Source organism: Uloborus diversus, chromosome 1 (assembly GCF_026930045.1).
Source record: "Uloborus diversus isolate 005 chromosome 1, Udiv.v.3.1, whole genome shotgun sequence".
Taxonomy (NCBI): Eukaryota; Metazoa; Arthropoda; class Arachnida; order Araneae; family Uloboridae; genus Uloborus; species Uloborus diversus.
The window spans coordinates 253,846,835-253,991,013 of NC_072731.1; the positions used below are offsets into that span (position 1 = coordinate 253,846,835).

Consider the following 144,179-nt stretch of genomic DNA (forward strand, 5'->3'; position numbering starts at 1 on the left):
TTAAGTTGAAAGTACTAATGTTTTAATTCACATTTTTAAGAAGTAGTTCTAAAATGATGCATTTTTTCCTTGTTAGTAAAAAATAATCAATGCTTTTTTTGCGTCCGAAATTTTGCATATCGGGGGTGCAAGAGAGAGTGAGGCGGTAATAGAAAGTTCCACACTACACATTTTGGATGAAACAAAAATATTTCTATAACAATAGTTTTATGCAATACTAGTGGTACCCGCACGGCATTGCCCGTAGTAGAAAATTAAAAGGTCATTTGGTTTGCCTGTGTATTTACAAGTAATGGTGAATGAACAAATAATGGATGATGAATTTCTCGCCAATTTGCTATGTTAAATGGCACGCCCATGTTACATTTCCACGCTTTGATAATTTCGTAGTTTACTATTCCACGTTGTGATAATTTTCTCGGGAAAATGTTCTTAAAATTGGAATAGAAAAAGAACAAAATCGAATTTTTGAAAAATCGCTAAGAAGTGCACATCCCCATGTTACAAACTAACTTTGTGCCAAATTTCATGAAAATTGGCCGAACGGTCTAGGCGCTATGCGCGTCACAGACATCCAGACACAGACTTTCAACTCTTTTAAACGACACCGAATTCGTGTTTCTATGTGGATAAAAAGTGACTCAAATTATACATTTATGAGGCAGGAATATTAAATTGTACTAACAATTTTACTTTCAAAACTGATTTTCTCAAAATGTCAATTTGAAAAGCTCCTGCTCCTTTTTCTAGAAAAATACATTACATATAACTTTGAAATTTTCCTCACATTTTATTTATGTATTCATATTTATATTGAAGCGTTTTTGCTTCAGTGCTCACCCTTTTCTTTCAAGACAGCGCAGTTTTTACTGTCGAAATCGGTCCTTTTTTTCATTTAAAAAGTTAACACTGGTCAAAATTTAATAAATAATGCAAAAAACAGAATTGCTTTAAAATTTTACTTCAGTAGACTCTTAGACATATCTTGAAAACACTGTGAAAATTGTAAGTTTCTGTTATCAAAACCTTTTTACTTCCTTTTACAAAAAAGTAAGTATTGTATTCGCGAAAAAAAAGTTGTTTATTAATCAAAGTTCTAGCAAGTATAAAATTTTTATTACGTAATGTCTTAAAGACACATCTATTTCTTCTTTCACTCATGAACTTAATCAAACTTTTAAATTCTTATCTCGAACTTTCGTCAAGTTAATGCCCTTCTCCTTAGTATTATCATTTTAACATTTTAAATTTCATGTGCAAATGGAAGAAATTTCACTCAAAAATCGGCCTTAATTTCCATTTTTCTCACCCCCAGAATGAATGTTGAGAGTTTTTTTTTTCCACCCGACCTCACGTGGATATATGCATAGAAACTTACAGGAACCTTAAATATCCATTTCGACGACCCCCGAATTAATTACAACGAATTTTCTCGTGACGTCCGTATGTACGTATGTATGTGCGTATGTGTTTATGTGTGTATGTATCTCGCATAAATCAAAAACGGTATGTCCTGGAAAGTTGAAGTTTGGTACGTAGACTCCTAGTGGGGCCTAGTTATGCACCTTCTCTTTTGGTTGCATTCCTGAGGGGGTCTTTTGCTCCTTTTTGGAGGAAAATCATTATTAATTTCGATGTAAACTCGATTGGTGTTATAATTTGTCGGACACATGGCGATATATCGCCAGTCTTTTGGTCGCCAAATTGGCGATTATTTTTAAATTTTAAATTTGGTTTCATTTTGGCCACTGTTGGTGATATTTAGAGAGTAAATCATTGAATCACATTAAAACTGCCAATAATGGGGAAATGACATTAAATTGGAGTAAAAAGAAGTCATGTGATGCACACATCAGCTCGTTTTTTTTTTTTTTTTTTTTTTTTTTTTTGAACGTAACTCTCATTTTTATTATCATCAAGCCTACAGAAACATTAAAAATGAAAGCAAAAGTTATCTTCATCAAAAGAACCAGAAGCAAAACATGCTTCCGTTTCCCGCCTTTGACCCTAAAACAAAACAATAGATCTTTCACGCTTCGTTAGCCTAAGTCCTTAATCATAGGGTCATTCCATATTAAATCAACAAATGGGCCGTGCCGCACCATTTTTGATTTTGATAAAATTTGGTTGGTAATATATACCAACATCATGCACTCCAAAACAGTTTGTTTTATTTCTTGAAAAAAATTTTTCTCTGAGATATAGCCCTTTGTTTGCTTCACGGATGCGTAAAATTTGCCTTTTTTGATCTTTCTTCTGGAAGCTGTAGTGGATTTATTTATATTAGTCGAAAGATCAATTACGGCTTATTGTAAAGCTAAAAGAATGAACTTTTGTTTGTGCATAGTAAAAAACTATTTAAGTTAAACCTAACAAGAAAAAATTCAAGGTCAAAATACGGTCAAAAAACTGCTTATTTGGTTATTTTGGACATGAAAATAACAACAAAGGACTTTCAGTAACAGGCTAATTTTTTTTCCTGTTGCAATTAGGTATACATAGTAGAAGCAAAAGAAAAATTAAGCTACTACTGATAGTCTTTCATTATGAAAAAATTGCTTAAACTTGAGCAAAAATGAAAAATGTACTTTTTCACACTCCAAAAAAGCCCGGTAGGTAAGGGGATAAAAATCTAAAAATGCTATGGTAAGAAGCCGTTACATTATCTTTTAAAACAAAACAAAAACTGTCTTGTTATTCCAAGGCATAGCGGAGATATAAACGTTTGAAAACTGAAACATTTAGGGTTTTTTTTTTTTTTTTTTTTTTTTTTTGCACCAGTTGGAATATTATTTACATTAAATGAATCTCTTTGTGAAATTTGTTTGTTTAAAAAAAAAAAAACAAAATTGCGCTCAGCTAGCAGACGACATTTTCTAATAAACTGCTACAGCAGAAATCGATAGAATTAGACACAAAACATAATTAAAATAAATCAAATAACCACTTGATAAAATTTTACATCGCTAAGTTTTTACATTGTCCCTTTAAAACAAAACAGAAACTATCCTTTTATTTCTTGGTGAAAAGCAGATATAAGCTTTTGAAATAATACAAAACGACCCTCTGCATGCTATTTGATACAATGTTTAAAAAAATTAAAAAAACATACTAGTTACCAAATGAAACACAATCGAGGTAAATTTAACTGAAATATAGTGAAATAAAATTCTGTTACAATAAATAACGTTCGGGTTTAAGTAAATATTCTTACACTATATAATTTTACACAAAAATTGCTTTTAGTTTTTACTTAGTGTTTACAATTTTGTGTCTAGCGTTTTACTGGAATTTTTTTTGTTGACAGTAACAGCCTTGAATTCTTCTGAATGAGATGTCAAACGGACATGAAAAGTCCCGAGGCTGACAGAAACAAAACTGTGCAATGTTCTTTTTTGTGGGACAGGAATTGCAAGTTCAAACCTTGCCTGCAATTGATGTTTAGTGTCTTCAATATTTTGCTTTGGAAAAAATAAAAATTCAATATTTTTTATACTTTTTGAGCAGTACTCTAACATATCTAGCGGATTTTTAGTTTGGTTTTCTAATGCTATTTGAAGACTAGCTTCTCTCACAATCCTTTTAACAGCCCCACCAATACCGTCACATGGTCCCTTTTCATGGCATGTGGCGAAAAAATGCCACTCAGCTTTCATTCCAAAATCCTGCTGGTGGTGACACAAGTTTATGAAATTTTTCTTGTTCTTATACTGGGCAGCTGACCCATCAGAAAAATAAATTATTCTCTTCAGATCAGGAAAGTATGCCTTTAAATTTTCAATTACTAATTTCTGGAAAGCGTGAAGAGCTACAGTACTATGTTCTAATGAGTCACTAATTACGCAACAGCAACGATTTTTCAACTCTTCATTTCCTTTAAAGTATAAAATAAAGGGATGAACTGTTGCTTGGTTGCTTGAAAATGATATGCTTGTACTTCATCTCGTATAATGAAAGAAAAATTTTCAGAAAAATCCTCCATTAATATGCACTCTTTCTATTGCAGATCTTTCTTCTTTAAGTTCAGGAATTCTGTTTTTTTTTTTTTTTTTTTTGCTGTGAAATGATGAACTTTAAGTTTCTTTAACACTTCAAGTAACTTCTCCAAATATTCTGCAAAAGGAAGAAGACTGGTTGACAGCTCGCAGCAGTCGGTATATACCCATTGTGAAAATTTTAAATCTGTTTCATCCTTTTCAAAATCTTTCCATCCTGCTTCTAGTATTTCCCGCAGCTTATCAGTTCCTGGACATTCACTACACTTTGCAAGGATACAAGACTCTTTATCAGTGTTGCAGACCATACAAGTGAGGAGATACTTGTAGTTCATGTCTGATTTCAAGGCCGAGAGCATTAGTTTTACATTCTGGTGGATGATGTATACACATACAGAATGAGTTCCAGATGCTCCGGCTAGAATACTGAATTTAGGTCTCAGATCTGCAACCTTTGAAAACCCTATCATTATAAGGGGATATTTTTCTTTGAAAGCTCTATAAAGCTCTTTAAGGTTGCATAAAATTAACCTTTTTTGGACATTAACTTTTTCTCCGTCAGGTTTTTTGACTGATATGCAGTCTTTTTGTCCGGCCATAATTCTACTGTTTTCCTCATTTTCGTAAAATTGATGTACAGTTTGGATTGAGATTCCCTCTGGATTTTATCAATACTCCAACTACTAGGAACTAAACTTAAAATGTTTACTTTTTCTTGTGTAGAAAATGCAACTTTCATTTTTTCTTTTGGCTTGTGAATTAGTTGTTTATACTCATAGCTAAATTACAATGCAAGTTTTGTGAGAAATTCTCATTGTCAGCAGAAATTTTCAAGTCAAAAGCTTTACTTAGTTTTTTAGCTGCAGATTTAGCTACTTTACTAACTTTCTTCTTTAAAATTGAATCCCTTTCTTCAACTGAACGCTTCTTTGCATTTACTGGAGAAATGTTAAGGGCTATGCATGCTTCGTTTACTTCTTTGACGAGAGCAGGTTTCGGTTCAAAAGTGCCTAAGCACTCATTTTCAATGTCACTATCTGTGTCTTGTTTAGAGGTTCTAATTTTGTCTAAACATCTTGAACATAACGCTTTTCCTGGAATTAGTTTCAGCTTAGAATTGCACATTGAAAGTTCAATTGATATTTGTCTTAGGAATTTTTTTTAATAGGTTTTGAGTGGATATTGCAGGGATCGGAGCAAGATTTTTCATAAATATAAAATATCTGTTCAAAAGCTTTTCCCTATGAAAAGTACAAATATTCTCTATGTCACTGCATCCTGTTCTGATTGAAAATAATTTTATATCTTCATCTGTGAATTCAAGTACTGAATGAAGTGGTTATTAGGTTTGATTCAAATCGGTTTTGTGTCTAATTATATCGAGTTCCACTGTATCAGTTCAATGAAAAAATATCGTCTGCTAGCTGAGGGCAATTTTGTTTTTTTAAAAAATAAACAAATTTCACAAAGCAGATTCATTTAATACTCATAATGTTCCAACGTGCAAAAAAAAAAAAAAAAAAAAAAGACCAGAAAAACTTTCAGTTTTGAAATGCTTATATTTCCTCTACGCCTTGGAATAACAAGACAGTTTTTGTTTTGTTTTAAAGGACAATGTGACGGCTTCTTACCATAGCATTTTTAGATTTTTATCCCCTTACCTACCAGACTTTTTTGGAGGGTGAAAAAGTACATTTTTCATTTTTTCTCAAGTTTAAGCAATTTTTTCATAATGAAGGACTATTAGTAGTACCTTAATTTTTCTTCTGCTTCTACTATGTATACCTACGTACAACAGAAAAAAAAATTAGCCTGTTTTTGAAAGTCCTTCGTTGTTATTTTCATGCCCAAAATAACCAAAACAGCAAGTTTTTAACCGCGTTTTGACCTTGAAAATTTTCTAGTTGGGTTTAACTTAAATCGTTTTTTATTGTGCACAAACAAAAGTTGATTCTTTTAGCTTTACAATAAGTTGTATTTTAGTTTTCTATTAATACAAATAAATTCACTACAGTTCCCAGAAGAAAGGTCAAAAAAGGCAAAATTTACTCATCTGCGGAGCAAAGAAAGGGCTATATCTTTGGAAAAAATTTTTTTCAAGAAATAAAACAAACTGTTTTGGAGTGCATGATGTTGGTACATATTACCAACAAAATTTCATCAAAATCTAAAATGGTGCGGCACGGAAGTTTCTGAAAATTTGTTGATTTTATATGGAATGACTCCATACCAAATGCGTGTATTAAAGTATCAGTTCACATTTTTTTGAAATTGAAACCCGGGACTTCAGGGGGAAAAAGTTGTTCTTGACCTTCAAAAGAATGGAAAGTATTTATCATATTACAGTCACATACGCTCTATTTTACTCACTAATTCATTTGATTGATTTTCTGTTATCTTTTGAATTTCTGATGAAACCATGTCTTTTATTATTAGATTGTAGTTGAAGTTCTGAACGTAATTACAGCTTATTTGAATCAACATATGAAAGGGAAAAAAACTTCACTTTCACTCAAAATTATTTTCTGATTCCAAAGTAAAACAATTGTCTAAAAAGGTGTTAAGATTGATTTTTAACTTTTTGATTAGTATTTTTTTATATAATTTATTATTTTTAGCAGAGATATTACCGCCTATACAAGGCTGTTTTACACAATCAAAATCGAAAATACGCCCAAAACGATTATTCGAACGTGTTTTCATGTATTTTCTACGAGTGGAACCCGCACGGCTTTGCCCGTAGTAGAAAATTAAAAGGTCTTTTGTTTCGCCTGTATATTTACCAATAATGTAAGATGAATTTCTTGCCAATTGGCTTGCACATGTTACGGTTCCACGTTAAGAGTCATTCCATGTCAGTTCAACCACACTCCAACACCCACCCTCTCAGATGTTAATGAAAATTTGTATACTTCTACTTTTCATGTCCTCTAAGTAACACTGTCCTCTAAGTAACCTCCGAAAGTATTTCATCTCTAATAAAAATAGTTTTTATTTTATGACCTTTCAAAGTTTTGAGATTTTGCGTTAGTTGTCATTTACAGTTCTCTCAGAATGAACTGCAGCTGTTGGCAAAAAAATTATTTCTCAACAGCTAAAGATAAAAAGTTTTTGAAAATTTTCACATTATATATTAAGACTTCAAGCATTTTAGAAAAAAATATATCAAAAATCTAAACTTACATTCAGCAATCAAAAAAAAAATTAACAAACTGAAAATTTTAAAATATTTTTAGTAAAAAAATGATTGTCAAAACTTTTATTTTTTGGCATGAGGGTCTAAATTAAAATAATTTATATATTTTTTTAAATGATCATTAACATGTGTGCTAACATATAAAATGAAAATATTTAGGGGGCTTTGAGTGGCCCCTTACCCCCTTATTTTTATAAAAGAAAAAAAATCTATCACAATATTACAAACCAAGTTACTAATAGTATCAAAGAAATTTTGAATAATGACATACATTGTTGTTTGAACCTAAATTTAAACATTTTAATACTCAATATTATTTTAAATTGAACGTAGTTAATCAAATAAATTAATAATAAACAATAAAAATAGGTTATCGTGAAATTTGAAATTTTCCTACAGCAATTTATGCATACTAAAAGTTATTGTTTAACTTTTTAAGACAACATAGAAATTTTTAAAAAAAATCATCTAATTCTAATTTATAACTAAGCAATTAATACAAAGCATTACAAATCCTGTAGATACCAGCTCATAGTTCTTAAATTCCTTCTAGTTTACGTCTGTTTCCCTACTAAGAAGATTAGAAAAACGTATGTCATTCTAATTGTTGTGTTGTGTGTAATCAGATCTAGGGCCAAATACAAGTAAAAATTTGATATTTGTCCAGTAATGATTTCTTTAAGCAACTGAGCAAAGAACAGACTAAAAGACAAATTCGAAGCTAGACACTTCTAGTTCACAGAGCTTTTAACTTGTTTCATTAATCTAATGCAATACCAAATTGAAACATGGATTTGTTTATCGCTTATTAAATAGAATACCCCAGAAAAGTTCAGGTTTAACTTAACAATTTATTGGGTACGAGTTTAAAATGATTACCATTGCCCAAAATGTTTACAACTAAGGCTTTGTAACAATCTCATTTGACTCAAAAGTGTGTTTTGTTATCTTGAGTGATTCTGTGATCATAAATGGATTCTAATTTAAACAAATTACAGGTATTTTCACTAATAATTTTCTTAGATGTTTTGTTTTCTTTTTAATATATTTGCCTGTCATTTCCCTAACTTTATGGTTGCTTTACTAGCCCACAGCAAGGAACAACTGCTATTAGATGACAGTTGATCAGTAAGCTGTATGGTTTACATTTATAGTTGTTTATATTATGAATGAGATTGTTAACTGCTTTTTGTTTATAAAACACTTTTTTTCCCTTGTTTCCTCTTTCAGCTGCTACATTAGTTTCATCAAGGGCGGTATGTTGTTTAAAGCCACTTTTTATTTCGTACCAATGATTTATAAACATTCTACTCTAAATATTCCTGTTTAACTACAGTGAAACTTCAGTAACTGGACACACTGACAACCCCTGTAACTGGACATTTATTTTCTTAGGGTTGGCCCAAAGCCAACTTCAATGACTGAAAATCTATCTAACTTGACACACATTTGGGAGAACCCCTCTCAGTTTACATCCAATTGTTATTCTCTAGTTCAATTTTTGCTACCAACATTCTTTCATATTAACCTTTTCTCAGAGTTTTAGGGAATCTCTTTTAGAGAATTCTATGTTTCATCCAGGGGAGTAAGCAACCACACTGCGCTGTTAGTGCAATTCTAAAATGGTAGGATAAAATATACCACCCTCTAGAGAAAAAAGGCACCATTATACTTCTATTCTAAACAAGTGTGAGCAGGACTTTTTATCTTTAACAGACATGACTAACAAGAAACTTTTATCTCTTTTCAACAATTATGTATTTGTTCCTCACAAGATATTCAAATATATTTTAAATTTTATTATATACTTTTCAAAGAAAGAAAACGAAAAGAATAGAAAATTCCTTTACTGGAATTAATTTTCATAATGTGAATGTTAAGCATCAGCAAGTAAGTGATACACACAGAAACCCTTTAGGAATTAAAATTTTGGAACCCCAGTAAGTTGACAACCACTTATTTCGAATTGTTTTCATGTTCCCTTGGATTGTCAAGTTATGGAGGTTCCGTTGTAGTTTGAATTAGCACATTTTATACGGATTTCTTTTCTCTATTCTATTTATTGCACTTAATTGCAGTGTCCTAGTGTACACCCCCAAAAGCAAATGACGAAAAAATGCAAGTTAGTTATGTTGAGGGGGGGAGGATCTGGATAAATATTGTTTTCTTTTTCATGCAAATACTAATTTGGTTTCTTATTCTCATTAAAAAATATAAAAATCCATTGAACATGAAAGATGAATAAATACCAATCTATTTCCTCATTTGCTATGAGGGGAGGAGGGAAAGGTAATTTACTTTATTTAGAACATATTATTACTAAGCAATCAGGCCACTAACTTTTAAGGAGTGTTAACTGTAATTTCAAGAAATGAAAAGGATGAATTTGTCGCTGTACAGCAGTAACACTAAAAAGAAACAGTTCCACGATAGCAATTTTTCCCGAACATAAGGGTGGGGGTGGGAAGGGGGATCCTGAAAGTGCTAGAAACTGCATGATTATGAATTGGTGTTAAAACTTAACTTTTGTTTTCCGTTGTCTTGACTAACATGCAGTAACCTGTATGCAGATATTGTTGTCTGTAACTTTTAAATTTCATAATATCTTATTTTCAGAATCTCTATATTTTGAATAATTTTTAACTATTTCAAATTTTAAAAAAAGCTTGAATATAAATTTATATGTCTGACTTCAATATTTAACACACTTTATGTTTAATTTTTTAAAAATAATTGCTGGGAACTCTGTTTTCAAAGACATAGAAGAGCTTTTCTCTATGATGCTTTCGTTTTTTGTCCTAAAGGGGGGGTGGACAGAATCCCTAAAAGACCCATAACTTTTTTCATAAGAGAAGTTAGGACACATACTCATAATCATTTTTTATTGTAAAACATGATTTTTAAAACTGACCCTGATGTTAAAAATTTGACAATGGCTTTTTTCCATAAAAAAAAAAAGAAAAATCCAATTTTGTTAAAAATTCTTAGTATAAACCAAGATTATTATAATATTTTTAATAAAAATATTCAAGCTCTTGGCATTTTTATGAAAATTTCCAAAAAGATAAATTTATTAGTTGCTAAGAAACAATTTTTTCCCATTAAACAACAGTTCAGTTTAAATGTCTTGAAAATGACAAAAAATGCAAAATCTAAACATTTCATAAGTCTATAATGACAAAATGCATTAATATTGAAAGAAAAAAACCTAAGGGGTTGCTTTTTACCACAAAATAAGGATGTATAACAAGTTTCGTCGAAATCCGAGATGGTACGTGTTAAAATCCCATTTTTATGGTAGATTTGAGGTGGAACTACCCCATATTTTAAACTATTTCAAATGAAAAAGAAGCTTGGATTTTTTTTCTTTTTACATTTGAGTTCAATATTCAACACACTGTATATTTCCATTTTTGTCATAATTGCTGACAATTCTGGTTTTAAGAATATGGAAGAGATTATCTGTATGATGTTTCCTGCTTTTTTTTTCCACAATGGGGGGGGGGGGGAGGATCCCACAAAGTCCCCTAATGTTTTTCATTGGATAAGTTAGAGTACATATTCATGATCATTTTTTAAAAAATTGATTTTTAAAGCTGACCCTTTTGTTGAAATTCAGGATTATGCCAGCACCTTTTTTCGACAAAAAAAATTTAAAATTTTCACTTTTCTAATTTGTTAAAAACATTTTATGTAAACTAAAACTATTAAGATATTTTGTATCAACATATTCAAAGTCTTTACATTTTGTATAAAAATTTTCAAAAAGATTATAGCATTAGTTACCAAGAAACAATTTTTTTTAATAAACAACATCATCTCCGTTTGAGTATCTTGAAAATGATAAAAAATGCAAAATCGCCAAATTTCAAAAGGCTATAATATCAAAACGTATTGATATTGAAAGAAAAAAAAATAGGGGGTTGCTTGTAACCATAAAGGGATGAAGTATACCAAGTTTTATCAAATTCCGAGACGGTGGGTGTTAAAATTAAATTTTTGTGGTGTATTTTAAGTGGAATGGCCCGAACTTGGTAATTTACTCGTCCATCTTATGATAATTTTGCTCGGGAAAATGTTCTTAAAATTGGAATAGAATAATAACAAAATCGAATTTTCGAAAAATCGCTTCGAGGTGCACACCCTCATGCTACAAACTAATTCTGTGAAAATTTTCATGAAATCGGCCGAACGGTCTGGGCGCTATGCGCGTCACAGAGATCCTAACAATCACAGAGATCCGGACAAAGATCCAGACAGAGAGACTTTCAGCTTTATTATTAGTAAAGATTCAATAAAAATTTAGTAATACGTAACAATGATTTTTAGTGTGCGGAAAAGGAGAAGAGAAAGCATTTGCACAATTTTAAAAATATTGCATTTTATATTTTCTTAATTCTTTAAATACTACGGGGCTCCGCACCCTTGCTCGCTGCCGCTTGCTAACTGCCAAAGATTGCATCGCAATCTTATTTAGTTTGCGAAGATTTTAATCGTCTCTTTTGAAAACTAAGATTAAAATACGCGAGACATTTAGAGCAAAATGAAAATTTTGCTTCGTCTCACATAGAAAATAAATTTGAAGTTAAGTGCTCATTATAACAGTTATTTGAGCACTTAATTTTAAATTTATTTTCTAGAGAATTGGGAGAAGAATTTAACTTTGCTCTAGTTACTAGAGCAATATTAAATTCTTCCTCCAATACGAAGAAAAAAAGAACTTTATGAACATACGCTTAATAAAATTATATAAGGAGGAAAAAAAATCCTTCAAAGAGCACCTCTCCCCCGGTAACAAAACTAACTTAAACCAAATATCACAGCTATAGATACTAAAGGATCTTGAGAATAGCAAAACGACCTCTTTGTACGGTTAAAAAGTCATTTTCAAATTCGTGGTGTCACGCAACATTTTGTGCTGTAGCTCCTGGTTTGAATTCAGTTTAGCGTAGACCGTCCTTTAACATATCAACCCTTTAATCTCCAGTTCTAATTGGTTGAAAAAAGTGGAACACACTTCTTCTTGTGTAAAGCACAAAGTTCCTTCAAATGACGTAGAATGTCAAGGAGTGTGAAAGATCTTTTGTTTCCTTAATAGGTAATTTGTAGGATATTTTATTCGAAATTTAAAAAAAAAGACTCCGAGGTGCAAATCCCAGGGGTTCGAAGTAATTTTGTATCATATTTTAAGGTTTTTGGAGTCTAGTGGACGCTGCACAGCCACAGATTTTCAAGGAAAATTTTTACGTCTTGAAAAAAATTCAAGCTATCTTTCATTACTACTTTTGTTATTATTACTACTATTATTGGTTTGATTTATTATTTATTATTGTTATTTTTTCTTAACTACTATCATCATAAACATTGGTGGACAAAAAACTGCGTTACAGGCAAAAATTCACGTTTTAAAGAATTTCTCGAGCTAACGGAACAATTTATCTTAACTTTGTCACACCAAAAGGTATGCTTCAGCCAACATTTTTCAATAAACGCTAATTCACTCATTTGTGTGGGTAAGCAACGAACTGAAAAAAATAAAAAAGTTTTTTTTATCATCCTTTATTGGGAATAAGTTGTAAATTTCAGAAATTGGTTTTCTTACTGCGTACAACTCTTGAAAAAAAAAGATTGTTTGTTGAAAAACTCCTCCTGATTCAGCGCGTTTCCGATGGTCATCAAAATACAGCTGTTTAGATCAAATATCTTTTTAAATGTTTAAGATATTCAACTGATTCTTTTTTTAATAAGTTAACAAATTATTTTTCAAAGAGTTTTTGCAGATTATAAACTGCTAGTGTGCATGCATAGAGGTAAATAAAATTCTTTAATTGCTCATATTTCAATACATTATTGATATTTTTGTTTCAGATTGTAGCATAATGATTCTCTAGTATGTTTTAAAATTTTCTGAAAGTTTGATAAGGTACGAAAGAAAACTAGGCGTGTTATGAGCCCAAAATAGGCGAAAAAAGTAGAGTTTTTTAAGGAACTGCTTACATCTTCGCGAAAAAATAATACTTTCATGAAAATCTACTACAAATAGAAAGTTAACTTTTTTCGGAAATTTAAGGGTTATTAAAAGTTTTTACGATTGAGGGGGATATGACGTTTTTATTTACGCTGGTTCCCTAAATGCAAGGGTGATTTAATATTCTTTGAAAAATGTCAACTGAGGCATACTTTTTATGTGACAATAGTAACAGAACAATTCTTCTCTTTTCTCGAGATTGTTTTTAAAATGTGAAATTTTGAAAATGATACAGTTTCTTTATCCACCACTGTATATTATTTTTAAAAGACGTTTTTTGTGTGAACACCATAACTTCCTCAATACATCATCAAACTTCATAAAGGTATTCTTTTAAAGATTACCCCCTCTCCGTCCGAAGAAAAACAAGCAAACATTTTGTCTGGTTCCCCCCCCCCCTTTTTTTTAATTACACTGAATAAGAAAACAGATAAATGCGTTCGTTTGCATAGCCCAAATAAAGACCCGAATAGCTCAGTCGGTAGAGCGTTAAGCTATCGGCGGAGCTGTTCAGCAGGTTTCGATTCTTAATCGGGTGGTCTATTCATTCTCGCAGTGTTTACCTAAGCATTTTAAGTTCAACACCTTAAGGCGTTAAAATTAATTCAAAGGGAATACTCTCTGCTTTTTTGAATCAATGTGGTTGCGTATAACACTTGAGGTATAAAAAAGAGTAGAATGTTAGTGTGTTAAAACAAGCGCGTAATTAATTCATCTTTAAAAGAGAAACCTCTTGCTTTACATTTTCTTCAAATGTGTTGCCTTAACCTTTTTAGTTTAGATAACAGTTTTTTATTTTAAGTTTATAAATTTTATCTTTACCCAATAAACGTGCAAATATTCACTAAAGCTAGTAGATAGGAGTATTTCCTTATGATAATCGAATATTTTTCGAATATTATAGAGTCTCACTATCAGGTCTTTATAATCACTTCTTTCTGTAATAATATCGATGTGGATAAGCTAATAACATTCTATTTTTACTCTAGGGTGCACTTTAGAGTTCAATTTAATCGAATTCACTATTTATATTACATTTTTTAAAAGCTTTGTTCCGGAGTCCAGCAAAACCGGATAGCTCAGTCAGTAGAGGGTTAAACTTTTAACCTAACCATCCAGGGTGCAAGCCTCTACTGTTTTTACGCATAACGCCTCAAGCGTTGAAAACAATGGTACGCTGAATGCATTCCACTCCAGAAAACTAAGAGTTATGTGAGCAACAAAAAAAGATACACCATCTTTAAAAACTTCGGCGTAGAGGGAACCCTCTTTTATGTACTCTGATATGTAGATTTTCTTCGTGACTGGGTTTTTGCCTTTTTGTAAAGATAGCAGTTTACTACTCCAAAAAATAATTATGCTTCTTACGCGGGAAACCCTTGAATAGTTACTGAAAAATATACTAATTAATGCCTTACAATAAACTTAATATGTAAGATATCATGAAGCAGTCGAATGACCATGAACAATAGTTACAAATCACAAAAAGACATGTTGCACATATTTTAATACAGCATATTCACCGCAAGAACCTAAGTGGGGAATTGCAAATTTCGTGAGCCTCATATGCTTAACCTTGTGTGCTATAGACATACCGAAATTGCATTAACGGCTCCATATTTAGAAGAAAAATGCTAAAGTATGCATTAGTATGCATTATGTGTTTTCACTGTAAGAGATTGCGCTTTTGAATAGCATATTTAGACACAAGGCAATAAATTTTTCCTTTTAGATTAGGCAGCGAGACGGTTTGCTTGTTTCAATGAGCAGTATTATTTCCCCGCTACCAATAAATATAATGAAAAATTCATTTTTTTTTATTTATTTGTTGCTTTGTTGGAGAGATTTCCCCCATTTGAAATTTTAATATTGGTAGAGCTCAGCGCCTTTTTGACTCTGTCGCCGTCGTGCGCCTCACCATCTTGCACATAGGGACGGCGAGGCCCTGAAATCAAGGAAATCGACAGAAATTGTAACAACTACACACATACGCAGATGACACCGGTCCGTTTTTGATTACCCAGCTATAAGTGCTGATCTGAGAAGAATAGGAGTTTTTCCATCATCGGTAGAATTATATACCGAAAATATTAATGAAGTTGCAAAGGCCCTCATCAAAATTCACGGCTGTATCTAATGCGACTTTCATAGATTAGACAAAAAAAAATCAGAACCATTTCTTGAGCAAATTTTTCTAACAGCTCAACAAATTGCCTCTTATAATTGCCTTTTATAATTGCCTCTCTCTTCACACATATAAGGCAGTGAGAAGCAAAGGGATGCAAATGTGCATTTTCAAGTTTTGAGTGAAACGCGTTTAAAGTTTAGATCCTAGGTAGGCTTTCATTGATTTTTTTTTCTAAATCCTGCTGTACAGCAGCACCTACCAGGGCTACTAGTACCATCTCTTGCCCCAAGACAGAGGAGAGGTTCGCCTACCATGTGTAAAGGTTATCTCCAAATTTTTCATTTTGCCACTTACATCCCTTTGCTTCTCACTACATCATATGTTCTGATTATTTGATAATACACAGTGAAATCATTATATGCGTCGGATCTTCCGACAGCTTATGTCTGTTATCATATAAAGTTGCTTCTATTTATGTGTAAAGTTTAGACTTGATGATTTCAGTAATGAAAATATTTTTTTTCACTCCAGTCAATTAAGAAAAATACAATGTCAGCATTGAGCAAAACTACATATTTGTCAATCATAAGTCTTATGTTTTTCAAAAAATGTCAGGTCTGGAAAAAATATATATATCATTCACTTCTTGCAATTTTAGAAACAAAAGTGAAACTAATAACAGCAAATAATTCACAAGTAAGCCAAATTTAAATTCCAAAAACATTTAATACTACATAAAGAACATAACAAAAGGCAACCAGCACAAGATGCAACATATAACGCAAATTACATCTACAATTTAAAGATACAGGAAAAGATCACACAGAGAACATAACAGGCGTAAGCTGCAGAGCGCAGAGAAAATAATTCCCTAAAAGATCACAGATAAGCAATGGAAAATATTCAGCATTTACTTTTATATGAACACAAAATTGAATCATCTACTTAATTTTTATTAGTTAATAACCATATCTAGCGTAGCCTAAACCTCCAAGGAGTCCAGCACCATACCCTATACCACCATATCCAGCACCAGCGTAGCCTAGTCCATTATATCCCAATCCTCCATATCCAAGGCCCAATCCGTTTGCGCCAACGATTCCTGGTGCAGCTAAGACAGCAGGTGCACCTACAAGTCCGGCACCCAAGATTCCGGCTTCAGGTTCGGCATACGGAGCGGAAGATATCATCTTGACGGCAGCAGGGTCTTGGTTGGCTGTGCCGGGCTCGTTGGTCTTGACTTGAGCCCTGAATCCGGCATGGTCTGCAACGTAGTCAACACGCCTGTGTACGCCCCTGGCATCGGTGAATCCGTAGCTGCCCTTCACGCCACTGACTCCATCACCGACTTCTTCCCTGTATTGATCTCCATGCTTGTCTTTTATATTGTATCCAAACTTGTAAGGCTTAGGTGCGAGATGCACAGGCTATAAAGATTGAAAACCCTTATCAGACAATATCAATCAGAATTAGTTAAAATTGAATAGAGTTCTCCCTCTGATAATTGGATGCTTCACTTGCCAAATCGATTAACTCCATAAAACAAAAAGTCGAGAAAAGTGATGAAGAAGATAGTGTTATCCATAGAAGTGAATGGGTCCTCGTGTTACATTTTCTGCAATTGCAGTATGAGAAATGTACTGAACCAAAAGTTTAATATAAATTCACATTCTAAGCATTGATTTAGCACTATTAAAGCAGAAATGAGGATTTTTTTTAAAAAGTGGTTTGACAACTGAGACATCCAATTAGAGCTCCGATGAAAAAGCATTAAGTCATTTTATTTATTTAAAGACAAATAAGGAGAACAGTTTTGTTTTGCTAATAATGTACCGCATAGGTATTAGTTTTGTGGAAATATAAGAATTTCTTCTTTTTCTAAGAGAATTCGCCGAAGGTCAGACCTCTTGTTGTCGGAACCAACTGTAGGTACATTTCAGCCTTTTACGAAAATAGCATTTATGTAAGTCAAGCGCAATCAAATGATTGACTTTATTGATGATAAATGCATCTAATAGACATTAATCCAAATCAGGTTATTTTGTTGCGTAGTTTTTTTAATAAGTGTTTCTCTCTTTCAATCCTGCCAAGGACGCCACTTTGACACTGTCTAAAACATTTTCTAGCAACATTAATTTCAAGACAATGTTTTTGCTAAAACTTCTTCTTACGGTTAAGGACCTTATTACCTTATTTAGTTCAGCGCGTTGTTGTCTGAACAATTTTAAGTCTTAATTTTTTGCCGATGCTGTTCAATTAAAAATGATTACGCATTTTATTTTGTATCTGGTTACGGATAAACGTTTTAAGCTAATTAAATTATATTGTAAAAAAAAAAGCGAAATAAGGACGTTTTCGACAAATCTTTGCTTTATGAGGAACAACCACCCCTTTTAGGGAGTTTTCCTTATAACAAATCCGCAGTTTACGTCAGATCTTTGCCAAACTTAGCACAAAGATCTTTTGATACTCAGAAATGCTTTTGATGATAATTAATCAGCAGTGATTTTACCCTGTGTAAAGCATTCAGTGAAATAAATCGTGTACTTACTTCTGGTATCAAAGACCCAGCAACTAAGGAAACCACAACTGTAGCGAGAATTACCTAAAAAACATAATCTCATACAATTCACATAATTTTATCATTATTATTTTATTAAAAATGTATGGAAGTATTTTCCAAAACATCATCACGGAAAAGAAAATTATTTGATGGTTAATCTGTTAACTTTTGTTACGTTCATTGTTACTCTGATAAATATTTCTAATTGCAATGTCAAAAAATACTACCTTAATTAGAGAAGAAGTTTTAATCGTCAATTTATATAAATTTGTTCCCTTCTAAAAAATTTTTTAAATAAAAAAAAATTATAGAACTAACGTTCTCTAATTGTGTGTTTGCAAAGAAAATTTCAGTAAAATTGTTATGAAAAAAAAAACTACAAATTAGTTTTATTGAGGTATGAGAGTGAATTGCCTATTTCTAAATTAGATAAAATGTATGTTGTACATTATTTCTAAAATTTTGAGTTTATAGTTTTCTAACATATTGCTGAAATGGCTTTGATATATTGCTACTTATACTAATTGACACTTATTGATTTGTAAATAATCAACTTAAATTAGTCATATGATTAATATCAACTTAAACAAATATATTTTTTTAATAAACATGTTCGAATTCTTGCCAAAACACAAATTCGATATTGATCAAAGTATAAAATAAATGCTTTTAACAAAGCATTTCGAAACTGTTTAAGGTTTAACAAAAATAGTTTTTCATCGTGAAACAATGTCTTTATAAAATGTTTTTTTTTTTTTTTTGTGTTTTTTTTTTTTTTTTTTTTTTTTTTTTTGAAATTCATTTGTCTTGACTAGTTTAAGCATTATCATATCACATTGCTCAGAAATATCTTGATTAATTAATGTAATCAATTAAAGAAAGCGTAAAACTTTGATAGACACAAAGCTTGTCTTCCGAATTTGATTTTTAATGAATAATTTATTAGCGTTATCATATCACATTGCTCAGAAATATCTTAAATAATTAATGTAATCAATTAAGGAAATCATAAAGCTTTGATAGAGACAAAGCTTGTCTTCCGAATTAGATTTAAGGAGTTATTTATTAGCATTATAATATCACATTGCTCAGAAATATCTTCATTAATTAATGTAATCAATTAAAGAAATCATAAAACTTTGATAGAGACAAAGCTTGTCTTCCGAATTTGATTTAAAGAGGTATTTATTAGAAATATGTCCACGAATACACATTACTACAACTCCGACTTTCATAACAGAGTAATCCGTCGAACCAAAACAAAAACTTAAATAACTAGAATGAAAAAAGTACTTTAAAACTAACGGAAAAGAATATCTTTCTTTATCTATACTATCATTGCATAACATCTTTCTAATTATCTATATTTTCCTTCTTTAAGAGTAAACGTCAAAAAGCGTTGCTGACTTTTCACGTATAACAAGTTATTTAATATATTTTTTTTTTTAATATACGAATTTAGAAAACAATTTTTACTTTTAATGCAAGTTTTAAGTAAAATTTTGTATACGATGGGATTTTGGAAAATAGCAACTCTTCAACTATTATGTTAGTTAAAACACAGATAACAAAGCTTGATTTTATAACAACAAGCATAAATAAAAACTTTAAAATTATACAAATCATCTATATTCCTTTTACAATGAACAATCGATTACCTGAGACAACATGACTTTGGATTGATTAAAGCTTAATCAAGTGATACGATAAAGCTATTGTTTGGCATTTTTATACTACTTAGGGATTTAAAATAAAAATTCACAAATGCTCGGAATTTAGTAACCTTTCACGGTTTAGCAGTTCGGCATTCAATGGCATTCTAACACTCGAATCGAACTAGGTTAAACTCCCAAATATATCTCGTTTCAATAGCAGATATGCATTTTATGGAAAGAAACCTGCCCTGATACGCAAATCGAATCAAGTTCAAATATGTTCACACGGCACCAACTTTTGAAAATAATTGATGATTTGCGTCATAAAAAATCGATTATCCAATTTATATCGATAGAGCCGCTCATGATAATGAATTCATTTAATTACTTAATTTTTTGCACCTCTGGAGAATGAAATTTTCGTCACTCATTAAGTTATTCGTCTTACTAATAATGAAATATCTGTGATTCCTTCTTTTGACAGTAAAAATTGGATATCCAAGCTTTTTTTTCCTTGTTCAAACTTCGTAACCATTATTCAATGTTCACTGTATTTATGAATGAAAGGGCTCGTGTGTGAATTAAAACTGTTGTTTTATTTTATTTTCATTTTTATTTACTTATTTTATTCATGTATTTGTAAAAGATTTAAGTTATTTTATAGTAAACTTTTGAAACTGTTCCTTACCAGTCACCTTTGGAGCATAATGTGCCAAAATAGCTTTATTGAAATCAATCTTTACTAATAATAAAGCTGAAAGTCTCTCTGTCTGGATGTCTGGATATCCGGAGGATGTCTGGATGTCTGGAACTCTGTGATGCGCATAGCGCCTAGACCGTTCGGCCGATTTTCATGAAATTTGGCACAAAGTTAGTTTGTAGCATGGGACTGTGCACCTCGAAGAGATTTTCCGAAAATTCGATGTGGTTCTTTTTCTATTCCAGTTTTAAGAACAAAGCTAACATAAGATGGACGAGTAAATTACGAAATTATCATAACGTGGAACCGTAACATGGGCACAAGCCAATTGGCGAGATACGAAATTATCATAACGTGGAATCGTAACATGGGTACAAGCCAATTGGCGAGAAAATTCACCATACATTATTTGTAAATATACAGGCGAACCAAAAGACCTTTTCATTTTTCTATTACGGGCAAAGCCGTGCGGGTACCACTAGTTTTAAAATATAAAAGAAGCGCCTAATTCCAAAATTTTCCTATTGTTAGTATTGAATCCACCACACATTTCTTCAAATATCTCGAAAACTCATTTCTGCAGATACTGCCGTTTACCTGCACACGCCAGTGTAGAGTAGATGACGCATAACATATATTCAGGTAGTTCCGCGTGTTTCCGAACAATTGTGTAGGTATTGTCATTGTTTGAAAATGACTGAGAAATTTAAGTGGCTTTACATTTTCCTCTTCAACAGGTCTTCAAATGCAATGGCATTGGTTTCAACTAACTTTACTTGTCCTATAGAAAGTTATTAAAAACATGTAGTAATGAATTTCACCGTCCCAGCTATTTTCAAAGTGCAATTTAGGTGTTTCCATGTTGCACATAAATACTGCACTCTGGAGTAAATGGAAGCAGCAGTCTTTTTTTATACAATCCATTTTTGGTAGACTAAATTTCGATCTGAAGTACACCTGTGTCTGTAATTTATCTGAATTCAGCGCATGATTAAATGTTTTGTATAATTTTTCCTTTTAAATGACTTCAGATTGCATTTGGACGATTCAGAAAATCGCTTGCGAACTACGGGCAACAGTTTGATGATTGTTAGTGTAGAACTACTTAAGCTTCTAAGATGATTGTGTATAGTGCGATTATCTACCTACCTACATCAGCCCAAATGGAGGGATAAATAAGTTATTTACATTCACCCCGTTGTCTCTGGGGTAAAAGGAAACATAATTTCATTCACAAACAAACAGTCAAAAAGTCAAACCTTTCCTTCTCTGTTACTCTCAGAGAGTGTATCACACGTTTCACAAAATGCAATCTCTCAACTTGTCCAAAAGAAAAGAAAGGATCTCGATTTTCGATTTTTTCGATTCCGAGTCACAACTGACTACAACTGTATTTATGTCGAGTACTGCATACTAAGTGCCTTGCCTGAATTACTTTTTATACCGATAGATGGCAGCACCATCACCGGATCGAACAGTTAATGAGAATTTAGAACTAGAGCAAGAGCTAATAGCTACCTGGTGCTAGCACCCCCAGAGATATCGTTTCACTTGGAGGACATTGAGACCTCGAGCATATTTAACGTCGCCCAATCCCCTTTAATGACGACGGTGGGTATTCGACAATCGAATTTCGAACTCAGGACCCTCCGGCCCCGAATCCGACACTCTACCGATCGGGCTACCACGGCCCAAAAAAGGATCTAAAGATGAAACATTGAAATTCTCAGTAAGTTACCGCCCTATAGCCAGGGCTAAGGCAGGAGTACATGAAATACACCACCAGCTCATTCAATTCCAGCCAAGGACTGCAATTTAGTGCTTATTAGCACTCATCAGCCCGGCATAGACGTGACTGAACTGGAGGTGGAAAATGGTATTTCTGCCTTAGCCCAGGCTATAGGGCGGTAACTTACTGAATATACCTGCCTTGCCTTCAATATTCGAGTTGAACCGAACCATTGCTTCGATCACTCATCTGGTCAGTGGTAATTCTGTATTAGCTACCAGTTTGTTTGGCTTGTCCTCACTTGTTTTCTAAACTTTGCTTCTAATTTACAGTATTTTGTGTAATATTATAGAATTTAAGATTCACGATAATATGCAGCATAAAAAAAAATTTCAGATTAAAAATAATTTTATGATCAATAAATTAAACAGTTTACCTCTGAAATACACCGCCAGTCAGTCAATTTAGTCATGGACTGCAATTTAGTGCTTATTAGCACTCATCAGCCCGGCATAGGAAGTGAATGAGCTGAAGGTGGAAAACTTCTTAGGGGAGCCAAGAGTGCCAAACAAACTGATATCTAATACAGAATCAGCACAGACCAGATGAGTGACCGAAGCGATGGTTCGGTTCAACTCGAAGATTGAAAGCAAGGCATGGTTGTTTTCCACCTCCAGCTCATCCACGTCCTATGACGGGCTGATGAGTGCTAATAAGCACGAAACTGCAGTTCTCGGCTGGAATTGACTGAGCTGGTGGTGTATTTCATGTATTAAATTCCTGTTTCCTTTTACTTCAACTCTGTGCCAGACTAGCGCAAGTCCAAAAATTGCGATTTTCCTTTTATTAGTGCATTGTATGTAGTCGAATCCCGACTTACGCGAGGGATGCGTTCCAAGACTTCTCGCGTAAGTCGGAATTTCGCGTTGTGGAAAAAGGTGCGAGTAAATGTTTTTATAAACATATCTAATTATTTTAGAAACTTGTTAACACTACCTCAAACTGTTTTAAACCATTCCTTAACTATACATTACTGTTTCTTACATAAAGAACTGAATTTTTATTTGTATTTTTAAAAATGCTGTTTTAATCAACATAAAATATTGTTACGATGCACAAAACAAGTGATCAGCAGGAAAGAGAGACATAAAATAAGCCAGTAAGGTATGTGTACCTTACTGGCCACATACTTGCCATATACCGTATGTGCCACTAAGTACTGCTAAGTGCCACTAAGTACTACTAAGTATAAGTGCCATATGTGCCACTAAGGTATTAAATAAATGGTGAATCAGTGCAAAAAAATTTCAAAACTCTGAAGTGTATAATAAAAAAATTTCAAAATGTGTCCCGGACCGCCTTAAATGATTTCAGATTGCATTTGGACGATTCAGAAAATCGCTTGCGAACTACGGGCAACAGTTTGATTATTGTTAGTGTAGAAGAACTACTTCAGCTTATAAGCTGATTGTGTATGTTGCGATTATCTACCTATTTACATCAACCCAAATGGAGGGATAAATAAGTTATTTACATTCACCCAATTGTCTCTGGCATAAAAGGAAACATAATTTTATCAGTAGTAATAAAATGATGTATCATCATGATATTTCATGATATTTCATCAGTAATAATAAAATGATGTTCTATAATAATACTGTGCAGTAGATACAGTAATGATATTCGTAACTTGAAAAAAAATGAGGACGTTGATGGATTTTTGGTACATTTCATCAAATTTCAAATTTACAATTTAAAAAAATGGTAAATGCGGAGTAGTTATTTCTACATACACAAACAAAGCTATGTTTAGACCAGTACGGTGTGGGATTTTCCTCTGCCAGTGATGCTGAAGGGATGAAGGTCCATTCACGAAAAAAATGTTTTTGGTAACCAATAACAAAGCCGATACTTTCACACCGCGAATCCCTTCTGAAAATTTTCGCGTTGCGGATGAGTTATTCGCATTAAGTCTAAAATTGTTTACCGGTGAAAAAAATCGCGTTATAGTCATTTCGCGTAAATCGAATCGCGTTGTAGAGGGAGTCGACTGTAGAATGAATGCTTTTTCGCATTGAGCCATATGAACGAAGATCTGAAAAAAATCGTTTGTCATTATTTACCAATGTTGGAAGAGCGCAAGTCCCGTCCTTTGTAAGCACCGTGCAAACATTTTCCCTCTCTCCTGTAAAGTAGCAATTATGTGACTTACGTTAATCTGGCTTTGAGGTACAGAATTGATTGTCTTCCAACTCAGAAGTGACGAATTAAGGAATAAGTTCCGTTAAAAAAAGGAATCCTACCTTAAATTTCATCGAACTTTTAAGCTCACCCAAAGAAACTTTCAGTTTCACAACTCATACCTCATTGTCCTTTTCGGGTAAACTCAATGACACACGTGTTTGGTTATCCAATAGATTTTTTCTTATACGAACACTCCAAAAAAGCATTAAATCGTTGTCCTTTTTGGGTAAACTTTTGACGGCACACGTGCCATTATCCAATCGATTTTTGTCGCATGATCACTTCCGATAAGAACTAAGACAATGTCCTTTTTTGGTAAACTGTCACTGGCACAACTATCATTAACTATCCTCATAACAATCGATTTTTCCTCCTAAACCATTTCTTTCAAAAACTAAGTCAATATTTTTCAAGCAGATACTTAGGTGATCCATTTCAAAATCTTGAGCACAACACTTGATGGAATTTTTTGGGAAACATCTTTTGTTTGGCTGATCTACTCCCAGAGACCAAATCCAAAACTCCAGTCTGCGTACTCTATAAAAAGTTGAACAAAGTAAGTGAATTTCGATTCTTTGAAGTGCAAAACCTTATGGAAATTTGGAATATCTTCAGCATGAGGCGGATATAGTTCTGCTTTATGTACAGTACAAACCCTTTCTTTTGTCTAAGTTCATATTCTAGTTTATTCCGTTAAGTCTTAAACGCTCTAGTTTACTTTTAGAGAATGTTCTTGCATCTGTGGTTCGGGAAAACCTTTCAAATCAAGAAGCAAAATAAGGTGCCACATTTGTCATAAACAACATTGGGTCACTCTAGACTTATCTCTTTAACAATATGTTTACACAAATGACACGTAAGCATGCAAACCTGAACTTTCTACGCAATGAATATTTATTAAATTATTCAAATGGGCTGCTAGAAGGTATGATCGTTGTTCGGAACGAGACTAAAGAACTACATTCGCAGTGACATAACTTTCTTGTGTCATTGCAAATATGATAGCTGCATTTGAAGCAGAACCAAAAAACATTTGGAAAAAAAATATCGGTCAACGACTGTTAATGAAGGATTTTTATGAATTTCATTTTAAAACTTATTCTAGAAATTTCAATATGCATATCTTTGCCATAATATTTACTGACATGAAGTTTAGGTCAGTGCTTTAACTTAGGTCACTTAAACTTTCAAAACCGAAGCACTTTGATCACTAGATGATACATTACTTTTTTTTTCTTTTTACTAGAATTTTTGGATCAGTCTCTAATTTTAAAATAAGTAGGGGAATGTGCGGCAAAGTAAAATAGTTAAGACAAATTACTTTTTTCAAAATGAACAAGTTGGAGATTTGTTTTGAAAATTACAGTACATAAAGAAAGAACAATGACATAAATAAAACTTGCATTTAAACATTATTTTTAATTTTTGGCATTAAATTTGTACCCCCTGAAAAAAGCGGAAAATTTTTCACTTCTTTTTTTTTTTTTTTCAGGAGTCAAAGTAAAAAATGAAATGTTTTTCTAATGAAATATTTTTTATTCGATTACTAAAGAGATTTTTGATTAAGTAAATGAGTAAATAAAAGAATGAATGAATAACAAAAGAAAATGAAGAAATAAATCAATAAATAGGTGAGAAAAAATAAATCAGTCAATAAAACAATGAACGACGAAGAACATAAGTGAATTAATGTATAAATAGCGGAATTATTGAACGAAGGAATCTAAATAAATTAATTAATAAATGAATACAAAAGTGATTTGATAAAATATTCAATAAGTAAATGTAATGAACTATTTTACTTTTCCCCATCTATTTTGCCCTGTAAGCATTTGACTAACTGCAAAAAACATTAAAAATACAAATAAGTTTAATATTAAGCAAATAAATACTACATTGAATATCAGTAGGTCATAATTAATATTTAAAATGTTGTTAATAATAACGTTATTATTTAATAATAACAAAAATAATTTTTTACTTACAACAAAATATTACAATGTGAGTATCAATGTTTGAAAATTGATTGTATTATCATATTCTTTGATTTTCAAAGGTAATTTTTTCTTGACTGCAATTAACTATACATGTTACTACATAGTTAAAATATTACTAGATAGATGGCGCTAAAAGTAAAGCAAATATTTCACCATTTCACTTTGCCCCTACCTAAAATTACTGCAAATTCTGAAATCTCACTGTCAATGTTACTTCAATTAAAGACAACAATTTTGCTTTTAAATCCATTAAATTTTCAGTATGACTCAATTTTGAGCTTTTAAAATTTTCAATGGGAGTTTTTACCCCACTAACTTCTATTTATCCTAAGTCCCCTTCGTTTGTAACAAATATCCTTCGAATCATATTTAACGAAGTTACAGTCGCATTTCCTACGTTCATTTTAGTCGCAAGCGCCTCAATCATGCATGCATATAGGAGACTAATTGAAGAAGCAATTTTTTTTTTTTTTTGATATTTTTTTAATCATCTTACTTTGTGAAAATTCCAGAATAAGCTCTAAATTCAGCAAAATATTTTTGCATGCGACGTTAAATGATTCATATATTTTCTTAAAACTATCCCTTACATTTAGAAAGATATTGTAAGGTAATTTTCTTTCTTAGTTTTTTCAAAACTACCAATCTACTTAAGCAGTGTATAGGTAGTATTTTCCTTAATAGGCAGTGTTTTCGAGAAAACTTTACCAAACTTCTAGAAAGTTGACAACAAACGAGCTGATGTGTGCATCACATGACTTCCTTTTACTCCAATTTAATGTCATTTCCCCATTACTGACAATTTTAATGTGATTGCATAGTTTACTCTCTAAATATCACCAACAGTGGCCACATTAAAATCAGATTTTAAAAAAAATTGCCAAATTTGTCGCCAAGTTGGCGACAAAACTTGGCGATATATTGCTGGTCTTTTGGTCGCCAAGTGTCCGCCAAATGATAACACTACTTGAGTTTACATCGAAATTAACAATGATTAAGCAGCAAAAGACCCCTTTAGAAACACTCGAATGCAACCAAAAACAAATGCAACCAAATTTCAACTTTCTAGGACATACCGTTCTTGAGTTATGCGACATACATACGCATATCCGCACATACATACATTAGTACATACAGACGTCACGAGAAAACTCGTTGTAGTTAATTCGGGATTCTACAAAATTGATATTTCGGATGTCTATACGTTCGTAGGCACTTATCCACGTGTGGTCGAGTCGAAAAAAACCTTATCATTTATTCGAGGGTGAGCAAAATGGAAATTAAGGTAGATTTTTGAGTGAAAATTTTTTCGCGAATACAATACTTCCTTTTTTGTAAAAGGAAGTAAAAAGCGACATTTTGTACTGAAATTAAAAGTGCAAATATTGATGACTTGATGAAACATGAGCATTAAGAGGCTTTAATTATTAACTGCATGTGTGCGAACGACAGCAATAAACCTCAATAACCTCAAAACCGTGTGTAGCCAAGTATGTTTGAAAAATTTTAAAAGCATTCTGATATTTTATTTAGTTGATTCAAGATATTGTTAGTGTCATTGCACACCTTTTTTTCTCTAATATTTACAAAACAAATAATCCCAGACATACATAAAGTAATAATTTTAGTTTATTACCAATAGAGTGACTACACGAGCTGCATTGTCAAAAACTGCTATTCTGTGAACGTACTTGAACTTGATCTTCTTTGAATAACGACAGGACAGGTTTCTATTAATGGAATGTATATCGATCTATTGGAATGAAATCTTATTAAAAGATTAGCCCGTTTCGATTTCAATGTTACCTCTTCATCAAGTTCCAAACTACTAAACCGTGAAAGATCAATAAATGCGGACGAATTGTCTAATTCTCTTAAAAATCTCCCAGAGTATATAAACGCACAACCATGCCTTTCAAATACCACTTGAGTAGTTTTCGCTCAACTTAACAATCATGTTTTCTCAGGTAACTATAACCAGTAAAATGTCTTCATTTGCTTTACATTTTAATAACGTATTTTTTTTAATGATTTTGCTTTTTTTACTAAGAGCAATTAAAGATTTAAATGGGGAAAAATTTGGGAAGGGAATTATTGATATACTTTTTGCTTCTAGCTTCAGTTAAACTATATTTATGAAAAATTCTTTTTTTTTTCCAATTTCAAGCATACTTTCATGTTTTAAAGAAAACAGTTATTATTCTACATTAACTATAAACCGTAAATTTTCAAGCTAAAAAGAAGCAAACCACATATTATCTCATATTTGACTGTATCAGTTAAAAGCAAACTTTGCCAAAACCACCATATGAAGACTCATTTTGATTATCTGATGATATTTAAACCTAAGCTTGTGGTTTCTTTGAAATTGGTGTATGAAGTTAAACAAGTAAGTGGAGTTAATTCAAAAAAAAATTCAAACGTGCTTTAAGTAACATCTTTCTATTTGCAATGAACCGAAAATACATTAAAATCGAGGAGGGTCCCCCTACCAACTACTATACGTGGTTTAACTGTTTGGACGAACCGAGAACCACTGAACCAACTACATGATTCATATAATTCAGATTAAAAAAATCTGGAAGGATATTTTCCTAAAATAGCGAAAAATTAAAAATACTCTCGCAAAAAGGGAAAAATCAGAATATTAATTATGAATATTTTTGTAAAAAGAAAAGCACACACTATCAAAATTTAAAAGACTTAATGTATCCTTTGTATATTTCAAATTGGGGCGTAAATCGTGGAATTTTTTCGGTTGCTTTAGCTTGTCTCAGAGTGAAAATGATAATACGAATATTTTGAAACGTTTTTCAGCTTATCTCATTGAAACTTAAGGTTTAGTTACGAATAATAATAACGGTAGAAATATTTAAACTACGTTTTTAAATATTTCAACTAGATGTAAAAAAAAAACTTAAAAAAAAAAACATAATGAATTTTAGTAAATGTTTGTATAATTTTTTTTCAGTTATTTGTGATACACTGACTCTTCCTTGTAACATATTTTTGTTTCTGCTGCTTAACGTTATCAATTATGATTCTCGGAAATTATGTTTTTTCAGGTATTTTTTGTCGCAGTTATGGTATCTTTTGTAGCTGGATCATGGGTAACTGAAGTAACTATATGCTTTTTTCTTTTTTTTATTTTATTTATTTGTTCAGTAAAGAAAAAAAGAGGAAAAAACCTTTTTTCGCCTTCTCCCCCGTAGAAGTAAATGCAAATGCCTGAAGTTGTCAAAAAAGCTGCTAAAATTGTACTTCTCGTTATTAGCTCTTTTCACAGCTTAGGGTCTATTCATTAATTGTGTACGGATGATTTTGGCAATTTTTGACCCCCCCCCCCCATGTAAGGGTACGTAAGGTTTTGCAAACCCCTCCCCCCTATTCTTACGTAAGATTCCATTTCGTTTTTCAAAATAATAAAATAACGAATCTTAGATCACAGGAATCGTTAATTAAATCTTTTTGTGTAAAGAAATACTTACTAAAAAGTTGGAATTTAGATTGAATGTTTTTTTCGACATTCGTTTGCATATGATGCGATACAAATTAAAAATAAAACATGCCATACATACTGCAATTCTTTTTTTCACTTCACACTATTCATTCTTTGTAAAACAAATAAAAAACTACTCATCCTAATACGTTTTCACCTTCCAGACGAAAATGAAATATATCATCCCGGCCAAAACACTTGACCGCACGATTTCTAATGCCAAATATAGACTTGGAAAAGTTACGTGCGAATGGGTTTGAACCTCCCCCCCCCCTTCCCCCAAGTAAGGATATGTAGAGATTTTTCTAACCCTCCCTCCCTCTCGGGACCCTTACGTAACTAATGAATAGCCCCTTAGACCTCTTGCTGAAAATGTTTCAGTATTTTTTGCCTGCTTTTATTAATAAAATGTATAAAAATTAGTCTTAAAAGAATGAATATATATAAAGTTTGAGAACACATTTGAAAAAAAAAATTTTATGACAGATATGTACCACCGATGGCATTAACTTAGTTCTTCCGAGAAACAGTTTCTAGTGTTGCATTTTACACTTATAAATATATGGAAAACATACGTAAGGAATAAATCTAAGGCCAATTTTCTCATGTTAACGATCATTCACAAAACTTGATTCTGAAATTAATATCGCGCTGATATTATGAAAAGGAAGATCCTCAGAGTAAATTCCACCTAGCATTTACTTGAGATTGGAAATATTTGATACCAGCTAAGGCAATTAAAAGAAGACTTTATAGAGAGACTTTTTAATGTAACGCTTATTCAATCCTTCAACATTTTAATTTTTTTTTAACTACTTCCAGTTATATAAAAAAACTTTTGACCTTTTTTTACTAAACATACTTTCAAGTTTGTAAATTTAGTTTTAATTACATTAAAGTGTTTTATTGACATCATTGGTATTTACAGCCTATGCATCATGCACCTAAACCCTACAAATTTGGATACAATATAAAAGACAAGCATGGAGATCAATACAGGGAAGAAGTCGGTGATGGAGCCAGTGGTGTGAAGGGCAGCTACGGATTCACCGATGCCAGGGGCATCCACAGACGCGTGGACTACGTTGCCGATCATGCCGGATTCAGGGCTCAAGTCAAGACCAACGAGCCCGGAACAGCCAACCAAGATCCTGCTGCAGTCAAAATGATTTCTTCTGCTCCATATGCCGGACCTGAAAGCGGATTCTTGGGCGCCGGAATTGTGGGTGCACCTGTTGTCCTGGGTGCACCAGGAATCGTTGGCGTCAACGGCCTGGGTCTTGGATATGAAAGGCAAGGTTATGCCGAACTCGGATACGGTGGCCTTGGATATGGTGGTTTGGGATACGGTGCCGGACTTCTTGGAGGTTTAGGTTACGCTAGATACGGCTATTAACTCATTTACCCAAATATCTGAACGAATCTCAAGTGTACCTATTTGGTGATGAGTGTTTTTCTATTGCTTATCTGTGATCTTTGTTTAGGAATACCTTTTTTTTCAATTTATTGTTCTGCTTACTGTTTAAATTTTCAGCGTGCTACATGTGTTACTTCTGAACTTGTAAATAGATCAGTCTCGTGTCATGTGTTTAGTTTCATTGAATTTGCTTAACTCATGGCTTCAATTCTGCAATAAAAGTTTTTACATTCAAAAATTTGTGTTCTTGCACATTTCTTGCCAAAACTAGTGTCACATTTATTTTCACATATATTTTATAGAGTTGAAAAAGTAGAATTGTTGAAAAAGTAGAAAGATGTTATAATTGTCTTGCCAACAGAATGTAGCATAGGGTCGTCAGCAATTTCTTTTCAAATCTAATATTTCACGAAATATGAAGTGGTGCAAAGTTGAATCACATGATTCAAAGTTACAGTCTAGCATGGAAGTTCCTTAAGCAAATCCTATGTACTCCTTTTTAACAAATATATTACACAAAAACTTTACAAAGGTCTAATTTAAGTGTAATTACTATTTTTAACAAATTGCAAATTTGAAGCGAGTTTTTTTGCAAGTTAATTGCATGTTGTTTTTATTTATACAATCTACTTATTTTTCATAGCAATATTTCATGATTGTGTGTAAAATTATCCCAGTTGAAGAAAAAAAAAGGTTGTGTAAAACAAATTTATTGGTTCTATATTCGAAATTTCTTTTTAAATTATAGAATCAAAAAAAAATGGAAATCGAAATGCAAAAGGAAAAAAAATCTGCTCTACTCATTGATAGTTAAGAAAAAAAGCTGTTATTTTGATAATTTTTTCTCGTTATGTCGGATTTTGCTGTCTTTATTACTTTATTTTGATAATTCGTTATAACTAGCATTTAAAAAAAGAAAGAAGGAAATTTATTATTTTATAGAGACCATGAAGTCTAACAAGCAGCAGAAAAAGAATGAAATCTTGGCGTACCTACTTTTAACTTGGCTACTTGCTTATTTTCTTCCTTGAACGCAATCGAACAATTGCGTTCTATCACCGCCAGGTTTGCTGTTTTGTTTTTCAGCCAACTTCCCCGTAAAAATGAAAGAAATGAACAATGTCAAGAAAGGCAGCTTAATTCATCGTAAAAATATCGCAAAAAAACGAAAACTAGTCAAAATAATAATAATAATAATAATAATAATAATAATAATAATAATAAATTTTAAAAAAATGGTAAGCATCAAAAAATTAAAAATTGGAAAGGAATGTTTTGACGTAAGGAAAATTAATAATTGCCGGTCTGACGTTTTGTCTGCGCCTTTCTCCAAATAACTTTTGAAGGAGTAGTCTCGTTAGATCTAAGCGAGGATATATTAAAAAAGGCTCATGACAATGAACATGCTCAAAAACAAATGTTCAAAATGAAGAATTAAATTTTTTAACATTAATATCTACGGAAGAATTTATTTATTATTTTTGACGACGGAAAATAAAAGGACATTCAGAGTGTGTCATTAGAAAGAGCTGCAGACGATTTTATTTTTAATAAAAATAGTTTATTTAGGTGTACATTTTTTATTTTTAAGTTTTGGCAACGGAAAGAAAAAAATTTCTGAGGTAATGATTTTTCTCACTGAAGAAAGAAAATTTTTTATCAATTTCACTTTTAACTATGTATTTTCCTTTCCTCTTGTGACATTTTCAGTCTACATCCTTTTTTTTTATTATTATTTTTATTGTTTTGCAAACTACTAAAAATTTGTTTAATAGAAAAGCTAATGTACTGGAAGTCTCTGTATGGCTGCTAATACTTTATCAGCATATTTAATAGTTTTTTACATAGTCTGATTCGAATTTGTATGATGAAAGAAAAAAAATTGCAACTCTGTTCTTCAGTTTGCCTCTTGTAAAATTATCTGATTAAATTTTTGACAAGACAAAATAGCTCTAATTAAAGTGTTTCCAAAATAAAATACAGTAATGGTTGAAATTTACTGAAAAATAAACCATAGCAAATTGAATTTGATTCTTCTTGTTCTCTATCACTTTGTTTTTCTTGGCATAAGATAATCATATTTTGTTGTTTGAAATCAATTTTAAATGATAAACATTTATGTTTAACACAATTTTAATTTAATGCTACTTCTTTCTTAAATGTAAACAAAATTATATTAAAATTTATAAATTAAGAGAAAATGAGATGTAATTTTTATTAAAGTTTAAAATGCTCGTTACATCTTAAAAGGCAATAATAATAGAAAAATGTTCTATAAAAAAAATCCCAATATTAAAAAAACAGCATCTTAAAATAAAAAAAAGTTCTAACAGTAAAAGAATTAATAATCACGCTAAAATGATTTTTAAAAGCCGCGCTAAGAAATCTGAATCATATGAATTGAATTTTTAAGGTTTCGCATTAAAAACCACACTACTTTCATTGTCAGCAAATTATTTATGTTATTATTTTTCATTAATCCGTGCGGGTTAAATGTAATAGGGTTTTTTTTATCTGGACTAACTGGACTCAAACGCAATATGGGTACTGAGCATGGCACATTTGTTATTACGCAGACTTAGCTTTAATTACAGCAAAATACGATGCATTGTAACAAAATTACATAGGATTGCCGCTTGCAAATACTTAAACATTTGTAGTGTAGCTGCAGTGGTGTCGAGCTCACACTCCAAATACTCCATATTGCTTGTTAGATTACTTCAACTTATGCAGGAATTATACATTTTATCGAAATACGAGCAAATATTTGGCACATTCATAGTTCCGTTCTTGGTATCATAATTTGTTCATACTTATTTTAGTGAATATAATCAGTATTTACTCTACAAATATTATCCGAATAAATGGGGGCCGGATAAACGAGGTATTCATCAGGTTCATTTTAAACTGACGTATTAACCCTATTCAGTGAAACACGTAGCAACGTTATGGAAAAAGGGTTTTTTACATATGTCTTTTTGTTTTATATTTATTTATTTGCTCAGTATTTTTTTATTTTTTTTATTTATGTATCGTATTTTATATTTTAATTTATTTCAATGATATTGTATTTTATCTTTTAATTTATTTCAATTACATTTTATTCATACATTTATTTTTGAAAAGTTTTTTTGTTCTCAAAGTATCCCTCTAGATGTTAAGGATTAGAAAAATATTCAATGCAGATATTGTTTGCAAATATGTCTTGAAACTCAAATGAAAATACTAATAGCAATTTTCAATAGTTCAACTCTATAAATTAAAAAAAAAAAAACTGAGTGTGAATCAGATTTTGTCAAGAAACTACAGAAACTTTTAAATGCAAAAGATTTTATTGCAGTATTGAAGCAATGAGGTAAGCAAATTCAATGAAACAAAACACATGACACGAGACTGATCTACGAGTATTTACAGGTTTAGAAGTAACACATGTAGCACGCTGAAAATTTAAACAGTAAGCAGAACAATAAATTAAAGAAAAGGCATCCCAAAACAAAGATCACAGATAAGCAATGGAAAAACATTCATCACCAAATAAGCACACTTAAGATTCGTTTAGTTATTTGAGGTAAATGACTTAATAGCCGTATCTTGCGTAACCTAAACCTCCAAGAAGTCCGGTACCGTATCCCAAACCACCATATCCATGGCCACCGTATCCGAATCCGGCATAGCCTTGCCCTTCGTACCCAAGACCCAGGCCGTTGACGCCAACGATTCCTGGTGCACCCAAGACAACAGGTGCACCCACAATTCCGGCGCCCAAGAATCCGCTTTCAGGTCCGGCATATGGAGCAGAAGAAATCATTTTGACTGCAGCAGGATCTTGATTGGCTGTTCCTGGCTCGTTGGTCTTGACTTGAGCCCTGAATCCGGCATGATCGGCAACGTAATCGACGCGCCTGTGTACGCCCCTGGCATCGGTGAATCCGTAGCTGCCCTTCACGCCACTGGCACCATCCCCGACTTCTTCCCTGTATTGTTCTCCATGTTTGTCTTTTATGTTGTATCCAAACTTGTAAGGTTTGGGCGCATGATGCACAGGCTGAAAATATTAATAATGTAATATTACTTTATAGTTGGGGCAAACCTAACCCGGCAGCATTGTAAAGACTACACAAATCCTAATCGTATTATTACGTCTCTGCCAGGTTAAGTTTTCCTCAACAAAAGGTGAATTTTTTTTTAAATAAAAGAAAAGTGCAGAAATTTGAAAGTATGGTACATAACTACAATAACTGCAAGCATTTTATTCAAATGTATGCAAATGTTGAAAGATTGAAATAAGCATTACTTCTAAAATCTCTCTAAGAAGCCTTGCTTTTATTTTTTTAGGAGTTTTTAAATGCACTTTCTATCTAGTAAAGGTCAATTTGCTATTACACTGAGGATTCTCTGCATTAAAATATCAGCACGATAAGAATTTCGAGACAAAATTTTGTGAATAATCATTACCAAGGGAAAAATTGCTTAAACCATTTTTATTACTCCTTTCTGTTTTTCCTTTTGAAGGAAAAATGAAACACAAGAAACTATATCTCAGAAGAAAATAAAAATAAAGTTTAAGCTTCATCGTCACTTATTTGGCATGGAAGATTCGTTTCTTTTAAACTACATAATCATTCTTTTGAAGTTTATGTCTATTTATTTATTAATAATAAAAGAGCAAAAAACTTTTAGAATGGTTTCTGGAAAACGCACAGTATAAAATGAAGCAAACTGTAGCCTTACGCCTAAGCTACAAAGGTGTTTCATTTATTTACGCGAGCTGCAACCTTATGAACTTTTTTGACAAATCCGAGCGGTTGTATTTGCTTTTTCAGAGAAATAAACTATAAAAGGTATTTGCAACTTTTTTCCTCATAAGAATAAAACAATGAAACAAAAAATAAAAACATCTCATACTTACTTCCGGGATCCATGATCCTGCTGCAAAAGACACCATAACTACGACGAAACAAACCTGAAAAAAAAACACAATTTTAGATATCTAGTTGACCTTCTACGAAGCATTTGACAGTGGTAAGACAAAAATCTGTAATTTTTCAAAAAACTGTCACGATGTAAATTGCTTTTTTTTTTTTTTTTGAAGATAGAGGTGAAAAGTAAAATAAAACGATGCCTTACTTTTGTAGTTTTATGAAGTATTAAAGAAGAACCAAAAAAAAAATCTATTATAAATTATTATTATTCCTGAAAATACGATTTGCTTTGCTAATAAAATGTTTTCTTTTCTGATTTCAATACAACAGTACAGCTGTGATTCAGAATTCTGCTGTGAGTTTAGATTTTATATTCTCGGAAATTTGTATCAACATCAACCCGAGAGAAAAGAACTCATTCAAAATGACGAAACCCATGGGGGCATCGAGCCCACCATGTTCGAGTTTTTAGCACGACGCTTTGGCCATCTGAGCCACATAACCTAACTTAGGGACACTATACATTAAAGAAAAACTTAATAGAAAACATAATAGCCTATTTCTTTTTGAAAACCTATACAATGGGAGATTTCTGTTTATTTTTCGTCAGCAGTGGTGAAAAACAAAATCATTAAAATAATACCTTACCAGTGCCGGATTTAGGGGGGAGCAAGTCGGGGAACTTGCCTCGGGCGGAAACTTCTCGGGGTCGGCGAATTCCCCCCGTTTCAGTTTTTTTTTTTAATTTTTTTTAAGGAAATTAGTTACAAAATCATGAATAAAGATGGGTAAGGGCGGCATTTTCAAGTTTTTGCCCTGATTCGGAAAAATCGCATTGTGCCTTATCTATGAATTTTGATGAATTACAGACGAAGTTATGGCGTTGTCACAAAAAAACAACTTTGAGAAACAATATATATATGATTGCTCATTTACACTTTCCAGAAAAACGAGCAGATGTGTGCATCACATGACTTCCTTTTACTCCAATTTAATGTCATTCCCCCATTATTGGCAGTTTTAATATGATTCAATAGTTTACTCTCTAAATATCCCTAACAGTGGCCAAATTAAAACCAGATTTTAAAAAAAAATGAAACAAATCGCCAAACTTGTCGCCAAGCTGGCGAGAAAACTTGGCGATATATCGCCAGTCTTTTGGTCGCCAAGTGTCCGCCAAATTATAACACCACTTGAGATTACATCGAAATTAACAATGATTTACCACCAAAAAGGGGCAAAAGACCCCCTTTGGAGCATCCGAATGCAACCAAAAAGGAAGGTGCACAACTAGACCCCACTAGGAGTCTATGTACCAAATTTCAACTTTCTAGGACATTCCGTTCTTGAGTTATGCAACATACATACGCACATACATACGTACATACAGACGTAACTCGTATACAGAAAACTCGTTGTAATTAACTGGGGGATCATCAAAATGGATATTTCGGGTGTCTGTACGTTCGTCGGGTTGAAAAAAAAACCACAACATTCATTTGAGGGTGAGCAAAATGGAAATTAAGGCCGATTTTTGCGTGAAAATTTTTTCGCGAATACGATACTTCTTTTTTTGTAAAAGGAAGTAAAAATTATGAAAGAGTAGAAGCTAAAATAGTTTTTAAAAAATGCCAGGACAAATATTAAATTCTTTTAATTTTGTTAGCATGTTTTTCTCTATCTATAGCTAATAACTATAGTAACTGTCCCATTTTAAAAAATCTAAAGCATTAGAAAACATTTTGCTGGTTATAGTTACCTGAGATAACATGACTGTTTGATTGAGTGAAAACGACTCGAGTGATATCAGAAAGGTATTGCTACGCTCTTTTATATGACTTAGAAAAAAAATTTTAGTGAATTAGATAATTCTTTGGAATTTAATAATGTTTTACGGTTTAGTAGTTCGGCGTTTGATGATGAGGTAACACTGTAATCGAAACGGGTTAATCTTTTAATAATACCTGATTCCAAATGGTCGATATACATTCCAGAAAGAGAAACCTGTCCCGTTGCCATTCAAAAAAAAAAGAAATCAAGTTCAAGTATTTTCACACGGTAACCTATTTTTAAAATGCAACTCGTATTAGTGCAGACCCTCTTTTACGTGGTACTGAATTCATAAAATTACTTTTTTTCTGTGTTTCTCTAAATATTTGTTTTCTAAATATTAAAAATACGGTAAAATCCCGATTATCGGTGGTAAGTTTATCCACGGTTTGGATTATCCGCGGGTCTTTTCATAATTTCTTTAAAAAAAATATGGGCCATTAAATGTTTTTTAAACTTAGCACTGTGCTATTGTTCATTTTTAGCTTTTACAAATGCTTATTTTTTACATTGAATGTTAGCAGAAGCAATGTAGCAATGGTTTTAGCTATAATTTAAATGTATGTGTATGAATGTTCTTTATATTTCTTAGTTAATTTATACAGTGGTATCATTGTTTACCTATTCTTCGGATTATCCGCAGTTTTCGCTTATCCGCGGTTACAGTGCCACCCTATTCCGCGGATAATCGGGAGTTTTCTGTATATATTTTACCAAGATAACTATAACCGTAACGTGATTAACGTCTTACATCAGCTAAAAAAAATCAAATTCTCAAATTATTTATCAAAACAAAACAGGGTCTGTTCAAGTATGTAGGGTCTGGTGGTTCGAAAGTTAAATCCAGGTTTTTCATTATAGGTAGAAAATAAATGCAAGAATTTGAGCGAGAAAAAACATCACATGTTTTGTTGTTATTTTACATTGCATTAATAAAGAACACTTTGCATTGGCATTGAATTTTAGTTAGAAAAAAAATGATTTACAGAGGATGGCCAAATTATTACACTCAAACAAACTTTTCCGTATTTTTATTGTTTTTTGTTGTTGTTACATAGTTTTATTATTTGAATACATTTTACAGTTTATTTAAAATATGAATTAAACATATTAATCGTAAAGTACCTTCTGATCGTTACTATAAATAGAAAAAAAATTAATATTTAACATTTAGTAACTCCGCATTTTGCTGCTATCACGACTTAGATGTAGCGTAGCATGCTATGGCTATTTGAGTTATCTAGTATTACATATAAAATCGTTATTATTTTTATTTTTTATTTTTTTTTTCAAAATTCACACTCACAAGAAGCTTGTAACTTTAAATTTCAACTGACACTGACATTGACGTCTATCACATTTAAAATATTTTTTAAAAAAGTAAAATGTTGCCAGAATAAACTTTAAACTTGTAAATAAACTGTATAATGTGTTCAAATAATAAAGCTATGTAACAAAAATAAAAAACAATAAAAATACAGAAAAGTTTTCTTGAGTACAATAATTTGGCCACCCTCTGTAAATAATATTATAACATTTTCTTTTTCATACCTTGTGCTGATGAATTGGGGTGGAGTAAGGTGGTCATAGTTAAAAGAAATAGACATAAAACATCATAAACAACCATACTTTGTGATGCTCAACACACCTAGTTCTTTTAAAGAAACTGACTTTAGTTAAATAACTAAATTTGTGATAGTTAATTATAATCGAAAGTTTGTTCACCAAGAGTTTTAATCATATTTGACTTCTTGATTTCAACAATATGATCAGGGAAAGTGTGAACATTTCTAATGTTTTATTTCTTTACGAATACATTAAATATAGCATTTGAATAGTGTCTAAATTACCTAAATTATATATAAAATTATTACACCTAAAGATAGTTTGAAAAATGTTACTTTCTTTAAAATAAAAAAAAGACGAAATACTTCTAGTTCAAAGTTCTACTTTTCACTGGTATTTAACAAAAGTGTTTTTGGAGCATTAATTATTTTACTAGAATAATTTGTAAGCTGAAGTTACAGAAAAAAAGACTAAAAATTTGTTAAACGTTATAGGACTACAATCTTGCACTAATTCAATCTTTATATGTATTGTAATTACAATCTGATGGAAATTCTATTAGCAAAAATTCCAAGAGGGGTTAAAAAAGGAACTCAATTTTTTAGATTTTTCATTTGCAAATAAAATGGCATTTTTCACCAAATTAAGTATTTCCAGTGTTAAAATTTTGAATTAAACCTGCTTATTAAAATTTAAAATAATAATTGTATCCCCATTCCTCCATTAATTTCAGCAATATGGTCTTTTATTTGATGCATGACCACTTTACCCCACCAGACTCTATATACCCTGAACTCTTTACACTTACTAAAAATTTTACTATAAATTATTCATTGAATTTAATTTCTGTCAAAATATTTTTGCCCGTTTATGACATCTAGTTTCGTCCTTGTTATGTACTGATCTGTCTGGAATAGTCAATAACCAAGCTTGAAGCAGATCTGCAGTGTACACTCATTGAAACTCACTACCAAATGGCACGACCTTGAGGGTCACGGATTTTGACAAATTTCTAAATATAGGTCAATTCCCACAAAGTATGAGCCCAGGCAAAGCGGTCTGACTGCATAGGGGGCAATGGGGGTTCAAAGTTGATAAGTTGGACCCAGAAATGCAATGGAGTTTCCTTTAAAATTCACATTTTTATCCCTTTTTCTGCTACTGTACTGCAGTATGCGCCGTTTGCGTGCTTACCTTTGAGTTACTTACGTTGAATAATATTTTTAATACGCGGTTCACAAATTAAAATTGGCTACTGTTTTCAATTTTGATAATTTCTATTCTATTTTGAATGCCCAAATAGCATAGTTACAGGATATTTATCGTTTGCAAATGAAAACTAATTATTTTCGTTTTATTTAATCGGCAGCCAAAAAAAGGTATTTATCGTTTGCTAATAAAAACATTTACTTTGTCTGGATATTTATCGTCTGCTATCAAAGATAATCCACATTGATAAGAAAAAAGTGGGAGAGGAGAAAAAGCTCTGATTTACTGCACATGGCACACAAAAAAGCAAAAATACGAGATCGTTTCGACTTTTCAAATAACTTAGGTAATGCTCGTAAATAAATACGTAATACTCAATTTACAAACAAAAGATGCCAAAGGAGTTGGGATCGAACATAGTGTCGAAGTCTGGAATTCCAATGGAAACGCCATTGCATTTCTGGGGCCAAACTAGCAACATTGGACACTCGTTGCAGCCTATGCAGTCACATCGCTTTACCTGGGTTCATTTTTAGTGGGAATGGACCTATAGCTAGTATTTTGTCCAAATCCGAGACCCTCAAGGTCGTGCCGTTTGGTCGTCAGATTACCGACAAAGTAGTCTGTAAAATAAATTTACCGCACGTGCCTTGACGTGTTGTACTTCCGTTTTATTTCGGACATTTGCTAAGGGATTTCCATTTCTCTATTTAAGTAGATTTATGGAAGCGCTTTCTCGCCAAGTTATTACTTTCAAAACTTCAAGTTTCAAAATTGAATCGTTTCTTTCAGAAACCCGTCAAGTGCACTTTTTTAAATTTTTAGAAAACTAAAAAAAACTGCCTAACTTTAAAACACGTGAAGGTTTTGGTGTGGAAAAAATGTAAAATGTTTCTTATTGATTTCAAAAACAAAAAAAAGGCTTAGAGTTACTTCTAAACTTTTTTTTTTTTTTGCAAAATTTTTTTACATTTTTGTACTTGACGGGTTTCTGCAATAAAATAAAACTTTTTACTTGAAAAAGTAGCTTTTGACTTTAATATTGATTTTGAAAAGCTGTTGCAGGTTGTAAATAAAAAAGCACATTATCTTTATGTTTAAATTTATTAAACATCGAAGAAAAAGTTGAAATATCAGTTAAATGAGAAATTCAAAATAAAGAAATAATCGAAGACAAACGAGACAACATAAAACATATCGTCTATGAAAAATAGGCCAAGCATAATGTTTAAGTTTTTATTCTATTCATCTTCATACACTACGTCGATGTTGCATGCGGCTTGGGTCGTACGCCACTGGAGGATTTCATCAAAAAATATTCATCAATTTCAAAGTGATGAAACTCTTTGCAAGTCGATATTTAAAAGGAATCCTATTTTCCTTCTTAATGCCCCTCCCAGAAGTTCAGCGTTGTAAAAACAACCGAATATTCATAAATTAGGAGAAGAAAACGTTATGAAACACATGTGTTTCGGGATTAGGAAAATCAACTTTCAAAGAGGGATAGTAATAAATAAGGATGTATTTACAAGGATGTATACATTAATTCTTTTCAAAATTTAATACGTCCAAAAACATCAGTTAATCAAATTATAATAGTTGAATTGATTTGAACCAATTGAAATTTTTGGAATTAATAAGAAATTTTGAAATGCTTTTTTAAAACTTCCATTTAGAATAAAACTGCATTCAAATATGCCTAAGCAAAGAACTGATGTGCAACTGACCTCGCTTAAAATTACATTAATACAGGACTGACGCGTTTTTTCTTTAGTTTAAGCACAATTTCTAAGTATCTTCTGAAAACTTTTTTCAGCTTCTAATGACAGGTAAAAAATTGCGATATGTACAGACTGAGTGCTCACGTTACTGCTTCATATTTTAGTATCACTGTCGTAACACTCACTTTCTACTGTTAATTTATTACGTTAATAGGAAAAATGACTTTTCACTTTTTAAGGATCGTTTATCGCGTAAAATTCTTGGAAGTGAATCGATTAGGCAATGAAATCATTTAAAGAAGAAGTCAGACAAAAGTGACCTTATAAGCGATTAATGTATTATGACCTGACCATATATCCGATAATACATAACATAGAATTCCTATTCAGCAAGCCGGGACTTTAGAAAAGTGACCTTATATGCGGGGTGACCTTCTAAGCGGGTGACCATATATCGAGGTCTGACTGTATATTTGTCTCCTGTTTTCATGTTATGCTGCAATAAATCTTTTAAAAGTATTTTGCCTTAAATCTCTTATTATTTCTCGCACTATGGATTTGCGGTCCGGCTGAAGAAAAACACGATATTCTTCAACATAAACTCAACAAGTGCCGGGCCGAGAATCTAGTATTGCATACACTGTTAAAACTACAGGTTGCATTCGGCACCTTTCAGGGGTGAAACGCTTGTTCACCAGCGGCACCCAATACGGAGCCGAAATTTCACCTCTAACTAGGGTGAAAAACAGGCACCTTTCAAAAAGTAGGCAGCCGGGGTGAAAAGAATGAACCTACGGAGAGAGAAATGGCACCCTTACTGTAGATCCTCCCCCCTCCCCCGTATTGTGTGCGTTTTTGAATACAGTTGTGTATTTTTCTTTTTTTAATAGTTTTGTTTTGATTCATGATAGTCTACGTTTTGCACACTTTTCACATTGCATGAATTCAGTACTGGAAATGATTAAAACTTGTAATTACAGCATTTGACCATATTTCAGAGTTTTCAACATAGTTAAGAAGTGCTCATTGCTTTAATTCATCTGATCGTTCTCTACATCAGTGTTTCTCAACCTCTTTTGACCTACGGGTCGGTAAAAACAAATGAAAAACATTGCGAACCTGTGAAATTTTTATCCTTTTCTTAAAAATAAATAAAATAAATAATAATAATTATAATAACTCTCGGGGCGGTAAAAAACTTGTGAAAAAATTCTGCGTACTGATGAGTTTTTTTTTTTTTTTTTTTTTTTTTTTTTGTTTTACAAAGTAATATTAAAGATGAATAAAACAATAAATATCTACAGACTTTATTTGGTATCAAAGAGTTGTCACAAATATATTTAAAGTTAAAGACGAGTAATTATTTGAATAATCATAGTTAAGTTAATGATCATTTGTGAGAAATAACCGCACCGAAAGTAAAGTGTAGATGTACTTATGAATTATTTACATGAACAGCCAAAAATATTCTGGGATATTAAAGTAACGATAAAACAAAATCGTTTCTCAAACGTTCAACATTTCAATCAAAATAACAATAAAATAAAATGCGCATAAAATTTTTCGACAGTTAAAAATTTAAAGAAACTCCTAACACTATCGAATAACCGCTAACAGGAAATGATTCAAACACTTGAACGAAAAAGCAAAAGAAAAAGATAGACGGAGAGAGATTTCTTTTTTATTTTTTGCGCTCGCTACACGAAACACAAGAATCATTTTTATTTCGGTTCTCACTTGTTGGTTATTGAAAATATCATTGCGGTTACTATTTCGGTGATTAAATGTTGCTTATCGAGTACTCAAGAAAATACTGATAGATACATTTAGTAGCGTTTTGTGTGAATGATGGAATTTTCACGATAGTAACGGTAACCTGAAAATAAACAACTAACGGTACTACGGTATCGTAACGGACTAACGGTAACTGAAAAGCATTAAACGTACTTTTAACTATGTTTGAAAGCCCTAAAAGCTACAAAGTGATCAAAAGCTGTACTTACTTGTTATTTTAAAGAATTATCCTACAAAAGTTGAGATTTAATCCAATAGTGTACTTCATTCAATGTGAAAGACGTAGAAGCCACGCGTAGTGCAACCTATCATTCGTCCGCTATATTGAAGTGGTTGAATGGTGAATGTATGCCGGAAGCGCATGCGCCAGCAAGTCATTTAGCGATTGCTCGCTGTTTTGGCACCCCTTTCTACGACTGTCTGCTACTTTCGCACCTCTGCTTTACTTCCTGGCCAGTACGGCACCCTTGGTCACCATGCTTTCACCTTAGGGGGAATATATTCACTCGTCTGGAACCTCTGGTTATAACAGTGTACTGGCTAAGACAAGAAGGTGACTGATCATGTCCTAGAAAATCCGATAAAACTTTAGATCCGCTAGCGATCGATTAGCCAAATATGAGTTGCAGTTTTCTGTATAACTCTAAGTATTTGTAACATATTACATTGTAACTCTGAAACTGAATAAAGCCTGCATTTATTTGTTGTTCTCATGTTTAAAAAAAATAATAATAATTTGAATTTTGACCTCTTGAATTCAAATTATGTTTTTCGCAATCACGAGTGTGTGTGTGTATGTAGGCGTGTGTGTTTGTGTGTGGGGGGTATGTGTGTTTGTGTGTAGAGGGTATGTGTGTGTGTGTAATCATATATGTTTGTGTCTGTGTGCAGGCATGAGTGTTGGTAGTTGTGTGTATGAGGGTTTGTGTGCGTGGGGACGGAGTATGTGTATATGTGTGTAGGCATATGTGTTTGTGTCTGTGTGCAGGCATGAATGTGTGGGTAGTTGTGTGTATGTGTTTGTGTGTGTGTATGTGTAGGTGTCTGTATGTATGCGTGTGTGTATGTGTTTGTGTGTGTATGTGTTTGTGTTTGTGTGTGTGTATGTGTTTGTGTATGTGTGTAGGTGTATGTGTATGTGTGTACGTGCGTGTATGTATGCGTGTAAGTGTGGGATATTGACTCAACCTGGAGACGGTTTTCGCTATAGGAGCAGCATAGTGAGGTTCCGGTCGACGTTGATGCTGCAGAGGGTGCTGGCGGGAAAATAAAACCATAGGACATCAAAACAGTCAAATGAAAGCAATAAGCAATCGTGATTGCTCAAAAAAAAAAAAAAAAAAGCTTCTTTGTAATTGTGTCAGACATTACACGAAATCATCAGAATGTGTAAGAAAGCAAAGTTTTAGTTGTAGGAAATCTTGGACTAGATTCGAATGCACTTCGAATGTCATACAGCAGTTAAAACTGATATTTATTTAGGAATCCGTTTTCAGTTGTTAGAATTAAAATCACCTAGATATCCTGCTTAATGTGTATCTATTTCGAACTATTTTTCACTGTAAAAAATTACCAAAACGTTACTGATTATTTCCGTGGAATATTTCAGGATTTCAAAGGTTTTCATCTATTTCCCCGTAAAATCAAGCATCTTTGCGAAAATGTTTCCTGAATTACTCCCAATGAGAGCGAATATATCACTGGATAGCTGCAGATTTGCAAGGCAAGAGTTGCAGGCGAGGGAGATTCGTGATTATAACTTGCAATTCTGTCCTAGCTCTGGCCATGGCTGCATTAATGCTTCTAGTGCTTACTTGGTAAATGACGAAGGTTCTAATCAATTTCATTAAACCTACCTATTTTTTCTTGAAGGTTCACGAGACATGGTTGACGTTTACCGCGGAGATTTCCAAATTCTTCAGAAAGGTTACTGACACTTAGCGGAAAAAGGTTCCTGCTTTTTGCGAGATGTTTTACTCGCAGAAATTGGGCACGTCAGCTGCACATTATTTTCCAGAAACGTTTCTGAATTGTTTTTTAGTGTTTAAAACTGCTTTATGTGCATGCGATCAAAAAAATAAATATGCAATTAATTCAAGCCTTTATATCAAAGCTTAAAATTAATCCGATTTTCGCACGGAAATGTTTTTATGCTTCAAAATTCTCCTACTGTAACCGTGTTTAAGATAAGATAAAGTTCTAAACAGTTGTTGAAGTAGAGTTAATTACTTTTTATCTATTATTTTGCGCAGATTCCAGATAAAAGGCTTAATTACATTTTTGCGCTCTTTTTTGGGGAAGATTTGACATTGGTGCCAACTTCTATTAAATTTTCAATACCATGACAAAACACACTGTTATTAAGGTTTTTACAATTACAAATTCCTGTAATATTGTGTAAAGTGTAGAATCGTGGTGCTCTGGTACAAAAATTTATCTATCGCTAATGGCTAAAAGCAATTACGCAATTTATGTGTTCTTTCTTACTGGAAAATTAAATGAACATCGTTAGACTTCGCGACATACTATATCAACAGCTGATAACTTTTCTTTTTTATAAGATTAATATTTTCACTTAATTTTATCGAACATTAAATTATTTATTAGTTTTATTTCAGCGTGAAATTTTCGACTGCCTTATTTCTTTCTTTTTTTTTTTACTCTACTTAATTCGTGTAATTTTAAATACTGTACTTTCATTAGGATTGGAAATGCAGTTTACAATAATATTTGGTGATATTGGCCTCTAAATTAGTTTTTCTAGTCAGTTAAGATTGTTATCAATGCCTGATTTTCTCTTTTAAACTAACAGCGTCGTAACCAACGGGATTTAGTTTGTTTTGTATAACTTTTTAAGTCAGATTAATCGTTTCCAATAAAACTCATATTACAAATTAATGGAGCAACGAATGGAAAAATTTTATCATCTTAAAGCGATCTTTCAGCAAAAAAAAAAAAGTGAATAGATCACAATGTTATTAAATTAAAAAAAACTGAAAAAATGTCAAGAAATGAGCAACAATAAAATAAATTAAATGCACAGACTTTTATTTAACAATTGAAGCAAGTGAGAGTTTCAGAGCGATAGATGAAGCTCAACATGTGACACAAAACAGTTCTTATTACAATTTTAGAGGGAAATTAATGTAGAATGTCGAAAATGTGAACAAAATAGCATAAAAATAAATGATAGTATCCCAAAACAAATATCACAGATTGGAAATATAGAAACATTCACCATCAAACGATACATGAAAGATTCGTTCGACTTGAGGTAAATAAATTAATATCCGTATCTAGAGTAACCTAAACCTCCTAGAAGTCCGGCCCCGTATCCCAATCCGCCATATCCGAGACCACCGTATCCAAGTCCGTTATATCCCTGTCCTTCGTATCCAATACTCAGTCCGTTGGTGCCAACGATTCCTGGTGCACCTAAGACAGCAGGTGCACCCACAAGTCCGGTGCTCAAAAGTCCGGCTTCAGGTCCGGCATATGGAGCAGAAGAAATCATTTTGACTGCAGCAGGATCTTGATTGGCTGTTCCGGGCTCGTTGGTCTTGACTTGAGCCCTGAATCCGGCATGGTCCGCCACGTAGTCGACGCGTCTGTGGACGCCCCTGGCATCGGTGAATCCGTAGCTGCCCTTCACGCCACTGGTTCCATCACCGACTTCTTCCCTGTATTGGTCTCCATGTTTGTCTTTTATGTTGTACCCAAACTTGTAAGGTTTGGGTGCATGATGCACAGGCTGAAAATATCAATAATATAAATAATACAGTATAAATGCAAGTTAATTGAATTTAAAAAAAAGTTCTGTAGTATCACGTATAACTAGTTTTAATCACTAATTGTAATGCATATAATTGTTTAAAGATTGAAACACACGTTCAATAATTATAGGGATTAAAATAATCTCTTTAAAAAACCCCGTTGAGATTTTATATATATATATATAATATAATCAAATTTATGTTAATTTGCAGTATGTTGATGATACTGCTTTTAAGAGTTTAAGCACGACTCAACTTTAGGAATTTTGTTTTTTCTCAAAATAATCCATTGCTTGCGCGTTTTATCATTATATTTATTAGTTAATTTGCCGGTATGCTTTTCCTTTTTTATGTTGTCCAGTAATAAGTTTGAAGTACAACACAAGAAACTATTTCTTAGAAGGAAGTGAAAAATAAAATAAGAATCATTTCAAACTTTGTCGATTTTTGCTTAATTCTCATTTTTTGAAGTTAGTGGTTATACATTTATCAATAAAAAAAATGCAAAACGTAGCAAAAAATACAATAAAAAAAAAAAGAAAATAGTACGTAAATACTTTGAAAAAAAAATGTATAGCCATTTTTTCTAATAACGAGAACTAATTCTAACAGCGTTTCCAGAAATTTAGGTGTCTGATAAGCATGAATTTTTCCTTCTTCTGCACTTGCTTTCACACATTGTTTGATTTTCAACAAGGGGTGAAACTGACCACGTCTCTCCATATATATAAGTAATCAAAATAAAGGATATTAATAAACTTTTTCCTGTTTTTTTTTTCTTCTTGCTTTTGAAAAATAAATAAATAAATAAAAGACTGAAACTGACTTGATCTCCACGTAGAACAATGGAACAAAAGAAGTTTCTACTTACTTCAGGTATCCATGATCCTGCAGCAAAAGACACCATAATTACGGCAACAAATACCTGAAAAATTTTAGAAGATTGAGAATAGCATTTAGTAGTATAAGTTAAAATGTATTACAACTAAGAGTCAAAAATAATTAATACATCGGTCTCTTCCAATGTCTTGCCCCCTTTGTTATTATTTTAAATATGAATTGGAAAACGTGGCAAAATATTATTAATTGCTGCGAAAAGACTACAAATAATATATTTAAAGGTTTTTTAAATGTTGTTACTCCTTTTTCATTTTTTAATTTCACGGACGTTTTCATAGTTAATTTTGATGTTTTTTTCTTAATTTTACTTTTTATTTATTTATTTATTTTGTTTTTTTATTTTTAGCAAGAACGATTTCTTGTTTTTTTCACTTGAACCCACAAGAGACCCAACGAGTAAGATAATATCGCAGTTCGTGCTTGTGAAAAACAAAATTCAAACTCAAAAAAAAAAAAAAAATTTCAATTAAACGGGAGTATACATAGCTACATGTACCTTTTTTTTTCTTTTTCACATATAAATGAAAGCATCTATTATTAATCTTCAGTTTTGATAGTCTATGAAAATATCTGAATAGAATTTTTTAAGTGACCGATGTGCATTTTAGAGTAAGTTTTGTCCTGTCTAGAAAACCAATTTTTCAACTAACGTTTTAAACTAAGCAGTAAAATATTAAAACTTGTTTACAGTAATATGCCACCTTAAAAATAGGATATTCAGACTACATGAACGAATTTTTGAAATTATATTCTAAGATTGATTGATCGTATTGAAATGAAACCAGGTTTTTGTTATATTTTCTTTTCTGAAAATAATTACCTTTTATTGAGAGATAAATGAACTTTGCGGAAACAAGCTAAAAACTTAGTAAAAGTCATAAAATCTTAAAGCAAAAAAGTCATTTCAATTGGTATATTACCTGAGAAAACATGACTGTTTGATTGAGAGAAAACTACTCAAGTGATATCAGAAAGTTATTGTTACGCACTTTTATATCACTTAGAGATAATAAAAAAAAATAGTTAAATTTTCAGAACCTAGTGATCTTTTACGGTTTAGTAGTTCGGCATTTGATGATGAGGTAACACTGCAATGTAATCGAATCGGGTTAATCTTCTAATAATACCTCATTCCAATAGGATACATTCCATAAAAGTAAACCTGCCCTGTGCTTCTTAAAACAAGATCAAGTTCAGGTATAACAACATAATTTGATTGTGCAGCTCGTATTAATAGAGTCCCTCACTTACGTGATAATAAGCCCATAAAGTTGCTCTTTTCTGTATCAATGAATACTTTTTTTTTCTAACGCTTGCAAATATTTAATTCATCTGGAGATTTTCATCTTAAATCTGAAGAAAGAAGATATTTCCCTTCATATCAATTTTAATTTCATCTTCCTCCATCTAAGAAAAAAATACGTTAGTTTAAAATTGGTCAGCGGACCTTGACCTTCGAATTAAATTTTTGGTTGTTTGTGTTTCGATGTTTTTTTTTTTTTTTGGTAGTCTTAAAACAAGAAAAAAATGTTTTATTTGTTTTAAAAGAACAATGAATATAAAGTAGGTTTGAATATTAAGGCCTGTCGGCTAATAAGGCCTAAACAACAAAAATACAATTTAAAATGGTCGTATCCACTCATGGATGAACTCGTAGGTAGCTAACACTCATAGATGGCGCTTCATATTGGTCGCGATATGTTGTTCACTTGTTGCGACCAGTGCAACGCAATTCGCTTGCGTGGAGCGGTTGTGCAACACGAATAATAAAAAATCGTCTGACTGAATGTTAAATATTTTTTGTAATATTACGCTTTAATGTATAGTTTTGCACTCCAGTTTTCTATTGTCAATGCCTCTATCGATCATTGCTGTCTGAATTATATATATAAACGAATTATTGTACTTTTGTTTACTTCTTTGTACACAGTGTCAGCGGCTAATAAGGCTTACCACATTTGATCGTAGGCCTTATTATACTCCTTTGTTTTTACAACAATGTTTGTTAGTTTTACATCTTATTTTAAATCTTTCTCAATTTTTTCTGGATGTTTATAAGTAGTTACGACTATTTACTAACTGATTCAGTGTTATCGTAGTACCCCAAGCAGACCTTCTGAAAAATTTTATTTTACCACATGGTTTACGGATTAGTTCAGACGATGAAAAAGACAATGTGCGACTCGCTTCATTAGAAAGTACAGAATTTCAGGAGCTTATGCCTACACCAGAGAAAATTATGAAAAAAAAAAAAAAAACACCAATTGTTAGGAAAAAGCCATTAATTGTCAGAGAACCCCAGTCATCAAAGATTTGTTTGACTGAAACAAGAACGAGAAGAAAATAAAAAAGACGTAAACCGTCAATGAAGGAAATTATTCTAAAGAAAACGATTCTATTTGATACTGTCACACACTTGTGAGAGGATACAATGGATGACACGAGACTATATCTAAAACGCGGCAAGTGGTATCATTAGGAATGCGTTGGTGTGACAGTCTATGACAAAAATAATTTTGAGTGCTCAGTCGGTTGTTAAACATAGAATTTTTTTGTCATTTTGAAGACTTGAAGCATGATTAATGCATATATATTACAATTGATCTCAATTATCGATGTTAGAAGCTTATTTTAATTATTTACGAGTGTTAAAGTTCTTAGGCCTTATTATCCTAAAATAGTATAATAAGGCCTAATGACAAGGTTTTAAAAAATGTTTTATTTCATGCTTGTTTTCTGAAAAAACTGGTGATTTTTTTATTAGTTTCTTGATATAACTGATCTGATTTTTTAATTTATATTAGAATTCTTTTATTCGGATTCAGTTTTTTTTTTTTATTTCAAATCTCCTTTAGGTAGGCCTTATTACCCGCACCTACCTTATGCGTACCATACGTAGTGCCTAGTTTTAGATGATTTCTAAATTTACGTACTCTCGTTTTGAGGAATTCTTAAAATAGATCATCAAATATATTAAGTAGTAAGTTACCATCCTTATAACATTTGATGCTGATAAATTTACATTATCTGTCAGTTTGTTGGCACTCTCAGCTTCAATTACATGAATTCGGTCTCCAGCTCGGTGATTCACTATTCCAGACTGATGAGTCCACAACAAGGTCGGAACTGCAGTCTTTGGATGTGATAGTCCTGGTGTCGGTATATTGCGTGTATCAAATGCATTTCTAATTTTTTTTTAATTAACTTCAGTTTAAAATTAAATATAGTTTTAAAAATTATAAATTTTTATAATTTGAATATTCAAAATATCAGCGACAGTCAGTTTTTAAGTTTACCAGAAATCCGAGCATCAATTATATACATTTTGGTATGGTTTATTTCAGTTCGTTTATAAAGTAAATTTTGATGCAAATATAGGAAATATTTGAAAATAAATTCTTAATTTGTGTTACTCTGTTTTCCTTGAATAAAAATAATAAACAATACACATACCGAACTTTCCACACAATCAATTTACTGTATTATCCCTGGTCAGCTGACATGCCGAAAAGAGCCGACATGCCGTGAAATTGACCAGCATGCCGGAAAACTCGAATTTTGAGGCATGCCAGATAATTCGGGGTTCATTTCGAAAAAAATTCAGATTTAAATCAAAAAAATCTGATTTAAGTTTTTTAAAATTCCATTTTTTTAATAAATATTATGATTTTTATTAAAAAAATGGGATTATTATTATACATTCTTGGATTCAGTAGTAATGAGCCTTCGTTTAAAAACAGATTTATTCAGCTGATCGGTACAACTGACAAGAAATGACACAACTGACAAATAGTTTTAAATATAAGCTCCTCCTGGAATAATACACTTCTGTAGACAGATTTTCCAGGACTCAAAGGCATTCCTGAAGTCCTGTTCCGCGATATCTGCAAAAGCTGCCAGACATGTCCTTGGATGTCCTCGATGGAGCTGAAACGTTTCTTTTCAGCGCTGACTTAAATAGTTGAAACAAGAAGAAGTCAGGAGGTGACAAGTCCGGATTGTAGGATGGTTGGGGCATCACGGGAACGTTGACTCGGACCATCTTTAGTCAGAACTCCCGGCACAAGTTTCGCACAGACTTTCCTTATGTGCAACTCCTCCATAACAATGCATTGCTCCGTTGTCTCCGATAAGTCCAAGGCTTTTGCTACTTGGTAGCGACTCAAACGTCAGTCCGTGTTCAAAAAATCACACATTCGTTGCACATACGGGCCGATGACCGTTCGTCCAGACTGTGGTTCGTCAGTCACCGCATCCCGGCTTTACGAAAGGCCTCATGCCACTTTTCTACTTGCGAATAGAACAGGCACTCAGTCCCTGTTGAAGGAATAAACCGGAAGCAAAATTTGATCGCTTTGGGTTCTAGTTGAAGAACTTTCAATATCGCCGTGTCACACACACACCACCGTTTAGGGGTTACTGTTAAGGCCGATGGTACCACTCTAAAGCTGGGCAGCAACTGACCTGCGTTGCGCTGTAAAGCCAACAACCCCCCCCCCCCCACCATCGCTGTCAAGCGAAGCAAGCTGCAATCTGCACATGCGTCAGTATAACGTGAGGCTCATTACTTTTTTATCCCATCTTATATTCAAAACTGACACTATAGGTGTATGGTAATTAAATAGGAAATACAAAACTTCGATTCGAATCTATTTAAACAACGTTTAAAGACTGCATCAGTTGTAATTGTATGTCTCGTCGTGCTAAGATTGCAATCATTGGACATCGTTAAATTAAATTTTCTATTTAAAAAATCAATCAATGGTAGATTTTTATCATCTGTAAAGTTGATGTTGAAATCCCCACTCAAAATCATTGGCAAATCACCAAAGTCCTTCTCAATTGTATCTTGAAGTAATGCAGAAGCGTCTTTAGAATAAATAAATAAATTTTTATACAGACATTCTCGAATTGCGCTTGAAGACTTATCCGGTGAAATATGAACCGCAACCATTACAATTAGCTGCCCATTTTCAGAGTGGCATTGCCAAACACATATCGCAGCGATTTCAAAAACATTGTTTTTTCTCATCTCAAAAACCATCCAGCGCGCCTAAAGAAGTTTTCACTTCAAAAAAAATCATATAAGCTTAAACATGTTTACTTCTGAAGAAGAAATGCAATGCCCCGGATGAGGATCGGACTCACGATCGGCAGCTTGTTCGGATCTGGCGCTCTGCCGATTGCGTCACCGAGGCTCGTAATCCCAACAAAAAAATCGCACGCAAAGAAGTAGAGAGATGCCGCGCATGCGCTGTATTCCAAATGTCGGAGAGGTGAGGTGGTGATGTCGCGAAATGGATGGTTTTCCGCACCTCAAAAATGCTCAACGTGCCTAAAGAAATTTTTAATTTAAAAACCTAGTTCAGTTTCTAAAACTAACAGTTTGAATTACAGAGTGTTTCAAAAAGATTCAACCCGATTTGAAATGCGTATATTATGAAAACTATTGAAAATAGACACTTTTCCGATAAATTTTGTATTACATGTATAATAATTAAGTCTTTGTAAATATAAAACTAAAGGTGTTCAATTTGTCCACCTTTGAATGCACGGCATTCGTTCACACGGTACTCAAATTCGTGCCAAACTTTCCAAGCATGTGTGCATCGACTGCTTTCACTGCTTATCCGGGTCTTTGAATTGTGTTGATCATCTTCTAATGCTCTTCGAGGCAGGAGGCTCAACACCAGGGTGTTCTCGACAAAAATCACACTGAACAGTTGTTACGGACTCGCACTTTGTGAAGCGTAGAGCACAAAACGATTTTTGTCGTGCAGTCGCCATTTTCACGAACACCAAAATGGCGGCCAAAGATCGAGTTAGCGTTAACTGTTGGCAACTCCGTGAAACTCGATATTTTCCCCCATTCTAACTATACCTTTGTTTAATGAAACGGACTAAAATCTGAATTGTTATGATTTTTTGAAATCGGGTCATTCTTTTTGAAACACCCTTTATATAGGCACCAAAAATATGAGGTCATGACTTATATTTTCTCTGTAATCAGGAGCGCAAGGTGACTAATGTAATTTTTATCAAAATGTTTTGCTCATATTAATAACTCACTTAAATAAACGCTTATAAATATTTGGGTAAAAAAATACTTGCAGTAAGAGAAAGAAAATACATCTTTCTAGAAAAGAAAAATGAGTATCTCAAATGTATTCTTTAAGAGTTATAGTGTATGGAATTCAACTGTTTTTTACCCATTTCTGCAAAGTTAAGAGTCTTATTTCTCTTTAGCTGCTGGTTCTCCAGCTATCTATATGGGCTCCTCGTGCTTGGCCCGCTAAGTCAAACGTAAAAGCACCAAATGGTCGTTCTTATATCTTTACTAATAATAAAGCTGAAATGCCTGGAGGATGTCTGGAACTCTGTGACGCGCATAGCGCCTAAACCGTTCGGCCGATTTAAATGAAATCTGGCACAAAGTTAGTTTATAGCATGGGGGTGTGCACCTCGAACTATTTTTCAAAATTCGATTTTGTTCTTTTTATATTCCAATTTCAAGAAAGTTTTCCCGAGAAAATTATCACAACGTGGACGAATAAATTACGGAATTATCATAACGTGGAACCGTAACATGGGCAAGTCAATTGGCGAAATATTCACCATACATTATTTGTTTGTAAATATTCAGGCGAACCAAAAGACCTTTCAATTTTCTACTACGGGCAAAGCTGTGCGGGTACCACTAGTGGAAAATAAAATATCAGTGTACCTCGACCGTATTGCTGTTTAATAATAAAACTGAATAATTGCAACATTTAGTTGATGTAGTTTCTATACCAGAAAGTAAAGAATTGATATGTGTTTTTGTTATGCATCTGAGGAATTCTCCAGATGGATCGCTGCAGTTTTACAGACAGGTATCTTGGATCAAGTTAGGACGGAGTTGAATCTTGGAAGCAATCACACCGAAGTTCCCCTAAGAACGGTGTGATTTCTAGCTTTGATAAGAAGGTCTTTAATGAGTTGCAAATTTGTTTACTTAATCACATGTGCTTTAAGCAGCTTTAAAAATTAGGGGTTTATGAAAGTACAGCGGCTCATCTAGGTGACTATTGTTATAAAACTTGAGAATGGAATTAGAAATAAAGTCGAAATTTATTTATAAATCTGTTCTTAAGTTCTATAACAATGAGGTTCCCTTCAGTCGAAAGTACTACTTTTAGTCCCTGAAATTGATAGAATAAGCAAAAAAATAATAATAATAATAATAATAATAATAATAATAATAATAATATTAATAACATGGAGCTAGAAAAAACTATTATTTTTTATTTATTTTTTTAAATATTTGATTTTGGAAGTAAGGCGTCGTCTTTATGACGTCACAAGTGATATATTTTGGTGCGCTACTCCTTTGCCGCACTAAATGTTTACGCTTTTTTGTCAACCGCATTTCCAGGTTAAGATAATTTTGTTCTGTGCGCTAATGACATCAGTGAATGGCATTTCATCACTTGTGATATCATATGCAGAAGCGTAGAAAATGAATTTCAATCTGTGCACCGATTAAAATGATTGTTAAAAAATATTCAACTTTGTCAAACTATTTCAAAAATGGTTAAATCCTATGTTTTTAAGCGTGTTCTTTCACAAAAAAATACTTTTAAAATTTCGTAAACAACCCCATTGCCATCTACTAGGTAAGCTGTTGAATTTTTATGCATCTAGAGCTAGTTTTTAAAGCTGCGTAAAGCGCACGTGAGTAAGTAAACACATGCGCTGTAATAACAGAAGCAGCTCATTAAGACCTTTTCACCAAAGCTTGAAAACACTTCTTACGGAAATATGTTTCTTTGCTAAACTCTCTCTTAGCCCGTTTTTTGTCATGTTTCAAGATACGATATAGATCTAAATAGCTTTTAAGGTGCTGCTAATTATTTTTATTTATTAATTTGGGTGGACTCCAAATGTTGGGATTATGTTGCATTTTACTTAACTTTGCCGTAAAATTTTCAACTATCGTTTAGAAAAAACTTTCTTTTATTAAGTTGTCAAAATTTCTAACACTGTTTGTGAGGCTCTACAGTGTTCAGTATTATCCGTCGATCTTATTGTTATAAAAATTATTTCTCTTCTAGGCAGATTTCCTAGTCCCTCTTTTAAACTACTAAGCATTTAACAAAAAGGTATATCATTAAATCTGCTACAATTTTTTAAGAAGAGTCAGTTTCATTAATAAAAAAAATCATATTTTAAATGTTCCTGAGGCAACAAGATTAACCCTTTGGCTTTTTAAAGTTTCACCATCCTAAAAAATGGTTTGAATACAGTTACATGTTGTTAATGCGTAAATTATTTTCAATGGAAATTATATGTAAGTAATAAACCTAAAATCTGTATTTATAATGTATTTCTGAAGGTAAATTATGTGTGAAAAAATATTGTCTTCAACTGTACAGATATATTTGAAAAAATAAATGTAATTTTAACCATATCAAGAGATATAGAACAACAAAACATTTCAAATGCAAAGGCTTTTATTTAAGAGTTAAAGCAATGAGAGTTTTCAAATTGAATGAAGCGCAACATATAACACAAAACAGATCTATTTACAAGTTCAGAAGAAACCCATGTAGCACGCTGAAAATGTGAGCAGTAAGCGTAAAATAAGTTAAAGAAAAATTGTCCCGAAACAAAGATCACAGATAAGCAATGTAAAAACATTCATCAACAAATATACATCTTTATGGTTTGTTCAGTCAATTGAGGTATATGAGTTAATAACCATATCGAGCGTAACCTAAACCTCCAAGAAGTCCGGCACCGTATCCTAAACCACTATATCCGAGACCGCCATATCCGAGATTACTATATCCGAGTCCGGCATATCCTTGTCCTTCGTATCCAAGACCCAGTCCGTTGACTCCAACGATTCCTGGTGCACCCAAGACAGCAGGTGCACCCACAAGTCCGGCGCCCAAGAACCCGGCTTCAGGTCCGGCATATGGAGCAGAAGAGATCATCTTGACAGCAGCTGGGTCTTGATTGGCTGTGCCGGGCTCGTTGGTCTTGACTTGCGCCCTGAATCCGGCATGATCGGCAACGTAGTCGACGCGTCTGTGGACGCCCCTGGCATCGGTGAATCCGTAACTGCCCTTCACGCCACTGGCTCCATCACCGACTTCTTCCCTGTATTGATCTCCATGCTTGTCTTTTATGTTGTATCCAAATTTATAAGGCTGAGGTGCGTGATGTACAGGCTGTAAATTTCAAAAATGTAAATCAGAATTTAACAACTAGTTTAATATTTAAGAGCCATTTTTAAACGTTAAGAACAACATACCAAATCCTCATGCAAATCAAAATTTGTTAATTTAAGTACATAAAGAACTATGTGCGCATTGCGAAAAATTGAGTAACTTCGTTGAAAAACGCAGTTAATGTAACAGGAATTCAGACAAACACAGTACTGAGCCTCACAAGAAGTATTTACTTATTTTTATTTGTTTATTTATTTATTTATTTATTTTTTAACCTCTTCCAATTTTAAGTGTTGCTACTGCTAGACTCTGTAGGAGGATTAAGTCTTTAAGAGTTTTTTTCCTTAAGCTGACTGTAGAATTTAACTTGACCGTTAACCCTTAGTGCAAGGAAAGGAATTTTGCTCTTTCAAATTAGGTATTAATTAAAAGATATTTTTAGAAATGTGTCGTTATATTATTTGAAATAAAAGGTCTTAACTTTTCAAATTCGTCGGAAAATAATTAAACTGTTTGAAAAAGATATTGCCCAAGTTTCATTACTTTATCAGTTCTTGACTTGAGTTTGAATGCAAAAAATCGGTAAAAATTGCATCATGGAGAAAAACGCGTTTAAAGTTCTAAAGTAAAATATAATATTAGTTAAATGCATGGAATAAAACTAATTATATCTTTCGTTCCAATAAAGATAGAAACAAGATTCAAACGCCCTTTTAAGCAGGAAAAAAACGGAAAAGTTTTTTACATGATAAAAAAAAAATGCAAAATTTGACGATTTTTTTTCTTTCGGACCCTTTTAACTAAACAAGCATATACTTACTTCTGGTACGAAACTCCCGGCAACAAAGGACACCGCTACTGTAAGGACAATTACCTGAAAATAAAATCGGAATTGTACATAATCGTCGTTTTATGACATTTAGTTGTAGAAATTAAGCTACAGTAAAAAGAAATGTCTTTGAATTAATAAGTTGAAGAATAAACATTAAATAATTACAAAGAAAAATGTTTTTCAAATTTTAGTCAACATGTTCGAATAATTAGGAACAAGAAAACAACGTCAATTACAGAAATTCTGATGAGAGAGAAAATATTCAACTAGAAAAAAACATTCGACAAAAGCAAATTTAAGATTTCATGATCACATCCATTGGAAAAGAAGTTCCTTGTAACCACAAAACATGTGTATGCATTTTTATGAAAATGTTTTGGTTTATAGCTTTGCTGACTAAATTTGAAAAATAAATAATGCTCATAGCAAAACATGCAAAATCATTTTTTAAAAAGCGATATTAAAATTGGAAGAAGCGAGGATTTTTTGGTTATAGTTACCTGAGAAAACATGACTGTTTGATTGAGCGAAAACTACTCGAGTGATGTTAGAAAGCTATCGTTACGCGCTTTTATACTACTGAGAAACTTTTAAGAGAATTAGATAATTCGTCCGAATTTATTGATTTTTTACGGTTTAGTAGTTCGGCATTTGATGATGAGGCAACACTGTAATCGAACCGGATTTAATCTTTTAATGATATGTCTTTCCAACAGGCTGCATGAAAAGAAAAATGTCCTATTATCTTACCCAAATCAAGTTCAAGAATGTTCACACGGTAACAACTTTTGGTAGTAGCAGCTCGTTTTAATGAATTCTCTTTCTCGTGATAAGGCCATAAAATTACATTTTTTCTGCATCACTAGATAAAAGTTGTACTTCCAGATGTTTAAATGATAGTTCTTACCAATATTACACTGTGTGTCTCATATCAATTTTGATGTAATATATTTACAAGCTGAGGGTTTTTCCCTAAGGTGTCTAAGGACTTTTAACCTTCAAAATTTTCGACTTTCTGGAAAAAACACATCTTATGCATATTTTAACTCTGAACAACTTGATACCTTATTAATTACTATACACAAAAAACTTTTCAAGTTATCGTAAAAATGTGTAACTTCTCCCTGTAGAGATTTATGTTAACAGCAGCTCTTTAAGCGTCTTTTTCTCAGGTGTCGGTTTCTTCGGATTTCTCCTTTTTGCGCGCAGGATAACTGAGAAAGATTCTTATATATTTCCGTAAAACTTTTAATGCATGTTTATCTAGTGTATATTTATGACCTGAACCTAAGTTTAGTTATTTTTTTTAAATATTTATTTATTTTTTTGAAATTTTATAAGTTGATATCGAAAATTTCCAAAATTTCGGGCAAAAATACTTTTTTTTAAATATGAACTTTTATTTTTAGTTAAAATTTAGGTTCTGATCATAAAAATAAACTAGACAAACATGCATGAAAGGTATTACGGAAATATGTGTGAAACTTTCTGAGATATAATGCGCGCAAAACGAGAAAACAGAAGAAACCGGCACCTGAGAAAAAGAGGCCTAAACAGTAGCTGTTAACATAAATCTCTATGGGGAAAGTTTACGCCTTTTTACGATAACTTGAAAAGTTTTCGGCGTATGGTAATAAATAAGGTATCAAATTGTTCAAAATTAATGTATGCATAAAATATATGTTTTCTAGAAAATCGAAAATTTTGAAGGATAATGGTCTTTAGACCCCTTTTGATCTTTACAGTAAAGAATATTCATGTTTTAACATGAAAAACAACCATTTTACAAATATATCTATTGACCATTAATTCCGTTGGGACATACTACAACTTATTTTCTTTGAATCTAAAAGTCTAGATGCCAAAACTCATTCACTTCAAAAAACTCATTAATGATATGACTGTTTGGTCATACAGGTTTATTTGAAAAGTAGCACTTACATTTCATGGTTCTAGAATTTATTACGCTTCCAGAAAATACGCAAAAATACATCAGATCAACCGATCTGTCTATTTAATTTTTCGGTATCAATGTTTATTGCTCACATGATTGAATTTCATTTTGTCGAATATCAAGAAAATAAGGGAAAAGAGTTTTTTCTATCAACCAATTGTCTATTCAATTATGTGGTTTTAATATGCAGAGTTATTATAAAAAAATATCCTGGTTTTAAAAATTCATATTTTATAACCTATTACACTTAGCACTGTAAATGATACATAAAAATAAAGATAAACTGTAAAAGTTTTTTTTAACGTACGTAACTACTTAAATGCGCACGTTCCGCACTAGCACAGCCAGAAATTTCTTCTGGAAGGGGTTTTTTGGTCACAACAGTCCTTACACGGATATTAACTACTGTATTAGGATTGAAAACAATGTTAAACCTCTGGGAGGGGTTTACCCCCAAACCCCCCACTTCACTGCGCCACTGACGTTCCGCAACGCTGGAATGGCCGTGCATGTGATGATGATTTATCCTTTAAGCGTTAGCCAGCCAGATCCCCAAACCTAACCTCATGTGATTTTTTACTTCCTTTTACAAAACTAGTATGCTGTGGCCATCACGAAACTTTCTTCTATATTTTTCTTTTTTCTTTTTTTTTTTTCTGATCCCTCCCCATGCTTGATGAGGAAGCAATATTCCCAACAAAAACAAAATGACACATGCAAAAACTTGACGACTATCCCAATGTCTGAATTATTGCAAAAGCAAAGCAAAGAGCGAAAATCGAAAGTTATTTTAAAAGCCTTGCTTGAATTAATTACAAATATTTTATTTGTTAACAAACATCAGATGGCAACAGTTCAAAATTTTAAATCATTGAGATAATATTTCCTATCATTTCCATACAATTAAAATCACGAGAAATACGCAGACGACAATCTATTACGATTTATCTTTCTTATTGTTGCATTAATAAAAATATTTTTATTCGCAAAAAAAAAAAAAAAAAATCAATACCTCTTGGAGCGATCGGCGTCAAAATAGAACCAAAGCCTGTTTACATATGGATTCACATATATTCAAAATTTCAACCAGAACGTAGCATTACTTCTTGAGATAGGGCACTCAAAATGGAAAAAAAGAACGGGTGATTGCGCTACCCCCCTTTTTAGCTGTTGACACAAAAATAAAATCAGTTCTTATACCCACTAAGGGCTACTTGCCGATAAATTTTTCTTTCATTCCGTTCATTATTTCTTGAGATACAGCAGTCACAATTGACGACAAAAAACGTTCTATAGCTCAACCCCCGTTTGAGTTATGGACACCAAAATTGAATCAGCACCTGTTCCTGTTAATACCAACATATGGACCAAATTTTGTTTGATTCCGCCAGTAACTTCCTGAGGAATAGCAAGCACGCGTAACTCGAAAAACGTCCCATTGCTCCACCCCCCTTGGAGGAATTCGCGCCAAAAACTAATGGGCACAAGTTCACATAGGGGCACATATGTGTACTAAATTTCGTTCGATTTCATGCGGTAGTTTTTGTTGTAGAGCGGCCACAAAAAACTGGTCACACACAGACGTGACACACATACATACACACACACACACACACACACACACACACATACATACATACACACACACAGACAGACAGACAGACATTTTCCAAAAATGGTCGAAATGGACTCAGCACACCTCAAAACGTTCGAATCCGTCAAAATTCGAAATTCGAAAATTTGCACGAATCCAATACTTTCTTCTATATATTAGATATAGAAGAAAGTAAAAAGGAAGTATTGTATTCGCGAAAAAATTTTCACTCAAAAATCGACATTAATTTCCATTTTATTCACCTGCGAATGAATATTGAGTTTTTTTTTTTTTTTTTTCCGACTCGACCACACGTGGATAAGATGCCTAAGAACGTATAGACAGGCGAAATATCCATTTTGACAATTCTTGAGTTAATTGCAACGAGTTTTCTCGTGGCGTCTGTATGTACGTATGTGCGGATGTGCGTATGTTGCATAACTCAAGAACGGTATGTCCTAGAAAATTGAAATTTGGTACGTGGACTCCTAGTGGGGTCTAGTTGTGCACCTCCCCTTTTCGTTGCATTCGAGTGTTTCTAAAGGGGTCTTTTGCCCCTTTTTTGGGAGAAATGATTTTTAATTTCGATGTAAACTCAAATGGTTTATAATTTGGCGGACACTTGGTGATCTATCGCCAGTCTTTTGGTCGTCAAGTTTTGTCGCCAACTTGGCGACAAATTTGGCGGTTTTTTTTTTTTTTTTTTTGTTTAATCTGTATCAATTTGTCCACTGTTGGTGATATTTAGAGAGTAAACTATTGAATCACTTTAAAATTGCCAACGATGAGGAAATGACATTAAATTAACAGTAAAAGGAATTCATGTGATGCACACATCCGCTCGTTTTTATGAGATTTTGTCAAAGACAGTGTTTATACACCATCATTGCCTACGACACTGCAAGCACTGAAAGGTCGTATGTGTGTAGCATTACGAAAAATTGACAGTGAAACACTCCAAAATGTAAGTTATAGATCTGTGTCCCATTTTAAAAAAAACGCACACATCGAAAATTTGTGAGTGAAAAAAACTTTCACAGTTTATCTTTTATTTTATGCATCATTTATAGTGCTAAGTATAATAATTTACGAAATATAATTTTTTAAATCCGAAATATTCTTTTATATTAACCCTGTATGTAGCATATCAAGAAAATAAGCGAATAGGATATCCGTTCAACCGGTTATCTATTCAATTATATGGATTAACTATTTGTTGTTTATCAAGAAAATTATCAAATAGTATATCCAATCTCCCGGCTGTCTATTCAATTATGGAGGCTCAATATTTATCGCCCACATACTTGAGTTTAATTTTTTTTGGAAATTAAGAAAGTAAGCAAAAGATTTATCGGGTCAACCGATTCTCTGTTCAATTATGTAGCTTCAATACATTTAGCATATCAAGAATGTAAGCAGAAGAAATATCCAATCAACCGACTCAATTTATGAATATTTAACGTATATTGCATAGGAAGAAAGTAAGCGAAATATATTTTCAATCAACCGGCTGTCTATTCAGTTGCAAGCAATAATGTGCGAAAAGATTGAAATACTATCGCTTACTTAAATCAGATGCATTGGTAAGAGACTGCGCTGCTCATTTTCTCTGAATTTTCAGTGTACAGTAAAACCCGTGAAGTTGATCACCCTTGTAAGTTGACCAGCTGTCTAAATTGACCGCTTTTATCAGGTACGGAATTAGCCCTTATCATATAAATCAACCTCTGTAAGTTGACCACCTGTTTAAGTTGACCACAAAAGCAGTGCACCGCAAGTGGTCAACTTACACAGGTTTCACTGTACTATTATTCCTGAAGTCTTGTTTTTAAGTCATATTGCCGATAAAAATATCATTATACACGCGCCAACGACGACCACATATCCACCACGCCCCTCCCCCCGGGGTGTATATTCTGGGTGACGTGTAAATTTAATGTTAGAACCAAAAGGCTGAATTTTCACTATGTTAAAACGTACTCCGTTTGCGTAGTTTCTTGCATCAAGAATTTTATAAGACTCTTAATTAAAAATTTTATTTCATTGCCTATTATGTCCATGGGCGGATACATGGGGATGTTCATGAAGGTCATGACTCCCCTACACGTCGACAATATTATTGTTTATGTTCCTAATTAATGGATTATTAGGATCATAATTATCCTAATTATGATCCTAATAATCCATCCATCATTATTGTTCATGATACTAATTTAAAGATCGAATGCAAATATATTATTACACATTGTGTTCAAATACTTTATGAATAAAATGAAGTGTTTGCCTTAATAATTTTAATAATTAATTATTTGTTTGAGAAAGTATTTGAAATAGTACTTCTTTTAATCGCCTCCGAAATTAATTATTAAATTTTATGCCCTATTAGGTGTCTCTTTCATAAGATTTGGTGCTTTTTGTTGATACCCAAGCAGTTGCAGAAATGTTTGTTACGTACCCAAAACTCGAAATTTTTCAGTTTGATCTAAGAAAAAGAAAAACATCCAAAATAATGCTAGTCTGTATCCGCCCCTGATTACGTCAGCATAACAGTTCGGTCGTTTGTGTGTCACCTTGACCCGCGTTGGGTCAAGCGGATACATAAAAAAAAAGAAAACATTTTAAGATTTTTCAATGCAAAAAATATTATGCCAACAAAGGTTTTGAAATCATTATTTGATTCAAAAACAAGTAATAGCATTACAGGAAATTTTATTCTGGTAAGTAACATCAATAACCAAAATTAGAAAAATCGGAACGTGAAAAGTGCTTCAGGGCGATTCTCGAAAAAATATCCCGTGCGTAATGCTAAGTTTTTTATTTTATTCAAGTAGCTGTTAATTAAATATGGGATTAACTGTTATGCTTGGATAGTGTATTAAATCATGTATTATTCCCCTACAGCATTATTTTTTGAAGGCTTTGGTTAGCTGGGAAAAATAAAAAACTTAGCGTTATGCACGGGACATTTTTTCGAACCTCACCCTAACCAACTATTCCTGGTCTTCTCTATTTTGGGGAAAAACGGATTTGTGCTACCATTTGTTTCTGATGAAACTTCACCGATCTAATTTTTAAAGTTGAAAATGATTTTATTTTATGAGAAAAAGGGTAATTTCTGTACCTCCAGAGCTAGACTGACGCAAGTCCAAAAATTGCGATTTTCCGTTTATTAGTGCAATGTATGTAGAAGCCTATTCCGCATCGAGACAAGTAAAAGTAGTTCTTTAAAAAAAAATATTTTAAATTTTTTACCAGGGTTAAAAGAGCGCGCGTCCCATCCTTTGCATGTGTCAAAAAAAAAATGTTTTTCCTCTCTCATGTAAAATTATCATAATGTGACTTACGTCCTTCTGACTCTGAGGTACAGATTTTTACATGATGAAAATGTCTCAGAAACCAATACAAAGGAGGGGCGATCGCCCCTCACTTGATGACTCTCCACCGGTAATTTTTCGAAAATGAAGTTCAGAAAAGGCAAATTTGAACGAGTTTCATTGATGTTGAGTGAAGGGAGGCTTGTGCTTGGGACCTTATTTCGGAACTGTTTCGCAATTAATGTCTAAAACCTTAGTGATCAATACTTCTAAATCAGTAAGTAAAATGTAAGTAAGAAAAATCAATCGCCCCTCCCTTGAAAAAATTTTGGATCCGTCCTTGAAATGTCCTTATCTACTATATCTCACATCGAAAAATCATTTTTTACGTTGATTTACATACACTATCACGTTGCGTTTTTTACATCAAAAGAGTGAGATTCAACGTATTGCGTTCTGCGAACTTGCGAACTGACAATAACTGAAATATTTTAATGCGTTTCGGAAATAAATTCGCCGTAGGAAAGAGAAAAATTGAAAGCGTTGACCGTGAACTCATGCGAATCGTGTTCCACTATTGTGGTCGAGGTAATCGCTTTGTTCTCAGGCGTCAAGTGCGCGGGTCGAAATTCAGAGTGTCACCAAAACGACCTTGATTATTAAGTGTTTCACATATTAGTATATGTGAAACACTTAATAATCTGAGGTGTTAAATCTGATCAGATCTTTTGAAAAGTTGTATGAAATCATTGCCACACATCAATAGATGTTTTATAGGACTAATGCATATTCATGTATTATATTAGAGTATTCGTCAATGCAACGATTATTAGGAAACTCAATATAGTTTTACTGTACTGCCGCTTGAAGGTCAAGCGCAGTATCTGCAAATATTTAATTTTTATTTTTATTTATTTGCTAGTGGCACCCGCATGGCTTTGCCTGTTGTAGAAAATTAAAAGGTCATTTGGTTCGCCTGTATAGTTACAAATAAGAGATGATGAATTTCTCGCCAATCGGCTATGTTCATTTGCTCGCCCATGCTACGGTTCCACGTTATGATAATTTCGTAATTTAATTTTCCACGCTGTAATAATTTGCTCGGTAAAATGTTCTTAAAATTAGAACATAAAAAGAACAAAATCGAATTTTCGAAAAATCGAGGTGCACACCCCCATGCAACAACTAACTTTGTACCAAATTTTATGAAAATCGGCCGAACGGTTTAGCCGCTGTGCCCGTTACAGACATCCAGACAGAGATCCAGATATCCAGACAGAGAGACTTTCAGCTTTATTATTAGTAAAGATTGATTTTTAGTCGTTTATTTATTTATTTTTAATTACTTTTTTTTGTCATCTATTGTATTTTGACTTTGTTGTACGCGCTTGCTTCTTTGGTTTCTCAACAAAATATAGCACGAAAAGAACGTCTAGTTCCACCATTTCCCTATAATTAGTATGCAATCCAAAATGCGTTTCTTCAAAGATCTCAGAAACCCATTTCTGCGGTCACTGTTCTTTGCCTTCCATGTATATAAGCAAATCTGTGAATTTCTAAACACTAAATATTTTCTAGTTGGGAATTCTTTACAAATGCAAATGATTTCAAAACAATTTTAAAATGTGCACTGAATCTTTAAGAGGAGCTTAATAAAAGAAAAATAAAGAGATTCCCCTTTAACCATTTTACATTTTAGCTATGTTGTCCTGGTATAGAAACTGAAAGGAGTAGACATTTTGGATACCAGGAGAGTGACATTTTGTGTACCAGCAGATTGACATTTTACTTATGCAGAGCCAGTTACCAAGTCCCAGAATAATATTTAAGGCTGAAAATGTTATTTCTTTATTCTTATCTCTTAATTAAATTACACATAACAGTAATAATTTAAAAAACCTTTTATGTGAAACAGAAATGCAGCCCAGATGAGTGACAGCAAAAATATTACATATCTCAGTTTTGAAGTTCAAAATTATAAAAAAAAAAAAAAAAAAAAAAACACCAACCAAATCAGAACTACAAAATACTCTTAGAATCCGGGAAAATGTTGAGAATAAACTGCGTTGCAGTACAGCAGATTCAAAATTCCTTCTTTTTAGACGTAATAATTGAACATATTCCTAGCCCTAGAGAGTGATATGAAAACAATGGGACAAACTTAAAAATGATGGACCTTGATTATTTAAATAATTAAATGTGTGAAAATAACATTATTTCACACCTTTAAGAATGCATAATTTAATACTACACATTTGATTTGTGGAAGGTAGATATAATTTTGTTTGAGTTAATTTAAGTACATTTGAGAGAAAGATTCAGACAGGCCTGGAGAGTGACTTTCTGGTTATTCGATCAAACTTTTGAGAAAAAAAAACAAATAAATAACTGTTTTTATATGAGTGAGAAAAAATAGGAAACATTATTTCTGATAATAAAAAAAATGTGGGCCAAGCAATTTATATGTTATTCTTTCCGAACACAATATTGTAGAGATTTTGGAGAATCACCCATATTACTGTTACATCAAGAGGTGATATTATTTAGAGTTGCAAAATGTATTATTTAAATATTTTTTGTTTAAAAGATTATACAAGATATTAGGAATGATACCGTTTTTTAATTACTTTCTTAACTTAATGTATATCTTACTAGAGGACCCGACAGACCTTGTTCTGTTCAAACTTTGTAAATTGAAAAGTTGTAAAATTCCTATAAACAATTAAATGTTTGAACATTTTTTTTTTTTTTTGAAAAAAAATAAGTAAAAAGAAAATTTTTTAAGCTGCTGGGTGTCAGAATACGTATATTTATTTCAACTTGATTTATCTAATACCCACTGAGCAGTTGTTTTGCCAACTATTTTTCCTCGCGTACTTGAAAGATCTTCATAGATTGTATGGTTTGTTCCTTCAGCCCAGCCATACTCAAAGGATAAAAAGCATCCTCAGATATTAAGTATAAGAAAACTAACTACCCATCTGGAACAAACGGGCAATCCCGCTTCAACGTCCCCCCATATGAAAAAATGAAACAATCGAAAGGATATCGTTTAAAAAAATATAAAGGTAAAAACATTTCCTTGAATGAGCGAAAATACGCCCTCCCCCCCCCCTCCCGATATAAAATAAAGTAACTGACAACCCACCAAATCTTGAGTTAAACAATAATTTAACAAAACGAAAAAGTCTTCAAAACTAAACCTACTCAGTTACGTTAGGTAGTACTTTATGGGAGGCTCCGACTTCAAATGGTTATTAAAAATTAAGAGATCGTATATAATTAGTTATGTATTAAAATAATTCATCGTATAGTAATTAAAATCAGTGTTTATTTTATAATTGGGTGTTTAGTTTAGTTGATTTTTGTACTGGAATTGTAAAATAAATTTGATTTATACTTTGGGTAGGAAATCATATGTAAGTAAAATCAGTTATTTTTTTGCTTTTTTAGTTCTTAGAGTGTTTTTTGAAGTCGTTTCATTCTTTATTTGAAAATAATTTACTTTAATTTAAAAGCAGGACCGGTTCGATAATATAATTTGACCCAATGGTAACAAAAATTAAGTTAATTCCTTTGTACAACAAAGTAAGAGCAAGGAAAACAACGCTAAAAATTAATTTGCTAGAAAATTAAGACACTTGTTTCAAGATTTCAAGGAATCTCTTTTTTAATGCAAAAATTCGGGAGTTTATGGGAGAAAATTCATTCCCCAATTGCTTTTGTTGGTTGACTTTGCATCCATCGCTCACACCTTTCAGAATGAAAAAGCGGTCCTTGAAATCTCAAAATCACACTGTATGAGGCCAGAAAAAGAGCAATTAAACTGTAATCAGAATTCTGGAACAGTTCATGAAAAAAATATTTAAAAAATTTCATTATGCGAAGTCCTGCCTTTTCAGAAACGAGAGGCATCAAATTGATGCATCTATTTTAAAAACATATGTAGAAGAGAATGGAGCACGTTCAAGCGGATTTTTTTTCAATGAATTTTCTAAATGTTATAGGTTTTAACTTAGGAAATTTTAGACACTGCGGTTTTATGAAGCAGCTAATGGAGTCAAAATTGGTATATTCAGTTGTTGCTCAGCTTGTGTTTTTAACCGTTTAAAAAAATCATTTTTGAGTCCAAGTCGGTTGCGTAAACTTGCCGCGGACAAGGGGCACGTTTACGCATATTTATTTTGACACCTAACGTGGTTCTATTAGTGTTTTGAACATAACGTCTTACCATCGTTAAAATAAAGCAAATTTATTACAGTCTGAACAGTATATAAAGTAAAAGCTGAACGACCACATGAATTGTAAGCTATAATGTACGAATTTGTAACTCAATTAAAAATTAAATGGTGATTTTCAAAACTAAATAGCCTGAAAATACTAAAATATTTTAAGGCAGTTCGGAGCGAAATAAAGCGTCACGACACGCTTAGAACACAGTAAGAACGTGCGTGAATATATATATATATATATATATATATATATATATATATATATATATATATATATATATATATATATATATATATATATATATATATATATATATATATATATATATATAAACTTGCCACGTCGCCAAGTTTGGATTTACTTTTAGCGTGTAAAAAAATTTAATAACATACAAATACAATTCTGAAAAAAGGATAAAATTCTGCTAATTTTTAGATATTTGTTCTTGCTTAACTAAGCATTATTTTTTCACAAAAAGCATTATTTTTTCAAAACGTTCAATTTAAAATTTACTCGACTTGGTAGAAAACTGATTATTCTTTTTGCATGCTGGGGCGGTCATTCCAAGCTCGTCAGCTTGCGAGATCGAGATTCTCGCTCACGTGATCGGTTGTGACGTAGAAATGTCGCAAAGTAGCATTCTAATCTACTCGAACTTATCTTGCGGCTAGGTTCGATTAGATTAGAATGCTACTTTGCGACATGCCTACGTCACAACCGATCACGTGAGCGAGAATCTCGATCTCGCAAGCTGACGAGCTTGGAATGACCGCCCTGGACCGAAGTTCGACCGATGCGCAAAAACTTGTGAGGATATTTGCTAGGGAACAGCATCAATCTGTTATGACTGTTGGCTCTCCTGTTATAATTCGTTTTGATAAAAGGGAACTTCGTAAACGTGCCCCATGCGTAAACGTGTCCCGGTCTACCGTACAGAGTGTGATCCAAAAATAACCAAACTTTTTAGTCATGGGGTTAAAAAAGCGTGATAGTATGTTTGAAAGATAGTATTTATTCAAAATAAGATCCATTTAACTCAATACAACGTTTTGAACGGTCAACCACTTTATGCATCGACTTTTTCAGTTCGGTTTTGGGAATGTTCTTTTGCACTTGTGTCACGGCTGCTTGAACGGCAAGAGCATCAAAGTAACAATCTCCTGTTGTTGCAGTTTTCAGTTTAGGGAACCGAAAATAATCACCCGATATCAATCAGACAGATGCTGAGGATGATAGACACAAATCCATGTTTTTTTCCCAAAACTAAAAACTGCAATAAAAAGAGCTTTTTAATGATAAATGATGTTCCTCCCATTCAAGCAGCCGAGACGCAGATACAAAAGAACATTCCCTGAAACGAATTTGAAAAGTCCGTGGATATATTAGTTGACCATTCAAAAAGTTGTATTAAGTTAAATGGAGCCTATTTGAAATAAATATTAGCTTAAAAACAGATTACCTTGATATTTTTGGATGACGCTGAGTGTAAGTTTTTGTGATGAAATAATCAAGCACATTATTTGAAATAATTTACAGTTATGATTATAATTTATTCAATGTCACTGGACAGAGTTTGTGTTACAAAATTCAAACACATTTTTTGAAATATTATGTAATATATTCTATATCACTAGATAGGGTTTGTATTATAAAATAATCGAACTCATTACTGGAAATAATTTATAATTTGTTCTATGTCGCTAGACAGGGTTTGTTTAAAATTATAAAACACACAATCAGGAATATTTATAATTTATTCTATATCACGAGATAGGGTTTGTGTTACAAAGTATTCGAGATATTCTATAATTTATTGTGTATGACTAGATAGGTTTTTAGGTTTTTTTGTTATAAAATAATCAAACATATTACTGGAAATAATTTATAATTTGTTCTATGTCATTAGAGAGGATTTGTGTTACAAAATAATCAAACACATTATCTTTATCTTTACTAATAATAAAGCGGAAAGTCTCTCCGTCTGGATGTCTGTGACGCGCATAGCGCCTAGACCGTTCGGCCGATTTTCATGAAATTTGCCACAAAGTTATTTTGTGTCATGGGGGTGTGCACCTCGAAGCGATTTTTTGAAAATTCGATTTTATTCTTTTCCTATTTCAATTTTAAGAACATTTTCATGAGCAAAATTATCATAAGATGGACGAGTAAATTACGAAATTATCATGACGTGGAACGGGAGAGCGAATGAACATAGCCAATTGGCGAGAAATTCGTCATCCATTATTTGTAAATATACAAGCGAACCGAATGACCTTTTAATTTTCAACTACGGGCAAAGCCGTGCGGGTACCACTAGTTCAAAATATAATTTATTCCATATCACGAGATAGGGTTTGTGTTATAAAATAGTTAAACACAATATTCGAATCATTTTATAATAAATTCTACATCTCTTCAAACATTTCGATTAATTACTCGGCATTTCGAAAGCAAACTTCTTTGTCTTAAATGAAATGCTCATTCCTAATCACTTTTTTCGTGCAAGAGTGGATTTCCTTTCCCTTGTGACCTTGGTTTGCAAGTGAAAATGTTTTTAAACAATGTATGACAGATTATCGCTCTCCGTGTCGAAAATTGAAAGTAGAACTTTTGACCTAGAATTAAAAATTGCTCGGCCGAATCAGCTAATCCGAATTGTCTCAAAATATTTCATTCAGCTTTCGGTCATATAAATACCTCGCATCCGATTTTTTTACTCACTTCAGTTTGCGGTTGCAGTGGATAGTTCGAATCATGTTTTTCCAAGTAAGTAGATTCGTAACTTTTACGTTTTGAAGCGGTGATTGACTCTTTGATAGTTTGAAATGAGTGATGTTTGATCTTACTGCCGATTTAAAATAGTCGCTTCCGAAGATTTTCTTCACACGAAGCAACTTAGTTGAATCAACTTTCGAACGGGAGGCAATAGGGTTGTTTCCATCAGTCAAAAGCACTACTTTTAGTCACTGAAGTTGATAGAATGGGGCAAAAAAAAAAAAAAACATGGAGCGACAAACATCTTTTATTTTCAAAACGTTTAATTTTTAATTAACTTCGGTGCGTATTCCACTGGCGCGCTGCATGCTGTCTATCGCGTTTCCACGATATGATAATTAAGAAGCGAATTAAATATTGCGCTCTGCGCTAATGGCATCCGTGAATGGCATTTCATCACTTTTGATGCCATGCGCAGAAACGGAAAAATAAAATTGAATCTGCGCACCGATTAAAATAGTTGTCAAAAAATATTAAACTTTGTCAAATTGTTTTTAAAATGTTCAAATCCAATGTTTTTAAGCATGCTCTTTTAGAAAAAAAAAAGGCTTTTAAAATTTTAGATACGACCCCATTAGGATGTGTAACCTGGCAGGAAGTGAAAAAATCGCCCGACATTCTTTCCTTGACAGTCAACTCATCAGGCACACCAACCACATGTGCCGCTGCCCTTCTCAACCCGATGAATTGAATCAACATTTTAATTGATTTTACTCATCAGGACGTCGCCAAACGTCCGCTCTACGCACGAGTTATCTAGTAGAGTCAGCTCGTTTTGGTTTTACCGGGGCAGTAGAGGACATCGAATAAATTCGGCTTATTAGAGGAAAAGTTGATTTATCTAAGTTGCCTCATGTGAACATAGCGAGAAACGCCAGTCAACTAGTTCAAAGGCATCGTTTTCGAAAAGTTAGTTCAACTCACCGCTGTGTAGGAGACCTAAACCTCAAATATTCTCTCTTGGCTAATTATTTATAGTAAACTATAATGGGTTGCGGTCGATATTTACGCTTTAACTTTAACAAAATTTAATTTCTTCGGTTTTAACAGGGCAGTAGAGGAAGTCGAATAAATTCGGCTTATTAGAGGAACAGTTGATTCATCTAAGTTGCCTCATCTGAACATATCGAAAAACGCCAGTCAACTAGTTCAAAGGCATCGTTTTCGAAAAGTTGGTTCAATTCCCCACAATGTGTAAGAGGCCTAAACCTCCAATGTTCTCTCTTTGGTAGTTATTTATAGTAAACTATAATGGGTTGCAGTCGATGTTTACGTTTTAACTTTAACGAAATTTAATTTCTTCCTGTAGACTTTTCAGACTATTGTTCCTACTCAAATAGGGGGGCTCTTTCAGGAAATACACCAACAGCTCAGTTATTCCAGCCGAAGACTGCAATTTCGATCTTATTAGTACTCATCAGCCCAGCATAGGAAGTGATTGAGCTGGAGGTGGAAAACCTCTTAAGGAAGCCAAGAGTGCCAAACAAACTGGTAGCTAATGTAGAATTAGCACAGACCAGAATTGTTCGGTTCAACTCGAAGATTGAAGGCAAGGCAGGTATATTCAGTAAGTTACCACCCTACAGCTAGGGCTAAGGCAGAAATACAGGAAATACACCGACTCAGAGTTTACAGTTGAACCGAACCATTGCTTCGGTCACTCTTCTGGTCTGTGATAATTCTATATTAGCTACCAGTTTGTTTGGCACTCTTGACTTCCTTAAGACGTTTTCCACCTCCAGCTCAGTCACTTCCTATGCCGGGCTGATGGGTGCTAATAAGTACGAAACTGCAGTCCTCAGCTGGAATGACTGAGCTGGCGGTGTATTTCCTGTATTTCTGCCTTAGTCCTGGCTGTAGGGCGATAACTTACTGAAAATAGGGCTCTTTCTTTTTTTTTTCGTATAAGGTGTTTTCTTCCCACAGTATAAGACAGGGTGTGGCGAAGCTGGGCCTGATTACCCAAAAGGCTCGGGAATCTTCTACATTTCAACATATGAAATTTGGAAGACACTGCCTTTCAACCTAGAAAAATCTGAACTTCCCCTCAAAGTTTTCAGGAGCTCCAAATATGACTGAAAAAATCGGTTCAACAATTCCAGTATCTGCTTTTAACAGCATTTTTAAAGAGATCGCTAACGTTAGAGCTTGCTAAATAAAAATGTTTGGAAGGATTGAATAACTATAAAAGGTGAGGACACTTTCAATTAAATGTAGTTAATTAAATGTTATTAATTATGTAAATTTTTATGTAATTAATGTAAATTTTCAAGTGTGGGATTTGGTTCAACTCTTACAATGTGTATTTGTGCCACTTAATTTCTTTTGTAAAGTGTTAAATTTGATTCAACGTCTTACTATCCTTATTTGCTGAGAATTGCAGTATAACATATGTGATGTACAAAATTTCAATCCATCAGGTAGGTGGTATAAACTTCGATTTGAATTCTGCGGGGCCACTTTTGTAAATAATATTCGTAGCACTAATGAGTTTTGTACCAATGTAGGTGGAATTTTTAGAAAAATTTCTATACAAACAAAAAGTGAGGGGCCTTGAACTGTGACCGAGCTTCCCCTAATTTCAAAGGTTGATTGGGCCAAGAGTGGATCCATCTTCTAGCTTTGTAGGGGGCCATTTTCGGAAAGAGAGGTTATAAGTGTAATTTTGGAGCAAAAATAGTGGGTCCGGGTCAAATTTTTCAAGAATATTAGCACCCAAAACACAGCTTCGGCCTGTCTTTGGCCATAATTCCCATGACACCCTCTCTGGATTTGTGCCTGAGGTGGACAAGCTGAGGTTTTCTTGAGACTTTTTAACAGCCTTATTGGAAATTTACAGCACCATTTCTTGACCTTTTTCACCAGCACATGGGCAAAAAATTGTGAAAAGTTTCGTGAATCAGTGATGTTCTTTTTCTTGCAAAAGAAATTTTAGACGAATTTTTAAACCTTATATTATTTTACAACACTTTAGAAACCTTAAAGTATTTAGTATGACATACTTAAAATAATACTTAAATGAACAAGTAATTCTTGTAATTTTTGTACCGAATAGTTAATTTTTTTTAAACATAGAAAATTATAAAAAAAATAATCACAAAATCAACGTTATCAAATTACAAAATGTTGTATAAAATGTTATTATAATTATTATTTTTTGTAATATATTTTCTTTTTCTTTTTTTAATTATTTAATTATTAAGTTTTATATTGTAATTTTATTAATTATTTATTTAACCTTTTGAATAGCTTTAACGTGGGCACATAAAAAGACCCAAAGACCCGTTAAATTTCCTCTGGAAAGCAGGTTTAGAATCCCATTTTAATAGAACGCAAAATCGTTTAACTGTTGCATTTTATTTTATTCGGGGCCCGTAAATGTATCCAACCGGTATAAATGTGGGTTTGGTGCATAAGTGACCAGATTTGAATGGTGTAAATTCATTTTTATAGTAGTTTCTTGAGATTGTTTATATGTATGTAGCAATCGATTTTTTTTTTTCAAACTTACTTGCTATATGAGATATAAAATGTAGAACTAAATTTTCTGTTATTTATTTTTTCTCTAGTTCCTAAGAATAAATTCTTGACTAACAAGAAACAATATTTGATTTTTCTCTTCAGTTAGTATTTACTGTTGAGTATCATTTAAGCCTCTTTAAAAGAGTACAATTTTGAAAATACTTATTTTTTTGATAGCACACTTTTTTTTCTCATTTTAATTGTTTATTTTTAGATTTTGTCGGTTGCAGCCGTTTTTGGCATTGCCGTGGCAAGTTTGCCTTTGGTAAGTATTATATGATAATATTATATTGCAATAAAAACATTCTAAATTGCTAGAAATCGTTTACAGTCTGGTCTCAATGACTAATAGGGATTTTTATTTATTTTTATATTTTTTCTAAGATGTTCAGAATTATTTTAATTGAATCACATCTCATTTTCTTCCAAAAGTGTTCAGAATAGGTCTGAACTTTGTAATTTATTTAGCTCAGACATTTCTAAACACATTTTTACTTTTAAGTTATCCTATTTGCGTTGTACGAATAATAAATTCAATTAATTCATTTGCATTGTTTTCAAGGTAGTCAAAAGAAGAAATTCACTCTCAAAAAGTCATATAGAGATCCCTAACACTAAAATAAACATCTAAATTTAAAAGAACACCTTTAAGACACTTAATATGGGCATTAGCCACATCAAGATTTGTGCATATTAAGCGTTGCGACTTTTGCCACTTTTAAATAGTATACAATAATATATTAGTATTTGCATGTATGAAACCAATCCCAGTTAAAACTTTACGCGCTATAATGTTACTTATGTATAATTAGCTGTTACGTATTGGTGCCGTCTCGTTGTCGCTCCAAATATATACGCAATAATCCATTAAGTTTTGAATTTTAATAATAATCCAAATATTAATTTTTATAAATGCAAGTTTTTAACAATACTTTTTATACTTTAAGCAACAGTAAACGGTAAATTTGTATTTTATTAATATCATTTTTAAAATTATTGATTAAAATACATTTACAAAATAGCATCAACGATTAGAAACTTGAAACTACAAACAAGCTAGAATGATAATGAAGCTGCGTATGCGCGTACTTGTATGACTAGTAACGATAATAAGCACATACTATATTTATTAAAAACCATTATTGTGGATCAAGTTTCACTATAGCCTTCACTCATCCATTAAACAGATTCGTAAATAATGTTTTAATTGCTATTGCTAATAAAAGATATCTCTACATAGTGTAAAATGAAGTCTCCAAAAAGCGTCTGTTTGTTTGAACGCACAGAACTCGAGAACTACCCAGCCGATTTCGCTGGAGTTTTCACTGTATCTTTCTTTAAGCACCGGAAAGGTTTGCAGACCGGTTCGAAAAAAAATCGACGAGTAGTTTTTTTTTTTTTTAATTCCAAGTTAGGCCTAATTTTTACATAAATTCTCGAATAGGGGGGTAAAAAAAATTATTTGCATATATTAATATTACATAGCGTTGGAAAAAGTAGAATTTTCCGCTTTCTACGCAATTTGTTTCAATGCTCTAACTTAATCACGACAGGATTTATCTGCGTTTTTAGCTCGATTTTTTTTTCTTTTTCTTTTTTTTTTAAAGGCTTAGTTGAAATTTAGGCACTACTTTCTTCATTACATTTATTGATAAAAAGTGAAGGAATTGTCCCACAGTTTTTTTTTTTTTTTTTTAACACCATTGGAAAGAGCAGGGGCGGCATTTCAGCATTTCGTTTGGGGGGTCGAGTTTCTTGAACATGAATTTCCTCAGAACGGTATAAAATACACATTGTTTTTCACAAGAACTGATAATTAAATGGTTTTAATGTTAAGAATAATTAGGTTTGTAAAGGACAATTAAAATTTTTCGACCGAAGCTTTAAATTTATTTTGTTATAAGTTATCTCACAAAATATCTCGGTACTAGTTTTTATTTTTTAGTAAAGTTTTAATCTGCTATTTTTGGAGTTAGGAAGAACAGAAAATTTTGTAACTATAGTTAATCAATATCCAATGACTTAATTTATTGCCAGTATAGCTAAAGAGGAAGGTCTTGCTTTGCCTCATTGCGCTTCCTGAGACACGCAAGTCAAAATTGGTTGACGTTCAGTTCGCCTACAACTTTCTGGTTGTGTGCGTAGTTTTTTACACTGATGAAGAGGCTCCATTTTTGTAGCCTTGAAATAGCTATATGCTGTATTTTCGTGTAAATTTGTGCTTTATTTATATCGGTTTTTCAATTTAATCACGGAAGTCATCTTTCAAATGACTGACCTGATTGAAACAGTCAAAAAACAATGGAAGCAAGAAAGTTATGTCAAAAAGGCACATTTCCTTTAGATTCCTCTCTTTAAAATAACCAAGAAAGCTTTTTAAATAGGCTAGTATTTATTTTGTGTCATTAAAAAGTATAATCACAATTCACAAAACAATTCCTCTTCCCTCATGCTATTACTTATAAGTATAATATTTTCTTTTTCGCTTTCTATAACCGACCTACATAATATTGAAGTTAAGACCAATAATAAATATATCTCATTAAATCCTGTCTCAATTTCTTGAGAAACTGAATTGATCAGTTTATTCAAAATATTGATTTAATATTTTGACTAAAACTTCATCTGGGTTTTGTCACCTCTTCCACATTGGCATACATTAAAAACTGTTACGAAAAGTTCTGTCACAAAGTTCCGCACCTGGTTCAAGTAAGCATTAATGCGAAAATTACTAAGAGTTTCAATTGTCAATCCAAGAATTAAGATTAGCGAATTAAAATTTTTATGATAGAGTGTAGCATTTATCAAAAAAAACGCTCCGCAGTATAAATAAAGTAAACAAAAAATTCAGACAAAGGCATACATATTAAAATGACATCAAATTTTTTATCAATGAAAAGGTCGCTTTCCAGTAATTCTTCCAGGGGGCTTTTATAACTCTTGAAGACCATCTTGTGTCACTCGGAGATTGTCAAGTAAAGAGCCTCAAGATACATTTGTTGATGTGAAAGTATTTTTTGATGTGAGATGTTTTTCAAAACTAGCATATCTTTACAAAAAGTTCCCATGAAAGCATATGATACACCGAGTTGCTAAAATGTGTTTCTAGTACATGGCGTCAATGAACACTTACTAGCTGAACATTAAGTTATAATATGAGCATAAAAATTTATGCAAAATGACATGGAATTTACGCGTAAAAATTGCACAGACTCTACACTGTACGGGTATCTCATACAAGATGCTCCATCATAACATAGATTACTGAATTTTGAAATATTTAACCCATATGAAGCGATTACTTCTTTAGTTAAGGCAAACAATTATCCTCAATCAGTTTTTTCTGTTCTGAAAATTCAGGCAAATGATTTTCTAAGTTATCTAAATTGAATTTTACCATTTTATATTATTCTTAGTGAAAAATTTGGGGGGTGCAACCGCCCCCTCTCGCACCTCCTATTTGCCGCCCCTGGGAAAGAGCTGCCTTTTTTACTTCTGATCTAACTCGACCTATGATCGAAAGTTTAACCCTCTATCTCCATTAGAAAAAAAGTTACAAGCGAATTAAATGAAGTTCAAAAATCTGTTCTCTATTCAAGTTTTTAATCATTTTATTTTGTGCCTCCACGATAACGCTTTTTGAATCCATTGTTTATTTCCATCTTTCTCATTTTCAATTCTTAAACTTTTTTTTATTTTGTGTTTCCATGGTTACGATTTTTAAATCCATCTTTCTGATTTTATTTTAATTTCTTAAAAGTATTTTAATATCTGTCGTCATTGTTTGGAGGGGAAATTTCGCATGATGGTATTTTATTTCTTTTATTTAAGCCTGATTGTTGAATATACGTCACTTGAGACAATTTTTATTTTTAAAGTATACCGGGCAAAGCTGGGCAATGCAGCTAGTTATGTATAATTTAATTATACAGAGAGAGAGTAACAATGTCTTAATATTTTTTGCAGGTTCCAGAATCTTATATTAAACATGTTCCTCAGCCTTACAAGTTTGGATACAGTGTAAAAGACAAACACGGAGAACAACACAGGGAAGAAGTCGGAGATGGTGCTAGTGGCGTTAAAGGTAGCTATGGGTTCACTGACGACAGGGGCATCCACAGACAAGTAGACTACGTTGCCGACCATGCCGGATTCAGGGCACAAGTCAAGACCAACGAGCCCGGAACAGCCAATCAAGACCCTGCTGCCGTCAAGATGATCTCTGCTGCCCCTTATGCCGGACATGAAGCTGGACTCTTGGGTGCCGGAGTTGTGGGGGCACCTGCTGTCTTGGGTGCCGGACTTGTGGGTGCCCCTGCTGTCCTAGCTGCTCCCGGTATTGTTGGTGTCAATGGACTTGGTTATGAAGGATTGGGGTACAACGGACTTGGAGTTGAAGGATATGGAGATGCTGGATATGCGGGACTTGGATATGGAGGACTCGAGTATGGAGGACTTGGCCATAAAGGTCTTGGGTACGCAGGACTTGGCCATAAAGGTCTTGGATACGCAGGACTTGGATATGGGGGTCTTGGATATGGCCGACTTAACGACGGAAGACTTGCTTACGGAGGCTATGGATTAGGCAATGGACTGTTAGGTGGCTTAGGGTACATGAGGTACGGGTTCTAAAATGTAATTTTTCCGACAGATTGAACTGCTTCCTTTTTGTCAGCTTTTGTACATAGAACTTTGCTCAATAAAATGCAACATATAAATGCTGTGCGTAATGATTATTAACCTCTTTTTCTACAGTTTTATATGAAAATGTTTTGCTATTATTCAGTTTAAAATTTTGCTGTTTAAAAAGATTACGAACGAAAACCATACTGACTACAACTGTATTTATGTCGAGGACTGCATACTAAGTGCCTTGCCTCCATTATTTTTTATACCGATAGATGGCAGCACCATCACCGGATCGAACAGTTAATGAGAATTTAGAACTAGACCAGGAGCTAATAGCTACCTGGTGCTAGCACCCCCAGAGGTATCGTTTCACTTGAAAGACATTGAGACCACGAGCATATTTAACGTCGCCCAGTCCCCTTTAATGACGACGGTGGGTCTTCGACCATCGAGGTTCGAACTCAGGATCCCCCGGTCCCGAATCGACACTCTACCAATCGGGCTACCACGGCCTCAACGAAAATTATACAGTATTGATTTTTCGTTATGTAAAAATATTGCCATTTTACAAATTGAACTTGCTCAAAATGTATTTTGCACTTAAAATTCAGAATATTTTTAAAAATGTTGAGTAGAGTAATAAACGCAAAAAAAAAAAAAAATAAGAAAAAGAAAAGAAAACATTAATGCCAAAAGACAATTTACATTGATAAGATCTAAAGAATTTCTGATATTAAAATCTAAAACATATCACTAAATATTTCAATCAAAACAACATTGTGTGAAAAATTAAATCTTCAAATTGTGGTCTGGACTTCTTGTGAATATTTTAAAGAAAAACATTGAGGAAGGAAGTAGAGTGGTTAGTTTTTTAAGATGGGGTTTGGTGTTTGAACTGCGAGGTACGGTTGAAATAAGAGATGTTAAAATGTCATTAAAACTGCGACTCACACATTTGAAGCAGGGCTCCTCGTGCACCACTTGTAAAGACGGTAAATTCCTACTGCCAGTAGAATCCCTATCACAGCACAGTAAACTCCGACGAGGACTTTAGTTGTTGGAGACAGAACTGTTAAAACAAACACAATAATATTACTGATATACCTACATGTCGTAAAGAAAAATAGGCTTTTTTCCCCCCCAACACATTACTCAACAATCAATGCTGCGAACAAAAATATATTTCCAATTTAACCAGGCTCAGTTTAATATTCATAACACTTTAATTCGTCATTTCATTAATGTTTCACAAAAGTTGAACTGAAAAATAAAATTACCTTTAAAAAATTTATTAATAACTAAATACGGACCAATCCTCTAATTTTGCAGATTGCTTTTATTTGCTCGCAAAAGAGAAATGAGGGGGAACTTTTGCTTTTTTGATTCATATCATCCATTAGCTAAATTAATCATGGGTTATGAGGAGGTAAATTGATTTTTTTTTCCTAAGCAAGAATTAGTGTTTGAGTACTAAAACTTGACCACGTAGAGTAGGCGGATGATCTTGAAGCGGAATATCATTTGTACTATTTGTAATAGGTTGTTTTATGTTGTATTGTAATAGATAGGATCAGCGAAAGCGCACCTCTTGCTAGTCGGCGCTTTCTGGCTGATTCTGCCTATTACAAATGATACGAATCATGTTTCCGATTCAAAGTCATCCTCCATCTCTGCGTGGTCAAGCTTTATTTACACGAAGTTGGAAAAAATAAGCTGTAAACTGCCTTACAAAGCAAGAAAAGCGTGTTTTAAAAGGTCAGAGTTCTGTTATAAACAACCATGTAATTTTTCGCATTAAACCATCTTAGTAACAATGCTTCGCTTTTTCCTAGCAGTAAATCTTGCTATTAATAGTACTTTATTTACCTGAATGTAACTATTCATCTCTCTCTCTGTCTTTCTCTTTAATGCAATCATATACAGCTTGCTCCTGTTCGAGCTGCAAGACCTCTATTTTCACAATAGTTAATCTGAGAAGTATAAGCTTCCAATTGAAAAAATGGTCAAGATAAGGTGCCGAGTAAAGATTTGAAAAGTTTGAAGCGAAAGAAAAATTCATGAAAAAATACAAAACCTAACTTATTGTATGGTCCCCAGATCCCCTACATTGTATTTAGGGAAATCAAAAGCATGAAAAACAATTCAAACACAAAAAGTTTGACATTAGTACGATCAGTATTTACCGAGATATGAAGCGCAGCGTTTTTTCACTTATACTACATGACAATCGCAGTGAATTACACCCCTCCGGGGGGAAATACAGCGGCTAATGAGGTTTGAAATTGTATGTGTGCATAGAGCGCATTTTTTTTCAAATTGTAAGAGCTTTTGTGGAGTGTTTTTACGCGTTATAGCATAACATTTGCATTTATTTTTCAATAACTATGAAAAATATATAAATATTTTGTTTTTCTACTTCGACAATCTGTCATTCTTTTGAAAGGGCGATAAAATCCAATCTCACCTTCTGCATCGTCCCTTAAAACTTTAAACTCGAATATCTCCTTGAGTTTGGTGGCAAAAATTTCAACCTTTTTTTCTTTTCTGGAATTATTTTTCAATCGAGTATCGATATTTTCCTAAACATAAGTTTGGGGACTTAGGGTGCATATAATATATGTATATAATGTATGGAGGGGCGTGTGTGTGTGTACAAATAAAAAACATAAAAGATTAAATAAAGAACTTTAAAAAAATCACTTACATCCCTCTGCTTCTCACTGCCTCATAGGAACATTTTTTCTTTTAGAATATTACATGAACTGAGTCATGGAAAATAAAAGCTAAACATTCAATAGAGCCTGTTTAACCTAATCGTTAATCTCGGATAGAATAAAACAGATCACTTAACCAGCTGATAAAAATCAATAACATGCTATCCCATGTTTTCCATACATATAACATGGAAAAAAGTTTGATTTCTTTTCCCGCAACATTTTGAATTCTATTTTTGTATGCGTGTATAGTTCTTGTTATATTTCAGCATCCAGTAGTGGATTTACCATGTCGCAAATGATACGATTGCGAGGGGCTCCCAAACCTGTAACTATATAAACCACTGCTCGATTCAGTAAATTACCCACCATTAGCCAGGGTTAAAGCAGAAATACATGAAATACACCACCAGCTCAGTCATTTCCAGCCGAGGACTGCAGTTTCGTGCTTATTAGCACTCATCAGTCCGGCATAGGAAAGTGACTGAGCTGGAGATGGAAAACCTTTTAAGGAAGCCAATACTGCCAAACAAACTGGTAGCTAATATAAGAATTAGCACAGACCAGACGAGTGACCGAAGCAATGGTTCGTTCAACTCGAAGATTGAAGGCAAGGCATGGTATATTCAGTAAATTCCCCTCCCCCCCCCCCATTAGCCTGATCTAAAGCAGAAATACATGAAATACACTTTAACCCTGGCTAATGGGGGGTAATTTACCGAAAATACCATGCCTTGCCTTCAATCTTCGAGTTGAACCGAACCATTACTTCGGTCACTCGTCTGGTCTGTGCTAATTCTTTATTAGTTACCAGTTTGTTTGGCACTCTTGGCTTCCTTAAGAGGTTTTCTATCTCCAGCTCAGTCACTTTCCTATGCCGGACTGATGAGCGCTAATAAGCACGAAACTGCAGTCCTCGGCTGGAAATGACTGAGCTGGTGGTATATTTCATGTATTTCTGCTTTAACCCTGGCTAATGGGGGGGGGGGTAATTTACTGAATATACCATGCCTTGCCTTCAATCTTCGAGTTGAATCTAACCATTGCTTCGGTGACTCGTCTGTTCTGTGCTAATTCTTATATTAGCTACCAGTTTGTTTGGCACTCTTGGCTTCCTTAAGAGGTTTTCCATGTCCAGCTCAGTCACTTTCCTATGCCGGACTGATGAGTGCTAATAAGCACGAAACTGCAGTCCTTGGCTAGAAATGACTGAGCTGGTGGTGTATTTCATGTATTTCTGCTTTAACCCTGGCTAATGGTGGGTAATTTACTGAATCGAGCAGTGGTTTATATAGTTACAGGTTTGGGAGCCCCTCGCAATCGTATCATTTGCGACATGGTAAATCCACTGCTGGATGCTGAAATATAACAAGAACTATACACGCATACAAAAATAGAATTCAAAATGTTGCGGGAAAAGAAATCAAACTTTTTTCCATGTTATATGTATGGAAAACATGGGATAGCATGTTATTGATTTTTATCAGCTGGTTAAGTGATCTGTTTTATTCTGTCCGAGATTAACGATTAGGTTAAACAGGCTCTATTGAATGTTTAGCTTTTATTTTCCATGACTCAGTTCATGTAATATTCTAAAAGAAAAAATGTTCCTATGAGGCAGTGAGAAGCAGAGGGATGTAAGTGATTTTTTTTAAGTTCTTTATTTAAAACGCGTATAAAGATCAGATCCTAGGTAGGCTTTCATTGAATGTTTTCTAAATTATGCTGTCTAACAGAACCTACCAAGACTACTAGTACTGTCTCTTGCCCCAAAACAGAGGAGGGGTCCCCCTATTATTTATACTGGTTATCTCCAAAATTTTAACTGTGTCACTTACATCTCTGTGCTTCTCACTGCCTCGTATATGAATTCACGTTATCCTAATTTTTCATAGAAAAGGAAAATTAATAGTATAAGCTAAACCATTAATTTTTTTTCATCGGAAAATTCACGAAAGTTAAAAAAACATCAGTCTTTTACCTCCCCATTGATCCGAAACAACTGCGTTCCTTCCACCACTACCACCACCAGCAAATCTGCAAAAACAAATACATTTTCTTACTCTGTTAAAACATAAAATTAATATAAGTACACTGTTAAAAATTCAGGAAGATTTTCTGGTAATTGTTACTGTAAAATGGCGGACTTAACGCATCGCTCATTTTTACGGTAATTTATACCGGAGAAATAAGCGATCCCAGCTCCAATTGGTTGCTGCGGCCTACCGAGGAAACCGTAAAATTTTACAGTAACATTTGGTTTTTACGGTAATAGTTACTGGCAACATGGATGCCAGTAACAATTACCGTAAATTTTCCGGAAAATTTTTAACAGTGTATGCATTTACCCGTATGTAACGCACACACCATATGAGGCAGTGAGAAGCAAAGGGATGCAAGTGGACATTTTCACGTTTCGAGTAAAACGCGTTTAAAGTTCAGATCCTAGGTAGGCTTTCATTGAATGTCTTTTCTAAATCATGCTGTTTAACAGCAACTACCAGGGCTACTAGTACCATCTCTTGGCCCCAAGACAGAGGAGAGGTTCACCTACCATGAGTACTGGTTATCTCCAAATTTTTAATTTTGCCACTTACATCCCTTTGCTTCTCACTGACTCATATCTCATTTCTTCGATTAGAAACTGAGGATGAAAAAAATCATTTTTGCTGTCAATAATAGCATGCACCAAAACTATGCAATCAATATTTGAAGTTAAAATTGTGCGTTAGATTCGAATAAACTGGCTAGCTTAACTTAAAGTATAAAGACCAAAATAATGCAAATAATGACTAATTAAACAACCTAATTTACAATTTTTACAAATTAAATAAGTCAAATTATCTTACATCGCTACGCCTTTGGAATTAACTATTTTCGATAGCTCTGTTAGTAGTACGCCTAGAAAGAAAAAAAACAGCTTTAAATATTTTTCAAACATTTTGTTATTGTTTACAATTTTGTTAATGTGTTAAAAAACTGCTAATGAGATAAAATAACGTACAGAGTATCAATTTAAGTTTTAAGTTGTGTTCATAAAAATATAATCAGAACGCATATAACTGTTTACTTGAAACATATAATATCATCTGTCGTTTTCACTAGTTTTTTCCCATTTCGTTCTCTTTTAAACATATATGTTTTTCTTCATAAAAAATAAATTCAAAAGGGAAAAGTGTGACACTCAAATATTTGTCTTATGAATTTTTAATCTGCTTAAATTTGAAATTAAGGTAAAAGTAATTTATACATGCAACGAAAGCTGCTATATAGTTAATATCTCATTTCTCTAATTTTTTTTTACTTTTCGTATGCACTTTTAAATTCTATGAAAGTGACTTATTGGAGCAGGGGTAGCAATTAATTTTGGTAATTAATTTCCTTTCTTTTTCTTTTTTTTTTTTTTTTTTGCATGCATTTAAAGAACACACTCTGTTCTTGTTTTTTCAAAATCGCTTTTAAATGTATCCATGCTGCTCATGGGTGCCCATATGCAAAACTTCAAGGGAGGGCTCAAATATTTTCTCTATGATTTTGCAGGATGTTTTCTCCATGGAAACCGTTTGTGGCTTGAGTAAAATACTTTGAGCAGGGTCTGGTGGGGGAAACTGGTCAATGGGGTAAAGTGGTCATAAATCAAGCAAAGAACTATATATTCGAAATAAATGAAAGAATGAGGGTAAATTTTTATTTTAAATTTTAACAACTAAGAACTATGTTCTGAATTCAAAATTTTGAAACTGGTAGTATTTTATTCCATAAAAATAAAATATTTTTGTGTGCACATGAAGCATTTTAAAATCTGAACCCCTCTTTTAACTTCTTTGTAAAATTTTGTTTACTAAAATTTTTGGCAGATTGTTTGAGCAGACAGCTTCCAGGATGTCTCTAGAATACGTCTGCATAAACAACGATGCTGGATTCATTTTATATAATATTTTAGAACTTAAGTAAGATGGGGTAAAGCGGTCATAGGTTAAGCTTAACTGTATCTTTCATCTAAAATCATTTACTTATATTATAATATAAGTAAAATAATTATAATCTTCACTTATAATGCAGATATGAGTTGAATATTAAATTTATTAACCATTAATTGGTTCTAAAATGAATTAAATACAATTAAGTTTGAATTTGATATAGCATATCGATTGAATTAAAGCAAGATTTTAATCCTATAATGTTTGAAAAAAAAAATCATAGAATTTTTTCTGCAACCACGGAGTTCAATTTTTTTCTAGGAGAATAATTTATGCCCCCCACCTTCCCCTCGCCAAAAAAATCACCTGTTAAATACCAGTAAAAAGTGGAAACTTAGAACTAGGAATATTTCGCATATACTGAATAAATAGATAAAGCTTGATCATGTCTTTCCCTTATGTTTTTTAATTAAATAATATTATTTTGGAACTCTATTTCAGTGTAATATTTTCTTACTGTGAAATTTAGGTAGTTTAGACATTATTCAGACGCTATCTTTAATATCTTCCTTAAGAAATAAGACATTGAAAATTGTCACACCTTTCCTGATGATATCGATGAAACCCAGGAGTAAAATATGATTAAAAGTCTTGGCGAACCATCTTTTCACCATAGTTGACCGTCAAAAATGGATTTAAATAAAGTGAAAATCTTCAAAAGAACTAGGTGTGGGTAGCATTAAAAAAAATAAGGTTATTTATGATGGTTTTAGATTATTTTTTTTAACTATGGCCACTTTACTCCAACCCACGTCATTAACACACATGAAAACGAAACTGTTATTAAGCTATTTAAGTAAATCATGTTTTTATTTCCGAAAATTCAGTGCAGCGTGTTCTTCATTAATGTAATGTAAAATAACGACAAAACAATTTGAAGTTTTAAAAGAAATTCCGGTATTTATTATTTACCTAATTTAAAAAACCTGCATTTTATGACACTTTACCCCCTACTTATTAAAACCAAAAACAACAGGGTTCTTACTATTGAAGACTTTTTGAAATTTTTTAAGTAATTCAAATCAAAACACAGCGATACCCAATGGTAGCAACTGCTTCTAACACAAATCCAACCCAACCGTTTTCAAAATTTTAAGCTTCAAAATCTCATAACGTATTAAAAAGAACGTGAATAATTGTAAAATTTTATTCTGTTAAACAAAATTCTCCCGTCTTGCGCCTTTGGCAAAGCATCAAGGGTTATTTTATACCAGTAGTGTTTTAAATGAAAAGGGAATGTGTAATTACAAAGAAATATCCGTTTCCTGTTCGTAATCTTCATGTCTGCTGTTGAGGTAAACGATATTTATGGATTTTGGCTGCTTCTCAAAGTCAAAATCAGCATTTTTGTGAAAAAGATTTTGAAAAACATCAAGACATTGGGGATTTTTTATTCGGAGTCGTTTCTGCGAAACATCATATTTTTCTTTTTTCATGAAAAAATTCTAAAAGCTAATTAAAATAATGAATCAACACTCAAAACGTTAATTTCTTATTAAAATATTTAAATAAATCTGGCAATGCAAAATCTGATGTACAGTAGTCACAGAATAGAATCATAGTGCTATAAATTAGGCAATAGTTACTCTGACGTCACAGTGTCACAGAATATAATCGTGTTGTTATAAACCTGGTAATTGGTAATAGTAACTCGAATGTAGCGATGTCACAGAATAGATTCATGTTGTTATAAATCTGGCAATGATAATTCTGACGTTGCGTATTCACAGAATAAAATCATGATGTTTTTTCACAGAAAATAATCATGTTTTGCAAATGTAGCAACAGTAACTATAATATCGCGTATTCACAGAATAGAATCATGATGTTATTTCACAGAAAAGAATCATGTTTTTACAAATGTAGCAACGGTAACTATACTATCGCGTATTCACGGAATAGAATCGTCTTGCTACAAATTCGGTAACGGTAACTCAGTAAATATGTGTGTCAGAGTTCTTTTACCCCTTAATTTTCTTTTTCTTTCGCTGGTTTATAACTAATGCAAAGAGATTTAATGCTATTCCACTAATCATAGTCAATGTCATCACATTCAGTCATTTTAATTCAATGTGTATTCAATTAAAGAATTGGTAAAAAAAAGTGCATCTTTTTTTTTACACAATTGAGATATATTTCTGTGCAAGTTTTGCTATCGTTCTCTCATAACTCCGTTTTTCTGCACTGATGAAAGAATTTCTCCTCTCTCCAAAACTTATATCTGAAATTATCATTGTTCATTCAAGTGCTACAAGTTATCTCAATTTAAAAAAAAAATAATAAAAAATGCATTTTCTTTTATAACGCTTCATTTTCAATTCTTATCATTCTAAATAATTTTATCATAAGCAAAACTCATAAAATTTTGAATTAAAACTGGAGTTATAACTATTTTTAACACAGATCCTGAGAGCTTATCATTAGAAAAAACCTTATTTCTTCACCCTCAGCTGACATTTCTTTTTTGCAGACGATAATTACTACTAAATGACTTTAATTTTTCCAGTTGCCATTCCGTTCATGTGTTAGCAAATAAAGAGCAATTATTTAGTTACTGTATAGCCTAGGTTGTCCAAACCTCTCTGAATCGGAACCTGACATAATTGACGTTGGTTTCATAGAATTTTATTTATTTGTTACTACCATTATTTTCGTCATAATTGAAGAAGCTCATGTCATCAGTGACATCCATTTCTTTCTTTATATGATTGTTGATTGATTTTTTTCTACCTTTCTTTCTTTTTTTTTTAATATATTACTGTTGGCTCTCAATTTAACGAATTTCAAGGGACCACAAAAAATCGTCCTTAAGTAGAAAAAGTCCTTAAATAGAGCGTCGTTAAACAGAGAGCCAACTGTGTGTGTGTATATATATATATATATATATATATATATATATATATATATATATATATATATATATATATATATATATATATATATATAATATATATAATATATATATAATATATATATATATATATATATATATATATATATATATATATATATATATATATATATATATATGTATGTATGTATATATATATATATCAAATTTTCCCTTTTTTTTCTAATCATTCATATTTTTCTGTTAAAAAAAGATATTTGTAAAAATCGTAAAAAATATAAATGGATTTTATTTACTAGCAAAAAATGGCTAGTGGTAGTGAAAATACATTCCGTGAGCAGTATTGAACCAATACTTTTTAAATAAAATTATACATACAACATCACCTATATTGAAAGAAAGCTTTTCCACGCTAAACCATTGGCGCCTATACGCAAAGTTAAAGGGGGGGGGGGCTCAACTATTTTCCCCGTGGTTTAGCTGGATATTTTCCGCGTGGAAACTGATTTCAGGACAGTTTAGAGTCATTCAAATTTGGCATTTTTAATAACTTATTCATGTTTTTACGTTTTTGCAAAGAAAAAAGTACTAAAAGCAAGAAAGTTCTAATTTCAAAGGGGGGGGGGGCTAGAGCCCCCACTTGCCGCCCTATATGGGCGCCCTTGCGCTAAACCACAAAAGAACTAGCGGATATTTAATGCACTTTTGACGAACTGCGTTTTCCGAATATATAATCAATGCTAAACTTACTCGCGCTTGTCTGCTTGACATGGGAGATTGAGTTTATATTTATCATCGCAAACGTCACAGAAGCCATTTAAATAAAACGGCCAACAGAAAACTTTCATTAGATCAGTCCTAAATTAAAAGAACTTACCGATGAAGAGAAGCCGAGTCAACGGACAAGTGGACTCCATGCTTTTTGGCAGTTCGTAATAAGTGTAGGGAAATATTCGGAGCATTCTCCACAAAATGACGTTTTGGCCTTTACTCGTAAAAGAAACAAACCAAGAAAAAACTCAACTCTGCCACTCCTGCAGGACAAAAATAAATTCAGCTGTAATCTTTCTCTTTTTTCTTCCGTTCCTTTTTTTCTCCCCTTTTTTAATGGACAAGGCAGCAGGTTAATCGTGAGATGGAGTTAAGACAAGCTTTATAGAAGTTTTTTAGAAATGAGTTTGCTCGTTTCGCGAGGAATATTTATAGCGTTCAGTTAAAATTAAACCTTCGTTGTTTACAGCAAAGCAGAATGCAATTTCAAAACAAGAAGTTCGTCCAGATCTGAACGAACCTATTTTTTATCACACCAGCTCTTGTTTTGTAACGGAAATTATCAACTGGCACATACTCCAATGGCTAATAGTAAAATTTGATGCATTGTAGATCTTGATCTAAAATCTGAAAGGTGCAGAAGCAATAAATATTGGTATTTTTATTTCTTTTAGTTTGAAATTAATTGTTAACCTTTGCGAAAATTGCTATTTCTTTTTCATCGCTGTAAAATTCTGTATTTTATTAAAACTAACTGTGTTATCAACATATTTGCTAGATTTCAGTAATGAATTTAGCATAGTGCACAAGTTTCTAGCGCGTAAATTATAAATTATTGTGAAAATAGTTCCAGGAAAGTCATTTTAAAGTTCAATTTTTATGGTTTGTTTATAGAAGCATCTTATGCCTTTTAATGTATATTTCGGTGCAATAGTGGGATTTTTTTCGAGTAATTCATTTTGCTTTTTTCAAAACTGTTTACCAAACATTTTTCTTCCCCAAAACACTTATAGTTTTTTGAGTTTCAATGTCTACTGAACCCATTTAAACGTAACATTTAAAATGCTCATTGATAAATACCACTTAAATTTGAAACTGTCAAAATTTTCACACACTTAGACTCCGAAACTAACTGTCAAAATGATATTAATCTTTAAATCGGAAGAAGGATCAATGCTACAAATCGTTGCTACTTTATTCCAATTCCCCATAATAAGAAAAGGGCGAAAATTCTATTGTACAAGATTTTAGTAAATTCTGTATTAACCTATGCTTTAGAGACTGGAGAGAAAAAAGAGCCTTGATGGTGCAACATGCAATACATCCCGTTCAATGACATCCAAAGACAGCAGTTTCGTTCCTGTTGTGGACTCATCAGTTTGCTACAGTCAATAACCGAGCTGGAAGCAGTTGTCATGTCATTGGAGTTTAGAGTGTCAACAAACTGGTAGATCAAGTAAATTTAGCACAACAGTGAGAATCCGCAGCATGGTGCGGTTCGACTCGTGAATTGAACCCAAAACTTGGGTATTAAGCAGTTAAGCCAGGGCTAAGGGAGAAATGCATCCAATTTAGCGGCAGCCCGGCTGTGACTTCCACAGCTCTCAGCTTCACTCAGATCACATCTGCCTCCAGCTTGGTTATTGACTACTAGTGGTACCCGCACGGCTTTGCCCGTAATAGAAAAATTAAAAAGTCTTTTGGTTCACCTGTATACAGTCAAACCTTGATATCTCGAACCTCCTTATCTCGAAACCCTTGATGTCTCGAAACAAACATTTTCCCCAGCATTTTCTATAACAACCTCTATGTATTTACCATAGTTATCTCGAAATTTATTTTTTGAAACCTTTGATACGTCGAAATTTTTGCACAGAAGCAAGTTTCAATTGTCGTTTTGCTTTGGCAATTTTTGTAGTAAAACCAGTTCCAGAGACAATTGCTTAACGTTTTTCATCCCTTTTCTTGGAAATTTTGTGAATAGGGAATTGGGACAAGATAATAGGGGAGTGTTGGCATGAAGGAGGTGCAGTGTTTTCCCCAGAGTTTAGAATCTTTGTACATTTCTCTCGAACATGTTGTCCACTTTGAGGAAAGGGGTTCGATTTTTCGTCCGTCAGTTTTCAAGCGAAAACGGAAAATGCGTTCCTCATTTTCATCATTCAGCTTTTTTAATTCCTACAAAATGGCAGCTGAGAACTTTTTGAATGTGAGGTTACTGGTCAAAGATAAAATTAGAATTTTTAAATTTTTAGGTGAAAAAACCAAGTTGAAATTGAGTTGTTCATTTCAAAAATCTCATCCTGCGCACATTCGACAATTAGAAAATTTCAAATCTGCTGAAATATTGAAGACTACTTTATTGATCGTAATTCGAAGTGGTCCCATAGTTCATATATATAAATGCATATAGCGTATGTGTGTGTAAATGTGAGAGTTACAAGTGTAATTTTTTAAAAACCTTGATAACTCGAAAACTCGATAGCTCGAAATTTTTCCCCGTCCCGAGAGATTTGAGATATCGAGGTTGTACTGTATTTACAAATAATGTGTGGCGAATTTTCCCGCCAATTGGCTTGTACCCATGTTGCGGATCCACGTTATGATAATTTCGTATCTCGCCAATTGGCTTGTGCCCACGTTATGGTTCCACGTTATGATAATTTCGTAATTTACTCGTCCATCTTATGATAATTTTGTTCTTAAAATTGGAATAGAAAAAGAACCACGTCGAATTTTCAAAAAAAATCGCTTCGAGGTGCTCAGCCCCATGCTTCAAACTAACTTTGTGCCAAATTTCATGAAAATCGGCCGAACGGTCTAGGCGCTATGCGCGTCACAGAGATCCTGACAGACAGAGAGAGATAGGGACAGAGAGACTTTCAACTTTATTATTAGTAAAAATTACAGACTGATGAGCCCATAACAGGGGCAAAACAGCAGTCCTAACCGAGTTGTTGGTATATTACATGTAGTTCTACCTTAAGCCTTGACTCAAGTGTGGCATATTACTGCTTAAAGCCTTGATGATCTTTGCAAGGAGGGTTCTGAAAACCATTTTTAGTGTCGTTTTGGAGAGTAATATATGATATAAGCCAGTAGTTCTCAACCTTTTCACTACTGAGGGCCACTTAGTAACCTTCCGAATCCCCAGCGGACCACAAAGGTTAGAAATAGTATTTTCACAACGATTCTATACGTGAAGTAAGATGAATACAAAAGTTTTCTTTAGCAAATTTAATTACAGCTACAAAAATTGTGCAGATTAATTTTCCCTTGCTGTTCGTTAACCACCTGAAATTGCTCGCCGACCGCACGGGTTAAGGCCTCTAAATAGACGAGCCGACGCATCAGCTTAAGAGTAGCCATTTTGTATCGGAGCGCGTGTTTGAGTGGTTGTCTTTTCTGGCGAGATATTGCTTTTGGTACGTTTCACTGCGAGCAATTATTAGCGGCATATGAGTTGTTTATTAAATGAAATGTTAATTCATTAACAATGTAATTTTGGCCAATTTGAAAAAAAAAATCTGAAACTTTGTTTTGGTAAACCTAGCTCAGCAACAATGAAAAATCTGATCCAAAAGAACAAAACTTGAGCTGATGTGTCGGCCTGTCTTATATAGTGGCTCTAACGCAAGGAGGGGAAAGCAATGCTTTTCGCATTAAGTATCAAAACCAGCTCCATGCATGAATTTTCTTTTTTTTTTTCCTCAATTTGATAAATTTTCTTCCAGGATCATTTTACAGTATTTTGGACAGATATAGAGTCCGTAACATGACACTTTTTTGTGATAACTATTTAATTTACTGTTTGATTTGCAAATTTTAATTTGAGTTTGTGTGTTGGTAGAACATACTCAAAGTAACAGAGTGTGCTAATCGAACTGTAAATTCAAAAGTTATGGCAAAAAAAGTCATGTTACGGACTTTGTCCAACATACCGTGAAATGACCCTCCAACTATTCAGCCTCAAAACGATATGAAGGGGATCGAATTTAATTCTGTTGGAGCCGGATCCAAAATCCCGGTTTATATAAAAACTAGTTCAATCGTCAATACACGCTTTCTTTGCAGGATACTGTAAAGACGATTCTCTGTACCACACACAATAAAAAATTTAATAGAATTTCAAATTAAAAATTACAAAGAAAAAATCGATTTACTTCAACACCAAGTCGATACAAATTATTTTAATTCGTAAATATTGAAACAATACTGCTAATTCAGAAACAGAAACAAGAATGAAGTCATACACTGAATGTTTTTAATGTTTTTTAAAAGAGAAAAAATGATTTTGAAAAGATAAGTGTGCAGCAGGGTCGTAACCAGAAAATAATTTCGGGGAGGATTTAAAAACTTTCATGCGGAGCTTTGCGATATTTGTGCTAATATTCAAGTCGTCGGGTTATCTATTATTAAAGTGTTTTATGCTATAAATATACAGATGAAAGACATTTGAGTTTTGGAACGATATTTTTTGGAAATTTTTTAATGTAAACGAACACTTAAATGTCAAACCGAACTTTTCGGGTGGGGTTTGAACCCTAAGAATCCCCCCCCCACCCCGTCCCTGGTGGACACAGTATGAAACTTTTTCCTCTTCTATAAGATTTATAAAACTGAACTGAGCTATTTTTGATAATAAGCACTTCATGTGAGTAATTATACCTACACTCTATTAAATTTATCAAGATGATGGTATTATTAAATCAATACAACTAAGTAGATTGAGATGGGCAGGTCCCCTTCTGAGTATGAATGCAGAGAGAATGACCCTTTAAGTTGGTCCGGGACACAAAAATCCTCAAATTTTGCAATTTTTTTTTTATAATTTGAAAAATTGCTCCGTTTTTTTCTGCTTAAGAGGACGTTTGAATCTTGTTTCTACCTTAAGTAGAACGAAAGTTATAGTTATTTTTGTTGCATGCATCTAACGAATGTGTACATAACTTTAAAACTTTAAACGCGTTTTTCTCCATGATGCAATTTTTCCCGATTTCTTGCATTCAAACTCTTATAAGTCAGGAACCGATAGAGATAAAGTAATGAAACTTGGAGCATATCTTTTTCAAGCAATTTACTCTAATTTTTATTCGGCGAATTTGAAAAAAACGCTTACTGCAAAAATTATGATTTTTTTTTAAAAAAGTATCTTCGAATTTTTCGAAATTTTTCTTCAAATATTTTTTATTTTTTATTGAATCAATATTTTTAAAATCGCCGAATAAAAATTAAAGCTTAGATATTTGTACATACTTTTTTGAAAAAAAAATTTAAAATTGACGAACAATATTTTGAGTTATAGCAATTTAAAGCAACCCCATTTTTTTGAAAAAAACTAATTAAATTTAAATAAAAAAATAATTTTTTTTCATATTTATGTTATGATTTTGCTTATTAAATAAATGATAAATCAGTTCAAAAAATTTCAAAACTCTAAGGTACATAATAAAAAAAATTTCAAAATGTGTCCCGGACCCCCTTAAGTCTTTATTGTAACCTGTCTTTTGAAGATCCAAAGAGAAGATCTAAGAAAAGATGATGGGGCTCGTTTTAAAAGTTAAGAACTGGAGGTTAATGGATCGAGGATCAGATGGGGAAGCGTCTGAAGAAGGCCAGGATCTTCAAAGGACTGTAATGCCATTGATTATGATAATTTATCAAAATGTTTCAAACCTTTATCGTTACATTTATCTACGGGAGTTTCTGGGAAAAGCATTCTTTGATTTTCTTATGAATCTTAAGTTGAAACCACATATAGATATTCTGTAGGGAATGTTAACCCATTCCCGTCAAAATCACGGGTTACTACATAGTCTTATATTTCCATGACGCAAAAGCAAAACAACATTCAAATGATCATATTTTATTGCTTTATAATCCTTCTGGGAAGCAGGTTCATATTTAAAAGAGAAATTATTTAGTGATATCCGTAATGTCCAAATCCATTCTCAACAACCACGGGTTGACTGGGTACCACAACCTTCTCCGCTACAGGCACGACCACAGGTTGACTGGGTACCAAAACTTTCTCCGCTACAGGCACGACGATCGCCCCACCATTACCATAGGGGGCATAAGAGTTGATCTGAACACCAGCTGGATTCTGATTGGCTGTGCCTGGCTCGTTGGTGTCGATCTGAGCCCGGAATCCGTTGTCGTCAGCAATGTAGTTGACTTCTCGCTTAATGCCTCGGATGTCATAGAAACCGTAACTGCCCTTGACGACATGTCCATCGCTGGTCTCCGATCGAAATTGCTCACCGTCTTTGGCCTTCACTTGGTATCCAAAAGAGAAGGGTTTAGGTGGGTTCTTGACGACTGGAACAACCTATTTTAAAAGTTAAGTGATTACTTTCGAGTAGATTGTAAATGGGGCTGTTTCCAATATTTTAAAAGTATTTTTTTCTGAAAGAACATGTTTAAAAACATAGGATCTAACCATTTTTTAAATAATTTGTTTAAGTTTAATATTTTTAAAAAATATTAAATCGGTGATATTTTATTGTTTACATTTCTTGCCGATGACATTACAAATGATGAAATGCCATTCTGTGTTGCCATTCTCAGAGCAAAATATTTAATTCGCATCTTTACTCACGTGTATTGGCAACGATAGGGTTGATAGCAAGCGTAGAGCGCAATTTTAATTCGCTTCTCGATTATCATAACGTGGAAACGTGGTACAAAGATGCGCCAAAAAGCATCATTTGTGACGTCATCAATACCACGCTTTGTTTGAAAAATCGGACATTTTAAAAAATTAACTAAAAAATAACTGTTGGGAAAATAAAAAAATTTCTGGGTCCATGTTTTTTTTTTTTTTTTTTTTTTGGCTTATTCTATCAATTTTATTGACTGAAAGTACTACTTTTGACTGAAGGAAACAACCCCATTCTGAATAACAGCCATGTATCAGGAAATTATTTTAAACATTCTTGACAAAAATAAGTTTAAGGACTTTTGAAATGAACTCTATTCCAGACCTACTTACTGGTACTACTTTCTCGACAACTGGAACGACTGGAACGTAGCTTGCTTCAGCAGCCACAATTGCCAGCAAGGCAATCAAAAAAATCTAAAGAGCAAGTGATTGCAGCAATTATTAATAATTATCACCAATATTTACTTTCTAATACAAACATCAAAAAATAATTAATAAAAGAGCATGCCATAAACGTACAGGTAAATTATTCATTATAAGGTACGAATTAAACTGTAAATGCAACTCACATGGAATTTAGCTAGATTTATGAATTTTTTTACTGTTCCATTTTTGGCACCCAAAAGTACATGTTATGTTTAAATCATGTATTTCGCAAGATTTTCCAATTTTAGATCTCCACGAAGCTACATAGTACAACTCATTGGAGTTTGGCAATCTCTAAAAAACACCTCTTCGATTTTTCGGGAAAAATAAATACATTAGAAACTACATCCTGAGACAATGTAAAGATGAAAATTAATGTTTTGTTCATTGCCCAAAGGAAAATGGAAAATAAAACAGTGCTGTTGCCGGTGAAAAGGCATAAGGCAGAGGGCCCAAATATCGCCCATGTTCTTAATGTCGCCCACCGTAATTTTCCAATGACTAGTGCAGTGACATAGACAATGAACCCTAAAAGGTATATACATCAGCAATAGCAACCAACTATGAAACTTAGAAGACACAAGTGCATCTCTTTTTTTTTTTTTTTTCTTTTGCTGTGATTTTTTTTTTTTTTTTCTAGAGAGTTGTTCTTTGAAAATACTTCATTTTTTGCGAATATGGATAGAAGTAATAAATAGTATTTCATTTTTTCACTAACGCTACGTAAAAGTACAGATAATAGGAGATTGGTTAAGTTGCATTGAGCTTGGGTGTACATTGTGAATCCGGAAGTTGAGACTTCTATGTGTGCCTGCTGGATTTTTCCTGCAAAATGTTCCAACTATCGTCCAGTAGGTGACACACAGAAGGAAAGAAAAAAAGACTAGAACATCCATTGCAAACTTTTCAGAAACATCGAATTCAACCAATATCGTGGCTTTCATTACCCTCTACATAAAATTCCAGGACTGGATCAACAGCTGTTGTCACCAGTTCTGAAAAATACCACTCATGAAAAAAGAAAAGATAAAACGATACGTTTGTTTAAAATGCGTATGTCGAGCTAAAGATACTACGCCACTTCAGAAGTGCAAACTTCTGAAAAACTTTACTTGAACCCAGCAAGTGCTTCAAGGAACTAAAGAATATAGATTCTATATTTTGGAGTTATTTAACAGCAGCTACCATACCTTTTAAAAACGGAGTCCAGAGGGTGATTTTTTAAGAAATGAAAATAAAATCAAGTGACAGATGTAACTTCAAAACTTATTGCTGTTGGTTCGTCTGGGTTTCGGACACATACACGCACGCGCACGAGTACTTGTTTTTGTACTAATTTCAAAGTTATTTAATTCTTAAGTTCATAGCAAAAATATCTAGAGACCTGAGATGGTTAGGAAGACATAAATGTCTTCATACTCTAAGTACTTTGTATTCTAAGTGAGACTGTTAGTCCCGGTTAACTGCGTATATTTACATTTCACAGCTTCTCCTCGGGCTTTCGGTGAGGACTACGAACTGTACGCTTCACCGCAATTACATATGTTTTTCAGAATATTTTTGATGCGATTAAACAGATAGTACAAGACAGATACAGATAGAAAGGAAAAATGTGCAACATAAATAGAGAAGCTACAACCAAGACTATGCTGGGAATCGAGTGATCTTCTTCCTCACGGAGCTCATTGCTCAGGTTTTATTTGATGAGGACTACAAATTCAGTAGTTGTTTCGCCTCCCTTACATGTGTCGTATTTTTATTCCATATAGTACGGAGCATAAAAACATTTACAGCACAAAGACGGGAAAGTACATCCAGAGCGAGGGTGGGAATCGAACCCGCCGCCTCAAGACTCTCAAGCAATCGCTCTGACCACGCGGCCTCTGAGGCTTCACTCATTGCTATCTCTACTGCCCAATTGTCCTAACGCGTAAGCCCAAAGTTCCAGTTATGCCATATCATTTTCATAAAAAAATGCCGTGATTTTGATTTCGATGCTGCTGGAACCGCTTGAATAGAACTGATTCTACTTCAGGGAAGGTGCACATCTTCATTCGTTTCAACTTCGGATTCACGGATTCTACCGCTTTAGAAGATTTTCTTCTTCTTTTAATATCATTGACAGAGTACTTGCTTTTACATCTTTAATAGTAAAGAAAACTCACTCTGTCTCTCCGGAACTTATCAGCAAATGATCGAACCAAAGAAAGAGGGGGAACGCATTTTAACTTAAGTCAGCCTTTGAATCAAGGTACAATCAGTTGACTTGACAATTTGACAACTTGAAAGCAAATTCGTAGTCCAGCAACATGTCAAAGTGTAAACAGTACAGTACAACAAAAGAAAACAAGCTAACTTATTAATTATCGCACATTGACTCAACAGGTGTTCTTCTTGCTTTAGAAGTCTAGTGTGCAGGAATTGCAATAGAAGGTGAATTAATTTTCCTCTCATAGTCACTTGTTTCATTCTTTTTTTTTTTTTTTCATTATTTCGAAATAAATTTCGAGTCATCTCAAAAAAAAACTTCGAGTTAAAGGACGTTAACTTCGATATATAGAGAATACTATGGCATGGAATTAAAAACAAAGAGGTCAAAACTTGATAAAAACTTCGAGTTATAGTAATATTCGAGTTATTAGACTTCGAGTTATCGCGAATTAACTGTAGCTGAAAATTAAAATGTTTGAAACACTTTCGCAATCATCTCCTCAAAGAAGATAGTTCAAAAGTCAAAACTTAGATGCAAATGTTCCTTACCAACTAATAGTTTTCCTTCTATATAAAAACCTTTTCTCCAACTTCGAAAGCATATTAGTTCAAGTAGAAAAAAATATTCGATAACTTTCTTGCATAAACTTCCTTATTCAAAACAAAAGAAAGAAATATCCATTTACTGGGATATGCTCACTCACTGGTCAGTCTACCCTAATTACTACACCTAATAAAGTTTTTAAAATGCCGAAACCAAAAATTTCTTACTTACTTTGGCAACCATCTCCTCAAAGAAGATAGTTCTTAAGTCAAAACTTAGATACAAATGTTCCTTACGATCTAATAGTTTTCCATTTATACGAAATCCTTATCTCCATTATCAAATGCATATTAGTTCACGTAGAAAAAAATATTCAATAAATTTCTTGTATAAGCTTCCTTATTTAAACAAAACAACGAAATATCCATTCACTGGGATATGCTCACTCACTGATCAGTCTATCCTAATTACTACACCTAATAAAGTTTTCAAAAATCCGAAACCTAAAATTTCTTACTTACTTTGGCAACCATCTCCTCAAAGAAGGTAGTTCTTAAGTCAAAACTTAGATACAAATGTTCCTTACGAACTAATAGTTTTCCATTTATACAAAAATTCTTATCTCCATTTTCAAATGCATATTAGTTCAAGTAGAAAAAGATATTCAATAAATTTCTGGTATAAACTTCCTTATTTAAACAAAAAAAACGAAATATCCATTCACTGGAATATGCTCACTCACTGGTCATCTACCTTAATTATTACACCTAATAAAGTTTTCAAAAAGCCGAAACCTGAAATTTCTGACTTACTTTGGCAACCATCTCCTCAAAGAAGGTAGTTCTTAAGTCAAAACTTAGATACAAATGTTCCTTACGAAGTAATAGTTTTCCATTTATACAAAATCCTTATCTCCATATTCAAATGCATATTAGTTCAAGTAGAAAAAGATATTCAATAAATTTCTCCTTAAAATGTGTAGGAAATGTAGCTATCTTCGTTGTAATCTGACCTCCTGAATAAGTATTTTACTGGAGCTGTCGTAATGTAAAAGGAATTTAGCAGATTAACAAAAACACCTGATGAAAATGTTTCGAAGGCAAAAAAATGTAAATCAATTTCTTAACCGATTGGGTATCCTTGAGTAAATCTTTTATTTATCATTCAGTAATACATGATATCAATCGATGTAGTTGCATTATCATTATTAGAAACAAAGCCTCCTTCTTATCTATAATAAGAACCAAATGTTTTCAAAAATGTTAATGAGTGCAAAGAAAGTAATGTTTTGTTTACTTGCAACGATAGCGTTTCATTTTTTGTGTCTACTCTTTGCGTGTAATACGTCTAAATAACGACGCATCGCAGAGTTTTGCTCATTATTCATCATCACGTTTCAAATTTTTTTACAAATTTTTTTCCTTGGATAGCGTCAAAATAACGAAAAATAGTAAGATGTGGAAAATATTTTCTCTTAGATTTTACATTGACGCAGCGGAGTTTTGTACGTGGATGAGATTCTAATTGCAGAATGGAAGTAATGTTGATTGACGTGAAAATTTTTTACTGGTGTACAACTTTCGATTTCACACTTTAGTCAACCATTTACGAGGCAGTGGGAAGAAAAATACCTTCACAACAAGTTCAACAAATAACAGTATCCATATTTTACTATTTGATCGATGTCTATGATTAATAAATACCTTTCTAATGCCGTAGGAAGTATAATACATCAATATTTGAATTCGAGAAGCTGGAAGTTAAACATCATTAAAAACCTAAAGGCCTGGTGAATATTTTCTTTAACCAACCATAATCTTCAAGAATGTCATACATGTAGACATACACACAAAGAGAGACAAGGAGACAAGCATTTTACAAAAATAGTCAAAATTTCAAATTTTCTGTCAGAAACCTCAAAACACATAATTCCGTCGAAATTTGAAAAATTTCATTTATTTAATCCTACATGTTATAGAAAAGAAAGTAAAAATAATTTTCATTTGCCACTGACAGATAATAACGGGCTTACAAAAAGACTAAAAACCTAATATTTTCAATTTTAATCCATAAAGCCAGGGATCAACGTATTGGAATTCAAGTAGTCAATAATTGCGGCAAATCTAACCTGGCAGCATTGTGAAGGCTACGCAGATCCGAATCACCCCTTTTAAATGCTGCCAGGTTAGGTTTTCTTCAACTATAGAGAGTTAAGTATCTTTTTATGGAACATACTTTCTCACCTGGCGACAAAATAGAAGATGAGAGGGAATATATAGTCACATGCAGCTAGAAGCCGGAAAAGTTAGGTAAACCTGAAAAGCGGGAAAAACTGCATGGACAACTATGCTCGGGGAATGGCATCAAAGAAGGAAAAGTTCTGCGAGGAAAGACGTTATGCGCTGTAGGAAACAGAGAAGCTCTAAACAAGTCATCGTGGTCGGATATAGCTGCCTGTGGCTATATATCCTGTATCTTAAACTATTTTTTCTGTTCAATTAACTGTTCTGGGTTATTAACCTTTTTTGAACTCTGATGAAGAGACTCACTTTTATAGCTTCAAAACTGTTGCTTGAGAATGTTATATTGTGCCCGGATTATATACAAATGCATATGTGCATTTGCAATTGCATACGTTAACCCCCTTTGACGCTAGTGTATATAAGTGCATAAAAACGGTAGTTTTTAAGACAAATTCATATTAATGTAACAACCCCAGTAACTGGCACCACTTTAAGAGTGTCCTTAAACTTGCCCTGTTTTCATTTCTTGGAAAAGAAATATTTACTTGTAAATATTTTTGTATTAAAAAATGCACATCTGTGCATCTATTCAGTTCACTAAAAGCAAAAATATTTGAATAGATATTTTTATAAAAATATATGCATAAAAAGTTACCAAAATCACCAGTAATCACCAGTTTTTATTTTTTTAACAGTAGATTCTGGAGGATTCAAATCAATAGTAGAACCCATATACAGTCAGACCTCAATAGAGGGTCACCCGCTTATAAGGTCACCCCGCAAATAAAGTCACTTTTCTAAAGTCCCGGCTCACTGAATAGGAATTCTATGTCATGTATTATCGGATATATGGTCAGGTCATAATACATTAATCGCTTATAAGGTCACTTTTGTCAGATTTCTTTGAATGATTTCAGTACCTAACAGATTCACTTCCAAGAATTCACCGCGATATACGATCCTTAAAAAATGAACGTGGCAAGTAGTGCACAGAATGCAGTAGCAAGTGAGCATTACGAGTACAAGATGCATTACATATTGCACTCTTTTACCAGTCATGGGAAGCTGAAGAAATTTTCAGAAAATAATTAGAAACCATTTTGTTTAAATTAAAGAAAAAACACATTAGTCCTGTATTAATGACAATTTTAAGTAAGGTAAGTTGCACATCAGTTGTTTGCTTTGGGATATTTGAATGCAACTATACTCTAAATGAAAGTTTTAAAAATTAAATTCAAAATTTCTTACTGATTCCAAAAATTTAAATTGGTTCAAATCAATTTAACTATAATAACCTAATTAACTGATAGTTTTGACCGTATTAAATTTTGAAGTGACTTAATGAATTAAATATTTATTTATCAATGAATATATATTAATCGGTTATAAGGTCAACCCGCTTATAAGGTCAGTTTCGTGAACTTCCGAGGGTCGACCTTATATCGAGGTCCGACTGTAACATTTTTTGCTGCAAAAGTATCAGAAATCAAACTAGTAATAGTGACACATTACACAACACATTAGGGACTGTAAGCCCATGTGCCAATTACTAGGGACTAGCAAAACTGAAGTACCACTAAATGGCATCCATTCTTTCTTCAGAAGCCCAAAATGAGACAAAAATTTACTTCTACCCAATCAAAGTAACATCATTCAACTAAACAAAACTTTTGACGACCAAAATTTAAAATAAATTTTAAGTCAGATTTTAATGGATTGATGTGACATCACTGTATAGAAGTATTGCTGAGAATACCGCGTATTTCCAAACCATTGTGTAGGAGTCATCACTGCTTGAAGATGACGCTGGGGAAAAAGTTGTTTTTTAAAGTTTTGTGATCTTGCATTTAACTCTACAGTAGGTCTACAAATGAGAAGAAACTATTTTTAACTAGTTTTACTTTTCATGTAAAAGATACTAAAAATATTCAGCTTCGAATTTCACTTTGTCAGCTGTTTTTAATGTGCAATTTACGTGTTTCAATTTACTCTGGGGTAAACGAAAACAATTACGTTTTTCATTCTTCCATTTTTATTTATTTATTTTTATTTACTTATTTATTAATTCAATTTTGGAAGATTAAATGTTGATGTAAATGATACCTTTGTGTGTATTTTACATAAATTCAGCGCGTAAATAGATTGTTTGTAAATCTGTGTTCTCAAAAGTCCTATGAGTGGTCATTGATCAATTCTCCAGTACAGCAGATAGAAGAGAAATTCCCTCCCATTCAACCTCGTGTCTAAATTGTATACAGTCGAGTCCCGACTTACGCGAGGGATGCGTTCCAAGACACCTCGCGTAAGTCGGAATTTCGCGTTGTGCAACAAGGTATGTTTAGTAATGTTTTATAAGCATACCTAATTGTTTCAGACGTTTGTAAACACCTTTCGTATTGTTTCAAACCATTTATTAACTATATATTGCAGTATCTTTTACAAAGAACCGACTTTTTCTGTATTTTAGAAAAAGCGTTATTATTTGACATAAAATTCTGTAATTTAGCACAAAATCAATGATTAATGGGGGAGAGAAACGTAAAATAAAGCAGTATGGTACTTACAGTATGTACACTGCAGCATTATTATAGCACTTAACAGTATAGATATAGTAAATATATTTATAATTTAAAAAATGAGGAAGGTTTTTGCAGCGCAACTAGAATGTTATCAGAATGTATTTTATCAACTTTCATATGTAAAATGAAGAAAAAAAAAGTTTAAGAATCGGAGCGGTTATTTGTATAAACTAAAGCAAAGCGTTGTTCAGACTAATTCAGTGAGTGAACTTTCAGTGATGCTAAAGGGACGAAAGTCCATTCACAAAACCAATATTTAGTGTCAACGGAGCCCATTCTAACTCTCCGCCGCTCTTTTCCGAAAAATTTCATGTTGCAGGAGAGTAATTTGTGTCCGCACTAAAAAAAATCATTACTCATGAAAAACTCGTGTTATAGGCATTTCGCGTAAGTCGGATCGCGTTGTAGCGGGATCCGACTGTAGTTGGAAATGACTGGGAGCACCATTTCATGATGTTTAAGTAAGGTATCGTCATTCAATGTTAGGGATAATGATGATCGCCTTTCAGGTGATCCGTCACAAATGACCAATACCTTTGTGGCTTATGCCTAAGGAGCCAAAACTACATGGTGTATTTACTGCTGAAATGATTTTTTTTTTTTAATTATTTCGATAGTCATTATATGACTATGGTTTTTTTTCTTACTCTTATTAATATATTGACTTTTTTTTAAATAATCGGTTTAATTGTTTGAATGAATTGTTTTTAATTTTGTGTCTGAAGACATATTAAGAAAAATAGTTATTTCACCTTTCGTCCGTACAATTAACTTAAAGAGCTTGATGCTTGATATTTTTCAAAGAAACACCAGATCGCATACTTGCTTCAAACTTTATTCAAACTTTATTCAAGTATTTCACTTCCCAACTCATACGGATAGAAAACCAGAGTTAAACTTTAAATAACACCTGAAAAATATTAATTATGTTATTCTTTTAAACTTTTAAGAGGAACTTCAGAAGTTACTCTTTCTTCCAGTAGAGGAATTCTTATTCTCTCCACAAAAATCGGTGGCTCTACAAAATCCATTATCGGTTTTGTCTGTCCGGAAGCTTGTATAGGAGAAACTACGGATTCCAACTTGGGGTAGTCAAAAGGCTCTAGGGTAACAGTTTCAGACTCATCGTTTCGTTCCGTATACCTTTTATTCAATATGTACAAAGGAAAATCATTTTCACCCATTACCTCATTAACAGCAGGAGGTGGTGGTTTCTTTTTAGCTATCAAAAGTGCTCTCAGTACGACTTTTTTCTGTGGTATTTCTCCTTTTTCATGCTCTACCGGAAAGGTCTTCACATACATCTTCACTCCCTCGAATGGCATTTCTGTTGTAACTAATTCAGGATCCGTGGTCTCTTGTGCCACTTTTCTTGCTGCATGCTCTGTTTTTCCTACCAAATTCTGCTTATTTCCGACCTCGAGATTTTCCAAAAAGTCCATAATAGTCTTGCTCGACTTTTCGAGCTTATTCACTTTTAAGTGTGGCCTTAATAATGAGAGCAGGTTCGAATATCTTGGTAGTAAATGTTGTGATAGATCTTCTATTCCACCATCGAATGTTTTTGACTTTTGCTCATTCCACGTTCCTGATTTTCCTGCTGCGTATATAGCAGGAGATCTTAATGGTAAATGCCATAATTTTCCGTTTTGAAGATGGTATTTATTTGTCGAAGCAGTTAAATCTGACAAGTCCATAACAGCAATTAGATTTTTCAATACTTCAAATCCTTTGTCAGGAATAAAAGCCGCTTCAATTAAAGTTTCGCTGACGCCCACTTTAGAATTTCCATCGTCTGCCACCTATGATAAAAACATTAACCAATGAATCATGGTCATACAAACATCAATTATTTAACTATGTTTTACAGAACATAACTCAATTGTTTAGAGCCCAATGATAATTTATCATATATGTAAAGCATTTTCTTATATGGAATGCATTGTGCAGTTAGGTGGTGGAAAATAGTTTGAATGAAAATAATTAAGTTATCTTAAAAGGACATTCATAGTTTAGCTGTTCAGTATCAACTCGCAATTCTAGAGTTTGAATACGCTACCTTGTGGCGACTTAAGAAACTATCGAAAGAGGTAAAACATTCCACGTTTTTCCTTTGTAGTACAAAACAAGCTCTATACACAATTTATGGTGTAATGTAATTTCAAAAGAACTAAAAATAAAAACAAATCATAACCACGATGAAAAATCTCTCATTCGCTAAACTTAGAAAGGTAATAAGTTGCCGCATTAGTTTGTTTTGCCTTTTTCAGCCACCGTTAATCAAAGACTGCAGCACCTCGTATAGTTTTTTGGAATTACGAATGAAATGAATTCAAAGGCGTATATTGGAATAGAAGAAGCAAACATTATAAGTGAATAAGTTATTGTCACAGTCTCACAGTCAGTTTAGGCTCATAATGCAGAATGCACTGTGTGATCTGAGGATTCAATTTTCTGAAATACTTCAATCAGTTCTTGTTCCAGCACTATTTTTTTTATTTGCAAGAAGGTGCCTAATTCTTGCGGCATTCGGGATTTTCTGAAGTTACGTAAAAATTATAAATATAAATCACAACTTTGAAAAATTATCCTGTTTCGGAAAGTTATTTCATTACAAACGCATCCTAAAAAATGTTAATAAATGAAATAGTAATAGAAAAAACGAAATATATCTCAGTTTTAGTTTTCGAAATGTTGTCTTTATTAATGTAGGTACTTGTACTTTCGAAATCACAAAAACCGAAAAAGAGGAAAAGTGCAAAATACCAAATTTGGAATCTATTTTAAATATTTTTACAATTCAATTTGAATATTTTTTGGAAATATTTAAGCACAAAATAAATATTTGAAATGCAGCAATAACGCTTCACCGAAGCACATGCAAATTACGTGGTTTTCAGCGGTTAATAAGAAGTACTCGAGGTCAATAGAATTAAATAGAGTTAGAATGAATGAAATGAAATAGTATGTCCGAGCTAGAAGTTTTTCATGTTGGTTAGTGCCATTACGAGCTCATGCATTGTATTTATCAAGAATGTGGAATCTGAGTAGGAGTCGGACTGATTTTGGGGTAAAGGAGTTGGAGTCTGGAGCTGAAGGTTTAAATTTACAAGAATCGGAGTCAGTCATTTTCGCTCTAAGTCCGAAGCTCTGCCAGTGCCTGCAGAGTTGAAGTCGAAGTCAGACAGCTTTGAACATTACTGTTTTTATATTTAAACTTTTAACGAGGAAATTGCATGAAAATTGCTATTTTACATCCTAACCGAAATATGAATTTTCTTTTAGAATTTTAATTTTTCAGCATTAAGTTGTACCTTAAGATTAAGCAAATCATTTAGTGAAATCCAGAAGTCTCTAAGTAATCTAGTTGCTGAAATGTAAGCAAAACCAAGCCTCAGATTATTCCGTGACAAACAGGCCAAGTATAACAAAAGTGCTTAATAAAGAATCGTTTGGCGCAGTATAGCCCTCAAGGGCTCTTACGTCATTAAAATCGAAGTCGTACTGATTTCGGAGTAAAGAAGTCGTAGTCGGAGTCGGAGAGGAAAGTTCAAAAATTCTCATAGTCGGAGTCGGCCATTTTCCCTTCTACTCCGTAGGCCTGGTAAGCATAAGATATGAGTTACGTTCTTTCAAATCTGGTCAAATGGAGTCTCATTCATTTCCCGTGTTCGTCATGTCATTATTGTACGTCGTCATGAAATGTTATTTCGTTTCAAACCATCTCTTTTTTACTTCCTTTTACAAAAAAAGAAGTATTTATTGTATTCGAGAAAAAAGTTTCACTCAAAAATCGACCTTAATTTCCATTTTGCTCACCCCCGAATAAATGTTGAGTTTTTTTTTTTTTTTTTTTTTTTTTCCGACTCGACTACACGTGGATAAGTGTCTAAGAACGTATAGACACGCGAAATATCCATGACGCAATTCTCGAGTTAATTACAACGAGTTTTCTCGTGACGTCTGTATGTACGTATGTATGTATGTGCGTATGTGCGTATGTGTGGATGCGCGTATGTGCGTATGTGCGTATGTATGTCACATAACTCAAGAACGGTATGTCCTAGAAAGTTGAAGTTTGGTACGTAGACTGCTAGTGGGGTCTAGTTGTGCACTTCGGCTTTTGGTTGCATTCGGGTGTTTTTAAAGGGGTCTTTTGCCTCCTTTTGGGGAGAAATCGTTGTTAATTTCGATGTAAACTCAAGTGGTGTTACAATTTGGTGGAGACTTGGCGATATGTCCCGAGTCTTTTGGTTGCCAAGTTTTGTCGCCAACTTGGCGATTTTTTTTTTTTTTTCCTGGTTTCAATTTGGCCACTGTTGGTGATATTTAGAGTGTAAACTATTGAATCACATTAAAATTGCCAATAATGGGAAAATGACTTTAAATTGGAGTAAAAGAAGTCATGTGATGCATCAACACGTTTATTAAGAGAGCAGAAGGACAGCATTCAGGAGGAAAATTTCTTCAAGACAAAAACTAAAGAGATAAGGAAATTTTACACTTGGCAAAAAAAATGGTTTTACTTACCACTGTTGCAGATTGTGCACCAGAAACTGCCAGCAAGGTGAAGAAAAGAATCTACCAAAATAGAAACTTTTTTTATTTAATAAGTTTTACAGAATATAAATATAACAAAGGTTATGCTTTCATTAGCTTTAATATTTGATTTATAAAGACAATTACGTGTGAATTTTAAAAAATATATTTTTAACTGAAATCTATAAAACGTTATTTTTCGGTATTTTAATCCATGCAGAGCCATCATTGCGCATTAATAATCTAAATAAGAAAAAGATTCCTTGTGATTTCGAAACACGTCTATGTAATGCACTTCGCCATACGAGCTTCCCAATATTAATTCTCTAATAAAATATGAGGTTTTATGGTTTGAAAAAGAAATTTTCTGTAAACCAAAAATACGCATCTTCGGTTTTTTTCTTTTTCATATTTCTGCTTATTTGTCGCATATTTATTAGATTATTATTTTTAGCTCACATGTATTTTTACTTATTTTCTACACATCCTTTTTTTTTTTTTTTTGTGAGTGTGAGAATGAGATAATTAGTAGTAAGCACGGTTTTAACTACTATTTTTAACCACATAAAATATCCCATTGCATAATATCTAAAACACACATTTGACCATAGACATTATACTCACCGTAACACAGAATTCAATCATTGCAAATGATTGTGCTTTGAAAAATAAAGGGGAAAAAATGTGTATTTGAGTACTGGATGATAGGTTTTTATAACAATGTTGAAACCTTCAATTTCATGGAATCTACACTTTGCTATATCCTTTAAATTAAATTTCTAAACTTTAATAAACATTGTGTTTCTTAATATTGTTGGAAAACTATGAAATTCCTAAAATGTGATAAAAATTAAAGGGTTGGAGCATTTCATCGAAATTTCTATCCACCTTCCTGGAAAAGTTTTAGTCTATGTTCAACAATATACAAATTTCGAAATATTTTTCATTCAATTGTTTCTGCTTGCTCGAATTTCAAAACAACCATCAAGTGAAAAAAAAATAGTACTTCTGACGAAAGCTTTTTTCATTTACTGCTTAAATATATATGTTTCCATTCCAGAGCAATTAGATCTATCTTTTTTTCTCTCTACTTCCCTCCAAAATATTTTAAATACAGTAAAACTCCGATTTTACGCCACCCGAATCGACGTTTTTCCCGCATTTAATGTTTTTTTTCATCAAGTCCCAGTTTTTCTGTATATTAATAATGATAATTTAACCCGGTTTGTAAGTTTGTTATTTATTAATTTCCCGCATTTTACGTTTTTCCTTGGAAGTAAAAAAGAAGAAAAAAAAAAGAAATGTTCTAAAATGAGCAATATATTTCATTTGTGCTTTTTTAAAGGAAATCCATTTTGTTGAAAGTTAATCTATGAAAACAGAAATGCTACTGGACTTTTCGTCCGCCGAAGAATGTGAACAAAAAGGATTGGAAGCATGTTTCAATATTGCATTGAAAAGCTTGCAACTAGTGAAAGAATTTTCTTACTAATTAAGATCAGGAAAAAAAACTTGCAAAGTATTATAATCGCGGAAGATGTTGCATTAACTTTGAACTCCGACTAAAAAGCAATCCAAGGATTGTTTTCAACTTAAACGCCCAGATTCGCAACTAAAGTGTTAAATAAGCTAAAATAATATGTATTATAATTTTGTTTTCGTAAAATGAAGACACTATGCTTTTTGCAAGCATATTCACTACCTTTAGTTTTTTCTACAGGATTTTTGCTTTCTATGTATTTTCCATATTTTACGTTTTCCTGTATCTTACGTTTTTCCATATTCTAAGGTTTTAACCCAAACTTTTGAGAATCGTAAAACCGGGGTTTCATTGTATTATTATTTATTTTTCGATTAAAATTTTTTGTGTCGTTGGGTGCATGAAGATCTGCGAAATAAACAAAGCAGTTTTGAAAACGTATGCGTCATTAGTAATTTATAACCCTGCTTTATAGTGTGGCTCTTATAAGGTGAAGCTTTAACCCTCTGTTGTTGTTTACTTTTGTGGGGAGTTTAGAGAGAAAGGGAAGTGTTATTGGTGCAGATTTGAGTTGGAATGTCTTGGCAGAACTATAGTGAGCACTATAGCAGAACTACTACAAAAGTAATGTAACTCAACTCAGCGCCAAACTCAACTCACCCTTCCCTATTACTACAAAAAAATAAGAAATAAATAAATAAATAAACATAGTCAAGGTCAAGCTTCCACTTATCAGAGCCACATTTATATAATAGGAATGGTTTAAAGCATCTTTTTTTCATTGACTCTTTTTTTTTTTTTTCGATTCCTGGGAGATTTTCTTCGTAGTTCAATTCATCATAGCAATAGCGAATACTCAATCTTTTTGTTTGCGAATAATTTTCAACGACACTAAAATTATGTGCAATAAAGAATGTATCATAACTGTCTATATCATTTGACTGTCATAATGAGTAGAAACAAAATACAATGAAAATTCGCTATTTGTACACAATTCGTTTCAGAAGGCAGTTCGAATAGCGGTTTTTTACGAATGGCGAATCATTTTTTTCACACAAGATAGAAGGAAAATTGGATTAATCTGCTCCAGATCATAAATGATTACTTATTTAAACCTGTGGAATACAATAAATATGCAGTACTGAACATGTAAAATGTAAAATTCACCTTGCTTGCACTGAGATTAGTTGATAGCGTAAATGGAATGTGGGTAGGAGGAAGAGGGATGTTCATGTTACTGTTTTAGAATGGGAGTCACCTACCATTAAAAAAAATCAGGTAACAGTCCTTCATGAAATTTCCCTACTCCAGAAGTTATTTTTTTTTTCTGTCTTTCACACTGGAAGTATCTTGGAATTTTGTCTCTAAAAATCATTTCAATGTTGTCAGCTTTTGACCAATAACCTATCGTCGAACAAATTTATGATCCACTAACTACAGCAGTGCTACTTTACATTTAGAAATTTACCAAAACTTAAGTTTGAAAATCGCCTTTATGCAGTTTATATGCACTTATTATCATGTCAAAGTCTTAAAATATTTTAGAATCTTATAATTTACTTTACAAATTTGAAATAAAAAACTACGCGCAAACATGCAAAGTTTTACTTTCCTTGTTCATGAATATATATATATATATATATATATATATATATATATATATATATATATATATATATATATATATATATATATATATATATATATATATATATATATATATATATATATATATATGTATATATATATATATATTTTTTTTTTTTTGTGTGTGTGTGTGTTAGCATCGCTGGCTAGTGTTTCAGAGTTACGAGGAGCCCCTTTTTTATTGAAAAAAAGTTAGCCTTTTATCCATGAGCTTATTTTTCCATTGAAAAATTGGTTCTTTGTAGCTTTGAAACCCATTCTTAAGGCTATTTATAGCAAATACTAACGCTGTTGTGATGTTTTTATTAATAAATAACGTTTTCCTATTGGTCTTCGCTGAAAGTGTTGCGTATGTGATCATTCAATTTCATTTTAGGTCCTCTTTTTTTTCTCAAAAATGGAAGTAAATAACCAGATTTATGATACTGAAATAGCTTGAAAAAATGTAAAGAAACAGTTGAATATCAATACAGTAAAACCCCTTCTAACGGACACCCCTCAGATGCGGACACCCCCAATGTCCGCATTATTAAGTCTTATGCGGACAACTTTTAATTCCCGGATTCCAAGGCAATTAACATTATTAAGCCTCTGTTCTGCGGACACCTCTCTATTGCAGACAGAAAAATTTGTCTCGTTAGTGTCCGCATTAGAGGGGTGCATGTTAAGAATACATGCATGGGTTCATATTTTTTTATAATTAAAGAAAATCAAAGCTATTGGATTGTGTATATATTTTTATTGAGAAAAATCACGAAGTATGTATGACACATTAACAGATATTTGGCTTGAAGGCTAAATGCTCCAGGTTCACATCCTTGCGAAGAATAAAATCCTGAACCGAAGAAAAGCAACAGACACTGTAAAGAACACCGTAAAACTTTCAAAAAGCATAATTAGAGCACCCCAAAACAAAAACAAATAAACAGTCCTTTCCCATCAAAGCTAAAGTTCAATATGATGGATCTTCTATTTAATATGCACCAAATCTGCTGTCATAACCAGATACAGCACCACCAACTAAAGCGCCACCATAATTTCCCCCGTAGCCAACAGCAACTGCTGGAGCAACAGGTGCAACCGCTACAGGTGCAGCGTATCCGGAAAGCAGTCCAGCCCCGATTCCATATCCAGCTCCGAAAAGTCCGGCTCCCCACGGCGTAACCATTGTCAGCAGAAGAGATCATCTTGACTGCTGCAGGATCCTGATTGGCTGTTCCGGGTTCGTTGGTCTTGACTTGAGCCCTGAATCCGGCATGATCGGCAACGTAGTCGACGCGTCCTGTGAACGCCCCTGGCATCGGTGAAGCCATAGCTTCCTTTAAACAGTGCCAGCACCATCACCAGTTTCTTCCCTGTATTGATCTCCGTGCTTGTCTTTAACGTTGTATCCAAACTTGTACGGCTTAGGTGCGTGATGTACAGGCTGAAAATATCAATAATATAAATAATACAGTCTAAATGCACAGACTATAAATTTCAAAAATGTAGTTAAAAATTTAAGGACGACTTTATTAATTAAGAACTAGCTAGCGCATGGTCAGAGAGCATACAATCCAACTTTGCTGCAGACCTTAGAGGTCATTTTGGCTAAATGGTTAAAGTCACGCATTGCTTACTCACATCCACGCCCTCTAATTTACGTGCTGACTCCATGGCGGATTTTGATCTCCGAACCTGTTTTACACTGAACCAGTACCTTACCACTAAACCAAAAGGACCTCAAAGTTCAGGAATTGGGTTGGATTATATGTTTTCCCTCACTATACTCCAAATATAATACGAAACTGCATTCATTTTTTGTGTTCAAAAGAAAATAATTTAAACACGAATGGAATCAAATACACATAGTGTAGAATAGCGTTATTTTGTAGGTCTGTATGGGGAAGAGGTGTGTAGAGTGTGTATATTAATAATGTAAATAATATTTGAGTTGAAAAGTTGCCGAAAAATACGGAAATTTAAAAGCATCGTATATAACTGCGTCAGTAATCATTGATGGTAATTGAAAGATTAGAAAAAACAAAGAATTACATGATAAATATAAAGAACTGAACAATGTTACAGCTATAAGGGTAATCTAACTCAATGGCTTGGACATGTGGGATGGAAAGGCGAGAAAAGACCTACATAATGATTTTTAGATGGAAGCCTAGGAGACTCAATATTAAGAGGAAGACCCAGAGTCAGGAGGAGAGAGCAAGTGGGAAGAGGACTAGTAGATTTTGGTGTGGGAATTACAAAGGACTTTTCCTTTGTAATTCCAGACAGACAGCTGAAATGAATGGTTTAAAATCTTCAAGTAGTGCCGTAGTACTGTGATGATGATACATATCGCACCCTGGCAAGGAAAAGGACACAATTCAAAAACAAAAAACAGCATGAAAGAAAATCAAGGTTTCATGCATTAGCAGTTTCAAGCGATTGAGTCTCAAATCTTACCATTAGCACATGCGCTGATTGTTTTTCAAAACAAAATTACATTGTGCTAAAAACTGGTTAGTTTTTGTTGTCGAAATTACTAGTGCTTACGTAAAGCTCAAAAACTTTTCTTCCTCATTGTCGACGGCTAAAGTGTGATACTTCGTAACTCAATATTAAAGAATGTTCTCAACTCCAGTAAACTATAAGGGGCGCTGCAGTCACTGTCTAGTGGCGGATGAAAAAGATAAAACAGACACATGTCGTAACTTATAACTTGCTTTGACGGTTAGTGAATAACAGTAATTTTTCATCGTGTTTGTAGGAAGCTTTCTCTTCTATTCTTCTGAAATTACATTACATCATAAACTGTCTGAAGCCTGTAATTTACCCCAAAGAAAACACGTGGAATGGAATGTTTTACCTTTTTCTTTAGTATTGTTAATCACCTCAAGGTAGCGCATTCGAGATCTGGAGTTGCGAATAAGTTACGAGATATCACACCTTAGCCATCGATATGCTGAAAATTTATATTAGTCTCTCCTATTTTTATATACGCTCAGTTCTATGTTCTATAAGTTAAATTACTTCAGAAAATGTTCACATGAAAATTTTATTTAAGTAATTTTTTATTCGTTCAGCCCTTAATGTTATCAGCAAGAGTAAATTTTATTATTTGAAACGCAAACACACACACACACATAACCCATTATAACCATAACCACCAACCATAGATGAATCGATTATTTCAAAAAAGCGGCGTAAGTCCAATAGATTTCCGTAGGACTTATGCCCTTTTTGAAATAACCCATTCGGATAAAATATATTTCCTTAAGATGGGGGAAATAGGGTAACTAATTTGAAGATAACTTTTCAGAACGTTAAGACTGTAGAAAGATGTATTTAATGATTAAACTGTAAATTTGTAAAACATTTTTCTTTCTTTCGTAATTAATTTCATGCAGCGATAAACAAATAACATTAATACGACATTCAACATTCTCAAGTAAGGAACAATACCACAAGTAGTATTGTAATAAAGCTTTGAATTTACCACTGTAACTAAAGCTTCCAAAATTCTTACTGTATATTTTTCTGTCTGTCAGGCGTTAGTTTTGAACAGTATATTGACTACGGTCATTCAGTCGTTGAACCCAGTACGATTTCTTACACTCTCTGATGTAAAATAAGGAAAATAAACAGTGGTAAAACTTAAATTTCACGTAAAAGAAAAAGTTTGTATTTACTTACTTCGTGCACAATTGGGACGTAATGGCTAGCAGTGGAGACTGCGATGACAGAAAGCAGAGCAATTATCTGAAAAAAAAAAAATAGAATCATTAGTGTACTCAAAAAATTGCTCAAAATGCTCCCATATGGTTTTTTTTTTTCTTTTTTTTTTCTTTTTTTTTTTTTCACATTTAATCCACCAAAAGAAACGTTTCGCAGAAGTTAAATTAAAATTTGAAAAATAATTGCACATAAATACAAACATAGGTATGACACTCGGCATAATTACTGAAATTTTCCGGTTAAAATTGGTAATCAGCTGTAAAATCCTATTTTATTGCAAAATATTGCGTTCAAAAACTAAAGCAATGTGGCGTACATTGTTGCATGTTGTGCTGAATAATGAAATTCAATCACAGCACTTCAAATCGCTGCAAGCAGTGGGATTCCACTGATCTAGTTTGAAATCCACTGATCTCGTCGTTCGTAGTCCATTGCTCTGACTAGTATGTCACCTCAAGGCTTGGGGATGAAGTTGGACAAAATATTTTGAGCTACACGAAACAATGCATACCGATTCACTTTGCAATTATATATTTTTTCAATATAAATTACTGTAAAACATTCTCACCACTCAGTGAGCAATATATTTTACAATAATGTTTACCTTAAAATTTTTCATAATTTGTAGCATTGCACTCGACTTACAAATGACTTGCGTTCTAAAAATAAGCTTCGTAACACGAAATGTTCATATATCCAGAGTTTACCCTTGTAGGAAAATGTATACTGTCGAATCCCTTATTCTGTTGATCTCTTACTGTTGTTTCTGGGACTAGTCACCTTACTGTTGCTCTGAGGCGACGATATAATCACAACAAAAAATAAAACGTAGAAATTTCGGAGCAAAAAGTTTGAAAACACGCTCGTTTTGCCACAAGTTCCACATGTTTCCACCTTGGTACTATGGAAACTCAAAACAATCCCCAAGTTTCTAGGGATATGTTTTCGGAAACTATAAAACTCACATCAATGTCACTGATTACATTTAATTTTTAAAATTAACTCTATTACCATTTCTCATCAAATATTTAAAGTAAGTATGAGTAGTACTTTTTAGCAATACAGTCGAGTCCCGACTTACGCGAGAGATGCGTTCCAAGACCCTTCGCGTAAGTTGAAATTTCGCGTTGTGGAAAAGGGTATGTGTAAAAACTTTTATAAACATACCCATACGATTAAAGACACTTCTAAACACCACCTCAAACTGTTAAAAACCATTTCTTAACTATACATTACTGTTTCTTAAACAAAAAATTGAATTTTATTTATTGTATTTAAAAAAAAAAAGTTTTATTTAACATAAAAAACTGCTACGATGCACAAAATCAATGATAAATGGGAAAGGAAGACGTAAAATAAACCACTACGGTACGTATATTATGTAGTAAGAAAAACAAATGCACTATAGTTGTTGAAACTTTCTCTTTTTCTTTCTATCTTCACAAACTTTAAATGAAACAGCGCTCTTAGGTGTCAATATATTTCATCAACTTTCCCATATAGAATGTAAAAAATAAATGGAAAATGAGGAGTAGTTATTTGTATAAGCGATGTTCAGACTACTACGGTGTGGGAACTTCCGCTCTCAGTGATGCCAAAGGGATGAAGGTCCATTCACGAAAAAACCGCGATTCCCTTCGGAAAATTTTCATGTTGCGGGTGAAGAATTCGCGTTAGAAATAAAATTCTTTACCGGGGAAAAAAATCGCGTTATAGCCATTTCGCGTAAGTAGGATCGCGTTGTAGCGGGAGTCGACTATATATGGCATTAAAAGTTTGAGTATCCAAATAAGTTGCTATTTTTACATTAATAAAAGATTATTTAAATTGTTAATTAAAGATTTTTAGCAATATTAAGTAATACAACAGGGTGTTCTTGACCAAATACTTACCGCAAAATGCATGTTGATGCTTAAAAGACTAGAGAGCTTGAATTGCTTAAAGGAATCAAGTCAGATACTGACAGGAATGAACTGCCAAAGTGTTTTTATACCAAATGTCACATAAAAACTTTAGGTCAGGAATGCAAGAAAAAAGACTGGTAACCAAAGTGCGAAGTTTAAATTCTGGAACAACCTTTCAAAATTGCGAGTGAAGTTCGTGCAAAGCTGTGTTAGGGAACAAATCGCTTAATTCCCGATTACCGGCAGTTTAATAACAATGACACGAAATTGGAGACAATGGGAAGGGCGGAAAACTTTTTCAAGTTCACTGAGTCCATAATGGCCGTGTGGGGGATTAATCAAGTGGGTGAAAGTTATTTTTGAAAGAAAGAAAAGAAATAAGGTTAAATCGACCTGTTTCAATAAAATCCCAGTCGAGTTATCAGCGAGTTTAAAGAATTGTTGTTTTACGTTTTTACGAACAACCTAAAGATCATTTTACTTCAACATTTCTCGACGTGTGGGCCTCCCTCCCCCCGCCCCACCCCCCACCCCCTAGTGGGACGGGAGCATCTGCGAGGAGTTTGAGCTTATGTTAAACTAAATATTACTACCTAATGATAGCGATGGGTATCCATCATTTAGTTTAAAAGTAAAATTTGCATAGTTTCAGAGCGATGTTTTGATTAAAGTCGGGGTGTAGCTGTTGCACCAAAATACAAAAACTGCAAAACCCCACCCTTTTACCACAGTTACTATGGGGTACATGGAAACACCCCATTAATTTCTCCACTAGGCTGATGTAGATAAATAATCGCTTTATACACAATCAATTTATTTGCTTGAGAAACTTTACACCAACAATATTTTATTTCGTTGTTTATTGAGGGAGCAATAAAATTTAAGATTGTGATTGAGGAATTCCAACTGGCTAAAAAGTTGAGTAATGCTGTTTTACATGTTAAATAACCTAAATTCAGTTTATAACAAGTAACTGAGGAACAGATGTCAGTAGCTAATCAAGTTTCTACCATCTGTCAGAGCCTGCGAACTCCTGTTTTTCTGACACCACTCACAAATATTTATTTTTATGAAAAATTGTTTTAAATTAAGCATCAATGGCCGAGCTGTTGAGTGTTGAAGCACTTGCTTCGTATGCCGGAAGTCGTGTGTTTGATTACCACCGGCGTTCTGAGTGTTATTTTTTCTAACCCGTAATATAAATATTTCTTGTGTTGTCCCGTTTTCATTAAAAACAATTTACTATTTGTTGTCTTATTAGAAGTCTCGTACTCCTTGTGAGATCTGAGACCAATAGCCTTTAGCATAGCTGCGGGACGCGGCAACAAACAACAGTAGTTTTGAATGACTGAAGTTTACGCAGCTTTTCAATTGAATTACCTTAAGTACTATTTGGTTATAATAGATTCACGTTAACGCATACAATTTTATGATGATCACTTTGATAAGTCAAAAATAACACACCCGTAACCGATAATTACTGCTTTACAAAAGTTGTGTTAAATTAGACATCAACTCATCTGGCCTCAAGGCCCGATTAAGATATCAGGGGGCCCTAGGCCATATGCTTTTTCGGGGCCCCTGTGTAGTCAACCCTTACAATTTTAGCCATTGGCGAAAACAATTTTAGCTATTGGTTTAAAAAAAAGAGAAAAAAAATAGTTATTTGGGCTAGCCAATAGGCCTAGTTGGCCTATTCAGTAATCAGGCCCTGTCTGGTCTTAGAATTGAACAATGTCCAAACTGATTGAAAACATGAGAATTACAAGGAGAGTTTCCAATGTTCTTTGTAATTTTATTTTGCCATCCTCATGCCTGACTATTCTCAAATTATCTTACAAATTCAATTATCAAGATCTCACTCCAATTTTCCTGCCCTCAAGTAGATCATTGATGTGCAACGTATTCTAGATCAGAAATTCTCAATCTTCTCCACAACCCCAAAGTTAGCTTGCAGAAAAAAATTTGACCCAACGCTACAGAAAAATTTAACACTTTATATATTTTAACCTATCTGCGTTAAAAAAAAGGAAAATCCTGTTAAAAAGTAAATAGTTAAAGTAAAATAATAAAGTAAATTAAAGATAAAATAAAGTATAATAAGAATAACAACAAAGATAATATTTTATTACGGTAGCATATTTTACGTTAATTTTGTCATTACTTTTAATATTTAATGGGTTAACACAAAAGAAAAAGTCAGCACCTTTTTTATGGTTATGGGCAATTGAAAAACAAAGTTTTAAAATTTGAATTTTAAATTGTATGAACTATATTTTATTTGCAAATTTTGTATATGTTTGAGCCACAACAACAAAGGAACTACCTCTTTGCACTAGATTTCACTATTCTGTGACGTTCGAATCACAGTTTTTTCTGAAATTTTTACCGGTTTGCGGAACAAAAGAGGTTGAAAAGAGCAACTTTAGATCAACTTTTCACTAACAAAAAAATAGTAGACATTCTGAGAGAAAAAATAGATTGCATATTTTTATAATTTTTACTGAATTGATATTAAGATTTTAAAACTTTACGCCTCTTCACCTAGGTACCTAGATTTTTTTGTTCATGATCTTGATTCTAATCTCTCCGTCGGTCGCCCATGACCATGTAACCCCCATCTAGTCTTAACTATAATGTAAAGCTAAGTTTAGGAAACTTGAAAATAGCCGCTCGCAACTGATCAAAAAATAATAAATTATGTTACAAAATTCATCCAATGGAACACTTCTAAATGGCGAAAAAAATAAATAAATTGAACTAAGTTTGCACCGTAAGCCTCTCTTAATGCTGCAGTTTTCTGCGGTTTCCTGTTTTATTTATTTATTTATTTATTCCGTCTTTCTAGGATATTTGCAAAGATTTCATTTTATGCAGTTTTTTCTAACCTTTGATTCATTATCATATTTTTTATCCATAAATAATGAGATTTTTGTGTATGCAAATTGTTGTTTGAATAAAAATGAAACATACTTGGAAAAAAAAGAACTTGATTTTGTTCAGTAATCTCAGAATAAAATTGGATGTTGGTGGATTTGAATTCCTTTTTACTGTCCACTAGTGGCACCCGCACGGCTTTGCCCGTAGTAGAAAATTAAAAGGTCTTTTGGTTCGCCTGTATATTTACAAATAACGTATGATGAATTTCTCGCCAAATGGCTTGCCCATGTTACGGTTCCACGTTATGATGACTTTGTAATTTACTCGTCCATCTTATAATAATTTTGCTCGGGAAAATGTTCTTAAAATTGGAATATTAAAAAAAAAAAAATCGAATTTTCCAAAAATCGCTTCGAGGTGCACACTCCTATGCTACAAACTAATTCTGTGTCAAATTTCACGAAAATCGGCCGGACGGTCAGGCGCTATGCGCGTCACAGAGATCCTGATAGAGAGAGAGAGAGAGAGAGAAAGATCCGGACAGAGAGACTTTCAGCTTTATTAATAGTAAAGAAGACTATTGTACAGGAGTTGTATTGACAAAAATTTACTTTTTACAAAACACGAATTGACAAGGTGTAAAATTTTGTTCAAGACAAAACAAAGTTAAAAACACAACATTCACTTATTTTTTAAACAACGAAATTGCATTTTCGAAGAGCAATTACTGCTATAAAAAGAATTTTTTTGGCGAACCGAAGTTTTTGCGAAAATGAAAATATGGTTGTTTTGTGATCGGAACATTTTGTTAATTTTATATGAACAGAGCCGAAAGTCAAAAGAAAGAAAATATTTCGCAAGACTTCAATTTTTGCTATTAAGACAATTACGAAAATCACGAAAACTGAAGCCTCCCGAAAATAAGTGCTTTTACAGTATTACAACGTAAACATATCAGTTAAAATTGTAAGTTATTCTCAAAAGTAATGGTGCGCAAAACATTCCACATTTGAATATTGTTAAATGAAACGCTCCACTTCCTCTATTGGCAATAAATGATCGTATCAAAGTGCCTGATTTCAAAAATACTCGTCATAGTTCGGCTACTTTGACACTTTCTAAATGAAAGTCGAGTTTTACCTCAACCGTGACGGAATTGATATTGGGCTTGAAATGCCGTTCAGTCGAATTGGAGAAAAGCCTTTATTCCTGATGATTACCTTTTCTAGAATGGAAGTAAACACACCGATCGACGGCAGGGTTTCAAAAAAAGTTACTCCTAGAAAATAATATCGAGAGCGGATAAAAGAGGAAAAATATGTTACTGGGTTCGTTTCTGAAATTTTAAAAGTATTTTCTCTGAAAGAGCATGATTAAAAGCATAGGATCTGGCCATTTTTTAAATAATTTGACTAAGTTTAATATTTGTAAAAAAAATACTTTTATCGGTGCGCTTTCATTGTCTACAAATGCCATACACTGATGCCATTCACAGATCACAATATTTAATTCGCTTCTTTACTCACATGTGTTGGCAACGATATAGTTGTTAGCAAGCGTATAAAGTGCAATATCTAATTCGCTTCTTGATTATCATAGCGTGGAAATGCGGTAGACAGATGCGCCAAACAACATCATTTGTGACGTCATAAAGATCACGCCTTATTTTCAAAATTGGACATTTAAAAAAAAATGGACTAAAAATTTAGCGTTGGGAAAATAAAAAAATTTTTCCCCGCTCCTTTTTTTTCTTTTTTTTTTTTGCTTGTTCTATCAATTTTAGTGACTAAATTAGAATTTTTAACTGAAGAAGACAACCTCATTAAAGTATCTTCGTGATTTTAAAATCACGATTTAAAAAGATCATCAGTAAGTAGGAGCGAAAGGTTCTACATGGATTTAAATTCTAAGCTATACATTAATATCTTGAGTTATTGAAGATGAAAGATTTATAAAAAATTTGAGCTTTTGAAATTCAAATTTATGCACAGAATTGTTTTCAGTTATTTTTTACATGTGTTTCATCTACGAGAAATGAGCAAATGACCGACTCCGATTCCTGGATTTTGAAACGTCCGACTCCAGCATTTTTTTTTTTTTTTTTTTTCTTCTCTCCTTCATGGGAAGGGGTAAAAACCCTTAACAGTGATTGCAATATGATTTTTTTTTTTTTTGGTGAAATTTTTGTAAACTTACTTTAGAGGAAAATGTTTTCTTGCAAAGATCCCGGGTGACATTCATCTCCGGGGGGGGGGGGGTAGCAGGTGACACCCCAAATTAATATAAAAGTTTATAAAAAAAAAAACATAAATTCTTTAATTCTGAAATGTTTCCCTAATTCCCAAAAATTAAAACCAAACCCTGTGGCACGACAGCCCATGAGGGCCAAGGCCTACTGTGCCCAACTCAGTTTTCTTGATCAGGGGCTCTGGGGTGCGAGGCAGATCTTCCGGTTAGGTGGTCAGTCTAACGCGTATCCCCCAGTGTTTGGTTCCCAAGTATGGTTGGTACTTATTTTATCGACCCACTGAAGGGATGAGTCAACCATGTCCAACCCTGGTCTGTGACGTGAGAGCGCGATGAACAACCACTGAGCCACTGGGCTTCTTCATCTTTATCTTTACTAATAATAAAGCTGAAAGTCTCTCTGTCCGCATCTCTCTCTGTCTGTCTGGATCTCTCTTTGTCTATCAGGATCTCTGTCTGTCAGGATCTCTGTGACGCTCATAGCGCCTAGACGGTTCAGCCGATTTTCATGAAATTTGGCACAAAGTTAGTTTGTAGCATGGAGTGTGCACCTCGAAGCGCTTTTTCGAAATTTCGATGTGGTTTTTTTCTATTCCAATTTTAAGAACAAAATTTTCATAAGATGGACGAGTAACTTAGGAAATTATCATAACGTGGAACCGTAACATGGACACAAGCCAATTGGCGAGATACGAAATTATCATAACGTGGAACCGTAACATGGGTACAAGCCAATTGGCGAGAAAATTCACCACACATTATTTGTAAATACACAAGCGAGCCAAAAGACCTTTTAATTTTTCTATGACGGGCAAAGCCGTGCGGGTACCACTATTCAAATATAAAATTATATTTCCTCTATAACATTTCAATAAAAATAGGGTGCTATTTTGTAGGGAGAGGATGGGTACATATGCGTCAGGAGCAAATTTTACACAAAATGCGGCGGTGTACAGCTTTGAAACTATACCTATACTTCGTCTTCACTCAATTTGATTTTAAATTATATTGGCTGCTTTAAAATCAACCTTAATGTAAGATTTTTAAGATTAACTTCTATTGAGCGCTATAATCAAGAAATATACTAATTTTATTTCATACCTTTTAATGAGAACCAAGTTTATAGAGGCAGAATTCCTCCACTTCCTCCCCGAATGCTAACAAGACCTTATCAGTAACTAAGTTTATAGAATAATATTTATATTTAAAACACATGTGTTATATTTTATTGGATCTTTTGGATTAGCGCTTTTGTGCCAACTTATTTGAATTTGTCGCCCCCTCAGAAGTTTCCACCCAGGCTACGGGCCCTGACTTGCCCCAGGGATACATTTCTCTCTTATTATTGTAGAACAGAGATCAAAGTAAAAATACATTACTACTGTCTAACCACGGATTGTATGGAATTTTCAAACGTCCAGATAAGATGAATCTATGTGAATGAGGGGGAAAAGTAAAAATCTGATGCCGGTATTCCGCTCATTTGAATGAGACTCTGCTTCTGCAAAAGCTGGCATCGCTAAAAAATAATAGATTCGTCCATTTCCGGCTGTAAAACGGATGTTTGTCTTTCCATACAATCCGTGGTCAGACAGTAGCATTTTTATTTGAAAGTGAGATTCAAAAACTGATTCTATTTACAGAATATTAGGGAGCAAAACCTTTGCTGACAGTTCTATTAATTAAGGAAAGTTACTAAATTCCTCATTCTCGAAAAAATCTAAAAACAGCTGAAGATTTTTATCTGTCTACACTTGAGCAAAAATAGCAACAACATAGCTGTTTAGCTGATTTCACTCCATAAAAAAATCAATACCTATCGCAGACGATTTCTAATGTCAATTTAAAATTGATTTTTACTTAATAAAGAAAATTTCAACCCGAATCTAGTCATCATAGCATAAATGCATAATCCCTAAGTATTGAAACATCACTACTAAATACCAATTATAAATATAATGTTTAAGAACATATACAAGGTCGTCCAAAAGTAACTTTATCCATATAAGCAGCTCTAGCGGCTTATCTGCTGAAGCAATTGAACCAACATTTTAGATATGGTTACTTGAAGGTATATTCGCTAGAGATTATGATAATTTTAAAAAGTGCAGCGATCAATGTTAAGCTTACAGTGAACGAATCTCAAAATTTTCAAAAGACAACACCCATTTTTGAATTACGCAAATTGTTCAGCGTATTGCAAAACCACAAATAGCGTCGGAGCGATCGGCGTGTGACAAAATTTGCTCGTTGGCAAATTCGAGCACCAACTGAAGAAACTCTTTTCACTCTGTATTTTAAAAGTTTTTAAATAAAGCAATGATTTGCATGTGGTGATTAGTGATTGGTTCTACTACTGTCTAACCTTGTGATACATGAAAAATACGTTCAAAGTCCTCCTCTAATATTTCACCAGGACTAAAAACTATCATCTTTGCGAATACTTTAAGCCCTCAATTTTCGTCACACGCCACTCGTTCCAACGCCATTAGTGATTTTTCAATACGCTGATCAATTAGAGCAAAAAAGTGGGTGCTGCAATTCCAAAATTTTGAAATTTGAACACTATAACACTAACCATAAGTACTGCGCTGCTTAAAATCTTCACAGTATCGAGTATATATGTTCAAATAATAGTATTGTGGGGCCGATTTTGACCTTCTGCCCCACATGCCTGGAAAGGGATATCTATCCCCTGAACCTTCATTCCGCTACAAATAGCCTCCCTCGCATTTTTAAACGTCTTTTAGGTTAAGAAGAGTTGACCTTTTTGTCGCGGCGCGGCGGTACATTTTTCCCGTGCAGGAAATAAGTTCAGACCCCCGAGCAGTTGCATCTCATAAAATAGAGAGTTAGAAATAAACACATTTTGGCGGGAAAGTTTCCCTCCGCTTGTTTTGAGTAAGCGACACTTGGAATTTTCTGTGACACCCGCAGTGGGTCAAAAGGGGGTTAGCTTCTTTCGGACAATTTCAAACATTTTCCCCCTTTCCGAGTCATAGCTGTAGGATATAACTTCTGAAGTTCTGACATTTTCGAGCCCATAAAATAGAAGACTTGGGAATAACAAAATTCCATTCTGACACTTTGCGACACTCCGTACCCCATAAAGCATAGGGTTTTCCTGGAAGCTGGATCTCCAGATGTTGAACTATGATCCCCAGAGAATGTGCCCCGATCAGGGAACTTTATCCCCCAGTATAAAACAAGGAGTTAAGATTTTTCGAGAGGAGAAGAGATAGTTTTGAAGGTAGAGGAGACGATCTTTTAAGAGCTCGGCGTTTCTCCGAGACGTTTGTCCGGAGTCATGATAGAAACGCGCTGCGCCTTTGGATGACTTAATGGAGAAAGGACCGAAATCTTGGTACGTACAATACTAGCTCCCACTTCCCACAACTTAATTTAAACCAGTAGATTAAAGTTTAATTCCTTTGGAGAGCAGAATCATGATGTACTTAATTATTGAAATCTTTAATGTTTTGAATATAAATATTTAACTCCTAACTAAATATCTAAGCTTAGTTTAGAACTGTATATGTACTATTTTATTTAATAAACTTTCATGGTGCAAAAATGAATCCAACTATTATTCCTACAGTCCAAAAGTCCACCAAATCATAACACAACGCATTGTACGAACTCCACTACGGCCTTTCGGCCCAGCATTAAATGATACCGTGACTTTTTCTATTTTGCTAGAGAAATTACTTTGTTTGCATTCATTATAGTTGGATTCATCTTATCACTTTATACTTGTAATATTATATCACTTTTAAATAAGACTCAATTATTTTCTCGGATTTTAAATGGTGTCTATTTCTTTACGTAGTCATGTCTAAAAACAATTTAAGGCTCTTGAAATTTTTTTTGTTTGAATTTATACTTGCTGATTTTTTTTGTGAAATGAAATTATTATTTATCGCTTTAATTTTTCTCTATTATGACGGATCGATATTGAAAATGTATTTTATTTTTGTTCTTTTGAGAAAATTTATTGCGTTATTATTTGTTTATTGAAATATTTTGCCAAAGAAAAAAAAATTGTAATCATGCAAAATACAAACTCCGAAAATCCTCCCGCTGGTGCTAATTCCCTCCCCATTATTTCAAAACTAGCCACCTTTCAGTCCCTTATCCCACAATTCGATAACTCTTCTGCTGTCACACCCCGATATTTTGTACAATTAGTTGATAGTCTTACCACCGCATCCAACTGTTCCGATGAAGAGAAATTGTTTGTTATAAAATCACGAATCCGAGGTGACGCATTAAACCACTTGATAAACTGCCCGGATCTATCTTCTGAGCTTAATTATGATAATTTCAAAACTAAATTCTTAGATTTTTTTGAAATTAAATCCAGTTTAACATCACGACAACAGCTATTTTCATCGTGTAAAATGTACGAAAATGAGCCAGCTAAGCACTTTGCTGCTAGGGTAGCAACCGCCACATTGAAATTTTTTGGCGACATCGCGTTAGAAAACGATGACGTTAAGAAAATTTATAATAACACAAAATTGTCCAAATTCATTGACGGCTTACGCCCAGAATTCAAACAATCAGTCTTAATGAAAAATCCCACGGAATTCCAGGAAGCGGTCGACTTCGTGGAATTACTACAGTTGAACAGAATTGAAAATGAACACGCAGTAAATAACACAAAAACTCAGACAACAACCTCGCCGACTAACAGCGATTTTGCTACCATCCTGTCCGAACACGCGCGTGCCACGCACGAAATGATCTCATCCTTAACTAAAGATATCCAGGATTTAAAAATCTCTTCAAACTTTCGTGAATATCGAAATCAATATCAACCCAGAACAAATAACTTTAGAACTCCACCTAATTATAGGCAAAATTTTTCAGGCAATTACAGATCAGAAAATACACACGGGCAAAATAATTCCCGAAACTTCAGACCTCCACCCACATACGAACAAAACTATGCGCGACATTGCGAAATTTGCAATAGGACGAATCATTACACTAGCGAATGTTATTTCCGAAATCGCACAAGAAATGACATCCCCGTCCTCCCCCCGCAGAATCAGTTCTCCAGCAGATCCCCTTACAACAACTCTTATCTCCCGCGCCAAAGTTTCCATCCTCACTTTCAGTCCCAGACCGAGAATAACAGAGATCAGCAGTGCGCTTTTCCTCCATTTCACCCCTCTACAAATCATTGTCCTTTAAACTAGAAGTGGGGCTCGCAGGAACAAGAGAAAAAAATGAAACGGTTAGCGATCCCCAAACCGAGAAATATAAGCCGTTTCCATGCGTCTTGAATACCCAGAAAATTGACCCAAGTATTTCAAATTTTTATTTACCCGTATTACTAATGAAATTTGCAGGCCTCGACACTGTTTGTCTTGCTGATAGTGGAGCTAGTGTCAGCCTCCTTGATGATTTCGTGTACAAGAAAATTAAAAATGATCCTTTAATTAAACCTGTTAGTAAGGACATTTTGATAAAAACCATTTCAGGCGAATCTTTAAAATTTGAGTGTTGTGTTTCCGTACCAATAACAATAGGTGATAAGCATTTTCGACACAATTTTTTTGTTACAAAAAATTTTCCGTCCCAATACAGGGCTATTTTGGGCTATGATTTTCTAAAATTACACAAATTTCACCTTAATTTTCACAATGACACGCTTGCATCCAATACTGTTTCAACGAGACTTTATGATGCTAATTCCACTTCATTTAATAATTTGCCTTCGTCCACAGCCACTCTCAGGAAAAAGCACACGCTGCAACCACATGAAACCAAAATTATTGATTTATCTGTCGATATCCACGCTAAAGTAGGAGACGACATTTTGTTAACTCCAATTTTACGTAATCCGTTTTTAGAGTTACATTCAGCGGTTGCGAAAATTTCAAAGGATAAAACTGTTTCGGTTGTTATTTCAAACCTTTCTTCGGAGGAAATATCCCTCAACAAAAATACAAAAATGGCAAACATTAATTCGGACATTGAAATACGGGATATGGAAAAAATTAAACAACTAAGGAAGGATGAGTTTAAGGAATCGGATTTTAATTTATCGCATTTAGATAACGAAACAAAAACCAAACTTCTCCAACTGCTGTACAAATATGCAGATATTTTTAGTACCAGAATCTACACTATGGGCAGATCAAATATAGAAACTCCAAATCTACACGTAGACCCATGCAAATTACCTTCCACACGCCCTTATTCCGTACCCGAATCTCTTCGATCGGAATTAAAACGGCAATTGAATGAATTAGAAGAATGTGGGGTAATTGAACGTTCATCTTCCCATATAAGTTTCCCACTGATAATGATAAAGAAAAAAAATGAGAGTAATGACCCTGCAAAACAAAAATGGCGATTGGTTGTAGATTTTAGGGAACTGAACAAAAATTTGCGATACCAAAAACATAATTTACCTCTTATTCACACACTTTTGGAAAATTTGAAAGGTTCACAACTATACACATCACTCGATCTCTCAAACAGTTTTTGGCAAATACCTTTAAAACCCGAAGATAGGGACATGACTTCTTTTAGCACAATTTATGGCACATATCGTCATCGCTCTCTACCGCAAGGTATTAATGCCGCACCAGAAATTTTCCAAAGCTATTCCGACAAATTACTATCTCCAATTTCTGACCTCAATATTGCTAATTACATTGATGATTTTTGCTTAGGCGCCGATTCTGTTGATCAAATGCTTTTCAAATTAGATAAATTGTTCTCCCGACTTCGAGAATTCGGATTGACCCTTAATCCTCAAAAATGTCAGTGGATTTTACCTTCCATCAAATTTTTGGGACATCAACTGGACCAATATAGCATTTCCCCAACCGATGAAAATCTACGGAAAATACAAGATTTTCCTGTTCCAAACACTGTTCGCAAAGTACGCAGATGGATTGGATTAGTAAATTATTATCGGAAATTCATTCCACATTTTAGTGCTCTTACAGCTCCTTTAACTAATTTAATTCGAAAAGGATCCAAACTGAAATGGACTGAAGAAGCACAATCCGCCTATGACAAATTAAAATTAAAATTGTCACAACCACCAATTTTGATTCACCCTGACTACAGCAAAACTTTCGTGCTTTCTACTGATGCGTCGGATAACTGCATATCTGCCATGCTAGGTCAGAGAGATAATAGTAACATCATCCACCCGATAGCATATTTTTCTCGTAAACTTACGCCTGCTCAACAGAAGTATCCCATTTTTGAAAAAGAATTCTTCGCTGTCAAAGAATCAGTTAAATCATTCAAGTACTACCTTTTCGGCCGTCCATTTATAATACGCTGCGACAATGAATCAGTTACAAAAGTCTCTAAATTAGAATCACCTGGTAACCGCGTTACACGTTGGCTTCTATATCTGTCAGAATTTATCTACCGCTTTGAACCCATTAAAGGAATAGACAATCAAGTAGCAGATATATTCTCCCGAGACTTTCATGTTAATAGTGTCTCCGTTGATTTCCCTACTAAAGAGCAAATTTCAATTGCTCAACGAGCTGATCAAGACCTTGCCCCCATTTTTGAAAAGCTAGAAAAAGGAGAGCTAGTAGATAAATATTTCATTCAAGACAAGACACTAATGCACATTAGACACATTCCACGGTCAGGTAATCAAACCCAAACCAACCAAATAGTAATTCCAGCAATATATAAGCCGCACGTTTTGTCCGTCGCCCATGGCCCCCATTTCGCACATAAAAAGACTTATGCTCGTCTACAGGATAAATTTTTTTGGAAAGGCATGAATACAGACTGCGAACATTTTGTACAAACTTGTAAAGAGTGTTTTCCATTTAAATCCCCAGCTCGCTACCCTCCCGTCCCTTTAGAAAGAGGTAAAACTTGTTCTCGCGTAATGGAATATGTCTCTTGTGATTTTTTAGGCCCGTTTGCAAGGACAAGGAAAGGCAATATTTATATTGTAACATTCTTAGACCACTTCACTAAATTTGTTAAATTATATGCCGTACCCGACCAACTTGCAACAACAACAGCGGAGAAATTTTTAGATTTTGCCTGTTTGTTTGGTTTTCCCCAATTTTTTCTCACCGATAAGGGCCCTAATTTCACCAGTGATCTTTTCAAAAATATCTGCTCCCGATTAGGAGTAACTAAACTGTTCACAACCGCGCAACACCCTGCCAGTAACGGAATGACAGAAGTCCTGAATAAAAATCTCAAAAAAAACACTAAGCATTCTTTCCAGGGAAAATTCCCAATGGGACGACTATATAAACTATTATGAGCTTGCATACAATTCTAGCTATCACAGTGTCACAAAGGAGAAACCCAGCTTCCTGTTGTTAGGATACGATCTAGATTTTCCCAGCTTTGTCTTTGATACCCCAGGGAGACCCTCCTATGCATCTTACGAAGATTTTGTCGCTAATAAGACCCGAAACCTCCAACTAGCATTCTCTAAAGTTTCCCAAAATCTTACTTCCGCCGCTGAGACGCAGGAAAATTACAGACTGAAATTTGCAAAATCACGCGAATTTTATCCAGGGCAATTGGTGTACCTCTATTCAAAAGACCTTGATCGAAAACAAAGCACGCCTAAACGCCGAAACTACTCAGGGCCTTTTCGCATACAAATAAAACATAACGCCGTCAATTACACCATACTCGACCCGAACAACGTCAGATCAAAGCCCCAAAAAGTACATGTCGATAGACTTATACCTTACGTAGACCGAAGACCAGAATTGGAATATCTAAAACAGGTCATGCCGGAAGACCAACAAACAATGCCTAATGCAAATACAAATTTTGAAAAATCGCGTGCTATTTTTGAAGACGAAGAAAATAATGATGAAAATGTTCCGCTAGCTGTTTTACTTCAACTTTGGAATCAAACGTCTTCAAAAGAAATTCCTTTACGATCCGAAGGTTCAGAAAGCGGCTCCTTTTCCGACAGCACAGAAATTTCTGACCTCCCCCACCCCCAAGCGAGAGTCGAATCGGAACCCCTCCAGCAAACGCATAGGTACTATCTGCGATCAGCTGTTCGGGAGAGCACTGACCCCGCGTAGCTAAAAAACGAAAGCTCCTATTACGCATCTTTTCTCTCGAAAAAAAAGGAAAGAAAAAAAATCTAATTCAAATGAGAACGAAAAAAAAAAAAGAAAAGAAAATTTGAGAGAAAAAAAATTCTGGGATTTTTTTTTATAAAAGAGGTTAATAAGAGAATAAAACAAATTATGGGTAAATGAATGTATAGAAAAAAAAAAGGAAAATGAATGAAAAAAAAGAGAATAAAGAGTAGGAAAGTATGCAAATAAGGTGGAAAAAAAGAGGTTCGAAAGGAATTCGAACAAAAAAAGTTAATAATGTGTAGGAAAAGTATAGGAATACAGAAAATCTGAGTGTAATAGGAACGAAAAGAAAAGGAATAAGAAACGATCTGAAAGTGTTAGGAATAAGATGAAGGAATGCTATAGGAATAAAGAATAGATAAAAGAGGTAATGAATTGAAGGAAAAAAAAGTTTATACAGTATGAGAAATGTAGGAATAAGGAAAGAATCAGAAAAATTATAGAAGTTAAGTGTAGGAAAAGTATTGAGATAAAGGAAGGAAGAGAAAGGGTTTATAAATAAATAAACTTTCAAAAAAAAATAAAGAGAGAAAGAATCTTTAAAAAAAAAAAAGAAAAGATTGACATGAAGGAGAGAATAAAAAAGAAAAGGAATAGGACAGTTAAAAAGTACAGGAAACTGTGAAGATAAATAATGAATAGGATTGTGAAAGGAGTAAAACGTAGAAAAAAATTAACGAGAAAAAAGGACAGAGGAATGCAGGCAAATAAGGGAACCTTAAAAAGAAAGGTATAGCCACAAAGAAAATGGGAAAATATGACGATCATTCTAGATGTCGTCCAATTTATTTTTCCCTTTGTGTTTTCCCCACCCTTCATTCTTTCCTTCCCCCCCCCCCGTTAAGTTTCTGAATTATTCGGCTGTGTTGTTAACCAAAAACTGATCACTTTTGGTATGTTGTTAATTGCCTCATATTTTCGGTAACGTTCTTTCATTGAAGTTTTGTTTACTTTTTTTTTTAAATATATTTATTCTGCGTATCACAAAGTTTTGTGGGGCTTAGCAGAAAAATTTAAGGAAAGGAGAAAAAAAATGATTTTTTTTTTCTTTCCCTTATTACTTAATTTTATGTTACTCCGACATTTCCCTTCCCTCCTATCACTTTGTAGTTTTCCTCTGAACTTGAACAGTCATAACTGTGCTATGAAAAAAAAAAGAAAGAAAAAAAAAGATAACGCTCTTAGAGGTATGGACACCACGTACAATTTTTTTTCCTACATTTGTTTCTTTACGTTAAAAATTTCTGTTCTCCAAATCTAGATATTATGCAGAATGATAACAGAACAAAAATATTACAGTCTAATATTTTGATATTTTATGAATTTATATGGAATCATAACTTAAATTTTCTAGAAACTAGAAATTTTATTTAATTACTTTATGTGTTTTGGGAGCTATTGGTATTTGTATGTATCAATGTTTTCTGTGTCCCTGACGTATTTTATTTGGTTTTCCGTCGACGACGCCAAGCATTTCAGTCATTATGCTGTTTATAAGCTGGTGGCTATAGAAAGCCACTTATGAGACACAAATTGCGTACATGATTTGACGTCACTGAACCGCTACAGAGACTTTCCAACAAATTTTAATGGCTCCAACTTTCAAAGAAATCGTTGCAAGATTCCATTTGATATCTGTGCATCTGCAAAGTCAGCGCCTCTACAACGAGCAACGCATTTCTCGTGAAACTGGAAAGAAAATCATGACAGCGAATCGCCATTCCCGCATCATGACGTCCATTTTACCAGCCTCAACTCATATGCGGGAGTAAACAGCAAAGCGGCAATCCTGGGACATATCAAGTCAAAGACCGGCTGCTGAGGACCCCTCGTTCTTCTAGGAATCCCGAGTTCTCCTCATCGCTGCCATCCCCCCCCAGGGTCCCTTCACTGGAGAAAGGGAAACCGAATCTAACTCGCTGAGTTCTTCGCGCTCGTGTGTTCTGCGTTTTATGACATCTACATGAGCCTGAACTGCTCAAACCCAATATCTTGTTTGGTGGTTTCTGAACGTGAACCAGAGCATATCAAGATGCGCGAATTTCGAGTCTCCAATATTTCCGTTTATGACTCTGTGCCGTTTACTACAATCCTCCGCGTGTGCCATTCCATAAAATATTATGCTCTTGTAAGTTCACTTATCAAGATGAAGGATATCAGAATCTACAACATATAGTGTTATTTAATTGTTCGTCAACATGGAGGAGAAACTGCGATTTTTCCACAATGCAAAAGAAAAAAAATGTTTTCCACGTATGCAACGTAACGTTGTGTGTGTTTCACAATACAAAGGAAAACAGTGCTGTTTACATAAACATAAAGAGAAAAGTGCTTTACGTGTCGGATATTCGAAGCAAAGTGCGTATTGTGTGTATACGTGAGAAATACGTTTTCTCACTTCACGAGATACAAAGTTCTCTCACGAACTAGTTCCTACAAATACGGTGTTATGTGTGCGTGCCTTTAATTGATATGGAAAAAAACTATAACCTTTTATTAACCTTCAGAGACTATGTTCACTCCATACACTTTACAGGAAGTGTAAAACAAACTCTGTGGTGTGTGTGCCTATCAACATGGAAAAAAAAACTATTACATCTTTTTCTTCACTTACAAATTTTTTTTCTGTACATGTACTCTTTCTGCAAAAAAAAAGAAAAAAAAGAAAAAAAAAAGAAAAAAAAAACTTTAAATTTTTTTTCTTGTGATATGTGAATATCAGTCGATTACGGACATCCAGAAGAAACCAACGTGATTAAGACCCCAAATGTCTTCTATACATGTATTAATGCATATTTCAGATTACATGCAAGATTTTTTTAATTATGGCTGAATTTGATGAAAATTTGAATGTATGATACGTCGCTCTTGTTATGATTATTATTCCATTACAATTCACTGTATATTTTATTTTATTTTATTTTTTTACATTACTGTAGTTTGTGTATATATGTTACCAAAGAGAGAAAAAATACTTCACTCATTCTAACATTTTTTTTTTTATTTTCTCTGGTTTACACTTTGAACTTGAAATTTTTTTGAAAAATTATATTTTATGCATATTTATTCAATTAATAAGTTTACCTTTACATCTGCTCTCCAGTTTTTCTTTTCCCGGAGGAGGGGCAGGATTGTGGGGCCGATTTTGACCTTCTGCCCCACATGCCTGGAAAGGGATATCTATCCCCTGAACCTTCATTCCGCTACAAATAGCCTCCCTCGCATTTTTAAACGTCTTTTAGGTTAAGAAGAGTTGACCTTTTTGTCGCGGCGCGGCGGTACATTTTTCCCGTGCAGGAAATAAGTTCAGACCCCCGAGCAGTTGCATCTCATAAAATAGAGAGTTAGAAATAAACACATTTTGGCGGGAAAGTTTCCCTCCGCTTGTTTTGAGTAAGCGACACTTGGAATTTTCTGTGACACCCGCAGTGGGTCAAAAGGGGGTTAGCTTCTTTCGGACAATTTCAAACATTTTCCCCCTTTCCGAGTCATAGCTGTAGGATATAACTTCTGAAGTTCTGACATTTTCGAGCCCATAAAATAGAAGACTTGGGAATAACAAAATTCCATTCTGACACTTTGCGACACTCCGTACCCCATAAAGCATAGGGTTTTCCTGGAAGCTGGATCTCCAGATGTTGAACTATGATCCCCAGAGAATGTGCCCCGATCAGGGAACTTTATCCCCCAGTATAAAACAAGGAGTTAAGATTTTTCGAGAGGAGAAGAGATAGTTTTGAAGGTAGAGGAGACGATCTTTTAAGAGCTCGGCGTTTCTCCGAGACGTTTGTCCGGAGTCATGATAGAAACGCGCTGCGCCTTTGGATGACTTAATGGAGAAAGGACCGAAATCTTGGTACGTACAATACTAGCTCCCACTTCCCACAACTTAATTTAAACCAGTAGATTAAAGTTTAATTCCTTTGGAGAGCAGAATCATGATGTACTTAATTATTGAAATCTTTAATGTTTTGAATATAAATATTTAACTCCTAACTAAATATCTAAGCTTAGTTTAGAACTGTATATGTACTATTTTATTTAATAAACTTTCATGGTGCAAAAATGAATCCAACTATTATTCCTACAGTCCAAAAGTCCACCAAATCATAACACAACGCATTGTACGAACTCCACTATGGGGTATCGGCCCAGCAATATCTAAAATTTTGGTATTTAGCGGATTGGAAACTAGAACTTTCATATGTAGGAAAAGATATTTTTTTGCACCTTGTATATAATATACAATAGTATTTTTATATATAATATTTAATAGGAGCAATGCAGGCGGGGAAAACGTCAGTTGTAGAGCCAATCAATGGCGTAGCCAGGAAGTTATTTATGAGGGGGGGAGGAAATTTGACAAATTGATATGGAGATCATCTTCAAAATAAGCAAAATAGATTTTACAGATGGAAATTTTTTTTAATAGTTTTTTCTGACAAGTAATAATTTTGAATGCATTTGAATTTAAAACAGGCAGCAAAATTTAATGCAAAATAAATTTCCCACTTCCCCAGAAAACCCACGCACGGACAAAATTCTAAGAAATTTGGAGGGAACTGAACGAAGGAAAAGTGCCTTTGTTAAATTCTAAACAGGTATATTCTCAGAATTTGCATCTACTTCAATGATACAAGGGAAACCAATGTTTTAGAGACTGCTGAGAGGAATATTTTTGCACGCTAGCGAAAAATTGAGAATCATTGCAAAAAAGCTCAACGCCTTACAGTGCTCCCTCATTTCGTCCACCCTTCACCACGCCCATTTTACTTTATCAATTTTCCCTTCAAGGGGTTTTTGAGCAATCACGATTGCTTATTGTTTTCATTTGACTGTTTTGATGTCCTTTGATTTTATTTTCTCACCGCCACCCTCTGCAGCATCACCGTCAACCGGGTCCTCAAGACCGAATACCGATAGCGAAAACCGTCTCCATGTTGCTTCCATGTCCTACACACACGCGCATACATACACACGCACACATACACACGCACACATACACACACATACACCTACACACATACACCTACACACATACACCTACACACATACACATACGCATACATACAAACACCTATACATACACACACAAACATACACACACATACACACAACTACCCACACATTCATGCCTGCACACAGACACAAACACATACCCCCCCCCACACACACACACAAACACATTCATACACAGAACTACCCACACACTTATACCAGCACTCAGACACAAACACACATGCCTACACACACATACCCCTACACACAACACACATACCCCCACACACAAACACACACGCCTACATACACACACTCGTGATTGCGAAAAACACAATTTGAATTCAATATGTCAAAATTCAAATTAATTTTTTTTTTTTTTTTTTTTTGTATATTATACATTGTACAAGATAAACATATATGCATATTTTTCTTGTTCCATTTTTTTTACTAACATAATGCATTTTTTTCTGCTATCATTTATTTACACTTAGTCATTTCGGAGGGGATACGGACCCCCTGGACCCTCCCTCCTTGGCTACGCCACTGGAGCCAAGCACCTTTCCCATAACTTTACTCTCCCGAAACTACACTGTTCCAATTCCGAGCCGAGCGACTCCACAAATAAGGTCTCAGTTACTGGTAAAAATACATTTTTCTAAACAAAATTTCTATTATATTTTTTTTAAGTACAAGAATGTTTGTAATCACTGTGGTTTAGAGAAAAAAAAAACTTTATATAAAAATTTATAGGTTGACTTTTTCACTATTCTGGTCATTACTGTCATTGCATTTTATACAACCAGTAATTGACCACCCTTAATCGTAGCATAAAAAGTAGATATTAAATGCAATTTTTATCATTTACTTAGAACACGCATGGATGATTAGCATATCGCAGTAAATGAACCTGTATAATTAAATTTAACCCCGAGAAATAATATTAAACATTTAATCTCGTGACAATTCTCACAAGTAAGAAAAGTGACTTTCTTGAAATTTTCTAGATATCATATCCTAACCTCCAATCAAAACTTGATTTACAACTATAAATATTATAAACGAGCATTTCAAGGGATGCTAGAAATTAGATCTAGCAATCTAAAAATATCTAGTTATTTATTCTTGTTTTGAGCATTTTATTGCTAGAGTGGCCAATTACTGGCCGGTGATCAACTACTGGCGAATCACTCTAGATGTGTTTTAGTAAACTGTATAATGGTGTACAGACAACAGAAATAGAATTCCACACATTTTAATAACTACTAGCAGGCAAAGTGGTTCGTACAATCCACTTGTAGTGGGTTTGTGTTCACCGCCGTCTGCGGTGTCATTCGGGGGGGGGGGGGAGTCAACGGCGGGCATCTCAGTCTCGTCGCCTGCAGCGGGTTTGGGCAAACCACCTTTGACGATGCACTTCAGGGCCTTCGCCCTTGCTTCCAGCGGCGGTACAGAACTATCTTATAACCGGAGGGTCCCGGATTCGATCTTAGTCGGTCGAAGATCCAATTTTCAGTAACGGTGACGGGGGGACATTAAATAATGCTCGTGGTGCTCCAAGTGAAACGATTTCTCTTCGGGGTGCTTGACCCAGGGATTGCTTTTGGTTTTTGATCTGGTTCAAAAAATCATATCTGTTTTCAGGGTCCCATCTAACTAGTTTCTTTCTTTCTTTCTTTTGGTGCTTAATTGCACAGGTGTATTTTGATGAGGACTACAATATGAGGGCTTTGCCTCCCTTACGCATGATATGTTTTTTATTACACGTACAAACAACAAATGAAAGAATTTACATCGCACAAAAGGGGAAGTACAACCGGAGCGGGGATGGGAGTCGAACCCACCGCCTCAAGTGTGCCAATGTGAAGCAGTCACTCAGTCCGCTCGGCCACTGACGCCATCCAACTAGTTAAACCACAAGTAAAGATCATATGTATGAAACACTACTTATATGACCACAAGTAGTGATCATATAAGTAGTGTTTCATTTTTATTAATGGTGGACCCTGGAGTTATAGGGACTCTAAAATAAGCCATGATTTTTTTTTTAAAAATTGAAGTATCACTCCAGAGGTTTTGTTCAGGAGAGGCGAATTCAAACTATAACCGCGTTGTTTGTTTACTTCCGGAAAATTTTCGCGCCGTTGGTGCTTCATCTTAATTTCCCCTATTGTGTTATTGTAAACATTTTTGTTTAATTGAAATGTTCAACCAAGAGTTAGCAAAAAAATTAAACAATGTATTTCAGCTTATGTCTGAAAATAGGATACGAAAAGATATTGATGACACATTATTAGAGAAACTGTTAAGCTTTATTAAAAGTGCCGGCATAGTGACAGAAGGTAAAGAAAGTAAAAAAGGTAAATCTTTTTTTTTTTTTTTGATGTATTCTCGAAATTTACGTGTGATGAATAGAATATAAAAATTTCATTTTTATTAATGATTACTGCTTCCTGCCATTTAAAAAATAGATCATGGTTTGTTAATGCATTGTACTTTGTCCTCTAATTCTAATGAATAGTTTTATATTTTTTGGCTGTCAACATTAAACTAATTACTGGAAAGCTATTTCTTAGAAGCTGCAAGAAAAACCGAAGTTCTGAATCTTATACATGGTTTGAAATTTTTGTTTAAATTAGTCTACCAGAAAATAAAAATAATATTCTATTGGATGAAAATCTTGCATTTCAAATCTTTAACAGGTTCATTGCATATTCATATGTTCACTACATACATCATTTAAGGCTTCCTGTAACAATTTTACAACATTTAAAGTGGTATTTAAATTCTAATTTACTTTATTTTACGTTTAAATCTTTTTAGTTAGTTATGGGTTAGTGATACTCAACCTGTGCCCTGCGAGCTTTTGTAGGAGCTCTGGTCATTCGCATTTCTAGAGCTTGAATATGACTCATTGTGGCAATAAAAGAAATTGGCCAAAGAGATAAAACTTTTCAAATTTGCCCTGCAAGACAAATGTCTGATTGGAAAGGTCCTTTACGATCCATCTGTTGTAGTTTTACCTTTTTTGGCCATCGTTAGCCAGAGACAGGCCTATAATTTATGCCTCCTATACTTTATTTGGATTGCAAACAGCGGTCCACCTTTTTTTTGCAAGTCATTAGGTGTCAGGGGTCGAACCAGGTTTTATTTTAAGTCTGCATTTTCTGGGGGGGGGGGGGAATTGGGACTTTTTTTCTTTTCGTAAAAAATACTTTTTATGAAAAAAATCCTGTCACACCTTATACAGCATGTTTAGCTATCAAAAATCAAATCTGAAATCAGTCTTAATATACTTCACTGGGAATGACTCGGAAGCTGGAGGTCTTTTTACTAATGTTTTGCCTTCTGACAAATTGATTGAGCTTTAAAGTGATGAAAGAACTTTTTACAAATATTAAAATGTGTGGGTGGTCTAATTTTCAGATTTTATGAAAAAGAATTTTATGAATGAGCCACAAAGAGGACCAAATTTGAGCCTTAATTGATCCCTGGGTATGTAGAAATCTTGGACAAACAGTGATCATTTAGGTTGCTTCCAAGGTTTTGTTATCAGAATAAATGTTTATACAGTAAAACCTCTCTTAACGGACTCCCCTCCTATGCGGACCATTTTTAATTCCCCGATTCCAAGGCAAATAATATTGCTAAACCTCTGCTAAACCTCTGTCCCGTGAACACCCCTCTATTGGGGGCAAAAAAATTTGCCCCGTTTGTGTCCGCATTAGAATGGTTTTACTGTATTAAGTATAAATATTTAATTGAAATTATTTTAAAATTAAAGTGAACACATCAATGAATAAAACCACTGGTTTTATTAAATTGTTAAATTGTGCTCTATGTTTAAATTATTTATAATTGTTTGAGAATATTTTGAGTTGATCCCAAAGAAGAATGAATCCAGTGCTTACAGTCAAGTCCTGTTTATATCAGGGGTTCCCCTGCTTATATGAAACTGAAGGAACCAGAGAAATACTCTCATTCTATACGGGGGAGGGGCAATCCATCCCCCTCCCCCCTGTCTTTGAAAAATTAATCCTTTTATGTATAAGTGGGTGTGGTGTATTTGTTTTCCGATGAAATAAACATTGAGCATATTACATAGTTTGCTAGAAAAAAAAAATTCAAAAAGATAGACCACCAGAGAAACCATTTTGCTGTTATAGGGCCATTCCACCTTCATGTGCGGGACAAAAATATGCTTACATTTCATTAACATGTCATCATATCTCTTAATATTTTAATGAAATAGAGGTTAACAATTTTTTTAATCTTTACATTGGATACAAAGATTGTTCCTGACACAATTATATTTTTATTAAACAATTTTGTTAATTTAAAATAAAATTTATTTATGTGTGTCACATTCGAGACATCCAAAGTCAATCTCTGGTAACTTGCTAATTAATAACCTAATGTTTTTGCTTTATTAATACAGCAATGACAAAACAAATTGTAGATTTTGAATGCTATGGTTCCAACGTAAAGGAAACATATCTCATTAGTTAAGAAATAATTAGTTAAACCATTCAAAAAAAATGTTTTTGCACATCCATTAAAAATGGTCATTTAGTCTCGCACATGACAGTTCCTATATTTCATAAAATAGAAATAATTTTTAAAGAAAGTTTTTGCCTAAGAAATCACAAACCCATGTGTGACTTCTTAAGCAACAACATTTTGTTCATCATCCTTTTAAATTATTACTTTTTATGAAATATATGAAGCATCACATGGAATAGCCCTACAACAGTATTTTAGGATAAAATGACATTGAACTTTGTCCCTACCCGTACACAGGGAAATGTTGCAACTGTTTATATTCTTATTAATAAAATTTATGCTTTTTTTTCTTTTCTTTTTTTCAATGTTTTTATTCCAGGTTTAGCTTTTGAAATATTATATTTAAATTATTTATTTCTGTTTGCTTCGTAGATTTCCTTGAAAAGTTAGTACAGGAAACAGATGCTCTGCAGTTGATAGAGAAAGCCTTAAACTCTGCTGGAGGACAGACTAAGGATTTATGTGAATCAATCGAAGTATTTTGTATTAAAATGTTTGGAGCCATATTGGAAGTGGAAGAATTATTTGTTTCCTATAAAAATTCATTGCTTCTGGAATCCATTTTTGTTATCTGCAAGTATACTGACATTCCTACGTTGTCTACATCAATACTTGATGCTCTTCTAGTATTCTCGTTGTGTATTGCTAAACATGATGAAGGAACTAAGTGGTCATCGGAGCGAGGTAACTATTTGATCTTTGAATTTTACATATTTAAAGATTAGAAATACATTTTGCTCTCTATTTAACGACTCTCTATTTAAGGACTTTCTATTTAAAGACTGCTTTTCACGATCCCAGATGGTCTACTGTAGTTTTAAAAACACTCTATTTAACGATGCTTTCTACTTAAGGACGATTTTTTGTGGTCATTTGAAAGTCATTTAACAGAGTGCCAACTGTAGCTTTGTGCTATAAATAAATTATATTCCCTAGATTTTCTTTCATTACTCAACTATTTTTAGCGTCGCTCTGATAACTTGATGCTTGACCTTAGACGAGCTAGTTTACTTTTGGGTTGTTTGAAAAGAAATTCTTAAATTGGCATGGTGCTTATAATCCTTATCAAAACATAAAACATAAACCAAATTTCCTCTTCCCTTTTTCAACAAATGGAATCAGAAGTCAACTTATCAGAGTGACACCATAAAATACCTCAAGAATT

General features: G+C 33.5%; 4 protein-coding genes across 4 annotated transcripts in view; 2 read left to right on the forward strand and 2 right to left on the reverse strand.

Annotated features, from left to right (window-relative positions):
• Positions 1-4,330, reverse strand: part of LOC129220090 (adult-specific rigid cuticular protein 15.5-like) — a 16,479-nt gene extending 12,149 nt beyond the window's left edge. Inside the window, exon 1 of the mRNA XM_054854433.1 lies at positions 4,163-4,330. Coding sequence (XP_054710408.1) covers positions 4,163-4,330 — 168 coding nt within the window. The remainder of the gene's footprint in view (positions 1-4,162) is intronic.
• An 11,976-nt stretch (positions 4,331-16,306) lies between these two features.
• On the reverse strand, positions 16,307-114,751 carry LOC129220098 (uncharacterized). The gene is made up of 16 exons (XM_054854442.1): positions 114,593-114,751; positions 106,886-107,719; positions 98,245-98,328; positions 97,317-97,581; positions 82,087-82,099; positions 81,886-81,982; positions 58,902-58,955; positions 57,607-58,081; positions 51,856-51,956; positions 48,838-48,891; positions 47,500-47,944; positions 38,655-38,659; positions 36,061-36,114; positions 34,747-35,196; positions 17,899-17,952; positions 16,307-16,774 (listed from the first exon to the last, which is right to left on the reverse strand). The coding sequence occupies exons 1-16, from the start codon at positions 114,749-114,751 to the stop codon at positions 16,307-16,309; spliced, it is 3,612 nt and encodes a 1,203-aa protein (XP_054710417.1).
• LOC129226874 (adult-specific rigid cuticular protein 15.7-like) lies at positions 28,191-31,130 on the forward strand. Its single transcript, XM_054861506.1, has 2 exons — positions 28,191-28,250; positions 30,663-31,130. The coding sequence occupies exons 1-2, from the start codon at positions 28,191-28,193 to the stop codon at positions 31,128-31,130; spliced, it is 528 nt and encodes a 175-aa protein (XP_054717481.1).
• A 25,951-nt stretch (positions 114,752-140,702) lies between the features above and the next one.
• Positions 140,703-144,179, forward strand: part of LOC129220109 (uncharacterized) — a 23,484-nt gene continuing 20,007 nt past the window's right edge. The window contains exons 1-2 of the mRNA XM_054854453.1: positions 140,703-140,811; positions 143,387-143,698. Of these exons, the coding sequence (XP_054710428.1) occupies positions 140,703-140,811; positions 143,387-143,698 (421 nt within the window). The remainder of the gene's footprint in view (positions 140,812-143,386; positions 143,699-144,179) is intronic.

Excerpts from the sequence above, each read along its gene's own strand:
- LOC129226874 (XM_054861506.1), top strand. The coding sequence starts at position 28,191 with ATGTTTTCTCAGGTAACTATAACCAGTAAAATGTCTTCATTTGCTTTA. Across the intron at positions 28,251-30,662 it reads TTGCTTTACATTTTAATAAC|CCTATGCATCATGCACCTAA; the intron begins GTATTTTTTTTA and ends TGGTATTTACAG.
- LOC129220098 (XM_054854442.1), bottom strand. The coding sequence starts at position 114,751 with ATGGTTACGCCGTGGGGAGCCGGACTTTTCGGAGCTGGATATGGAATC. Across the intron at positions 58,082-58,901 it reads CCGGGAGTTTCGTACCAGAA|CCTGTACATCACGCACCTCA; the intron begins GTAAGTATATGC and ends TGAAATTTACAG. Across the intron at positions 35,197-36,060 it reads CAGGATCATGGATCCCGGAA|CCTGTGCATCATGCGCCCAA; the intron begins GTAAGTATGAGA and ends TAATATTTTCAG.